A 134,747-nucleotide genomic window follows, 5' to 3' on the forward strand; every position below is an offset into this window, starting at 1 on the left:
TGTGTTTTTTGCTTTTTGTTTTCTCTGGTTAACGGTCATGTGTTAATATGCACTTACATTGTGCATACACCCTAACTTACGGTACTTTCTCAGTTCAGATTCGCTTTTTATTCATTTTTTATATATAAATACCTGTCTGTGTTCATCAGCTCATGAAATACATTTACATTTGACCACCTTGCTTTTTCTGAAATTGCCTGCGCCCCGGACGACCAATGTGAGAAAATTTTGCATGGGCCAAGCTAGTGGTATTGTAAAGATGTACTCCTTTTTATATTATGGAGAGTCACACGTGTTCATACCTGCCCATCAGCCTCCTCTAATTGAAAAACAGCTTTCCGTTGAGCTGTGTTTCTCAATTGGAGGAGGATCATGGACAGGTCTGGCCACATGCCCCTCCGAGATCGGCCATTCTGAGAACAGCAGCCTGTGAGGAAGATGCGCTAAGAAACACTAGACTTGACAAACTAGAAGAATCTGAAATACTTACATATTAAAAATTGCAGACAAAATCACATCCTTACATGTCAAAATAAAGATTTTGTTGACAAATCCTTTGAAGTTGAGTTTATCGGGCAATAATGAAGTCTGGAGAAGTCTGCAAGGTTTATAAGGTGGAAAATCTCCAGGACGACGAGCCAAAATAAATAGGTGGCATCAGATCGAACTATCATTGTTAAACATTGATGATCTGTGCTCAGTTTTATGACTTCTGTAAGGATCTGGTTTCTGATGAGATAATTAGTGCCAGGAAGCTGCTGCCAAGGCAAATATGATCATGTGATACGCTAAAATAGGAAGCGATGCAAATGGCAAGAATAACGTTTTGCTTCTATACAAATCACTAGTCAGATGACACAAGGATATTGCATCCATATATTGGGCATATGTAGAAGAAGGGCAAAGCTGAATGAGAACCGGTGCAGAGAAGGGCGACCAAGGTAATTATTGGTGGGGATAGGCTACATCCAACTTGGTTTGGAAAAAATCATGGCTTATGGGGTGACCTAATTTCTATCAAATGGCAAAGATCTGCCTGATGAACTATTCATACACAGGACTTTAATAAGGGACTGCCACTATGTGTAAAGGAGAGGTTTCCACACCCTCATGCTTGGGGATTCTTTACAGTAAGAGCACTGGGACTATAGAAATCTCTTCCAGACAAAGTTGTATAACTAATTAGGTGAAAAAAAATAGTGTTCCTAAAAATATATATTTCAAGTTATATGTAATAGATTAATGGGTATGAGTTTTAATCCAGGGATATTTGGGACCCGGAAGGAATTACAAAGCATGTTTCGATGTTCATTTGGTTAAAATGGTAGGATAGGGTCTGAATTTGCAGAACTTTTGTGTTTAAATCAATCTTACTTGTTTAGGACGTGTTTACTTTTCTTTTGATCTCTACATTCGATAAAAGGCCACATTGACCCGACATGTCAAAAGAGCAAAAGTAAAGAAAGGACACAACAGTATCTATAAAAATGGGGTAAATCTCGGGATAAATTGTTTTAGTATATTTAGTATAATTTTACATGTTGTGAACGTTGAGACCTCCAGATTTGGAAAGAGTAATAAAAATGAGATCATTGCAGTTAATCGATGAAGATCAGGAACACTGACCAGGAGAACACTGCTACATTCACTGCTCAGAAAATCAATACCGGCTTATTTGTCATCCCTGCAACCTGGCGAGAAAGTTCAGGGTCTTTACAAATTCTTCCTGGGCAGATCATCAGTGTTTGCCTACATCCGCTGGCTTCGTGATCCTTGCGCCTGGTAGCAGAGTCACACGACTCCTCTTGGTGGAACGCGGTCTCACTTTGGTCTCCTGTCTCCATTTCTTTCCTCTCGAATTTACCAGGTATGTAAAATATATAAGAATTAGCTGTATGCAGGATTTATAGGGTGGGAGTCACTTGGTCTGAATATGCAGAAAAATTATAGAATTGTAGTTCCCTTATATAAGACTTTCATTAGAAATTATATGAACTAGCGACTAAATTCCAAATCACCATATAGACGAAACATCCACCTTCCTTTACTCTTATATGTTCCTGTATTATAGGGGAGGTTATTAACCTTTAGAATCTCCAAACTAACTTCTCAACAGATAAATGAAATCCTCCCGAAATTCACTTTTGTGCTACCTGAGATGGTCAGGGCTGTAGAGCTATAGGTTGTACCTGGATCCATTGTCCGAGGACAGCACAAAAGAAAGCACTGATCCTGTAAATCACAGGTGTATCATGAATCTCCTGGGGCCAAGTTGAAAAACTAAAATTTGTCCACTAGTTATCTTGTGCCATGGATAATATTAGTTTATACGTATGACTAATTATGGGGTATTTTGGTTACACTCATTAATTATGCCATTGTGTTAAATTACACATGGTGGCTGAGGAACCACGTTCATTGGGAACCAGGATCTTCTGGTTACACTAGTGCAGCTTGTGTGTTCTTACTGTTCTTGTGCAAATTACTGGCAATATTTTCATGGTCTTATTACAGCTGCAAGTCCTTAAAAAGTTATCCCTGTCTTATAAAGTAACAAGCCCTATATGGATAAAGGTATTGGGACACCTCCACATCACACCTACAGGAGCTTTTCTGACCTCCACTTCTATATCCATAGACATTAACATAGAGTTGGCTATCGCGCTTCTGGGAAGGTTTTTTTTTAAAAAATTTTGGAGGTGTCCCTGGGAATTTCTGCCCCTTCATCCAGAAGAGCATTTGCCTTTCCCAAAACTAGAAGCTACAACTGTCCAGCATTCATTGTCTTGTGCTGAAGCATTAACATTTTATTTTGCTGGAATTAAGGGTCCGAGGCCGACCCCTAAAAACCAAGTGCATCATTATGCCTCCTCCACCAAACTGTGGAGCGGGCACAATGCAGTCAGGCGGGTAACGTTCTCCTGGAGTCACCAAACCCAGACTCATCCATCAGACGCCTTGATAGAAAAGTGCAGTCCGTCACTGCACATATCACATTCCCACTGCTACAGAGTCCAGTGTTGGCGGCTTTACACCACTCCATCAAAAGCTCGGCATTGTGCTTGGTGATGTAAGGCTGCATGCAGCTGCTCGGCCATGAAACTCCTGGCAGGTGTGCAGAGTTTGTGGTGATGTTAATACCAGAGGAGGTCTGTACTCTGCAATTATTGACTCAATAGAGAGTTGGTGACTTGTAAAGGCAGATGACATGACAAGGGACTAAATTTTATACACATGTGACAGTTAAGACTGATTAGTGATTAATTGGTGTGTCCCAATACTTTTGTCCACAGGGTGTATATCTCTAGAATATGCCATCACTGTATGATCAGTGTGGAACCTCCACTAATACTCCGCACAGGAGTCTGATGTACACAGCTGAGTAAAGTCAATGCGATATAGGAAAATTATAAAAATGGCTGCTTGAATAGATTTTTGTGACCTACCTACAATATATTTCCAGTCACTGATTACCGTATATAACTGGTGTCCATGTTCAGGCAGACAAGAGTCTCAGTGGACCCATCTTCACGTTCCAGTTTTCCCCCTTGGCTTCTAAGGCCAGTTTCACGTTTGCGCTTTTGAGTGCAGCGACGGCCTGCGCACAGCCGCCGTTAAGCCCCGCCCCTGCCGCGCCTCCGCCGGTAGCTCCGCCTACCGGCGCATGACGCTGCATGCGTCCTGCGTCCCCTATCTTTATCACTGGGGGAGCAGGCTGTGCGCAGTATGCGTTTGGCGGCGCATGCGTCCTTTTCACGGTGCGCTGACCAGCACCAAACGCAACCTGCTGCTGTTTGGTTGCGCTCGGCGCACCGTGAAAAGGACGCATGCGCAGCCAAACGCATATTGCGCACGGCCTGCGCCCCCAGTGATAAAGATAGGGGACGCAGGACGCATACAGCGTCATGCACCGGTAGGCGGAGCTACCGGCGGAGGCGCGGCAGGGGGCGAGGCTTAGCGGCGGCCGTGCACAGGCCGTCGCTGCGCTCAAAAGCGCAAATGTGAAACTAGCCTAAGAGGTATAACTTGTTAATTTTTTATGCACTACATTTGAATCAGGGCTTGTTTTTTGCGAGGCATTTTTGGGGTATTTTTTATTTCAGCGTTCATCATATGGGACAAGTATTACATTAGTTTATTAGTTTGGACAGTTACGCACGCAGCCATACCAATAAGGTAATTTACTGTATTACATTTTGCAGGAAAAGGAAGGGATATATAAATATATATTTGTTAAAATATGTTTAATTTTTTTTTGCATCTTTTATTCATCCGTTTATCCCAGAGCCTGTTTGCACCTTCCTGGCCAAACTTTCCAATTCTGACCAGTGTCAATTTATGAGGTCATAACTCTGGAATGCTTCAACGAATCCCACTGATTCTGAGAATGTTTTTTCATGACACATTGTGCTTTATGTTAGTGATAAATTTAGGTCAATATTTTTTGCGTTTATTTGTGAAAATATCAGAATGTAGGCAAAAATTTAGAAAATGTTACAATTTTACATTTAAAACTTTTAATTTTTATGCCCTTAAACCAGAGCGTTATATCGCACAAAATAGTTAATATAGAACATCTCCCGCATGTCTACTTCACATCACCATAGTTTTTGAATCCTATTTTTTTTTTGTTAGGGAGATAGAAGGATTAAAAAGTTTCTCAGCAATTTCTTATTTTTCCTACAAAATCATTTTTTTAGGGACCACGTGACACTTTAAAAACTGCACCCCTCAAAGTGCTCAAAACCACAGTCAAGAAGTTTATTAACTCTTCAAGGGCTTCACAGGAATTAAAGCAATGGGGAAGAAAAAAAAAATCAAAATCTTACTTTTTCCCACAAAAATGTTGCTTTAGCCCCAAATTTAACATTTTCACAAGGGTAACAGAAGAAAATGGACTGTACAATTTGTTGTGCAATTTCTCCTGATTTTATTGATACCAAAATAAATGTTTGGGCAAACGGCAGGGGTCAGAAGGGAAGGAGCCCCAATTCAATTCTGGAGCGCAATATTACCTGGAATAGATTGCGGATGCCATATTTGAAAAGCCCCGGGCATGCCAAAACAAAAGAAACCCCCACAAGTGACCCCATTTGGAAAATATACCTCTTGGGGAATTCAATAAGGGTTGTAGTGAGCATTTGTATCCCTCAGGCCAGAGTCGTACATAGAAATCATTGGGGCCCTATAGCAGAAGTTCTAATTGCCCCCTCACCATCAAAATAAATAATTGCTGGGGTCACAACTTTCCAGCCTTTACATAGTAGTTTTCCTCCTGCTGAAGTCATAGACTCCTCTTTCATTGCTCCCATAAAGTATGACGCCAATAACAGTGACCCCCAAACACAGTATGACACCACATGGTGAATTCCTTCACATTAGCCTCCACATGCACAATATAATGACCCGACTGTACCCCACCTCAGCTCCCGAGGCAAAGTACAGAGACCTCAACACAATATAATCCCCCAACTGTGACTCCATACAGCTCTCCATGCAGTATAATGGTCCCACACTGTATAATGGCCCGCACACAGCTTGATGGAGTACACAAAAACCTTCAGACTGTATAATTGCTGGCATACAGTATAATGGTCCTCCAAATAATATAATGGCCTCACACAGCCTTCCATATAGTATATTGGGCTCCATATAGTATAATTCGCCCCCCATAATTCTCCATATAGTACAATGCACTCCCCATACAATATAATGCACCCACAGGATCCTCCATACAATATAATACACCCACAGGGTCCTCCATACAATATGATACACCCACAGGGTCCTCCATACAATATAATGCACCCCCCAAGGTCCTCCATACAATATAATGCACCAACAGGGTCCTCCATACAATATAATGCACCCACAGGGTCCTCCATACAATACAATGCACTCCCCAAGGTCCTCCATACAATATAATGCACCCACAGTTTCCTCCATACAATATAATGCACCCCCCAAGGTCCTCCATAAAATATAATGCACCCACAGGGTCCTCCATACAATACAATGCACTCCCCAAGGTCCTCCATACAATATAATGCACCCACAGTTTCCTCCATACAATATAATGAACCCACAGTGTCCTCCATACAATATAATGCACCCACAGGGTCCTCCATACAATACAATGCACTCCCCAAGGTCCTCCATACAATATAATGCACCCACAGGGTCCTCTATACAATATAATACACCCACAGGGTCCACCATACAATATAATGCACCCACAGGGTCCACCATACAATATAATGCACCCACAGGGTCCTCCATACAATATAATGCACCCTCAGGGTCCACCATACAATATAATGCACCCACAGGGTCCTCCATACAGTATAATGCACCCACAGGGTCCTCCATACAGTATAATGCACCCACAGGGTCCTCCATACAGTATAATGCACCCACAGGGTCCTCCTTACAATATAATGCACCCACAGGGTCCACCATACAATATAATGCACCCACAGGGTCCTCCATACAGTATAATGCACCCACAGGGTCCACCATACAATATAATGCACCCACAGGGTCCTCTATACAATATAATACACCCACAGGGTCCACCATACAATATAATGCACCCACAGGGTCCACCATACAATATAATGCACCCACAGGGTCCTCCATACAATATAATGCACCCACAGGGTCCTCCATACAATATAATGCACCCACAGGGTCCTCCATACATTACAATGCACCCACAGGGTCCTCCATACAATATAATGCACCCACAGGGTCCTCCATACAATATAATGCACCCACAGGGTCCACCATACAATATAATGCACCCACAGGGTCCTCCATACAGTATAATGCACCCACAGGGTCCTCCATACAGTATAATGCACCCACAGGGTCCTCCATACAATATAATGCACCCACAGGGTCCACCATACAATATAATGCACCCACAGGGTCCTCTATACAATATAATACACCCACAGGGTCCACCATACAATATAATGCACCCACAGGGTCCTCCATACAGTATAATGAACCCACAGGGTCCTCAATACAATATAATGCACCCACAGGGTCCTCCATACAATATAATGCACCCACAGGGTCCTCCATACAATATAATGCACCCACAGGGTCCTCCATACAATATAATGCACCCACAGGGTCCTCCATACATTACAATGGACCCAGAGGGTCCTCCATACAATATAATGCACTCTTTCATTGTCCTCCATACAATATAATGCACCTCCCATTGTCCTCCATAAAATATAATGCGCAACCCATGGTCCTCCATACTCTAGTATGGCCACCAGTCACTGATATAAAAACCAATAAATACAATACTCACCTCTCCTTATTCCCCCCGATGCTCCGGTCTCCTGAGCGTGTGGTGTGAAGCTCCACACATCTCAGAACAGCGTGCATGCTGTAATGACTTCATCACGCCTGTTGCTCTGACTACCACTGTACTGATTGCTGGAGGGGGGGCCCCATAGCAGTCGCATGGCCTCCTGCCATTGACGATACGCCACTGCCTCGGGCGATTTACACATTTAAGCCGAATAAATGCAAAATTGCCATTTTTTTCCACTAAAATGTTGCTTTTGCCCCAAGTTTATAATTTCAAAAAAAGTAATAGGAAAAAATGAAACATATAATTTGTTGTGCAATTTCTCCTGAGTACGCCAATACCTCATATGTAGGGGAATGCTACTTTTGAGGCAAAGCTCAGAAGGGAAGAGGAGCCATATTGGAGTTCAGATTTTGCTGGAATGGTTTGAGAGTGCCATGCCACATTGGCAGATCCTCTGAGCTGCCAGAACAGCAGAACCCCACCATAAGTGATCCGATTTTACAAACGACACCTTTCAATTAATTAATCTAAGGGTGCAGTGATCATATTGACATCACGGGTGGGTCAAAAAATTTTATATAATTGGGCAGCGAAGAAAAAATAACTACATTTTTACCACAAACATTTTATTTTAGCCACAGATTTTACATTGTCACGCTTGGAAATGGGTAAAAATGGCACCAAAACTTGTCACATAAATTCTGCTGAACATTGCAATACTTCATATGCGGCTTGTTTTTTTTTGCGGGAGAAGATGACATTTTCAGCTATATCATTTATATTTACATTCGACTTTTTAATTGCTTTTTATTCCACTTTTTGTTTGGAGGTATGATGACAAGGCATAGTTGTTGTTTTTTTTGCTACTTTTTTTTCACAGCGTTCGTTGAAGGGGTTAAATAGTGGGGCAGTCTTATAGATCGGGTCATTTCAGACGCGGCAATACTAAATATGTGAACATAAATATATGGTATGTATTTATTGGTATAATATTTTTTTTTAAAATATTATTCATTTTGTGAGATTTTGTACATTTTTTTTTTTACTTTTAACTTTTTTACTTAATCCCTCTATGGGACTTTAACTGTTATTACTTTGATGGTATAATGCATTGCGCGATGCACCAGCATTGTGATGTCTTATACCTCTTAGACCCTGTTGGCAGACTCAGAGGTTGATCTGGCCCTCGTGATGATGTCGCAGTGGTGGCCGATCAGGCCCCCTTCCTCTCCTAGCCTTCTAAATGCTGCAATTGCTATTGATCACAGCATTCAGGGAGTTAAATGGCCCAGGGGGGTGCAGGCACAGCTCCTGGTTGTGACAGCCGGGGCTCTGCTTTCGTTTAAGCTGAGCTCCTGGTGGTGATCGTGCAGCCACTGGCTGCATTATTGCCATGATGTAAATTTACGTAATTTTGGGGAACCCCTTCCCTACCGTGATGTAAACTTCCGTCAAATGTCATACTAATGGACTTGACCCTGCCATCTCTTAACTGCTTGTACGATACACTGCCAACATACTGTATGTGAGGTAGCGCTGTCATTCACCTAGGAGATCACTCGCTTAGCCGCCACAAAACCAGATCCGGCACGGGTTTTCCATAAAACCATTATAGTACATGCGGTTTATTTATGCAGCATAAACCAAAGCAAGCAACATAAAGTTCATATCAGCATAGCGTCCTTGACAGAGCTTCTCTCTGTCCACCCTGTGGTCACACAGGTTGGCATACACCGGCTCTTCAGCCTCATAGTTATCTCACCCACGTCCAGGTTTCCTCATGGCTGTTTCTCCATGCTACAGACATCCATTCCCTCCCGAGAATCACCAGGCACGTGCAGCCCTTACACACAGCCACTCCACATGCTGTTAGCCAGGAGACACATCTCCCAGTAGGACCTTTCACAACGGGCCAATCAGGTCCCTGCATTCACCCATGTGACCTACCCTGGCCACCTTATATGGTCCGTAGCCACGCCCACTGGGTCACATGGCTATGACCTCATCGCAGGTCGTTCACACACTCATAGTCTTTTACTACAGGCATTAAACACACCCACTGGGTTGGTTTGTAGGTAACTGGGCTCGCCCATCTTCCCAGTTACCTGGAGACTTCTCCCTGACACATTGACACAACACATCAGCAGTATCACTGCTGATCAACACACACATCAGTCTCCATCTCAAGGCCACCCACCTTGAGATACATAATGGTCCCTCATGACTCTGCCATTCATCCTCTCTCCTCGGACATCCACACAGCGCCCCCTAGCGGACACAGTGGTCACTACACCACATACCTCCCCCTCTGTTCAAACCTGTGGGGTTGAACACACAGCATAACCCCAGGATCTCGAGACCGGGCACTCACTACACCTTGCCCCCCAAGTCGAGAGAACCGTCTCCATCTGTCATACGGCCTCATTCCTACATTAGGCCTCCCCCGCCCCCAGCGGTCAGAATATCGGCCCTGATCTTTGGCCCTCAAGTCACAGCCTGTCTGCGTCATCAGACACTGTTTGGTCACCACATTCCTCTCCCTGTTTGTTCCGTTCCCCCCGGTCAGTACGGTCATAAGTCATAGTTACGCCTACTGTCTGGCCTGAGTCTGACTCATTCAGCATCTCACAGGAACTACGGTCTATCAACGTCATCAAGCCAATCGAATTGCCACTTTCTGACATTCTTCGGCCATCTGCCATGTCACTTCTTGGAGGAACTGTTTGGGTCCTTACATCTTGGGTTGAAGGCGGCCGCCACCTGGTATTCCGTACCTCTTTATTGATTCGCCAACGGTCCCGCCTCAACTGCTCAATCTCTTGCAGGTACCCCACTCGATACTCCACGAGCATCCGATAGTCTCTCAGGATTTCCACGGAGCCAACCACCATGATGGGAATCCTACCCTCTTTACTGGATATCTGGTCTTCATCATCAAGAGAGATCCTCACCCTCACCACACCGGAGATATTCACAAGGTCTTGCATTACCTTCCTGAATCTTCCAATGATTCTCCCAATCAGAGCTTTGGGTACCGGAACCACATCTTTCCGCAAACCCAGCCGATCCATAGCCTCCATCGCTAACTCTAGGCGTCGAGCAGCTTTCATATTACTCCGCTTGACCAGCTGTTTGGCGTGGAGACATTGTAAATGCATCTCTTTCAGGACAGCTACCCGGTTTGCTGTATCTTCCCTGGCTGATAGTATCACCAACTGCCGAGTCTCAGGTGCCCAGTGCACCTTACATGCCTTGACCGCCACTTTGAAAGCCTCATGTACACCTTCCTCCGCACAGACTTCTTGCATGTCTTCTGGTACCTCGATTACAGATTTGAAGGTCGTGGTCTTGCTCTCTTCCTGGACAGAGGACTCTGGCTTTACCACGGACACTTCCCTCACTACAGTTGACCCGACCGGGTGACTGTCTTCTTCAGTCCGAAGCTCACAATCTTCACCAGAGTTTACCTCTTCATGACCCTTTGCCACGATTGGTACTGGAAGTTTCGTCTTGCTGTCACTCGCGCTCCCCCCGGTAAGTCTTCGTTTATTCCCGGGAGACAGAGTTCGGGGACGGACCGTTGTGACAGACAGCTGGGCTGGGGAAGGGACCAGTATAAAGGGGGTGGGGAATTCCCAGGACGATGAGTTAGCAGACCAGGACAGAGGCAGCAAGAGACCTTGGGAGCGACTGAAAGCTAGAGCAACTTACCAGTGCCAGGGAAGACGCTCACTGAGGACTCCAGAGGGACGGCGCCAAGACAAACTTCCGAGACTTGCTGCCCCGCTCCAGCCCGCAGCCACTGCGGCCCCAGTTCAACCCGCGGCCGCTGCCGCCTCACCTCAGCCCTCGGCTGCGGCCTACCCGCGGTCGCCCGCGGCCGCTGCCGTCTCGCTCCAGCCCGCGGCTGCGGCATGTTCCCCGCCACCCGCAGCCGCCCTGCTCTCACCAGTGGTCGCGGCAAGTACAGTGCTGTCGGTGGCCACCACTGTCCCGCTCCGGTCCGCGGCAGGGGCCGAGCCTCTGCTTGCCACAGATTCCCCGTCATAGCCGTTAGCTGCGCAGGTGGCCTGCCCTTCACCACCCCACATCGCTGCCACTTGCCCCAGTACGGGGGCTGCAGCCCATCCGTCCAAGGACTCCGCCGGGGCCTGTGGGGCTCCAGTGTGATCAGAGCGCCAGAGCGCGCGAAGACTTCGTCAACGCTTCAGCAACTGGGCCCAGCGACTGCTACGCCGAAAGACCACCATCCCGACCGGCGAGGGACGTCTGGACAGTTAAGTTGACTATATAATTAAGGACCCGTAGTCGGCCATACCGTGGCCCTATAGTGTCCAGCTATTGCCGGACGTAGTCGTGTTCTACCCTGCTTGTGTTTGCTTGTAAAGAGCCCCTGTGAGGGCAACCCTTGTTACCCCTATTGTTGATCTGGCCGTGACAGAGGAAAGTTCCCTCTAGTCCTAAAAATGTTATTATAGAAAGCACCAAATCGTCTCGTGACTCGTCACTGCATCCTGCGTACCTGCAAGCACCACATTTGGCGTAGTCGGCAGGATGCAGTCTCCGAGCGCAGACGGTGGTGCGCCTGATCAGAGAGGGGCCGCGGGTGCTGATGATGATGGGGGCCCCCGCTCCAGCATCTCCCTGGGAGCTATGCTAAGTAACTTTCCCTGGTTTCCTGGCTCCGATACGCTGTTGTGGAGCTGGGCAGAACGTATGCAGGGCCTTTTCCGCATACACCCCATGACCCCCGATTTAGAGGTTGAGGTGGCCCTTATGGCGCTAGATGGGGAAGCCCGGAAGTCGGTAATGTTGAGACCCCCGGGACGTCGCAACACCTTCGCCAGGGTCTTGTAGATTCTGGAAGAGACCCACGGGGATCCAACAGACGTGGGGGAGTTGAGAACCCGGTTGTTCAGTCGGATGCAGGGGGAGGGGGAGACCATCACCCAGTATATGAACGCCCTCCTGGAGCTATACACCACCATAGAAAGGAAGGACGCTCGTGCTTCTTCCAGGGCAGACGGTGGTGGCTCTGCCGATCCGCGCCCCGATGCCACTGGAGGACGTGTAGGTGCAGGTGGAACCATGTTACTCGGAGCGCCTGCGCCCTGGCATCCTGGTGGCTCGCTCCCTGGCCACAGTGCAGGAAGGGACCGTCTTGGTGCGTTGTGTCAACCTGGAAGATCAAGATATCGCCCTGAAGCCCCGGGCCAAAATGGCCAAACTAGTAAGGCCATTGGAGGAGATGCTGCCAGACCCCGCAGTCCAGTTGAGGGTGCAACCTGAAGATCCCTGGGCAGTAACGGCACGAACCCAACAGACTGCCGTATCCTCGGCCCAAGAGAAAGGTCGAGTCCTCCTGGAGAGAATGCGGGCCGAACTTTCCGGCCTAGCGCCAGCCCAGCTTCTCCAGGTAGAGACACTTCTTGGACAATTTTACAGTGTCTTCGCCAGCCACGAGGACGACTTCGGATGTACCATGGCTATCACGCATGGGATCCCCACGGCAGGAGCGGCCCCATCCGGGAGAGATATCGGCAAATACCACCGCAGCTATACCAGGAAGTGAAAACTCTATTAGCCCAGATGCTCCGGAAGGGGGGTCATCCGAGAAAGCCAGAGCCCTTGGGCGGCCCCTATTGTCCTGGTTCGGAAAAAAGATGGCACTCTGCGTTTTTGCGTGGATTATCGGAGGTTGAACGCATGCACCATCAAGGATTCGTATCCACTGCCCCGCATAGAAGAGTCTCTGTCCGCCTTGGGGAACGCGACGTACTTTTCAACTCTAGACCTGGCCAGTGGGTACTGGCAGGTGCCGATGTCGGAGGAAGACAGAGCCAAGACGGCATTTATCCTTCCCATGGGACTGTTCGAGTTCAATCGAATGCCGTTTGGGCTGGCCAACGCCCCAGGAACCTTTCAGTGGTTGATGGAGCGGTGTCTAGGAGACCTCAACTTTGATGCCACGTTGATATACCTGGACGATATTATCATCTATTCCGCCACGTTTGAGGACCAACTGAGGCGGTTGGGGCAGGTGCTCGGCCGGCTGCAGAAGTACGGGTTAAAGGTAAAGCCCCAGAAATGCCACCTGTTCCATACCCTGATTGAATACCTGGGGCATACCGTCTCGACGGAGGGTGTCCGACCATTCCTGGAAAAGGTCGCTGCCGTCCAGGGGTGGCCTACCCCAGAGACGGTGAAAGACGTGCGGGCCTTCTTGGGGTTGGCTGGCTACTACCGTCGGTTTGTGAAGAATTTTGCACGCCGAGCCTGAGCCCTGCAGGACCTGCTGAAGGGGGCTCTCGCCGGGGCGAATGGACGGAAGATCCAGTGGCAGCAACCGCAGGAAGATGCGTTTTGAGATCTCAAAGCTACCCTCTCGGACGCCCCAGTATTTGCATATGCGGATTTCTCACAACCGTTCATCCTGCATACCGACGGGAGCCTCCAGGGACTAGGAGCTGTGTTGTCACAGGTGCAGGACGGCCGGGAGAAAGTGATCGCCTATGGTAGCTGGTCGCTGCACAACTCCGAACGCAACCCGGACAATTACAGCTCCTTTAAGCTCGAGCTCCTCGCGGTAGTGTGGGCAATGACGGAGCGATTCGCAGAGTACCTGGCGGGCTCCGAAGTAGTAGTGCGGACCGATAATGTCATGGTCACGTGTGTCTGGACGCAGATGTTTCCGCAAGGCGAACCCATGTGACACACGTGACCCTGGAAACACCGCCTCCAGTGGGGCGCATTTAAATAATAACACGTGCAGGTGGACACGCCGCCTCCACCTGGCGAATTTAGGAATTACACGTTAATAAACATTCTGGAAACCCCGCCTCCAGTATGGCGAATTTAAATAATAAGGGGGACCTGGGAAACATTAACAGTGGTGGGCCCTGCGATAGGGAAAAGGGAATTGGAGACCTCCTGAGCTCCCCTGAGCCAGTGTCCCTGCACTCCTGACATTCCCTATGCCGGTTTCTCACCAGGCGCCGCACGCGTACCTCAACGCCCTAGCTCGCCCTGACCCTAAACCCTCACTAGGGAATAGGTCGGTGCGGAAACTAATCCCACCACTGCACTAATAACACACATGAGGGAAAGAGACAATACAGGGGGACACAACTTAACTTTATGCTCTGTGCTTATGCTCCTGCAACAGAGCCCTCCACCTGCGTGCGTCTTCTCCTCCACCCGGATCCATCACCATAACAGGATCCTGCACCATAGTGCTGCCTAGGGAGCAGAGTCCACCACCAGTTGCTGCAGCTTAATAACAGAGTCCCAAGGATGAGTTCAGCTTCTGCCATGAAGTCAAGCATGCTTGAGCCCAGCTCAGCAGCCAAGTCCCACATGGTGAGTGCCACTCTCCATAGTAGCCACTCCACCAGACCATGCAGACACTTCCCGCTGACACCATCACTGCGACTCCACCACGCCATGCCAGCCCTTCGTCCAGACACCATAGCTGAAACACGTCCCCCCTGGCTAAGCTGCGCAGGACTCCTCACCAGCTCCATCCTTCCTCCAGGCTCTCAAAAACAGAGTGAACCCAAACTCACAATTTCACAGGCCGTGATTGCACACCCCTAGCACACCTTTATAGGGTGTCACACCTGATCCATAATTAAGTGCACAAAAACCCAAAGTGCAATACCACTAACCACCACCGGGGACAGTCAAGACACCTTGGAACTTTCCAAAGTAAAAAAAGTTCACTCAGTGCAATTTAAAACTGTCAGATCATGACAGTACCCCCTCCTTAATGAGGGGCCTCTGGACCCTCAAGACCACCCCTCATTAGGGAAACACCTACAGCGGGGACGCCCAGACCCTGAGTTCACCCCACCATTACCTGACACTCCAGGTTTATGACAAACACACCGCTGGTATTGGCAATAAAGTTCGTTTTGGAGGCACCACTCCTCTCCACAGCGCCGACCTGGGGAACGAGTTTATGTATGTGTATGTTTGTTTGTTATGAGCTGATCAGGCTCCACAACACACTTCCACAAGATGTTTTTTGGTGGCACACATACACGCTCGTTCACACACAGGTCCGGACCTGAACGTTTATTGCATACATTCGTTTGTCATAATTGGTGAACTCACTCTGAACTAGACAGCAGAGGCGTCCCCCTGCATCACCACACTCACACCCCCGCAAATCACCGAGGGGAACCACCCTCCAACCCTTTCACCATGAGGACTGCGCCTCCTAGGGTTGGTTAATGGCGAGGGTAGAGATTTGTCCCTACTCCCCCGCAGCACACCTGCTGCACACACCAGGAGGAGAAGGGGACCGGGAAATGGAGGAAATATACTCTCGCTGGTCGCCTCCACAAGACCAGGAGGGCGGCGTCTTCGATGGTATGAAGATTTGGCGTAAAACCCCGCGGACTTTCACACCAGTCAGCTCACCACAGGGGCGTACCCCTTCACCTCGGGGAATACCAGGCAGCTCCGTGGGGCACCATTCCTCCCACCTGCCTGGGTGCGCCCGCCTGCATGAACCAGTCCTGCTCCCCAGCAGCGGCTCTAGGGGGTTTTAGTACCATAGCCGCAGGAATATGGAGGAAAATATATACACCCACTGGTCACCTCCACACGACCAGGAGGGGCGGCATCGAAGATTTGGCATGAGCCCCGCGGACTATACACCAATCTGCTCCCTACAGGGACGTACCCCTTCACCTCGGGGAATACCAGGCAGCTCCGTGGGGCACCATTCCTCCCACCTGCCTGGGTGCGTCCCCTGTATGAGCAAGTCCCGCTCCCCAGCAGCGACTACACACCTAGTCTGCTCACCACAGGGATGTACCCCTTCACCTCGGGGAATACCAGGCAGCTCCGTGGGGCACCATTCCTCCCACCTGCCTGGGTACCTCCCCGTGCATGAGCAAGTCCCGCTCCCCAGCAGCAACTCTAGGGGCTTTTGCCAGACCGCAGCCGCCATTTTTGTTTCTCTGGTTATCTGAGCAGAGGCCCCAGACCCTGATAACTGCTGCTGCAGCGGCTCTAACACACCATGCCGCTCCCCACTGCACCTCAGTGAGGCCCGGCAGCAATTACCACAGGTCTCCACATGGCCAAAGCTCACCAGAAAAAAAAAGTAAGGGCCTGTGATAATGTCATGGTCACGTGTGTCTGGACGCAGATGTTTCCGCAAGGCGAACCCATGTGACACACGTGACCCTGGAAACACCGCCTCCAGTGGGGCGCATTTAAATAATAACACGTGCAGGTGGACACGCCGCCTCCACCTGGCGAATTTAGGAATTACACGTTAATAAACATTCTGGAAACCCCGCCTCCAGTACAGCGAATTTAAATAATAAGGGGGACCTGGGAAACATTAACAGTGGTGGGCCCTGCGATAGGGAAAAGGGAATTGGAGACCTCCTGAGCTCCCCTGAGCCAGTGTCCCTGCACTCCTGACATTCCCTATGCCGGTTTCGCACCGGGCGCCGCACGCGTACCTCAACGCCCTAGCTCGCCCTGACCCTAAACCCTCACTAGGGAATAGGTCGGTGCGGAAACTAATCCCACCACTGCACTAATAACACACATGAGGGAAAGAGACAATACAGGGGGACACAACTTTATGCTCTGTGCTTATGCTCCTGCAACAGAGCCCTCCACCTGCGTGCGTCTTCTCCTCCACCCGGATCCATCACCATAACAGGATCCTGCACCATAGTGCTGCCTAGGGAGCAGAGTCCACCACCAGTTGCTGCAGCTTAATAACAGAGTCCCAAGGATGAGTTCAGCTTCTGCCACGAAGTCAAGCATGCTTGAGCCCAGCTCAGCAGCCAAGTCCCACATGGTGAGTGCCACTCTCCATAGTAGCCACTCCACCAGACCATGCAGACACTTCCCGCTGACACCATCACTGCGACTCCACCACGCCATGCCAGCCCTTCGTCCAGACACCATAGCTGAAACACATCCCCCCTGGCTAAGCTGCGCAGGACTCCTCACCAGCTCCATCCTTCCTCCAGGCTCTCAAAAACAGAGTGAACCCAAACTCACAATTTCACAGGCCGTGATTGCACACCCCTAGCACACCTTTATAGGGTGTCACACCTGATCCTTAATTAAGTGCACAAAAACCCAAAGTGCAATACCACTAACCACCACCGGGGACAGTCAAGACACCTTGGAACTTTCCAAAGTAAAAAAAGTTCACCCAGTGCAATTTAAAACTGTCAGATCATGACAGATAACAACCCGTTAGCCGATTTGGAGAATGCCAAACTGGGGGCCCTAGAGCAGTGGTTGGTGGCTCGGATGGCCAATTCAATTATAAAATCATCTACAAATGGGGAGCTGAAAACGTGCACGCCGACGCGCTCTCCAGGATCCGACACACCACCCCAGGGAGAAATCGAGACGACGAACTAGAAGCAGAAGAGACGCTGTTCACCCTCACCACCGCCGCGCTTACAGTCAACACGCAAGAAGCACCTCATCCGGGACTCCTAGGAGGGATACTGGAACAACCCCGTGACACATAGATTCAGCAGCAACAGGAAGATACAGAAGTTGGACTCCTGCGCCGATGGGTGGCCACCGGTAAATTGACCACGGGCTCACAGAGACAGACTTTGACCCAAGATATGTTGCTGATGTTGCTCCAGTGGGAAAAGCTAATCAAAAAGGGACTTTTATATCGGAAAGTCATGTCACGAACCACGTCAGCTACGATATGGCAGGTGATCGTGCCCGGAGCCCATCTCAATCAACTGGCCCGGGAAGCTCATGAGAAGGGGGCCCATTTTGGTGCTCAAAAGACTTTACAATGGTTGCAGCAGATAGTGTACCACCCACGCTTGCACACTGCTGTAGAAGTTTGCCGAACCTGCCACCCATGCGATTTCGCTAAACCCCCTGCGCAACGAGCTCCGATGCAGACTATTGTAACATCAGCCCCTCTGGAGCTTCTTACGGTGAACTATCTGACCATAGGTCCTGCCTATCAGGGGTATGAACATTGTCTCGTTATGGTGGACCATTTCACCAAGTTCGTCGTGGTCACCCCCACCCGAGACCAAACAGCGTAGTCGGCCGCCTATGCGATTTGTAAAAACTTTATCCAAGTGTACGGCTGTCCGCAACGAATACATTCAGACCAGGGAGCGTGCTTCCTGGGGAAAGTCATGGAAGAGATACATCATCTTTACGGTATCGTTAAATCTCGGACTACGCCGTACCACACGCAGGGAAACGGAGCCTGCGAGCGATTCAGTCGTACACTGATCCAATTGCTGCGCACCCTGGAGAGCGACCGCAAGACCCGCTGGCCTGAATATGTATCTGAGCTGGTGTGGGTATATAACAATCGGGTGCATCGAGTGACTGGGTACACCCCCTACTCATTGCTATTCGGATGGGAAGGCAAGGGGATTACGGAAGTGGAATTGAACCCAGAGGAACCCCAACCCTGGACCGGGGTATCCTCGTGAGTCTGAAACCACCAGCACCGGCTGCAGACCCTCCACCGAATCGTCCATACAAAGCTCCGGGATCTAGAACCCCCGGGGGAGCAATGCCCCCACCCATCGACTTTCAGATTGGGGATCGGGTACTCGTGCTTGATCAACGTCCCCAAAACAAGTTAGAACCACGTTGGGAGGTGAACCCGTACCGAGTGTTGCGCCGGATAAGCCCCGACGGGCCTGTGTACGAAATACAATCTGAAGAAAACAACGCGCCTCTCACTCGGGTTGTGCACCGTAACAAGTTACGGCCTTGTATGTCTACTGATCCCCCGCGGCTCGAACCAACCCCTCAGGTCCCCGACCCCCTGCCCAGGGTCTGGGACCTGGATGATGAAGAGGACTTCCCCATCACATCTGCGGGTCACACCAGTAGTGGCACTACGGCAGACCCGGGAATCCCACCAGAACCAACTATTCGACCACCCTCCACCACCCCAGAAGACTCCACTACACTCGAGCTTCGGCGCTCCGAGCGGTCAACAGCTGGCAAACCCCCTGAACGTTACGAACAGGACCAGTTCGTATGGCGATAAGGACTGTCATCCCAAAAAACTAACCCGAATCTACGAAAACCCTCACCCGAGGACTGGCGAGCATACAGGGCGGGGGAGTGTGGGAGGAACGGCCCCAGTCGAGTGTCCGGGCCGGAACCAAGGGAGCCGTCATCTAGGTTCCGGAGGAAACTATTGCCGGGGGACAGAGTTTGGGGATGGACCGTTGTGACAGACAGCTGGGTTGGGGGAGAGACCAGTATAAAGGGGGCGGGAAATTCCCGGGACGATGAGTCGGCAGACCGGGACAGCGGCAGCAAGAGACCTTGTGAGCGACTGAAAGCTAGAGCGACTTACCAATGCCATGGAAGATGCTTGTCATGGTTTGAACAGGGTTCTTGCCCTGCACTCACAGGGTTAAGTGTTCGTGGCCTCTTTCTGGATCTGGGAGGGGTATTTATACTCACTCTTTACCAGGGTTCTCTGTCAGCTATACTGTTGTTCTGGTGTGTCTGACCCCTGGTGTGCGTGTATTCTGCGTTGCTTGTTTGCTTCCCGTGTATGACCCGGCCTGTTCCCTCACTCTGTACTCCGTCTCTCGCTTTGGTACTATTGTCTTCTCCGGTTCTGACCTCTTGGCTTGGCTATCGTTACTCCGTTACAGTTTGTCCTTATTGTACCGTCTATTGCCCGTTCTGGTTTTCTGACCTATTGCTACGTCCTGACTGTCCATTCTGTCTAACCTTTTGGTACTGTATTGCTATCTTGTGCTTTGACCCTGGCTTCATCTGGTTTCTCTCTCTGTCCCTTGGTAACATTGTCCTGTAGTTACCTTTCTAGGAGTTTCCCTGCAGCTCCTAGATCTGTGGAGCTTAGGCCACGCCCCCAGCAGTCATGTGCTTCAGGTCCTGATACTCTGAAGCACACATCGTCACTGCTGCTGCCCTGCTCCACAGGAATCTTTGAGCACTGTCTTTGTACTCAGGACACCTGCACTGGCTCAGTGAGCAAGTGCAGTGCGGGGCTCCTGACAACGCTCACTGAGAATTCCAGAGGGACGGCGCCAAGATGAACATCCGAGACTTGCTGCCCGCTCCAGCCCGCGGCCACTGCGGCCCCAGTTGAACCCGCAGCCACTGCCACCTCACCTCAGCCCACGGCCGCGGCCTACCCGCGGTCGCCCGCGGCCTCTGCCATCTTGCTCCAGCCCACGGCTGCGGCCTGTTCCCCGCCACCTGCAGCTGCCCTGCTCTCACCAGTGGCCGCGGCAAGTACAGTGACGTCGTCGGCCACCACTGTCCCGCTCCGTGCGCGTCAGGGGCCAAGCCTCTGCTTGCCGCGGATTCCCGTCGCAGCTGTTAGCTGCGCAGGTGGCCTGCCCTTCTCCACCCCACATCGTCTTTTACTACAGGCATTAAACACACCCCCTGGGTGGGTTTGTAGGTAACTGGGCTCGCCCATCTCCCCAGTTACCTGGAGACTTCTCCCTGACACATTGACATAACACGTCAGCAGTATTACTGCTGATCAACACACACATCAGTCTCCATCTCAAGGCCACCCACTTTGAGATACATAATGGTCCCTCATTACTCTGCCATTCATCCTCTCTCCTCGGACATCCACACAGCGGTGGATGTCACTACACCACAAGTATTATTACAATTTATTATCTAATTACCTATGAAGCCCGGCCTCCAGTAGGTCCCCACACTACCTTGACAATTCCATCAAAACCACCGATTGACAGTGGCTGCTAATAGGATAAACTGTTGTGATCGGAGAAACTTCATTACTAACAGTTATAGACTCTAGGGCCGGCTGTGCAACACGACTTCTACCCACTCTGTATGGCATTTCCTCAGATCTTGTATACATTGGTTACATCTGCCGTACAGGACCAGCAGACATGTCAAAAAGTGGGAACCCAAGGTGGTGTGGGCACAGCACTTACATGGATTAGCTGCCAGTACTGCCAATATACTACATGACGGTTATTAGTGTTTGTCTTCAATGTGTATATATATAGGATACAACAGGATAGCATTTTTTAGTCCTGCCATATAAATCCATCATTATGAAAGCAGGACTACTTCCCTGTACACTAATCAGTGTGATTGATTGGAAGATTTAGAGAGTGAGGAACCAGAGACGTTTAGTCTTCTTCCGTATAAACATTTAGAGAAATTATTACCATAAGTTTATGATATGCTGCTTAACTTGTCACAACTGGAATACATATTTGCGTAATGCATAGCCAATTGCCTAAATTGCTCTTTGTACCTCTGCCAGGACTCGGAGGGAACATATATGTAGGTTTTAGTATGTTTTTCACTAAAGTGCTGACCTTCTCCGACATTGAAAAAAAAAAAAAATCCCAAGAATGCAATAAAATCATAATACAAAAATTGCTAATCTTACCAATCCTAAGCCATTTCTATTCCAAAGCTACCTGGAATCGGCAATGATCTCCATACTTATTCTTTACTCTGACGTGCATGTGACCATGCTGCCAATCAGTAGTCGTGGGAAATAAAGTTTAACAGTAATTTTTAATTCTTCGCGTGGTGACACAATAAGCTTGTGAATGTTGCAGAATACTCTTTATAGAATTCTCTTTAAAAGTAACTAAACCTTTTTGATGATTTTTCATATTCAGCAGGCACTTGAAATACCTGCAGATCGGTTGGGGTCCGGGTACTGAGATGCTCACTGATCGCGCAACAGACCCCCAATTAGTGAGCAGCTCAGCAGACAGGAGCGCGAGTGCCGAGTTCCTTAGTGTGCACACAGACCAGATTACAGATTCAATAGAAAGGCTTTCTATTGTAACTGTGCCTGGACTGTATACACACTAAGACAGGACCTGTATGCCCCTATCTGCTCAGCTTCACACATCTCAGGGAACTTTTGCACAGTTGGTAGGGATCTAAGGACTTGAACCTTCACTGATCTGCAAGAAATCCAATTCCATGGTAAAAACAACAAAATTATCAACAAAGTTTAGTTACTCTTTCATGAGCAGTTCTTCACCATGGCCAGGGAATTAACAACTCAACTCACCTTTGGTCCAGGTCAGGAGTCAGGTTATGCCAAGAGTGAATGCTGGCTTTCTCCTGTCCATTGCTGTGGTGGATCCTCTGGGAGGTCTCACCCTCTTTAGTCTACCTCAACTAGGAGATACTGTACTTGCCGGAATTAACTAGCCACTCAGTAGTATTCTCCTCGACACCATTCGAGTTTCTCTTGACCAAAGTCTATAGAATTCTTAGCAGTGAGCATGGAAATATGTACAATGCCATCTCCCAGTCCACTAGGTGGTCACACAGTCACACTATAAGTTCTCGCTTGCAAAGAACTCAATTTCTCGAAAGGTGCGCTCAGGTTAACTTGAAGTAACCGGAATACCAGTCACATGGGACACTGCATCTTCACCCAGGTTAATGTTAGTAGACCAACTTTAGATTGATATCATGTCTTCTCTAACACGTTTTATAGGGACTCATTAGTCCAGCCCCATTCCTTCACTTTCAAGTCAGAAGATCTAACGCAGTCCACACAGGCCTCACTGTGGATTTCCAAAGGGCTGAAAGTGTCATGCAGTTCAATTCCTTCTCACATCCCTCATCACACTTGCTAACTATACCTCATGGCTGAAATCCACAACATTTCAATAGTCTCACCCATAGAGAACGAATGGAGTGTTAGCACAAATTCTCACGTGTATTTCAGTGCCCTGTTCTCAGAATTGACAGAATCCCAGTGGATGGGCTCCAACGATTTGCAAGTTACCACCTATTCTGTCCCTAAAATGTGCAAAAACAGGTAACTGTTGGGATTAAATTTTGACCAGGTGTCTTCAAGTTCTTGGATATCTAATGTTGTCAGTTTTTTTTTTGTGCCACATGGCGGAAATCTACACTTACCCAGGAATTCTAGTGTAATTGTAGAGTTGCCTTTTTGGAGTTGTATTGATTATAATTGGAGTTATACATTACAGTAGAAGCTACCTCCTACATGTTTCCATGTCAGCGACCTCAAACACAGCCCGGTGGACTCCTGTCACAACACGTAATGAGAAGATGTATTCAGAAAAGACTCCACTCCTGTGTTTGCGAATTCTGAGAAAAGGTCTAAAGTGGCCACGTTTCTGCTCCATCTGCTCTTGCCATCTGTTGACCTATTGTGCAATATGGATTTCACCGTTTGCTTAACAAACACACAATTCAATAAAGTCGGGGTTACTTAGTGGAAATTGAATACATCGCTTAGGAATAATCTATGGCTGCTCCTGAACGTTCTCGTGGACATGGCTTTCAGCTCATGGATCGATGATACATGGATCAATGTCTGGTTGGATTTCTACATAATCAATACAAAAGCAAATTTGACAACTTTTAAGAATCAGAGAAGCGATCGACTATATTACAGGAGTTTTCCAAGAGAGTGATGACCTATTTTTAATATAGATCACCAATATCATGGGGTCCGACACCTGTCACTTCTACACATCAGCTTTTATTATGTCCAACAAACGCTGGAAGTTCACAATTCATGGAGTCTTAACAGCGCAAGTCAATAGATTGTGCAATGGACTTTCTCGGATTCTGCAGCTCAGCTCGTGGCCACATCAATAGGAGCAGATAACGACAACTACAATCTATGGAGCACTGACGCTCAAATCTAGGTACTTTCAAAACAGCTAAGTTTTTTCAATGTCACGTTCCAGGAGTCATAATATTTTTTTTTTATTGCAGATGTAGATGTATGAGGGCTTATCTTTGCAGAAATTGTATTTGACAGTAGCACTGTATCTTGGTACACACAAGATAACACTAAGATTTTATTAATTTTTTAAAAAATAGAAAAAATTCTACTATTTTTTTTTAACATCTTATATTTTACACTTTTCATGTGAGGCACATATAAAGTATTTACTTTATTCCATAGGTGGGCTTGATTATGGTGATACCAAATTTACGGTATGTTGTCTAGTTTGTTTTCTTATTTTTACAAAATAAATATTCTGTTTGGTTTTGGCAAAGCTATTTTCTGAGACTCAAACTTTAATTCATTTTTAGAAACAGAACTATGTGAGGGTTTCATTTTTGCTTGGCAAGGTGTAATTTTCATTGGCCCCATTTTCGGGTACATATGACTTTTTGATTATTTTTTATTACACTTTTTGTCACGTAGAATTAACAAAAAACAGTAATTTTTTTTTCTAAAAACACCACTCGCCTTTTAGTATAATTAAAATGCCACTTTTATTTTCATTAGCAGATATGATAATGAAAATAACAAATACGTTTAGATTTTTTATGTTTTTTGTACAGAACAAAGAAAAAAAATTTGTGGTCATTATTTTGTGAGACCTGTATGTTTTTTTTAATTTAATTTTCTGTAGTCAAAGTTGTGTCAGGGGGTTTTTTATTTGAGAATAAAGCTGTAGTTTTCAATGGTGCCACTTTGGGGTTCAAGTTACTTTTTATTTAAATTTTTGTGTACAGGGATAAACAAAAAAGTAAACTGCTGGCATTTATTTTTGCATGCTTTTTTATTCTCCAAGCAGAATAATGATATAGCTTTCTATTATGGGTTTATACATTTATAGTGATGTCCAGTTTTATACAGTTTCTTTCTATGTTTTGCTTATTTTGTTCAAGAAAATCGGCTTAATTTTTTTTTCTGCATCATATTCAAAGAGCCGTTTTTTTGCCTTTTTTAATTTTGCCAGGTTCAGCATTCAGTGGGGGCTTGTTTTTTTGTCTAACAACCTGTAGATGTTATTGAACCATTTTGGGATACATACAGTTGTGCTCAAAAGTTTACATACCCTGACATATATTTTGCTTTCTTGACCTTTTTTTCAGAGAATATGAATGATAACACCAAAACTTTCTCCACTCATGGTTAGTGGCTGGGTGAAGGTATTTATTGTCAAAACTACTGTGTTTTCTCTTTTTAAATCATAATGACAACCCAAAACATTCAAATGACCCTGATCAAAAGTTTACACACCCCATTTCTTAATACCATGCATTGCCCCCTCTAACATCAATGACAGCTTGATGTCTTTTTTGATACTTGTGGATGAGGTTCTCTATTTTATCAGATGGTAAAGCTGCCCACTCTTCTTGGCAAAAAGCCTTTAAGTTCCTGGGCTGTCTTTTATGAACTGCGCGCTTGAGATCTTTCCAGAGTGGCTCAATGATATTGAGGCCAGGAGACTGAGATGGCCACTCCAGAACCTTCACTTTGTTCTACTGTAGCCAATGACATGTCGACTTGGCCTTGTGTTTTGAATCGTTGTCATGAACATCATGATCCAAGTACGTCCCATGTGCAGCTTCCAGGCTAACGATTGCAAATTTGCCTCCAGTATTTGCTGATAACTTGCTGCATTCATCTATCCTCCAACTTTGACCAAGTTTCCTGTATCTTTGTAGCTCACACATCCTCAAAACATCAGCGATCCACCTCCACGCTTTGCAGTAGGAATGGTGTTCCTTTCATCATAGGCCTTGTTGATCTCTCTCCAAATATAACGTTTATGGTTGTGCTCAAAAGTTCAATTTTGGTCTCATCACTCCAAATTACCTTGTTCCAGAAGTTTTGAGGCTTGTCTCTGTGTTGTTTTGTGTATTGTAGGCAAGATACTTTGTGGCATTTGCGCAGTAATGGCTTTCTTCTGGCGACTTGACCATGCAGCCCATTTTTCTTCAAGTACCTCCTTATTGCGCATCTTGAAACAGCCACACTACTAGTTTTCAGAGAGTACTGTATTTCAGCTGATGTTGTTCGTTGGTTTTTCTTTGTATCCCGAACAATTTTCCTGGGCAGTTTTGGACAACATTTTTGTTGGTCTACCTGACCGTGGTTTTGTTTTTACAGAGCCCCTGATTTTCCATTTGTTAATCACAGTTTGAACGCTGCTGACTGGCATTATCAATACCTTGGATATCTGTTATGAATGGGTCACTGAGGAGGATGACAGGAACAGGCTAAGCCACCAGGAAACCAGAGTAACTCAGCAGATTGCAGACCCCTGATCCTAACAACACAACTAGCAGCAGCTGTGGAGCATTCCTACGATGCCCTAGACACCTTGGCACAGCCGGAGAACTAATAAAAGCCTAAAGCCAGAAAGGCGAAATCTAAACTGCCCCGGAGCAGATTCCAAAAGAAATAGACAGCCCCCAAACATATATTGTCGGTGAGACCAGATGAAGGACAAACACAGGCAGAAAATAGACTGAGCAAATGATGGGGCCCAAACTGTCTAGATAGAACAGGGCAGAAAAGATACTGTCTGCAATCACGCAAAAACCCTAAAAAATCCAACACATCTGATATGCAAAAAACCTGAGGCCACACGACCTCACCCCCGCCAGATCAGCACTCTGGTGTGAACTGGAAGCAAAGCAAAAGATACTAATATAACAGGGGACTGAACAAACTAACAAAAGCTGTAACATATGGAGCAGGGAGTACGCTGAACCCTCGCAACAAAGCGGAAAGCAAAAAAAAGGCACAACCAAATTAGATGCAAAGGATCATCAAAAGAATCACTTAACTGAACCATGCAGATCAGGCAGGAAACTGAAGAGCTCAAAATGCACAAGGAGGAAATCACCAGCAACCATTAAGGGAAGCCTGCTCACTTATATGCTCCCAGCCAGTAATCCCAGATTGCCAATCATCATCATCAGGTGGCAAACCTCCATCAGACTGGCCAGCTCCACTACTCCCAGTAACCACCAGAGGGAGCTCCGGTTCAGAAGTCTGAGCAAGGGAATTCATAACAGATATCTGTTTGCATCCCTTTCCTGTTTTATACAGTTCATCTACCTTTTCCCATAGATCCATTGATAATTCTTTTGCTTTCCCCATGACTCACAATCCAGAAATGTCAGTGGCTGGATGAAAGATGCAAGAGTCTGTCTGGATCCCAGAAACTTACTCAGCTTCTATGTGCACACACTGATTACAAGCAAACAGGTCACAGGTAAGGATTTTACCTTTAGTAGCCATTCAATCCTATTTGTGTCAACTTCTGTGCATGTTATCAGGCCAAAATCACCAGGGTATGTAAACTTTTGATCAGGGTCACTTCGATGTTTTGGGTTGTCATTATGATTTAAAAAGAGAAAACACAGTAGTTTGACAATAAATTGCTTCACCCAACCACTGACCATGAGTGAAGAAGTTTTGGTGTAAGGTCGGGGTCACACTTGCGAGTGTGATGCGAGAAACTCGTACGAGTTTCTCGCAGCAATATCCGGCACTGCCGCCGACACTCGGGACCGGAGTGTGCGGTTGCATGTATTTGTATGCAGCTGAACTCTCCGGTCCGAACCGCCGGCAGCAGTATTGATGCGTCAGTTTCTCGCATCACACTTGCAAGTGTGACCCCGGCTTTATCATTCATATTCTCTGAAAAAAGGCCAAGAAAGCAAAATTTCTGCCAGGTTATGCAAACTTTTGAGAACTTCGAGGGTTCCTTGCTCGGGCTGGGAACTTAGTACAGGTGACTCTTCTCCATACCCCCCCCCCCTCTTTGACAGGAGCACTCTCGTCAAAACTAGAACCGGATTAAGACCATGCAAGCCGGAACCTACATCATCTGCGCACGGGCTCTGCGGGCGTCACTTCCCAGGGCTTCCCAGCCACACTCCCTGTCTCACACAGCTGTTCCATTTCTTCTTACATTAGCGATCCTAAAAGTCAATATCGATTCTCTAACGAGCCTTGTCACACGACTTAGCATAAAAGCCAAAACCAAAATCTCAAGCTGCTGAGTGATCAGCTGATATCTCAGCTGACACCCATCACTCACTGCCAGGAGTGATGAGGGCTCGCTTAATTTACTCGTAGGTGTCTCCGTAAGCACAAGCTGGGCACTACAATGTACTGGTGGCTAAAATGTACTGGGCACTACAATGGCAGTGTGCAATTTTCACTCTGCAACATCCACTACTGCTTGTTTCTAGAAAACACCCATGGAGTCAAAATCGTCACTACACCTGTAGAAAATGGAAAATGTTTGGCTAAAACTAAATTTTTATAGTAAAAATGTAATTAATTTTTCCTCACTGCCCAATGATATAAAATTCTGCGACACACCCATTGTGTCAATATGATCATTGTATTCCTAGATGAATTCATTGAGAGGTGTAGTTTGTAAAATGGGGTCACTTATGGGTCAGTTTTGCTGTTCTGCCACCTCAGGGTCTCTCCCAGTGGGTCATGGCACCCACAAACCATAACAGTAAAATCTGCACTATAATATGGTGGTCTTTCCTTTCTGAGGTTTGTACTATGCCTGAAAAGTATTTCCTGATTACATGCAGGGTATTGATGCAATATGGAGATACTTTTACAACAAACTGGGGTCCATTTTTGTCCATTTAGGCCTTAGAAAAATAAAAAACTTGGGGCTAGAACAACATTTTAAGGGTAAAATTGTAATTTAATCTCTCTTCACTGACCAATGGTATAAAATTCTGTGACACACATGGGGTGTCAATATGATCACTACACCCCTAGATGAATTCATTAGGGGTGTAGTTTGTAAAATGATATCACTTATGGGGGTTTCTGTTTTTCTGGCACCTCAGGGGCTCTGCCTGTGTAAGAAGATGAGCTTAGACAGAGACAGCGGTTTCCGGTATCCTTTAAGGCCGGAACTATCAGGACTGTCACCACTGTTGCCACGGGAGATTTCTCCAGGGGGGGAAGGACCTTATTGCTGGACAGCAGGGGGCTCGGGGAATATAAAGAGGACTGAGAACATGAATGGGTCAGACTTGGCAGGGAAACGACAGGAGAAGGTTGACTCCCTCTCCGCTGCTCCGGCTGACAACTCCATGCCATTCCTCCCTCAGCATGCTGACTCTAAGACTGACTGTGATGCTACTGAGTTACTGCCTGTCCCTGTTTTTCTGGACAGCTCTGTCCTGCCTGCAGTTACAGATAAGCTTACCGCTCCGTTCCTAGAGACTACTCCAGAAGACCGCCTGCTGCCGTGGACTGTCAACTTGCCCACGGTTCTTGTCCGGCGCCATTTCTGAGGAATCTACATAAAGGACAATTTCCACGTTCCAGTGCACACAAGCCAAGCCAAACCGGATTCATCAGCACCGTCAGGAAACAGTGCTTCTCATTCCTTTGTAATAGAGCAAGAGACTTTGTTCACGATTTGCAATGCCGTTGGGAGATTTTCCAGCCTTTCCCCTGCAAGAGATAAGTTAGCTTGTTTTTTGTATATCTTTCTCTCGTGCATTGTATTTGTGCGTATTCTCAGAAAGAAAAACACCGTGAGCACAACTTAAGTAATGGTGCTAAAGGTTAGGTTCCCAAACCAAGTAGTTATAAGTTATAAACCTAGCACTCAATTTTAGGATATTCAGAAGAATATTTATTGTAGTACGTAAAAAAAGTTTCAGTCAAATTTTGACCTTCTTCTGTTACGTACTGTACCAAATACGTGGTAATAGGTATTAAACCTATTGTGAAGATTCATGTGCTCTTAATTGGGGTGGTCCATCCCACTGCCTGTTGTAGTATGCTTTTAGAAGGCATAGATGAGGCAACATATGCACGTATGCTGTTTACTGGGGAGATCCATCCCACAGCCTTGTGTCAGCCAGTAGATGGGGCAGGACGTGCCCGATATCCACCGCATGTCTGTGCGTAATTTTCATCATTGCTATTACTAGTCTTGTCTCCCTGTGTTCAATTGCCTGTTCAGTAAATCTTGTTAACCCCTGCTCTGTTTCCGACTCTCCACTGCATCCAACGAACCTCTCTCATTTACACCAATGTGACATGGCTCCCTCAAACCATTCCAGCAAATTCTGAACTCCAATATGGCGCTTCTTCCCTTCTGCACTTTGCACTGTGCATCAAAAATAGTGTTCCCCCACATATGGAGTATCGGTGTACTCAGGAGTAGAGTTGAGCGACTTTTGGTTTTTTAGGGTCGAGTTTCGTTTCGTGAAAATCGACTTTTCCAAAAGTCGGGTCGAGCAAGATCGGCCGATTATAGGGAAAAGTCGGGGTCGTCCCGAAACACGAAACCCAATGTAAGTCAATGGGGAATAAAAGTCGGCAGTGAGAGGAGGACAGGAAACACACCTACAGTGCTCATTTGAATGCCAAAAGCATCAATTCTTCTTACTTAAGCTTGTCAACCTTAATTAACTTCATAATACAAGTTACGCACTGAAAAATGGGGGTTATTTGGCTAAAGTTGTGGGGGGGTAGGGCTGGCTCCAGGTTTTCATGTGCCCTGGGCAAAAGAGCGCCCCTTTATCACATACCACAACTCATCATGCTCCGATACGGCAGAGAAATAGCGGTATAGTACAATGAAAAATACTTCACTTTTTACATCTCATGACGAGGCCCATCTATTTCTCCATACAGAATCATTGGTCCCATATAATGTTTGAAACAGTATATGATGAGCTCCACATAATGCTACAGTATATGTTGGTCCCCATGGATGAAGCTCCACTGTCTTATGGGCCCAAATAATGCTCCAAACATAATGGGCCCCATTTCTAATGCTCTAGTGTATAATGGGCCCTGTAAATGCTGCTCCAGTGTCTGATGTCCACCTTTGGAATGTTCCAGTGTATGGTGGGCCCCATCTATCATTCTCCAGAGTATAGTGCTCCCCAAAAATTGCTGTCCCAACATTGAAAACAATCAAATAAGTCTCCTCGCTAGGGAATCCCTGTACTAGTCTGGACTCCTCGTCGTCCCCATCTTCCATCTCACTGCACAGTATTTCAACCTTGCAAGTGCTGTGATCCTGAGCAAGCAGGGGGGGCCCACTCGTTGGCGACGGCTCTGGCACAGGGCCCCTGATAGTACGGTGGTGTGTCTGATGGTGGGTGGGCCGAACCTGCACTTTCATCTGCAGCTTCCTCTTTGTCACCGTGTAAGATGGAACTGTATATGGGAAGGGTAACCTGAGTTTCATCAGGTTCAGATTCAGGCCGTGTAGCGTGCGAGGGGAATGTAGTGGTCTGGGTCAATGTACCAGCAGATTCATTGAGCAGTGGCTGGGCATCAGTGCACTTGTGTCGCCCCCAGGAGTACGGTCGCCACAGTGGCATTACCTTCCTCCTAGGGAGTGTGATGTCATGCTTGGGAGCAACGAAGGATCTCTCTAGCAGGTTAACTGATTGGGCGGCGTTATTTCCACGAGTCATGACCCTCCAAACAGCGTTCATGAAGGCAAAGTGTTTGTTTTACGTGGGCAGTATGGTTGCAAAGCTGAACCTTAAAGGAATGTCCAGAAGGGCACCACCAGGAGTGGAGACTATGGTTAAATTCGACTCCACCTGGGAAATCTCAACCATGCCAGCTACAGAACAGATGCACACATTGCAAGCTTAATTCCGTTAACGAAAGAGACTCCGTCATGCCCCGCGGTCCGAGTCCGGCTTACTAGAGGGACACGTGAGGCTCTGGCACATGAGATTGGCCAATAACTGGTGTGTCATGCCCTTACATGTCCGTGGCTGCATGTGCGCTACACTGAAAAGGCCAGCGTTTGTCGCTTACAGGTGCAGATAACCCGCTGAACAACGTTAGTGATGGGGATCACTGATTACAATTATTACCTGCGAACGATGATTTCCCAGTAAGTGCAGGTCAACCGCAGTTCCGGAATTAGGCCTAACCGTCATTCCTGAAAAAATGAAAAACTTACGTGTGCAAACCACAGGTGCTGTAGCTTGCTTAACAGCTCGCCAGCCGTTGTCACGCCCAGTATGGATTACACGTGATTGCACAAAGGTGAGAAAGGGTACCGTATCCCCGGATAACATGTATGGATAGCGTACACATTCAAAATATATGTCTATACATCAGGAGGCAGGCTCAGACGGTGTCAGGCCCAGTATGGCTTGCACGTGATTGCACAAAGGTGAGAAAGGGTACCGTATCCCAGGATAACATGTATGGATAGCGTACACATTCAAAATATATGTCTATACATCAGGAGGCAGGCTCAGACAGTGTCAGGCCAGTATGGCTTGCACGTGATTGCACAAAGGTGAGAAAGGGTACCGTATCCCAGGATAGCATGTATGGATAGCGTACACATTCAAAATATATGTCTATACATCAGGAGGCAGGCTCAGACGGTGTTAGGCCCAGTATGGCTTGCACGTGATTGCACAAAGGTGAGAAAGGGTACCGTATAACATGTATGGATAGCGTACACATTCAAAATATATGTCTATACATCAGGAGGCAGGCTCAGACAGTGTTAGGCCCAGTATGGCTTGCACGTGATTGCACAAAGGTGAGAAAGGGTACCGTATCCCCGGATAACATGTATGGATAGCGTACACATTCAAAATATATGTCTATACATCAGGAGGCAGGCTCAGACGGTGTCAGGCACAGTATGGATTTGACGGCCCAGACTACACAGCGGAGGAGCAGGGAGAGGTAAAGATTGCAAATGCTGGGGCCCTGCCCAAGCAAGGGGGGCCCACTCATGGACGTCGGTACTGGCACTGGGCCCCTCATAGTACGGCGGTGTGTCTGACGGCGGGTGTGCACCACCACCGTCAGAGACACTTGATTGCACTATGAGGGACCCTGTGCCAGTGCCCGCGCCCAAGAGTCGGCCTACCCACCTGTCCAGGGCAACGGCACTCGCACGGTGTCGTGCGCTAGGTGGTGACCCCGGCCATGGGGGGGGAGGCAGCACAGTTAGGGAGTTTTAGAAAGTGGCATATGTTGATGTTGGACATTCAGCTGATGCAAAAGGCGAAATAGGTCAAGTCCCAGGAAGAGGTGGACCAAAGCAAGCCATTTTTCTGTCACCCTATGTGTCATCAGGGGAAGGTGGGACAAAATCCTTGGAAACCCATGCATGGTTCATTTTAATGAAGGTTAGATCATCCACATTTTGGGTTGACAGACGGGTCCTTTTTTCTGTCAGGATTGATCCAGCTGCACTGAAGACTCTTTCCAATAGCACACTTGCAGCTGGGCAAGCGAGCTCCTGTAAGGCATATTGTGCCAATTCAGGCCAGGTGTCCAGTTTAGCGGCCCAATAGTCAAAGGGGAATGACCTGTGTGGGAGAACATCGATATGGGAGGAAAAGTAGTTTGTAACCATAGTTGACAACTGCTGTCTCCTGTCACTTTCCAGCGATGCTGTATTACCAGTTGTGTGAGCGGTACTTGAAAAACCAGTCCACAACATTGTCATGAAACCCCTGTCTCCAACGCCACTTCTGCTGTGTGCACCATGAACACCTCTGCCAAGCTGCCCCCGGCCCGTACGGCTTGTGTGAGAACCATCACCGCTGCTGTGTGCTGGGAATGCCTCAAGCAACCGATTTACCAGAGTTGCTTGTTTATTAGCCAATATTAGGTCAAAGTTCTCCTGTGGCATGATGTTTTGTAATTTGCCTTTATAGCGTGGATCCAAGATGCTGGCCAACCAGTAGTCGTCATCGTTCATCATTTTGGCAATGCGGGGGTCCCTTTTTAGGATCCGCAAGGCATAATCTGACATGTGGGCCAATGTTCCCGGTGTCAATGATGCACTGCGAGTGCTGGTTGGAGAAGCACTTTCTGGCAAATCCACATCCCTCCAGTCACGCACAAACCCTGTACCAGACCTTGCCACGCCAACATTTTCACTTGCCCCACGAGATGCATCCTCCTCCCCTAAGTAATCATCCCCATCATCATCCTCCTCCTCCGCTTCTTCCTCCAACTCGTCCAGGAGAGGTCCCTGAGCAGACAATGGCTGAATGTCATCAAGGATTCCCTCCACCTCTTCCTCCTCGTCAACATTGGCTGCAGACGCCTGCTCCTTAAGGTGCGTCAAAGTTTGCATGAGCAGACGCATAAGTGGGATGCTCATGCTTAGGATGGCGTCGTCTGCGCTTACCAGCCGTGTGCATTCCTCAAAACACTGAAGGACACAGAGGTCTTTCAGCTTCGACCACTGCACACCTGTCAACTCCATGTCTGCTCTCAAAGTGCCTGGCCGTGTATCCTCCCACAAATGCATTATGGCCTGCCTCTGCTCGCACAGCCGCTCCACCATGTGCAGGGTGGAGTTCCACCTTGTTGCAATGTCGATAATGAGGCGGTGGTTGGGAAGGTGGAGCAATCGCTGCAGCTTCTGCATACGAACGGAGTGTACAGGCGACCGGCGGATGTGCGCGCACAGTCTTCGCACCTTCTGGAGCAGGGCTGTTAACTCCGGATAATTTTTGAGGAAGCACTGCACCACCAGGTTCAAGGTGTGAGCCAAGCAAGGTATGTGGCTGAGTTTTGAAAGGGCTATGGCTGCCACAAAATTACGGCCGTTATCACTAACTACCTTGCCTGCCTCAAGATGTACACTGCCCAGCCATGACTCAGTTTGTCGCTTCAAGTACTCGGCCAGCACCTCGGCGGTGTGTCTGTCGCCCAAACACATCATCTGCAACACAGCCTGCTGACGCTTTCCACTAGCTGCTCGATAGGGGGACACCTCGTGTGCAACAGTGGCAGCTGCAGATGGAGTGCTCGTACGACTGCGCTCTGTGGACGAGCTTTCGCTTCTGGAGGTGGAGGAGGAGGAGGAGGGTCGAACGCCTACAGCCAACTGTTTCCTATACCGTGGGCTAGGCAGCACTGTCCCACCACCGCTGTCCCCTGTGGACCCTGCATCCACCACATTAACCCAGTGCGCAGTGATGGACACGTAACGGCCCTGGCCATGCCGACTGGACCATGCATCAGTTGTGAGGTGCACCTTTCCACTCACTGACTGCTTGAGTGCATGGACAATGCGGTCTTTTACATGATGGTGGAGGGCTGGGATGGCTTTGTGAGAGAAGAAGTGGCGACTGGGTAGGTCATAGCGTGGTACTGCATAGGCCATGAGTTCGCGGAAAGCTGCGCTTTCCACCAACCGATAGGGCATCATCTCAAACGAGATTAGTTTGGCAATGTGGGCGTTCAAACCCAGTGTACGCGGATGAGAGACTGAGTACTTTCTTGACCTACTCATAGTGTCTGGGAGGGTGAGCTGGACTTGAGAGCTGCATATGGTGGAAGTAGCGGTGGACAGGGCGAACTGAGAGAGGGTTGATGATGGTGATGGAGTTGGTGTTCTTTCTGATGGCCTAGATTCAGTATTTCGTTGATATAACTGTGGGATTCCCTGACTGCTGTGGCCTTGCAACGACACCTCAACATTTGCTGCTGTGCTAACCGGTGGGCTTACAGTGGGGGAAACAATGTAGCGTTGCTGACTACCTTCTTTGTGATCAGTTGCACATGTGGCACTTGAGGTTTGGTGTTGTGTCCACGCTTGCAAGTGCATGGTGGTTAAATGTCTAAGCATGCAACTGGTATTCAAATTTTTCAGATTTTTCCCTCGGCTAAAGGTCTTTGCGCACTTCTTACAGATAACCTGATCATGAGGATTTTGTTCAAAAAAGTGCCACACTGCACTCTTCCTACTTTGGCAGACATTTTGCGGCCTAGCACGCTGTGATGTTTTGACCCTCTGGACAAGCTGTCCAGCAACTCTTTTGATTTTTGGAACCTGTCTTTGGAGTGCTCCGGGCCTGCCAGATAACAGCTGTTGCAATGTCGATGTCTGCTGTGGATGCTCCTCATCTGAGCTATTGGAAGCAGCACCCTCTTCCCCCAATGGATGCCAATCTGGGTCAACAACTGGGTCATCCATCTCCTCCTCTTCAATGTCATGTGCACCTTCCTCTGTGTCACCGTGTATGGTGATATAGTGTGCGGAAAGGGGCACCTGAGTCTCATCAGGGTCAGAATCTGGCTCTGTACACTGCGAGGACAATGTAGTGCTCTGAGTGAATGTACCAGCAGAATCATCTATCAGCGGCTGTGCATCAGTGCACTCCATGTCAGATTCATCTTGGCCTGGGTAATTCATCATTTCACTTGATAATCCAGGCATGGTATGTGAAAACAGCTCCATGGAGTAATCAGTAGTATGGCCTGCGTCATCCTTCAATCTTGGTTGGGGTGAAGGACACAAGGAAAGGTGTGGTTCATGAACATGAGCCTCCAATGACGACTCAGTGCTTTTATTTTTTACAACTTCAGAAGAGGAGGCAATAGAGCTGGAGGCTGAGTCAGCAATGTAAGACAAAACTTTTTCCTGAAGCTCTGGCTTTAAAAGCGGTTTGCCAACTCCTAGAAAACTAAGCCTTCGAGGCCTTGTGGAGCCAGACGATGACGCAGGCTCAACACCTCCTGCATTCGGCCCTATTTTGCTTTTGCCACTACCATCAGATCCACCACCAACACCATCATTACCAGCTGCCAACCCCCACCCAATTTCACGGCCTCTTCCACCAGCCTTCCTCTTTTTTGGTAGAAATGTAGACAAAATCCAACAAACTATATAGTAATGTAAAACAAGGTACAAGGTGTCTATAGGACAGGGGAGATTTTGATTTTCTGCACACACTAGTGGACACTGGACACTTTTGGATTGTGTGAGGCCCACTGAATATCAGAGCGCTATGTCACAGGCTCGATGGCACAGGTGTGAAAAAAGTGACTACAGGATAAGGGAGATTTTGAATTTCTGCAGACACTTGTGGACACTGGACACTTGGATTGTGTGAGGCCCACTGAATATCAGAGCGCTATGTCACAGGCTCGATGGCACAGGTGTGAAAAAAGTGACTACAGGATAAGGGAGATTTTGAATTTCTGCCGACACTTGTGGACACTGGACACTTTTGGATTGTGTGAGGCCCACTGAATATCAGAGAGCTATGTCACAGGCTCGATGGCACAGGTATGAAAAAAGTGACTACAGGATAAGGGAGATTTTGAATTTCTGCACACACTAGTGGACACTGGACACTTTTGGATTGTGTGAGGCCCACTGAATATCAGAGCGCTATGTCACAGGCTCGATGGCACAGGTGTGAAAAAAGTGACTACAGGATAAGGGAGATTTTGAATTTCTGCAGACACTTGTGGACACTGGACACTTTTGGATTGTGTGAGGCCCACTGAATATCAGAGCGCTATGTCACAGGCTCGATGGCACAGGTGTGAAAAAAGTGACTACAGGATAAGGGAGATTTTGAATTTCTGCAGACACTTGTGGACACTGGACACTTGGATTGTGTGAGGCCCACTGAATATCAGAGCGCTATGTCACAGGTGTGAAAAAAGTGACTACAGGATAAGGGAGATTTTGAATTTCTGCAGACACTTGTGGACACTGGACACTTGGATTGTGTGAGGCCCACTGAATATCAGAGCGCTATGTCACAGGCTCGATGGCACAGGTGTGAAAAAAGTGACTACAGGATAAGGGAGATTTTGAATTTCTGCAGACACTTGTGGACACTGGACACTTTTGGATTGTGTGAGGCCCACTGAATATCAGAGCGCTATGTCACAGGCTCGATGGCACAGGTGTGAAAAAAGTGACTACAGGATAAGGGAGATTTTGAATTTCTGCAGACACTTGTGGACACTGGACACTTTTGGATTGTGTGAGGCCCACTGAATATCAGAGCGCTATGTCACAGGCAGAAATTGGCTAGTGTATCACAAACTACAAGGTGTATGTAGAATTGGGCAGAATAGGAATCTCCCTAGAGTGTAGGTCTGTTAGAACGGAACAAGTCCTCCACTTATCCTTCCACAGTGACACACAGATAGCTTCACTGTGGCTGTGATAACAGCCGTTACACGGTACTGTGTGAGGAGCGTACACCACTGTATGGTGTGAAAAAATGTACGCTCAGTACCTCAGCAAGACAAAAAAAAAAATTGGGATTGCTTTTAAAAAAGCAGTTTGCAGAGTAGTGGGTAAACAGCAATGCAGCTGTCAGGAAGCCTTAGAAGGCAGCCTAACAACCAACACCGCTGATCCACCACAATATAGCCTCCCCTTGCACTGCACACACAGTGACTGGTGTGTTGTACAGGCAAAATCGCTAGCAGCAGAAGCAGTTTTTTTTTCTTCTTCCCTGCCCAACGCTCTCCCTACAGAATCAGCAACCTCTCCCTATGCTAAGATCGGCAGAAGTAAGATGGCGGTCGGCGTGCATGCCCTTTTATAACCCCTGTGACGCCCACCAAAGCAAGCCAATCACTTGCATGCCCTTCTGAAAGATGGTGGTGACCCCTGCCTATGTCATCACGTTGCCCACAGTGTCCGTGGATCCTGATTGGCTGAAAAAGAGCGCAAAACAAACTTTTGAAACGCGACTTTGGCGCGTAAGTCGCCGACCTCGTGGCCGACCTCATCCTAGGGTCGGGTTTCGTTTCATGAAACCCGACTTTGCCAAAAGTCGGCGACTTTTGAAATTTTTCGACCCGTTTCGCTCAACTCTACTCAGGAGAAATTGCACAACAAATTTTGGGGTCCATTTTCTCCTGTTAAACTTGTGAAAATTAAAAAATTGGGGATAAAAGAACATTTTTGTTGGTAAAAATGTGATTTTTTTTTTCATGCTTCAACGTTCTAAATTTCTTTGAAGCACCAGTGGCTTCAAGGTGCTCAGTACACATCTGGATACATGGAATCAAGAGCCACTGAAACATACTCTCCATACATCAAAACAGGCCCAATGCCTACTAAAAGACCAGTATAAAATGTCAATGGACACTCCCAATAATATAGATTCTACAAAAAAAACACGGAGTTGTAGTCCAAAAAAAAATTATTAAATAGACTTATTACATGATAAGGCATAAAAAATATCACAGAAAATATACAGTACAAGTCAAAAAACATAGAAAAAGGCTCAGGTGTGAAGGACATAATCACGTCACATACTGTAAACAGGGTAAGGGAAAGTTGTTCTGTTCTTTGTTTCCTGTCATGGATCAAACTACTTTGATATCTCCAGGCTTTTTATTACATGAGACTTGTGAAGCATTCCTCTATTACAAGATGTCTTCTAACAACAACTAACCAACAGGTTCTTAAACTCTATAGTACACACATCAACGTAGTGAGACCCCTAGAGGCCACATCATCATATAACATATTGCTACATCCTTTCTCTTTTAACTGGAGGAACAATAAAAAATAATAAAACAATGGATACCATGACCAAGTTAGAGCTATAACTATAATAAGTCCAGTTAGATATAATCCTTGAGGTGCGCCGGCTTTCTGATAATTCTGCCAGCTCTAGTAACATAAGATGTGTCACTGTCTACATCTGGTAGTTCTTCTGATCCTGGTAATATGCCCTCTGATATTGCCTGTTTCTGGCCAGAATCCTCACCCTGATGGTCAGCTGTCACTGTTGGTACTTAACTTGTACTTGCTGCCTCGTTGTCATGGGTGTCAGGACACTGCTCAAAAGGCCATGAATCATATCTTTTTTGCAATTTCCTCAGATATCTCGGATTTCTCCTTAGTCGTCTTCCTTCCCCTGTTAGAATCTCGTAGGACCGAGGTTAAAAAAATCTTTTAAATCTTCTGCCTGAGTGAGTGTGAACGAGCTGAGTGTGACCTGAGCGTAAGTTCGAACTGTGGTAAGTGTGTGACTTGAGATTCAGTGACTTTGGATTCAGGGAGTTTCCAAGGGAGGTATTACTGAATTGCTGTTATATTTTATTAATACTTTTTATTTTTGCTTATCTTTTCTGTCTGTTGCAATCCCCATTAGGATGTGCTCCACTATTGCCAATGCCATCCCGTGCACGTCTTGCCGCATGTATGAAATCCTTGAACAGCCGGTCGAGGGTGTATACTGCTGTGCAAGATGTGAGCACGTTGTGCATTTGGAAGCCCAGATATTGGATCTAAATGTGCAGCTGGCAACACTGAGATCCATAGACAATATGGAAAGGAGTCTACTGCTCACTGAGCAGACGCTCAACGGGATAGATGAGGGGGGATGCTAGGTTGGAGCTGCAGGACAATGAAGCAGCTAGCTGGGTGACAGTTAGAAGGCGGGGTAGAGGGAAGAGCACCAGGGAGGCTAGTCCTGATCTGGCACACCCCAATAAGTTTGCTAAGTTGGCAGATGAGGGGAGTGTTAGTGCAGGAGTAGCACTGCTCTAGCAAGGCATGTCCTCTGAAAGCCGGAGGAGTGCTTGCTCCAGTAAGCGGGGGAATAGGAGAGCAAGGCAGGCCAGACAGGTTCTGGTAGTGGGAGACTCAATTATTAGGGGAACAGATAGGGCAATCTGTCACAAAGACAGGGATCGTCGAACGGTGTGCTGCCTACCTGGCGCTCGAGTCCGACACATCGCTGATCGGGTTGACAGATTACTGGGAGGGGCTGGTGAGGATCCAGTGGTCATGATGCACATTGGCACAAATGACAAAGTTAGAGGTAGGTAGAAGGTCCTTAAAGATGATTTCAGGGAATTAGGCTGTAAGCTTAAAGCAAGGACCTCCAAGGTGGTGTTTTCGGAAATACTAACTGTACCACGTGCCACGCCAGAGAGTGTTATGAATGAGTCACCATAGGAGGCAAAAACAGAAATACTAGCTAAGTCCAGAAAACCAGAGAAGTTGGCAGCTATCGAATTGCAGACCCCTGAACCTATCAACACAACTAGCAGTAGCCGTGGGGGGTTCCTACGGTGCGCTAGACCCCTCGATCACAGCCGGAGAACTAAAAAGCCTAAAGACAGAAAGGGAAATCTAAACTGCCCCAGAGCAGACCCCAAAGCAATAGGCAGCCCCCAACATATAATGACGGTGAAGCAAGATGAAAAAACACTCACACAGATAGAAAGGTAGGCTGAGTGTTATGATTGAGTCACCATAGGAGGCAAAAACAGAAAAGCTAGCTAAGTCCAGAAAACCAGAGAAGTTGGCAGCTATCGGATTGCAGACCCCTGAACCTATCAACACAACTAGCAGTAGCCGTGGGGGGTTCCTACGATGCCCTAGACCCCTTGATCACAGCCGGAGAAATAGCTAGGCCTAAAGAAAGAAAGGGGAAAACTAAACTGCCCCAGAGCAGACCCCAAAGCAATAGGCAGTCCCCAACAAATAATGACGGTGAAGCAAGATGAAACCACTAACACAGGCAGAAAGATAGACTGAGCAAAGACGGGGCCCAATCTAGCTAGATAGAAAAAGACAGGAAGGCTGCTGTCTGCAATCCGTGAAAAACCCTATGAAAATAAGAGCCAACAGACTGACAGTGAAAAAAGGCCCTGAAGAGGCTAGGCTTCAAAAAAGCTATGTCAGTACTCAGGAATATTCTGAAGACAGAGCTACAGGCAAAAGGAGATTCAGCTCACCCCAGCAGGGAATGGCAGAATCCAGAAAAGCAAGGAAAACAAAAACAAAACACTAATGCAAACAGGCAAAGCAGAAAATCTTAGCTTAGAGGTGCAGGAATCAGACTGGTGTCCTAGAAGTCCACATAGAAGTCACCCGCAGGGCAGAAGGGCGTCGGCAGCCTTATATCCAGTCCGTGACTCCACTCAGCCAGTCATCCTCATCAGGTTCAGGTGCCTGATAATCAGGCTCATTACCATCCTTCACCAGAATAGGGAGTTCACCAGACCTCAGTGATGAAGGGGAAAATGAACTCACAACAGTACCTCCCCCTTGAGGAGGGGTCACCGAACCCTCAACCACGCCACCAGGGCGATCAGGGTGAGCCCGATGAAAGGCACGCACCAATCTTTTGGCATGAATATCAGCGGCAGAGACCCAGGAATTATCTTCCTGACCATAACCCTTCCACTTAACCAAATACTGGAGTCTCCGTCTAGACAGACGGGAATCCAGTATTTTCTCTACCTCATATTCCATGTTACCTTCAACCAATACAGGGTCCGGAGGTGCCACCCCAGGAACAACTGGTTCAACAAACCTCTTCAACAAGGACTTATGGAACACATTATGGATTTTAAATGTGACAGGAAGAGCCAAACGGAAAGAGACTGGATTAATAATCTCCAAAATCTTGTAAGGTCCAATAAATCTAGGCTTAAACTTAGGAGAAGCCACCTTCATAGCAATATTTTTTGATGATAACCACACCATATCACCAATCTTAAACTGGGGACCAATGGTCCTATGTCGATTGGAAAACCACTGGGCTTTTTCCTGGGAGAGAGATAACTTATCCACCACTTGGTCCCAGATCTGGTGCATTCTCTCCACCACAGTGTCAACACCTGGGCAGGCAGAAGGCTCCACCTGCCCTGAAGAAAATCGAGGATGAAACCCAAAGTTACAAAGAAAAGGTGACATCAAAGTGGCAGAACTAGCTCTATTATTTAAAGCAAATTCGGCCAAGGGCAAAAATGAAACCTAATCATCCTGATCAGCGGAAATAAAACATCTCAAATACGACTCCAAGGTCTGGTTTGTTCTCTCTGTCTGCCCATTGGTCTGAGGGTGAAAAGCAGAGGAGAAGGACAAATGAATTCCAGCTTGGAACAGAAAGTCCTCCAAAATCTAGACACAAACTGAACTCCTCTGTCAGATACAATGTTCTCAGGAATCCCGTGTAAGCGAACCACCTGTTGCAAAAACAGGGGCACCAACTCAGAGGAAGATGGCAACTTAGGGAGTGGTACAAGATGACACATCTTAGAGAACCTATCACAAATCACCCAAATAACAGTCATTCTTTGAGAGACTGGCATATCAGAGATGAAATCCATTGAAATATGGGTCCATGGCCTCCTGGGGACAGGCAAAGGCATCAACAACCCACTAGAGCGAGAACAAGATTTAGACCGGGAGCAAGTCCCACAGGACTGCACAAAATTCCTGACATCACGAGACAAGGTGGGCCACCAAAAAGAGCGACTCACCAGATCTCTAGTACCAAAAATACCTGGATGACCAGCCAATGCAGAGCAATGAACTTCAGACATCACTCTCTTCTTCCACTGGTCAGGAACATATAACTTTCCACTGGGACAACGCTCAGGTTTGTCCTCCTGGAACTCTTGCAGAGCAAGTCTCAAATCGGGCGAGATGGCAGAAAGAACTACCCCTTCGCCTAAGATGGTAGCAGGCTTGGTCACCACAGGAGAATCAGCAAAGAAACTCCTAGAGAGGGCGTCTGCCTTGACATTCTTAGTTCCAGGAAGAAAAGAGACCACAAAATCAAAATGTGTAAAAAACAAAGCCCACCTAGCCTGTCTAGGGTTCAAGCGTTTAGCCGACTCTAGGTAAATCAAATTCTTGTGGTCAGTGAGGACCACAACTTGATGTTTAGCTCCCTCCAACCAATGTCTCCACTCCTCACATGCCCATTTCATGGCCAACAGTTCCCGATTCCCCACATCATAGTTACGTTCAGATGGAGAGAACTTTCGGGAAAAGAAAGCACAGGGATTCATTTTAGCTGTTACAGGATCCTTTTGGGACAAAACAGCTCCTGCACCAATCTCAGAAGCATCCACCTCTACCTGGAACGGGAGTGAGACATCAGGTTGCCGCAAAACCGGGGCGGAGGTAAATCTTCGCTTAAGCTCCTGAAAGGAAGCAACAGCCTCCGGAGACCAATTCAACACATCAGCACCCTTCTTAGTCAGATCAGTCAATGGCTTGGTAACACAAGAAAATTTTGCTATAAATTTCCGATAAAAATTAGCAAAACCCAAAAACTTCTGGAGGGCCTTCAAAGAAGTGGGCTGAACCCAATCATAAATGGCCTGTACCTTGGCCGGGTCCATTTCAATAGTTGACGGAGACAAAATAAATCCCAAAAATGAAATCCTCTGTACTCCAAAAAGGCATTTCGATCCTTTGACATACAGGGAATTCTCCCTCAAGATCCGGAACACAGTCCGAATATGTTCCACATGAGAATCCCAATCCTTGTAGAAGATCAAAATATCATCCAGATAGATAATCAAAAATTTATCGACAAAGTCTCGGAAAATATCGTTCATGAAGCACTGGAAGACAGAAGGGGCATTAGTGAGCCCAAAAGGCATCACCAGGTACTCAAAATGTCCCTCCGGAGTATTAAACGCCGTCTTCCATTCATCCCCCTGCTTAATGCGGATAAGATTATACGCCCCCCTGAGGTCAAGCTTGGTAAACCAGCAAGCACCTCTAACTCTAGAGAATAGATCCGAAATCAGGGGTAACGGATACTGATATTTAATAGTAATTTTATTGAGGGCACGATAATCAATACAAGGCCTTAAAGAACCATCCTTTTTGGCCACAAAAAAAAACGGCACCTAAGGGTGAAGAGGATGGTCTAATATGACCCTTCTCCAACGCCTCCTTAATATAGGACCGCATAGCCTCGTGCTCGGGTACAGATAAATTGAAGAGCCGACCCTTGGGAAATTTACACCCCGGGCTTAGTTCAATTGCACAGTCATAACTCCTATGAGGAGGCAAGGACGGAGACTCATTCTCACTAAATACATCATAAAAGACCGCCAAATAGTCAGGAACATCATGCGACTGAGGAGAGGTGGAAAAAACCGGAGCCTCACTAAAGGTACACCGACAACCCCAACTCACCACAGACACAGATTTCCAATCCAAAACTGGATTATGAATTTGCAACCAGGGAAACCCCAGAACAACGGCATCATGCAGACCATGCAACACCAAAAATCTGCAATTTTATTGATGGTCTGGGGCGACCCGCATGACCACCTGGGTCCAAAACTGAGGTTTATTTTTAGCCAAAGGAGTAGCATCAATCCCCCTCAAAGGGATAGGTGTCTGCAGAGGTGTCATCGGAAATCCACAACATTTAGCAAAATCCAAGTCCATTAGATTTAGCGCTGCTCCCGAATCCACAAAAGCCTTGGCGGAAAATGTGGACAGGGAGCAGATCAGAGTAATTGCCAGAAGAAACTTAGGTTGAACACCACCAACAGAAAACGTATGTGCAAAGCGTTTCTCTCGTTTAGGACAAACAGAAATAATATGCGAGGCATCTCCACAGAAAAAACACAGCTTATTACGCCTTCTGAACTCCTGACATTGCGCCTTAGACAAAACTCTATCACATTGCATAGGTTCAGACGTCTGTTCAACCAGTGGCAACACCTCTCGTGCAATCCTGCGTTCACGTAAACGCCGATCAACCTGAATGGCTAATGACATAGAATCGTCCAGACCAGAGGGAACAGGAAATCAAACCATAGTATCTTTTACGGCTTCTGACAAACCCTTCCGAAAGAGAGCAGCCAAGGCATTATCATTCCAGGTAGTAAGGACCGCCCACTTTCGGAACTTTTGACAGTACAACTCTGCAGAATCTCGACCCTGGTTCAATGCCAACAGGGTCTTTTCAGCCTGATCAATAGCATTAGGTTCGTCATACAACAACCCCAAAGCTTGAAAGAATGCGTTCACATTAGTCAGAATAGGATCATCTGGTTTCAAAGAAAACGCCCAATCCTGGGGATCGCCACGCAGCAAAGAGATGACAATTTTAACCTGCTGCGTGGAGCTCCCTGACGAGTTAGGCTTCAAGGCAAAAAATAATTTACAATTATTTTTGAAACTCAAAAATTTAGATCAATCCCCAAAAAATACATCAGATGTAGGGATCTTTGGTTCAACAGCATGCGAACGAGCAAGGTAGGCGGAAATTCCCCGCACTTCCGCAGCGAGCTGCTCCACACGATCAGACAATTGCTTTATCTCCATTGAGAGGAAAAAAAAATTCCCCCTACGGCCTCATAGATATCTTAAAAAAGGAGAAAACGGAGTAACGGATACAAAATATATGCAAAAGTATAAATTTTATTAATACTCACATCAAGTGCTGACAAGTATACAAGTTGACTAAAATAGGGGGGATAAGCCCCAATGATACAACAATCAGGACAGACAAGGACAGGGTAAATAAAATGATACCAGTGCTCGAAATCTACATGGCACAACGTTCAGTCAGCCCATGGGCATTGCACATAACAGACATGTGTCTAATGGTAAAAGATAGTCAAATATGGCATACTCAATTAAATGTGTATTGTACATAGTTGTACATGTCTAGAGCGCCAAAAAAAAAAAAAAAAACCATCCAGAGGGGTCAATGTGCAAGTCCAATGGACACTGAACATAAATGAATGACATGTGGAAGGATTCTTACATAGTAAATAACATATGTATCAGCATATCAAAACTGCGCAATTGTGCCAGAGAGAACCCGGGAGACGACCCGCCCAGCGGTCCAAATGACCGAAGTGTGGAAACAAGTAAAGGCAGGCTGCTTACCGGGGAGCAGAGGAGGTGAAGGCCCATGCAACGACACCCGACGTACGTTTCGCGCCCGCCACAGGCGCTTTATCAAGGGATAAATATATATATATGTATGGCCTCATAGATATAGAGGAAAGAATATACACACACCTTTTTTTTTTTTTTTTTTTAAACACAATTCTTTCCTGCTATTGAGTACCCTAGGATCTGCAGTATGGCGTGATTCTGTTATGATTGAGTCACCGTAGGAGGCAAAAACAGAAAAGCTAGCTAAGTCCAGAAAACCAGAGAAGTTGGCAGCTATCGGATTGCAGACCCCTGAACCTATCAACACAACTAGCAGTAGCCGTGGGGGGTTCCTACGATGCCCTAGACCCCTCGGTCACAGCCGGAGAAATAGCTAGGCCTAAAGAAAGAAAGGGGAAAACTAAACTGCCCCAGAGCAGACCCCAAAGCAATAGGCAGTCCCCAACAAATAATGACGGTGAAGCAAGATGAAAACACTAACACAGGCAGAAAGATAGACTGAGCAAAGACGGGGCCCAATCTAGCTAGATAGAAAAAGACAGGAAGGCTGCTGTCTGCAATCCGTGAAAAACCCTATGAAAATAAGAGCCAACAGACTGACAGTGAAAAAAGGCCCTGAAGAGGCTAGGCTTCAAAAAAGCTATGTCAGTACTCAGGAATATTCTGAAGACAGAGCTACAGGCAAAAGGAGATTCAGCTCACCCCAGCAGGGAATGGCAGAATCCAGAAAAGCAAGGAAAACAAAAACAAAACACTAATGCAAACAGGCAAAGCAGAAAATCTTAGCTTAGAGGTGCAGGAATCAGACTGGTGTCCTAGAAGTCCACATAGAAGTCACCCGCAGGGCAGAAGGGCGTCGGCAGCCTTATATCCAGTCCGTGACTCCACTCAGCCAGTCATCCTCATCAGGTTCAGGTGCCTGATAATCAGGCTCATTACCTTCCTTCACCAGAATAGGGAGTTCACCAGACCTCAGTGATGAAGGGGAAAATGAACTCACAACAGCTGAGCAAATGATGGGGCCCAAGCTAACTAAATAGGACAGGATAGAAAAGCTGCTGTCTGCAATCCGCCAAAAACCCTATCAAAACAAGAGCCAACAGACTGATAGGGAAAAAAGCCCTGAAGATGCTAGGCTTCAAAAAGACTATATCAGTACTCAGATATTTTCTGAAGACAGAGCAAAAAGGAATTCAGCTCACCCCAGCAGGGAAAGGCAGAAATCCAGAAAAACAAGGCAAAACAAAACCAAAATACAAATGCAAAAAGCAGAGCAGAAAACTTAGCTTTTGAGGAGCAGGAATCAGACTGGTCTCCTAGAATCCCTCAGAGAAATCACCCGCAAGGCAGAAGGGCGTCGGCTGCCTTATATCCAGTCAGCAATTCCAGTCACCCAGTCATCATCATTCTGCTCAGATGCTTGGTAATCAGCCTCACTACCTTCCTTCACCAGAAGAGGGAGTTCATCAGACCTCAATGGTGAAGGGGAAAATGAACTCACAACGAGAGGCAACGGGAGATTAGGGAGGTTAATAAGTGGCTCAGGAATTGGTGTAGGAAGGAGGGGTTTGGGTTCCTGCAGAACTGGGCCGACTTCTCAGTTGGCTACAGGTTCTACGCTAGGGACGGGCTGCACCTCAATCTGGAGGGTGCAGCTGTGCTGGGGGAGAAAATGGCTAGAAGGTTGGAGTGTTTAAACTAGGGACAGGGGGAGGGTATTCCTTTTATAGGAGGGGAAGACAGTGCAGATAGAGACCTGGGCACAAATAATGAAATTGGGGGTGGGGGTGGCATGGGGGGTGGGGTTAGAACAGTTAATAATTTAAGAAAGAATAGAGGTACAGAGAGATACATAAAGTGCATGTATACTAATGCCAGAAGCCTCAATTAAAAAATGGAGGAATTGGAGTTAATGTTGTTGGAACATAATTATGACAGGGTGGGGATATCTGAGACATGGCTGGACGAGAGCCATGACTGGGCGGTTAATTTACAGGGCTATAGTCTGTTCAGAAATGACCGAACAAATAAGCGAGGGGGAGGCATGTGTTTATATGTAAAATCATCCTTAAAACCCATCCTTCGTGATAATATATATGAATCTAATGAAAATGTAGAGTCCCTGTGGGTAGAGATAAGGGGAGGGGGAAAAATAATAAATTACTGATAGGGTTTGTTATAAGTCTCCAAAAATAATGTAAGCAACAGAGAATATCCTCATAAAGCAAATAGATGAAGCTGCGACTCAAGGAGAAGTCATTATTATGGGGGACTTCAACTACCCTGAAATACATTGGGGAACAGAAACCTGCAGTTCCAGCAAAGGTAATAGGATTCTCTGACAACTATGAGAGACAATTACCTTTCACAACTGGTTCAGGACCCAACAAGAGGGGGGGGCACTGCTAGACCTAATATTAACCAACAGGCCAGACTGCATATCAAATGTAAGGGTTGGGGGTCACTTGGGTAATAGTGATCACAAATTAATAATTTTTCATGTATGCTTTAATAAGATGTGTAGTAGAGGGGTAACTAGGACACTAAACTTCAGAAAGGCAAATTTCCAACGGATGAGAGATGATCTTGGTGCAATTAACTGGGACGATATCCTGAGACATAAAAATACACAAAGAAAATGGGAGACGTTTTTTAGCATCCTGAATAGGACCTGTGCATAATATATACCGTATGGGAATAAACATGCGAGAAATAGGAAGAAACCACTATGGCTAAATAGAGCTGTAAGGGGTGCAATAAGAGATAAAAATAAAGCATTTAGAGAATTAAAGCAAGTAGGTAGTGATGAGGCATTAAATAAATACAGAAGATTAAATAAATTCTGTAAAAAGCAAATCAAGACAGCAAAGATTGAGACAGAGAGACTCATTGCCAGAGAATGTAAAAATAATCCCAAAATATTCCTTAACTACATAAATAGTAAGAAGCTAAAAAATGATAGTGTTGGCCCCCTTAAAAATAGTCTGGGTGAAATGGTGGATGAGGATGAGGGAAAAGCCAATATGGTAAATGACTTTTTTTCAACAGTATTTACACAAGAAAATCCCATGACGGATAACATGATCAGTGATAAAAATTCTCTGTTAAATGTCACCTGCTTAACCTAGCAGGAAGTACGGCGGCGTCTAAAAATCTCTAAAATTGACAAATCCCCGGGCCCGGATGGGATACACCCCCGAGTACTGCAGGAATTAAGCACAGTCATAGATAGACCATTACTTTTAATCTTTAAAGATTCCATAATAATAGGGTCTGTACGACAGGACTGGCGTATAGCAAATGTGGTGCCAATATTCAAAAAGGGGGCAAAAACTGAACTTGGAAATTATAGGCCAGTAAGTTTAAGCTTAACTGTGGGTAAAATCCTGGAGGGTTTTCTAAGAGATGCTATACTGGAGTATCTGGAGAAGAATAACCTCATGACCCTATATCAACATGGGATTACAAGGGACCATTCCTGTCAGACTAATCTGATAAGTTTTTATGAAGAGGTAAGTTCAGGACAGGTCCAAGGGAATGCAGTGGATGTGGTGTACATGGACTTTTCAAAAGCTTTTGATACGGTACCACACAAAAGGTTGATACATAAAATGAGAACAATCAGGGATAGGAAACAAAGGGTGGTTATTAATGGAGCACACTCGGACTGGGTCACGGTTAGCAGTGGGGAACCACAGGGGTCAGTTTTGCGCCCGCTTCTTTTTAACATATTTATTAATGACCTTGTAGGGGGCATAGAGAGTAGAATTTCAATATTTGCAGATGACACTAAACTCTGCAGGGTAATCAATACAGAGGATGACAATTTTATATTACAGGAGGATTTATGTAAACTAGAAGCTTGGGCTGATAAATGGCAAATGAGCTTCAATGGGGATAAATGTAAGGTCATGCACTTGGGTAGAACGAACAAGATGTATAATTATGTGCTTAATTGTAAAACACTGGGCAAAACTGTCACTGAAAAAGACCTGGGTGTATGGGTGGACGACAAACTCACATTTAGTGGCCAGTGTCAGTCAGCTGCTGCAAAGGCAAATAAAATATTGGGATGCATTAACCCCTTCCTGACATCCGACGTACTATCCCGTCCATGGGACTCGGGCCCCTATGCCCATGGACGGGATAGTACGTCTACCGCGATCAGCGGCGCCCACGTGGTGAGCGCCGCTGATCGCGGCCGGGTGTCAGCTGATTATCACAGCTAACACCCGGCACAATGTGTCAGGGGCGGTCACGGACCGCCCCCGACACGTTAACCCCTTGCACACCGCGATCCCTCCGTGCTTCCCTGAGCCCCCCACGGCAGCGCAATGTGCAGCGCTGCTGCGGGGGGCTCCTTTCCTGCAGGCCCCCGAATCCAAGATGGCGACGGGGGCCTTCGGGGGCCTGCAGGAAGCTGGCTTCCTTAGTGCCTGCAAAGCGCAGGCATGAGGAAGCCTTCTGCACTGCCTGTGACAGATCTCTGATCTGTCACAGTGATCTGTGATGTGACAGATCAGCGATCTGTCACTGGACAGTGATGTCCCACCTGGGACTATTTAATAAAGTTAAAAAAAAATAAAAAAAGTGTTAAAATAAATTTTAAAAAATCGCCAAATAAATTAGAAAAAAAAAATATTCCCCCAAATAAGTCCTTTTTTTGGAAATAAAAAAAAAAACAATAAAAGTACACATATTAGGTATCGCCGCGTCTGTAACGACCTGCCCTATAAAACTATCCCATTAGTTAACCCCTTTAGTGAACCCCTTAAAAAATAAAAATAAAAAATGAAGCAAAAAATAATGATTTATTATCATACCGCCAAACAAAAAGTGTAATAACGCGCGATCAAAAAGACGCATATAAATATCCATGGTACCGCTGAAAACGTCATCTTGTCCCGCAAAAAACAAGCCACCATACAGCATCATCAGCAAAAAAATAAAAAAGTTATAGCTCGCAGAATAAAGCGATGCAAAAATAATTATTTTTTATATAAAATAGTTTTCATTGCATAAAACCGACAAAACATAAAAAAATGACCTAAATGAGGTATCGCTGTAACCGTACTGACCCGAAGAATAAAACCTCTTTATCAATTTTACCGCACGCGGAACGGTGTAAACGCACCCCCCCAAAAGAAATTCATGAAACGCTGGTTTTTGTTCATTCTGCGTCCCAAAAATCGGAATAAAAAGCGACTAAAAAATGTCACGTGGCCGAAAATGGTACCAATAAAAACGTCAACTCGTCCCGCAAAAAATAAGACCTCACATGACTCGGTGGGTCAAAATACGGAAAAATTATAGCTCTCAATATGTGGTGATGCAAAAACTATTTTTACAATAAAAAGCGTCTTTTAGCGTGCGACACTGCCAAATATAATAACTGCCATAAATAGTAAATCAAACCCCCCGATATCACCCCCTTAGTTAGGGAAAAATAATAAAATAAAAAAATGTATTTATTTCCATTTTCCCATTAGGGTTAGGGGTAGGGTTAGGGTTAGGGCTAGGGTTAGGGTTAGGGCTAGGGTTAGGGCTCAGATTAGGGTTAGGGGTGTGTTGGGGTTCGGGTTGGAGTTAGAATTGGGGGTTTCCACTGTTTGGGCACATCAGGGGCTTTCCAAATGCAACATGGCGTCTGATCTCAATTCCAGCCAATTCTGAGTTGAAAAAGTCAAATGGTGCTCCTTCCCTTCCAAGCTCTGCCATGCGCCCAAACAGTGTTTTACCCCCACATGTAGGGTATCAGCCTACTCAGGTCAAATTGCAAAACAATTTTTGGGGTCCAATTTCTCCTGTTACCCTTAGGAAAATAAAAAATTGGGGGCAAAAATATCATTTTTGTGGAAAAAAATGATTTTTTTATTTTCATGTCCGAGCGTTATAAACTTCTGTGAAGCACTTGGGGGTTCAAAGTGCTCACCACACATCTAGTAAGTTCCATGGGGGGTCTAGTGTCCAAAATGGGGTCACTTGTGGGGAGTTTCAATAGTTTAGGTACATCAGGGGCTCTCCAAACGCACGACACCCGCAGACCATTCCATCAAAGTCTGCATTCCAAAACGTCACTGCTTCCCTTCCGAGCCCCGACGTGTGTCCATACAGTAGTTTTCTCCCACATATGGGGCGTCAGCGTACTCAGGACAAATTGGACAACAACTTTTGGGGTTCAATTTCTCCTGTTACCCTTGGGAAAATAAAAAAATTGGGGACTAATTGATCATGTTTGTGGAAAAAATACGATTTTTTTATTTTCATGCCCTGGCATTATAAACTTCTGTAAAGCCTTTGGGGGTTCAAAGCGCTCACCTCACATCTAGATAAGTTCCTTAGGGGTTCTCGTTTTCAAAATGGGGTCATTTGTGGGGGGTTTCCACTGTTTAGGTACATTAGGGGCTTTCCAAAGGCAACATGACACCCGCAGACCATTCCATTAAAGTATGCATTCCAAAACGTCACTACTTCCCTTCCGAGCCCCGACGTGTGCCCATACAGTAGTTTTCTCCCACATATGGGGTATCAGCATACTCAGGACAAATTGGACAACAACTTTTGGGGTCCAATTTCTCCTGGTACCCTTGGGAAAATAAAAAATGGTGACTAAAAGATCATGTTTGTGGAAAAAATACGAATTTTTTATTTTCACGCCCGGGCGTTATAAACTTCTGTGAAGCACTGGGGGGTTCAAAGTGCTCACCACACATCTAGATAAGTTCCTTAGGGGGTCTAGTTTCCAAAATGGTGTCATTTGTGGGGGGTTTTCACTGTTTTGGTACATCAGGGGTTTTCCAATCGCGACATGGTGTCCGATCTCAATTCCAGCCAAAAACGTCAAATGGTGCTGCTTCCCTTCCGAGCTCTGCCATGCGCCCAAATAGTGGTTTACCCCCACATGTGGGGTATCAGCGTACTCAGGACAAATTGCACAATAACTTTTAGGGTCCTGTTACCCTTGGAAAAATAAGAATTGAGGGTGAAAAGATCATTTTTGTGGAAAAAATATGATTTTTTAATTGTACCGCTGAACGTTATAAACTTCTGTAAAGCCCTTGTGGGTTCAAAGTTCTCACCACATATCTAGATAAGTTCCTTGGGGGGGTCTAGCTTCCAAAATGGGGTCACTTGTAGGGGGTTTCCACTGTTTAGGTACATCAGGGACTCTCCAAACGTGACATGGCGTCCGATCTGAATTCCAGCCAATTTTGCATTGAAAAAGTCAAACGGCGCTCCTTCCATTCTGAGCTCTGCCATGCGCCGAAACAGTCGTTCCCCCCGACATATCAGGTATCAGCGTACTCAGGACAAATTGCACAATAACTTTTGCAGTCCAATTTCTCCTGTTACCCTTGGTAAAATAAAAAAATTGAACCTGAAGTATTTTTTTTGTGAAAAAAAGTTAGATGTTCATTTTTTTTTTAAATATTCAAAAAAATTCCTGTGACGCACCTAAAGGGTTAATAAACTTCTTGAATGTGGTTTTGAGCACCTTAAGGGGTGCAGTTTTTAGAATGGTGTCACTTTTGGGTATTTTCTATCATATAGACCCCTCAAAGTGGCTTCAAATGTGATGTGGTCCTAAAAATAAAATGGTGTTGTAAAGATGAGAAATCGCTGGTCAACTTTTAACCCTTATAACTTACTAACAAAAAAAAATTTTGGTTCCAAAATTGTGCTGATGTAAAGTAAACATGTGGGAAATGTTAGTTATCAAGTTTTTTGTGTGCCGTATCTCTGTGATTTAAGGGCATAAAAATTCAAAGTTGGAAAATAGCGAAATTCTCAAAATTTTCGCCAAATTTCCGTTTTTCTCACAAATAAACGCAAGTTATTTGAATGAAATTTTACCACTAACATGAAGTACAATATGTCACGAGAAAACAGAATCACCGGGATCCATGGAAGCGTTCCAGAGTTATGACCTCATAAAGGTACAGTGGTCAGAATTGTAAAAATTGGCCCGGTCATGAACGTGCAAACCACCCTTGGGGGTGAAGGGGTTAAAAGAGGCATAGATGCTCATGAGGAGAGCATAATTTTACCTCTATATAAGTCACTAGTGCGACCGCACTTAGAATACTGTTTTATCACAAATATTCCTATAAATGATGGATACAAAATATACCACCTCTTTAACTCTAGAAACAATGCAACACACTTATTTTCAAGCTAATTATAGCTAAAAAAAAAACACCAAGTATTTTTAGGAAAATATAAACAATTTTATTGAAATATATTAAAACTACATCAATAAACAGAGTTTCCCACTAAGCAGGCATACAACACGGGGTAAACCCAAAAATATATAGTACAATAAAAATCACAATTTTATACGGCTATGGAAAATTACTACCATCCTGCAAGTGTCCCAATGGAGTATATTACATTACAATGCTGACATATAGATTGCAGAAATTTCATTTCATAACTTAGGCTCACTGCAAACCAACGTGCTAAGTGTTTATAGTGCTAAAGTGCTAGATAATATAAATCAGGCTCATTAGGAGAACAAAAAGGAAATCCAGCAAGAACTCAGCAAACCAGGATTGGAGTAAAATGATACTTTTCTTTATTTCTTCAAAAAGATTAAAAATACGACCCACAAGGATCAGAAACCAGAGTGCGTGGCAGAAATAAACGCAAATGGGACTACGCGTTTCGGCGACCTAATCCGCCTTCATCACGGTCCAAACCTAATCTGCTCCTTGTATGTGGAGCCATATAAAAGGCAATCCTGAATAAAATTAGTGCAAATAATTACAAACATATGTGCAGAAAAAGGGTTTAACCAATTTGCTTCTGAGGATTAACTAACAGCATTACTACAAAATGAACAACTTTTTCTTATGTAATAAAAAATACAAATGAACGTCCTAAATAATGACATGATGAAATGTAATAAGATGATAAAAAGAATATACAACGCGGAAAAAAAAAAAATTGTAAAAAATGAAATAAAAATGAGCTCCACTGAAACCTCAATAATGCAGAATAATATCTGTATGGCTATTGAATCCTAAAGGAGTTCTTGTACCCATTTCAAAAATCCATTTGCTTTCTCTAGCTAGAACCTTCCTGCGTAAGTCCCCCCTCTAAGAGGTTTTTTTACTTGTTCAATCCCCATGAAGGAGAAACTAGATAAATTACCACTATGAATTTTGGAGAAATGGCGTGAGACAACTGAAGCTCCAACCAAAGGTAAATTTTTAGCGTCGGATATGTGTTTTCTCATCCTGGTTTTCAATGAATTCATAGTACAACCAATATACTGAAGTCTACAAGAGCTGCAGCTAATCAAATAGATCACATTTCCAGTGTTGCAGTTTATAAAAGATGCAACACTAAACTCTTTGTTGTTAGAAAATGATGAAAAAACTTTTGATTTATTAGCAAAGCCGCAGCAGATGCAGACATTAGCTCCACATTTAAAGAAACCCACAGTTTGTATAGTTTTTAACCAGTTATTGGACTTCTTATTCCGATCAATAAACATGCTAGGAGACAATAAAGACGCTAAGGTAGGTGCCCGTTTAGCTACAAACGCCACATTGTGATTGTTCACAATATTTTTTAAAACATCATCCTGCGTTAAAAGTGGCAAGTACCGTTTTATAATGCTAACTATGGTATTGTATTGTGGGCTGTAATTAGTGCTGAATATCACCTTCGAATCTAATGAGTTCATTGAACGTCTCTCAGTTTTCTCCTCAAGAAGTGAACTTCTATCAATATTATTAACAATTCCTCTAGCTCTGCTAAGTGACCACTTAGAAAATCCTCTTTTTAATAGGTTAGTGCAGGTTTTGTTGGCTTCCATCTCAAAATCCGTATCCAAGGTGCTGTTTCTTTTTAGTCTAGTAAGTTCACCTACTGGAATGTTTTTTATAACATGTTTAGGATGGTTAGAAGTTGCCATGAGAATGCTGTTGCATGCCGTGGGTTTCCTATAAGGGGCCACAGTAACTTTATTCCTACTGCTGTCTCCAAATAGATTTAAATCCAGAAAATTGATGGAACACATGTCACTAGAGCTAGTAAAGCATAAATTGAAATCATTGTTATTCAGATAAACAACAAACTCATCCAAAGATAAGGTGTCACCCCTCCAGATAAACATCAGGTCATCAATATAACGTCCCAGCCATATAATGTTGTCCTTAAAGGGATTATCATCAATATAAATATATTTTTCCTTCCATACAGACATAACGATGTTGGCTAGGGACGGAGAAAATTTCGCACCCATGCTCACACCCTGTATCTGGAGAAAATACCTCTCATCAAAGGAAAAGTAATTATGTATTAGTAAGAATTGTATGGCCTTCAAAAGGAAAGCTTGAATATGAGCTGGAGATTTGCTGTACTTAGATACATAGTATTCAGCACGACTTATAGCGACGTGATGGGGGATAGAGGGATATAGTCCTACTACATCACAAGAGAGCCAAGAATAATCAGCCTGCCATTGAATTATCTCTAATATAGAAATGGTGACTTTTGTGTCTCTCAAATAACTTCGTGTCAAAGGTACCAAAGGTTGGAGGTAGTGATCCACCCATTCCCCCAGCCTCTCACTAAATGAGCCTATCCCTGAGACTATTGGTCTAAAAGGAGGGGAAAGATTTCTTTGTGTACCTTGGGGAGTGAGTGGTACACTGGAATAATAGGTGAGTCACAATAAATATACTTTTGTATTTTTTAAGAGATGGCACCCTCATTAACACCCTCTTGTAGCAGCTGGGAATGAACTGGTCTCATTATATCACGCTGAGGGTTCAGCTCGGGTTAAATATAACTTAAGTAAAGCTGAGCACAGGGCGGTCCGTGAGTTGAGGGCAAATTGTGACCTCCTTGTCACTTCGGCTGACAAGGGGGGGCTATTGTGATCCTCAACTCGGAACTTTACAAAAAAAATGAATCTTTTATGAACGTTTATAATGAATTACATTCCAATCCAACCTCCTTTTTCAATCTAAAATTATCCCAGTTGCTACAAGAGGGTGTTAATGAGGGTGCCATCTCTTAAAAAATACAAAAGTATATTTATTGTGACTCACCTATTATTCCAGTGTACCACTCACTCCCCAAGGTACATAAAGAAATCTTTCCCCCTCCTTTTAGACCAATAGTCTCAGGGATAGGCTCATTTAGTGAGAGGCTGGGGGAATGGGTGGATCACTACCTCCAACCTTTGGTACCTTTGACACAAAGTTATTTGAGAGACACAAAAGTCACTGTTTCTATATTAGAGATAATTCAATGGCAGGCTGATTATTCTTGGCTCTCTTGTGATGTAGTAGGACTTTATCCCTCTATCCCCCATCACGTCGCTATAAGTCGTGCTGAATACTATGTATCTAAGTACAGCAAATATCCAGCTCATATTCAAACTTTCTTTTTGAAGGCCATATGATTCTTACTAACACATAATTACTTTTCCTTTGATGAGAGGTATTTTCTCAAGATACAGGGTGTGAGCATGGGTGCGAAATTTTCTCCGTCCCTAGCCAACATCGTTATGTCCGTTTGGGAGGAAAAATATATTTATATTGATGATAATCCCTTTAAGGACAACATTATATGGCTGGGACGTTATATTGATGACCTGATGTTTATCTGGAGGGGTGACACCTTATCTTTGGATGAGTTTGTTGTTTATCTGAATAACAATGATTTCAATTTATGCTTTACTAGCTCTAGTGACATGTGTTCCATCAATTTTCTGGATTTAAATCTATTTGGAGACAGCAGTAGGAATAAAGTTACTGTGGCCCCTTATAGGAAACCCACGGCATGCAACAGCATTCTCATGGCAACTTCTAACCATCCTAAACATGTTATAAAAAACATTCCAGTAGGTGAACTTACTAGACTAAAAAGAAATAGCACCTTGGATACGGATTTTGAGATGGAAGCGAATAAAACCTGCACTAACCTATTAAAAAGAGGATATTCTAAGTGGTCACTTAGCAGAGCTAGAGGAATTGTTAATAATATTGATAGAAGTTCACTTCTTGAGGAGAAAACTGAGAGACGTTCAATGAACTCATTAGATTCGAAGGTGATATTCAGCACTAATTACAGCCCACAATACAATACCATAGTTAGCATTATAAAACGGTACTTGCCACTTTTAACGCAGGATGATGTTTTAAAAAATATTGTGAACAATCACAATGTGGCGTTTGTAGCTAAACAGGCACCTACCTTAGCGTCTTTATTGTCTCCTAGCATGTTTATTGATCGGAATAAGAAGTCCAGTAACTGGTTAAAAACTATACAAACTGTGGGTTTCTTTAAATGTGGAGCTAATGTCTGCATCTGCTGCGGCTTTGCTAATAAATCAAAAGTTTTTTCTTCATTTTCTAACAACAAAGAGTTTAGTGTTGCATCTTTTATAAACTGCAACACTGGAAATGTGATCTATTTGATTAGCTGCAGCTCTTGTAGACTTCAGTATATTGGTTGTACCATGAATTCATTGAAAACCAGGATGAGAAAACACATATCCGACGCTAAAAATTTACCTTTGGTTGGAGCTTCAGTTGTCTCACGCCATTTCTCCAAAATTCATAGTGGTAATTTATCTAGTTTCTCCTTCATGGGGATTGAACAAGTAAAAAAACCTCTTAGAGGGGGGACTTACGCAGGAAGGTTCTAGCTAGAGAAAGCAAATGGATTTTTGAAATGGGTACAAGAACTCCTTTAGGATTCAATAGCCATACAGATATTATTCTGCATTATTGAGGTTTCAGTGGAGCTCATTTTTATTTCATTTTTTACAATTTTTTTTTTTCCGCGTTGTATATTCTTTTTATCATCTTATTACATTTCATCATGTCATTATTTAGGACGTTCATTTGTATTTTTTATTACATAAGAAAAAGTTGTTCATTTTGTAGCAATGCTGTTAGTTAATCCTCAGAAGCAAATTGGTTAAACCCTTTTTCTGCACATATGTTTGTAATTATTTGCACTAATTTTATTCAGGATTGCCTTTTATATGGCTCCACATACAAGGAGCAGATTAGGTTTGGACCGTGATGAAGGCGGATTAGGTCGCCGAAACGCGTAGTCCCATTTGCGTTTATTTCTGCCACGCACTCTGGTTTCTGATCCTTGTGGGTCGTATTTTTAATCTTTTTGAAGAAATAAAGAAAAGTATCATTTTACTCCAATCCTGGTTTGCTGAGTTCTTGCTGGATTTCCTTTTTGTTCTCCTAATGAGCCTGATTTATATTATCTAGCACTTTAGCACTATAAGCACTTAGTACGTTGGTTTGCAGTGAGCCTAAGTTATGAAATGAAATTTCTGCAATCTATATGTCAGCATTGTAATGTAATATACTCCATTGGGACACTTGCAGGATGGTAGTAATTTTCCATAGCCGTATAAAATTGTGATTTTTATTGTACTATATATTTTTGGGTTTACCCCGTGTTGTATGCCTGCTTAGTGGGAAACTCTGTTTATTGATGTAGTTTTAATATATTTCAATAAAATTGTTTATATTTTCCTAAAAATACTTGGTGTTTTTTTTAGCTATAATTAGCTTGAAAATAAGTGTGTTACTTAGAATACTGTGTACAGTTCTGGCCTCCGGTGTATAAGAAAGACATAGCTGAACTGGAGCGGGTGCAGAGAAGAGCGACTAAGGTTATTAGCGCACTGGGGGGTCTGCAATACCAAGACAGGTTATTACACTTGGGGTTATTTAGTTTGGAGAATCGAAGGCTTAGGGGTGATCTTATTACAATGTATAAATATATGCGGGGACAGTACAAAGACTTTTCTAATGATCTTTTTACTCTTAGACCTGTGACGGGGACAAGGGGGCATCCTCTACGTCTGGAGGAAAGAAAGTTTAAGCATACTCACAGACGCGGATTCTTTACTGTAAGAGCAGTGAGACTATGGAACTCTCTGCCATATGATGTTGTAATGAGTGATTCCCTACTAAAATTTAAGAAGGGACTGGATGCCTTTCTTGAAAAGTATAATATTACAGGGTATATACACTAGTTTCCTTAATATTGCGTTGATCCAGGGAGCTAGTCTGATTGCCGTATGTGGAGTCGGGAAGGAATTTTTTCCCCAATGTGAAGCTTACTGTTTGTCACATGGGTTTTTTTTGCCTTCCTCTGGATCAACATGTTAGGACAGGTTAGGACAGGATATGGGTTGAACTAGATGGACTTAAAGTCTCCCTTCAACCTTAATAACTATGTTACATTGACTTTCTCTGCTGCAGGCTGCAGTTGTAGGCCGGGTTCACACTGGCGAGGAATACGGACGAGTGAGAGGCGCTAAAAGCCCGCATTACACACGGACCAATGATTCTCTATGGGGTCACTCGCACCAGCCGTATATTTCTCATCCGTATACTACGCTCCGTGCCAATCGCAGCATGCTGCGATTGTCAGCGTACTACGGCCGTAATACGCCAATGCAAGTCTATGGGTGCGCAAAAAATACGGATTACACACGGACCACACGTGTGACTTGCGAGAAATACGCACCCGGTGTCTTTTAGCAAAGCCGGCAATTCATTGCACGATACAGTAAACTCACACTGACAGGTTTAATAAAGAAACGAATGAATGGATATATACACATAGAATACATACATATATATATATATATATATATACACATATATGCATTCTATGTGTCTATATTTATTCTTTGGTTTCTGTTAGAAACCCTGTCATTGGGCTCCATTATATGTCCATTTTGCAAGCCTGCGAGAAAATCTCGCCATACAGATGCCATACGGATTACATACGGATGCTGACATGCGCAAAATACGCGACCACACCTTGATTACGGATGACATACAGAGCACTGTTTAGGGGCCATTCATCCGTATTACACATGTAAAATACTGACCGTATTTTGCGTCGGTTAGTGTGACCCCAGCCGTAGCCATGTAATGTCCTCTGCACTGTCGGTGTCTGGTGTCACAGTGTGGAGCTGTCTGTACTGTTTTCCTGTTCCTTGCCTGCTGACAGATGAGAAATGATTCTTCTTTCCACACAATCTGCAGGTTTCACCATATGCTGAACACTTGGTTTTGTCTCTCTCATGTCTTTTCCCACAATACTTGCAGTAGACAGTGCTTATAGGGGAGCTTGGTCTTGTCTTTCCTTTCATAGCTACTGCATGTACCTTATCATCATCATTATCACTGGTGCCTGCCATCATCTTCAGGCTGTGTTTTGACAGCTCAGCACCCCTGCAGATTTGCATGCATTTCTCTAAAGTCATGTCTTAATAATAAATAATCTTTATTTTTATATACAGTTTGCACACATTATCATCACTGTCCCCGATGGGGCTCACAATCTAAATTCCCTATCAGTATGTTTTTGGAGTGTGGGAGGAAACCGGAGAACCCGGAGGAAACCCACACAAACACGGGGAGAACATACAAACTCATTGCAGATGTTGCCCTTGGTGCTATCCACTGAGCCACCGTGCTGTCTTCCTCTCTCAGCAATCTTTCTTTGAGATGACTGTCTTTTATGCCACACACCATTCTGTCTTTGATTAGACTGTCCCTGATCTCTCCAAAACCACATGTTGTTGCCAGCCTCCTCAGCTCTCTCAGATATCTGTCCACATTGTCACCATCCTCCTGATGTCTTGTGAAAACGTTATATCTTTCCACTGTCTCATTCTTCTTTGCGTCACAGTGTTTATCAAATGCCTGCACAATATCTGCTAGAAGGAGGTTGTCTGTGTGTGGGGGTAAGGTGTGGGCTAATTCTCGGCCATTTTCCCCAATAAGGTAATAAAACAGCTTCACTTTTCGTCTGTCATCACTGGGGACCACTGTGAGATCCACACAGTGTAAACTCTTCCTTCCAATGTCTCCAAGTCTGGGACAGATTACATGAAGTCACATCCAGCCCCTGAGGGGGCTTCAGACCAGTCTCCATTTTGCAGCAATGTCAGGGAGTCTGTACAGTCCCAGCATCACACAAGCTCTGTGGATTTGCAGGTTCTCTGCCCAGCTGCCACCATGTTCTGTTATGTATTTCCGGTCAAGGATCACACTCCTTGGATATCTCCAGGCTTGTTTATTACATGAGACTTGTGAAGCATTCCTCCATTACAAGATGTCTGCTAACAACAACTAACCAACAAGTTCCTAAACTCTATGGTACACACATCAACGTAGTGAGACCCCTAGAGGCCACATCATCATATAACATATTGCTACAAAAGCTATGCTTCAAAATCATGATAACCTCATATTTAGTGGTGATAAAAAGTGCTTAGTGCAGATTGAGTGTCCCTACTATTACCAAAAGTTATATCAGTAAGGTAACCTGCTCTAACCTAAGTAATATACAGTGGGTACGGAAAGTATTCAGACCCCTTTACATTTTTCACTCTTTGTTTCATTGCACCCATTTGGTAAATTCAAAAAAGTTCATTTTTTATCATTAATGTACACTCTGCACCCCATCTTGACTGAAATGTAGAATTTTTGTGCACATTTTTAAAAAAAGAAAAACTGAGATATCACATGGTCATAAGTATTCAGACCCTTTGCTCAGACACTCATATTTAAGTCACATGCCGTCCATTTCCTTGTGATCCTCCTTGAGATGCAAATCCTGGTTGCTGCATTCAGCTGCTAATCCTGTCTGCTGCACTCTGACACAAACTGTATATTTTCTGTGATTTTTTTTATGCCTTATCATGTAATAAATCTATTTAATTATTACCACAACTCCATATTTTTTGTAGGATCTACATCTAGATACATTCCGTGGGGGGGTCTAGTTTCCAAACTGGGGTCACTTGTTTGAGGTTTCCACTGTTTAGGCACATCAGGGATTTTCAAAAGGCAACATGGCGTCTGCTAATGATTTCAGACAATTTTGCGCTCCAAAAGTCTAATGGCGCTCTTTACCTTACGAGCTCTGCCGTCCAGCCAAAAAGTCATTTTCCTCCACATATAGGATATCGGTATACTCGAGAGAAATTGCACACATTTTGAGGTCCATTTTGTCCTGTTACCCTCGTGAAAATAAAAAAAATTGGGGTCTAACTTAAAATTTTTAGGAAAAAAAAGTAAAATGTTCATTTTTTTTTCCTTCCACATTCCATTAATTACTATGAAACACCTAAAGGGTTAATAAACTTCTTGAATGTGGTTTTGAGTACTGGGAGAGATTTTAGAATGATGTCACTTTTGGGCATTTTCTGTCGTATACGCCCTTCAAAGTCACATCAAATGTGTGGTGGTCCCTAAAAAAATGGTTTTGTAAATGTTGCTGGAAAAATGAGAAATGGCTGGTCAACTTTTAACCCTTCTAACTTCCTAACAAAAAAAAAATATATGTTTCAAAAATGGTGCTGATGTAACGTAGACACGTGTAACTATTTTCTGAGACAAACTTTCTGGTTTAAAGGGAACCTGTCACCCCCGCAGGCGTTTTTAAGTACAAGAGCCACCTTGTGCAGCACTAATGCTGCATTCTGTCAAGGTGGCTCTGTTACTTAGCGTCCGTTCCACCGCAGAGATAATCTTTTTTAAAATTGTTCAAAAATACCTGAATTTTGACAGGGGGGCAGGTCTTCCCCCTCTGACAGACGCCTCGCATCCATCAGTCATTTCGCATTTGGCGCCGCCTCCTCAGTGTTCTTTTGAAATGCTGGCGCCTGCACTGTACTATATCTTCTTGGGCATGCGCAGTCAGCGCTGCCCGTGCTCTCAGATCACATCCTGGCCTTCATATCACGCGGCCACAGATCCCGCCCCGCAGTCGCTTATGATTTATTCACACTGCGGGGCTGGGAATCTCGGGCATGCGCTGTAGTTATCTGCGGTTCTCCGACTCCCGGAAATCCCTCCGCCTCTTTCCTACATTGCAGCGTCAGCATTTGTATCGTCAGGTCATCCATTATTGCCGTGGCATCGCTGCAATGTAGGAAAGAGGTGGAGGGATTTCCGGGAGTTGGAGAGCCACAGATAACTACAGCGCATGCCCGAGATTCCCAGCCCCGAAGTGTGAATAAATCATAAGAGACTACGGGGCAGGATCTGTGGCCGCGCGATATGAAGGCCAGGATGTGATCTGAGAGCACGGGCAGCGCTGACTGCGCATGCCCAAGAAGATATAGTACAGTGCAGGCGCCAGCATTTCAAAAGAACACTGAGGAGGTGGCGCCAAATACGAAATGACTGATGGATGCGAGGCGTCTGTCAGAGGGGGAAGACCTACCCCCCTGTCAAAATTCAGGTATTTTTGAACAATTTAAAAAAATATTATTTCTGCGGTGGAAGGGATGCTAAGTAAAAGAGCCACCTTGACAGAATGCAGCATTAGTGCTGCACAAGGTGGCTTTTTTGCTTAAAAACGCCTGGGGGGTGACAGGTTCCCTTTAAGAGAATAAAAGTTAAAAGTTTGAGAAGTGCAAAATTTTCTAAATTGTCGACAAATTTCAGATTTTTTCACAAACAATTGCAAGTCATAGCAAACAAATTTTAACACTATCATAAAGTACAATATGTCATGAAAAAAAATCTCACAATCACTGGGATCCATTGAAGCGTCCCAGAGTTATGACCACATAAAGTGACACTGCTCAGAATTGTAAAATTTGGCCTGGTCATGAAAGTAAAAAACAAAAAACAAAAAACAAATCTGAACTGAGAAAAGTAAGTTAATGTGTATGCACAATGTAAGTGCATATTAACACATGACCATTAACCGGAGAAAACAAAAAGCAAAAAACACAAATATAACTAAAAAATAAAAAATATACTGCAAATAATGCATAAAGGTAATGATAATAATAAGGGTATTTAGTAAACATAATTTTGATCAAAATAATGTACAAGCCATCCCGCCACGTCACGGCAACCATTGTGGGACAGTCCCTACTCTAGTATTTAAAACCTTTTCACTTGCCAAGTGGCGTGAATGTGAACAAGGGTCGAGCGGCTGAACCACTAGTAACAGCTTGGGCCAGACTGGATGGCTTTCCCAGCTCAGAAAGAGGGCGGTCACACCCATATATGCACTGAATGCACAATGATAAGAATAAAGGTTTTAAATACTAGAGTAGGGACTGTCCCACAAGGGTTGCCGTGACGTGGCGGGATGGCTTGTACATTATTTTGATCAAAATTATGTTTACTAAATACCCTTATTATTATCATTACCTTTATGCATTATTTGCAGTATATTTTTTATTTTTTAGTTATATTTGTGTTTTTTGCTTTTTGTTTTCTCTGGTCATGAAAGTGAAAATTGGCTTGGAGGGGGTTAACGGGGGCCAAACATGAGGAATTAGAAGGGGTTGTCAAAGTAGCGGACAACCCCTTTAAGCAACTCTATTAGCACAGTGGACTTTGGGGTCCACATTCTCATGATCGCTTCCAGTAGCCAGATGGAAGATGTTCTGTGAGTTGTTTACTTGAGAACCCCTTGGGCTAAGTTGAATTGAGAGTTTATATTACTGGAGCAGTCTGCAAACTGCGGACAAGACCTGCTTTGTGTGCATGTCCATGTAGCAGGTGGATGCATGAGCTGTGTGCTATTACATGCACTAGTTTGATCCATAAAGCAGAAAATACTAGTGCTAGCTGCGATTTTTTTTATTACACACACCTGTGGTCCATGTGATAAATTGCCTTTGTGCTCTACAAGTGATCCGTGAGTGTTCTGCTGCACACACGGACTCACCCAAAAAAAGCTTCATGTGAATACCTTCATAAGCATATATTCTTGTACATAGAGGCAGTATTAGGCTATGTGCACACACTGCGGATTGATCTGCGGATTTTTCCGCACAGATTTTGCAAAATCTGCAGGTAAATCCACAGGTCAAAAGACCTGTGGTTTACCTGCGGTTTCACACCTCTACAATGTTAAAGGTGTGAAACCGCTGCGGATTCCGCACAAAGAATTGACATGCTGCAGATTGTAATCCGCAGCAAATCCGCAGCATGTGCACAGCGTTTTTTGTTTCCCATTCACTAGAATGGTACTGTACTTATAGCAGTTAGATTCTTGTATATAGGGGCATAGGAGCAGTATTATAGTAGTTATATTCTTGTACATAGGGGGCAGTGTCAGGGCCGGACTCGCCATCTAGCAATTCTGGCAAATGCCAGAAGGGCCTGTCTGGCCAGGGCTGCCTTGTCTGCTACATTGCTAACATAATCTGTATTCTCAAGACACTCATAGTGCTAAGAGTTGTGATGGAGCACATAGTCGTTGGCTCCATCACTTACCCCAGCTGGCCACAGGTATCATTAGAAATATTGGTCTTGTAGTAAATCTTGCTTTCTGCCATCCAGGGTAATATTAGTAATATATCCCATCTGGTGCTTGGGGACGGGGACAGCATGGGCCTGTGTGATTTCAAATGCCAAGGCTGAATTTCATCCTCAGTCCGTACCTGGGCAGTATTATAGTAGTTATATTCTTGTACATAGGGCCAGTATTATAGTAGTTATATTCTTTTACATAGGGGCAGTATTATAGTAGTTACATTCTTGTACATAGGAGCAGTATTATAGTAGTTATATTCCTTTTTATATAGGAGCAGTATTATAGTAGTTATATTCTTGTACATAGGAGACAGTATTATAGTAGTTATATTCTTCTACATAGGGGCAGTATTATAGTAGTTACATTCTTGTACATAGGAGCAGTATTATAGTAGTTATATTCTTGTACATATGAGCAGTATTATAATAGTTATATTCTTGTACATATGAGCAGTATTATAGTAGTTATATTCTTGTACATATGAGCAGTATTATAGTAGTTATATTCTTGTACAAAGGGGCAGTATTATAGTAGTTATAGTCTTGTGCATAGGAGCAGTATTATAGTAGTTACATTCTTGTACATAGGAGCAGTATTATAGTAGTTATATTCTTGTATATACGAGCAGTATTATAGTAGTTGTATTCTTGTACAAAGGGGCAGTATTATAGTAGTTATATTCTTGTACATACGAGCAGTATTATAGTAGTTATAGTCTTGTACATGGGGCAGTATTATAGTAGGTATATTCTTGTACATAGGAGCAGTATTATAGTAGTTATATTCTTGTACATAGGAGGCAGTATTATAGTAGTTATATTCTTGAACATACGAGCAGTATTATAGTAGTTATATTCTTGTACAAAGGGGCAGTATTATAGTAGTTATATTCTTGTACATACGAGCAGTATTATAGTAGTTATAGTCTTGTACATGGGGCAGTATTATAGTAGTTATATTCTTGTACATATGTGCAGTAATATAGTAGTTATAGTCTTGTACATAGCAGTATTATAGTAGGTATATTCTTGTACATAGGAGCAGTATTATAGTAGTTATATTCTTGTACATAGGAGGCAGTATTATAGTAGTTATAGTCTTGTGCATAGGAGCAGTATTATAGTAGTTATATTCTTGTGCATAGGAGCAGTATTACAGTAGTTATATTCTTGTACATAGGGGCAGTATTATAGTAGTTATATTCTTGTATATAGGGGTAGTATTATAGTAATTATATTCTTGTACATAGGGGCAGTATTATAGTAGTCATATTCTTGTACATAGAGGCAGTATTATAGTAGTTATATTCTCGTGCATAGGAGCAGTATTACAGTAGTTATATTCTTGTACATAGGAGCAGTATTATAGTAGTTATATTCTTGTACATAGGGGCAGTATTATAGTAGTTATATTCTTGTACATAGGAGCAGTATTATAGTAGTTATATTCTTGTACATAGGGGCAGTATTATAGTAGTTATATTCTTGTACATAGGGGCAGTATTATAGTAGTTATATTCTTGTACATAGGGGGCAGTATTATAGTAGTTATATTCTTGTACATAGGGGGCAGGATTACTGTAAATATATTCTTGTACGTTTGGGCAGTATTATAGTAGTCACATTCTTGTGCAAAGGGCCAGTGATGTAATAGTAATTTTCTAAGTAGAGTTCATAAAATGTATCTAATATAATCCATGACCTTCATAAATCATTTACAATAAAATATATTATCTGTCATTGCAGTCTGACCTGACCATGTGTACGGGGAAATGTGCAAAGTTTATTGGCAAAACCCTATTCCCATTGGGAGTTTGCGCTATAATTGCAAATCTTCTCCTGTATTTCCCAAATGGAAAAATCCTAGAAGTGGAACAAATTACAGATTTTGTCTGGTTTTTCCATGGAATTGTTGGGGCTGGATTATTGGTGAGTTATATTTATATCCTCAGACATATGGTATTAAAGATCATCATTGTACTATAGTGTCTAATGATACTTGCATAAGATTGTGAGTAATATAACAGTGCCTACATATTTGTTTCTGTGTCTTCTTATTGACAATGTCTTCTTATTGTCACAGCTCACCTCCCTCTCCTCCTGTACAATGACTGATAGCACCTCTATATACAGTAGATAAAAGAGAATCCACAATTCACAATAGATGATGTCACAGCTCACCTCCTCCTCCTGTACAATGACAGATGACACCTCTATATATGATAGATATGTCACGGTCCTGTTATTGTTGGCGTGCAGCCATTGCTGAGCAAGGATTCACCCACACTGCAGAGTGCCCCGGAGTCAGACACGGTCGGATAGTTCAGGCAAACAGGACCTGGAGAAGCTAAAGTCAGTGAGCGGTGAAGGACCTACGGTCATGTGACCGCAAGGGGGTGGGGCTTAGCGTCCTGCTGTCAGAGATAGGCAGAACACATACCGGAATTCTCAAAGTCAGACCAACCGGGTCATACACAGAGATAACAGTAAAGTACCAGGGATGAGACAGAACGGAAAGTCGGGGCCAGGCAGTGGTCAAAGCAAAACAGACATAGAAGGTTCCAAGCAGAATCCAACAAGCAGTATCCAGAGAACAGACCGAGTCATACACAGAGTATCAGATAAACAAGAACACAGCACCAACACACTCAGGGGTCACCACACTATGCAAGGGCGAAAGTATATCTGACGGGGATAGGAGTTTCCTGAGGCTATAAGAAGCCTTTCCCAGAACCAGGGAGAGGCCACAATCATAAGCCCCAGGTGTGCAGGTAAGCCTGCACTGGGATCACAACCTTTCACCCCAGAAATGCCAGTCATCAGCACTGGTTCCAGACATTAACCCCACATGTGCGAGTCAAATCCGCACTGAGATCATGACAGTACCCCCCTCTCAACGGGGGGCCTTTGGACCCCCAGGCTTGCCCGGGTACTTAGCATAAAAAGCCCACACCAGGCGATCAGCATGCATCAACCGGGCCGGTACCCAGGACCTCTCTTCCGGTCCATACCCCTTCCAATGAACCAGATACTGTACCGACCGCAGTACCAACCTGGAATCTATGATATGACCAACCTCGTACGCCACCTGCCCCTCGACCAAAACAGGAGGATCAGCGGACTCGGAGTCTCCCCGGACTGCTTCAAAAGGTTTCAGTAGAGATTTGTGGAAGACGTTAGGGATCTTGAAAGAGGGTGGAAGGCACAGCCTATAAGCCACTGGATTAATTTTTTCCGCAATCTTGTATGGGCCAATGAATTTGGGCCCCAACTTGGCTGAAGGAACCTTCAACTTAATGTTTCGCGTGGACAGCCAAACCTTGTCTCCAACCTGAAACGTGGGCCCTGGTGTTTATACCTGCCCTGAGACCTAGATATACTCCTCTGGACTTCTGCCTACGTATTCTATAATCGCTGGACAGAGCCCTCAGCCCTGGGACACCCCGAGTCCAGATGAGAAAGTTCACCAAAATGAGGAGTGAACCCATAATCTAATATATAAAGCTCAAGTGTGTGTATGTATGTGTGTATGTGTGTATTTATGTCGGGGATTGGCATCCGCACCATCGCAGCTACAGCCACAAAATTTGGCACAGTCACACGTCTGGACCCCGAGAGTGTCCTAGGCTATGTTGTGAGGTGACCCCGCATGTTCCAATTCACCAAACAATTTTGCCCCTAGCTACATAATGGGGAAAAAGTGTGTGTGTGTGTCAAGCCCCGCCCCTCATTATGATGTCATAATGATTGCCATGGCGACGCTGATGTCATCATAGGTTGCAAGCCGCTCATTATGATGTCATAATGATTGACTATGGGATGGAGGATGTGTGATGGGTATATGGGAACGGGACTATGGGATGGAGGATATGTATGATGGGTATATGGGCATGGGACTATGAGATGGAGGATGTGTGATGAGTATATGGGCACTCGACTATGGGATGGCGAATATGTATGATGGGTATATGGGCATGGGACTATGGGATGGAGGATGTGTGATGGGTATATGGGCATGGGACTATGGGATGGAGGATGTGTGATGGTATATGGGCACGACTATGGGATGGAGGATATGTATGATGGGTATATGGGCACGGGACTATGGGATCGTGGATATGTATGATGGGTATATGGACACGGGACTATGGGATGGAGGATAATTATAATTTGCTATAACTAACCACAGTTAGTTACTATGCACGGGCAGCACCGGGCTCTTCAGCTAGTTGATCATAAAAGGAGTCATACCCGTGGATTGACTCACCCGACTATTGAAGGCAAATTTAGCCAACGGCAGTGCATCTCACCAGTCATTCTGTCTAGCAGAAGTTAGACACCTGAGGATCTGTTCCAGGGACTGGTTAGTGCGCTCCGTCTGCCCATTGCTCTCAGGATGGTATGCAGACGAAAAGGACAGAGACATCCCTAATTTTTTGCAGAAAGCACGCCAAAACTTAGCCACAAACTGCACACCACAATCAGACACCACATTCAGGGGTACCCCATGCAACCGGATCACATGCTGCACAAACAACCTGGACAACGTCTCAGCTGACGGTAGTGCGGACAGGGGTACAAAATGAGCCTGCTTAGAAAACCTGTCCACCACTACCCATACCACCGTATTACCCTTAGATGGAGGGAGATTGGTAACAAAATCCATGGATAAGTGAGTCCATGGTCTTTCGGGCACTGCCAAGGGCATCAGCTCCCCTGTCGGCCGGCTATGAGAGCTTTTAGAACGAGCGCAGACCCCACAACCAGCAATGAATTTTTTTATGTCCGAACCAAGGGTAGGCCACCAAAAGATCCTAGCCACCGCCAGACGCGTGGCTGAAATACCAGGGTGAGCACTCAGCTTGGATTCATGGAAGTCCTTCAAGAGTTTCAGGCGAAGTTGCTCTGGGACAAACAACTTACCCCCCGGCTTGGCCCCAGAGCCCGCGACTGGGCCCCCTGAATCTCCTGTTCAAATTCAGACGAGACCCCTGCTAACACAACCCCAGGGTGAAGAATGGAGGACGGTGGCTCAGGGGGAGACACCGGCTGAAAACTGCACGATAAGGCATCAGCCTTGACATTCTTAGATCCTGGATGAAATGTAATAGTAAACTGAAAAAGGGAAAAAAAAAAGTGACCAACGGGCCTGTCTGGGCGCTAGTCTTTTAGCAGACTCAATGTATGACAAATTTTTCTGATCCGTGATCACCGTATCCGGGTGACTGGCCCCCTCCAAAAAGTGCCTCCATTCTTCAAACGCCAATTTGACCGCAAGAAGTTCTCTATTACCTACATCGTAATTTCTTTCCGCAGCAGAGAACTTCTTGGAAAAGAAAGCACATGGCCTGAGGTTGGTTAGAGTGGCAGGCCCTTGGGACAACACCGCACCCACCCCCACCTCGGAGGCATCCACTTCCACGACGAATGGTTTGCAGGGCTCCGGCTGTACTAACACGGGAGCAGACATAAAGCTTCTTTTCAGGGTCGCAAAGGCCTCTTTTGCGATTGAGGACCAGTTTCTCACTTCCGCACCTTTACATGTAAGATCTGTGAGTGGTTTGACCACCTGTGAAAACCCCCGAATAAATTTGCGGTAATAATTGGCGAACCCCAAAAAGCGCTGAAGACCCTTAAGGTCTCGGGGTTGCACCCAATCCGCAATGGCCTGCACCTTCTTGGGGTCCATGCGAAAACCCTCACAGGACACAATCCCAAAAAAGACAATTCTTGAACAGAAAACACACATTTCTCCAATTTGGCATACAGATGATTTTCCCTCAGTCTTTGGAGAACGGTTCGTACATGATTCAGATGAGATTGACTGTCGGGACAGTATATCAGAATATCGTCTAAGTAAATGACAACAAAACGACCAATGAGATCCGAGAATACCACGTTGATGAAATTCTGAAATATGGCTGGGGCATTGGTAAGACCAAACGGCATGACTAAATTTTCAAACAGTCCCTCGGTCGTGAGGAATGCGATTTTCCATTCATCCTCCTCCCGGACCCTTATCAAATTATATGCCCCCCGAAGATCCAGTTTGGAGAACCATTTTGCCCCTGAAAGTTGGTTGCACAAATTGGGAATCAATGGAAGGGGGTACGTATTACGTACAGTAATCTTGTTGAGCTCACAAAAAACGAGGCAGGGACGTTAACCACCATCTTTTTTTCTTTACAAAAAAAACCCCTGCCGCCACAGGTGAGACTGAGGGACGTATGTGTCCTTTGTAAAGACTCTTAGCAATGTAATCTTTCATGGCCAAGCACTCAAGGCCAGACAAATTAGACAGACGGGCTTTAGGCAATTTAGTCCCCGGGACTAACTCGATAGCGCAGTCAAAGGGTCTATGTGGTGGCAACGTCTCGGCCTCGCTTTCAGAGAAGACATGTTTGAATTCTTTCAGGTACTCCGGAATACCTTCCAGCTCAACAGATCACACAGATACAGATTTAACAGGTTCAACCAATAGTGGAGACTTATCACATAACATCGAATCATTAAACCCCCACTGAACAATCTCCCCCATTTTCGAGTTAATGACTGGGTTATGGCATTCTAACCAGGGCATGCCCAACACCAATCCTGCTAGTAGATTGTCCAGAACCAAACAACTTAAGTTTTCCACATGGGTAGCACCCACTTTGAGCGAAAACAAGTCAGACATAAAAAGAATTCCCTCTTTAGTGAGGGGGGAGGAGTCAATGGCCACCACTTTGATCGGAACCTTAAGTCTGACTGTCCCTATCTTACAGCGTGTGACCAATTGGGAGTCAATAAGATTGATGGATGATCCGCAGTCCACGAAAGCTGTAGAGGGAAAAAAAGAACCGTCCACTAACAGTTCCACATGAAGCAACACCTTAGAAAACGAGGAAAAGGGTACCTGAGGGTCTGAGTAGTCTCCCCGCTGACTACCCAGACCTAGTCGTTTAGCGTCGACCGGGTTGAGGATGGACAATCAAGACACTCCCTTTTCCAATGTCCCGTTTACTGCAGTAGAAGCATAACTGCTTTTCTCTCCAGCGTTGTCTCTCCTTTTCCTTCAGGGAGAGAGCCCCTTCGTCCATGGGCACAGAAACAGGCTCTTTTCCACTGGGGAACAATGGAGTTTCCACCTGCATCACCCCTCTGGCCAGCAGCCTGCGGTCCATCCGGACGGTCTGGGTCATGGCGTCCTCGAGAGAGTTAGGTGGGGGATGTAATGCCAAGGCATCCTGTAACCGCTAGGACAAGCCTCTGCGAAAGAGTCCTCAGAGTGCGGCGTCGTCCCAAGAGACCTCTGCGGCCCAGCGGTGGAATTCCGTACAAAACTACTCAGCCGAGTGTTTCCCCTGACAGACACTCATCACCATGTCCTCTGCCAATCGCACTCGGTCCAGCTCACCATATATGTGCCTGAGGGCCTCAAAACACTCTCTCAGGGGCAGTGGGAGGAAGGGAAAAAGCCCAAGCTTGTGGGAACCCTCTTAACAGAGACATAATGACCCCAACCTTCTGACTTTCGTCCCCAGAGGAACGTGGCCTCAAACTAAAGAAGAGTTTGCACCCCTCCATGAAGACCCTGAACTCCTTTTTGTTCCCAGAAAAGAAGTCAGGCAGTTTAACAGGTGGTTCTGGGGACACCAAAACAACATCACTCGCCCCAGCCCCCAGAGACCCAGCAGCTAAAGCCCCTCACACTGTCTCAGAAACCTGCTGCTGAGAACGAGCCAGAGCTTGCTGCTCCAGAGATAAACCCTGAAACATCTGACTCAGATTTTTCATTTGTTCAGCCAGAGATTGTATGGGATCCATATTTCTCAGCAGAGAAAAAAAAAACCCCAAAAAACTTAACGGTCAGTTATAATGTCACGGTCCTGTTAAGGTCGGCGTAAAGCCACCGCTGAGCAGGGACTCACCCACACTGCAGAGGGGCCCGGGGTCAGACACGGATGGATAGTTCATGCAAACAGGACCTGGAGAAGCTAAAGTCAGTGAGCGGTGAAGGACCTATGGTCATGTGACCGCAAGGGGGCAGGGCTTAGAGTCCTGCTGTCAGAGATAGGCTAAACACTAATACAGGAATACTCAAAGTCAGTCAAACTGGGTCATACACAGAGATAATAGTAAAGTACCAGGGATGAGACAGAACGGAGAGTCGGGGCCAGGCAGTGGTCAAAGTCAAACAGACATAGAAGGTACATAGCAGAATCCAACAAGCAGTATCCAGAGAACAGACCGAGTCGTACACAGAGTATCAGATAAACAAGAACACAGCACCAACACACTCAGGGGTCACCACACTATGCCAAGGGCGAAAGTATAACTGACGGGGATAGGAGCTTCCTGAGGCTATAAGAAGCCTTTCCCAGAACCAGGGAGAGGCCACAATCATAAGCCCCAGGTGTGCAGGTAAGCCTGCACTGGGATCACAACCTTTAACCCCAGAAATGCCAGTCATCAGCACTGGTTCCAGACATTAACCCCACATGTGCGAGTCAAACCCGCACTGAAATCATGACAAGATAACACAGGATCCAGCATACACAATAAATGATGTCACAGCTCACCTCCTCCTCTTCCTCTACAATGATAGATAACACCTCTATATACAGTAGATAACACAGGATCCTCCATTCAAAATAGACAATGTCACAGCTCACCTCCTCCCTTCACAATGGCTGTTGCCTAATGCTGCTAATTTCCAACAAAGAAGAGGAAGTAGGACTCAAATATTAAATCTGGTAACTAGGTTGCAAATGTGAACATTTTTGTAGTTAGTGATATAAAAAAAATAAAAGGAACATGAAAATTATAAAAAAAAAATACATAAAAGATAAAAGAATTATTTAAACAATTTTTGACATCTTCTGACAACAAATTCCCTCTAAGATATGTTCAGATGACTGTGTTAATTCGCATGCCAAACTGAAAATGGCGCCGCTCTGCTGGCGGACGGGCTCACACGTTATTTACCATTTGGCACAACTGAAGCCAACACTCAATGAAAATTTGCAGCATCAGCCTGTTAAATGGGTTGTCTATGTTTGTGTCTTGAGTCCTCAAAGTGCGCACACCGCACACTGTCAGGATTCTCCGTTGCGGCCACACCCGTCATAATAGCTTGGGTGCACATCACTTTAGCAGGTTTTTAGATCAAGACTAGCTTATGAAATGCCGGTCTTGATAAATTCAGAGCTTGTAAAGCTCAAAAAAAAACCCATTCAATTCAGCTTAAAAGTTTTTTTTACTTAAATGCAGGCTAAAAATTGTTTTCGCAGTTGTTTTTTTTTAAAATAAAAGTGCACCCTTTGCACATTTAAAGGCTCATTGTTTCCTTGAATGTTTCTGCATTCAGAACGAGTCGAGTAAGAATCAGTCATTAAGCTCATTTTCACAGAGAGCATCTGTCTTTCTTTGACCACATAAATGTTTAGGACCACATCAAAGTTTAGCACAACCTTTATGTGGTCTGTGGTCATAAGTTGGCAGAGAGGACTACAGAAACAGGCGAATAAAAGTTACATTTTCCCTATGGGAACCAGCTCATTGATTAATTCTCTGTTAACTCTTTCTGCAGCCAGAAATTTGCAGGGAAACCAACAGCCTGTAAGAGCAAAACGTTGCAAAATTTTTATTGAATTACAAAAATTTTTAGTCGGAAATATAGGCATTTAATGTGGTTGGTCAGGCTTGGGGTTCTACGGGGCCAGAAAGACATGACCATTTCTGCACATGTGAAGACACTCTAGGATCTCAGTCTACACCATATCTCTCCTTTCTTCTACAGGTTTTCCTACCAGCATTTATGATGATTGGTGCGGGTGGAGAGGGATGCTGTGCCAACAGATGCGGGGTAAGGAATAACATGTCTAATTAGCATTCAGGAAAGTACATAAAAGGGGTTTTTCTCAGGTCCGAAAGTTGTCCCCTCCCCTATCCATAGGATAAATGTCCGATCGGTGGGGGTCCGACCACTGGGACCTCCACCAATCCTGAGAACCAAGGCTCTGAAGAACCTGTGTGAATGGATTGTTGGTCGATCATGCGCACTGCCATTCCTCCTTAATGGAAGTGCTGGAGATATCTGATCACATCCCTATGGTACTCCCACAAGAATGGTGGCGCAGTACGCATAATCAACCTCTGCTACTTTCACATGGGTCTTTTCTGAGCTTTGGTTCTCGAGATCGATGGGGGTCCAAATGGTGATACCCCCAGTGATTAGGAAGTTATCCCCCATCATCCTGAGAGAACAGGCCGCCAATTACTAAGTTGAATGAGTAAACCGCTCATTCGTTGAGTGAAATGATTTTTCAGCTTGCTTGTAAATCATCCTTCTCGACAGCACATCATCCTGTTTAAACATGACGTGTGCTGTCGAGAACAATGGCAACCTATGTGCACAGAACAGTCTAGTAACGATTGCTTTGTGTGCATCTGACGCTCGGTAAGCCTATCTCAGCAGACTATTAGATTAATCCGGATCGGTGGTCGTTTACAGCTGCAGTTCGTCCAGTGAAAACGATCCTTTACTGACACTGTGTTATCTGCCGAGCCCATCTTAGTCCTGGTTGACCCAGTATTTAGTTCAGTTGCCTAAGGAACATGTTTTCAATCCTCCTGAGGGCAGCATTTGCATTTCTCATGTTGGGGGACTCCGTAATAACTTGTAATACTCGACTAACCGGTGGTCACAGCCATTTTGAAATTGGCAGGTGCTACTGGTGCCTCCCTGACGATAACTGAGTGACCCGATCAGAGGAGCCATTTATTGGGCTGTCCAGTTTTAGGTCTAGTGCCAGCCAGACGAACCACATTGTAAACACTAAGGGAAACTATAAAATCACTTGCAATGGACATCTGTGGTCCTCCAAGGTGGAGAACCAGATGTGACATGGCCGTGGTGTCAATGTTGTTTTCTCATCTGATGGATGGTGCACTATCGTCTCAGGGTGAATATAGATTTCCATAGGTAACTTAGTTACCCTACAAGGAACATTACTGAATATTATGGACTTGTTCCTGGGTTATTATATGTCTATGTACACCATAATGAGATGATCATGTTGTGGGTCACCAGATGTTCCTGACTGTAATCCTGTCTGCCCTGGGCACCATTGGAGGAGCGTACTGTGTGGTCATCTCAGCCATGGGTTTGGTTCGTGGACCTCTGTGTGACACCGGAGATGGTGAATACATATATCCCTTCCGGAATGATACAGATGAGTAAGTGTCCTAACCCTCACTAAGGTTATATACACATGGTCTGTTTCTGGAAACTTGGAAATTGCCATCCAGCCTTTCTTAAAGTCATTCATGGACATTGCTGAATTATAGGGAGCGCACATGGTGTACATGCCTCAGGGCCCGGTACATTGGGGGTCTCTATCAGACTTTACCATCCTAACCAGGATTTTTCTATTCTAGTTCCTAAAATGACACACACATACTAAAAAGGGGTTGTATACAATAGTTGGTAGCTCTGGCTAATTCTAGCTTGTGAATTCTGACTTTCAAAAAGTTGCAAAAACTTACAAACTCACTCCAAATAAAAAAGAGGATAATCATGAAGAATTACCCCCTTACACTAGACAGTTTTAAAATGTGCCAAATTTACCAAACTGGTTGATGCAATTTTTTGCCTTTTCTCTGCACCATTTTAGACACTTTGTTAGTCTAGGCTCAGATGTTGTATATTTGATGCGGATTTTACGCATGGATTTTCTATCATGTAAGATCTGCAGTATGTTACATTAACAGAAAAGTGGATGAGTTTTAATCTTTTCCACATCTGCCTTTTTTTATTATGTAATCTGCACAAAAATTGTCTTTTTTTTTTTAATCTGTAGCATGAAATTTCTGTTGCTGAAGCAAACCTTTGTGGGTTTTACCATTTTAATGGAGACCCTTAAAGGTAATCTGTCAGTAAGATCAAACCCCATACTGCATATATGGCTATGCAGGTCTTTGAAAGCTAAATCCTTCAGCACCTTTATGTTTTCTATCTGTTGCTGCATTTCCATGAAATCAGTGAGGTTGTTGCCCCACCTAGCACCAATGTCTTTAGTTTAATTGATAGCTCATAGTCTGATTTCCATGCTTGAGATTACAAGACAAGAGACATATGACTGAAGCTGAAAAGGCTGGTGCTGTGCAGGGCAACAACCTCAGGAAACAAAAGCCTGAGAAGTGATCTGTCACACCCAGAGCACTTAAAGTGAACCTGTCAGCTGTTTTGGCCGCTATAAGATGCGGCCACTGCCTTTCCAGGCTTATCTACAACATTCTATAATGCTGTAGATAAGCCCCCGATCCGACGTGCAAAATAAGAAAAATTCACCGGGGGGGGCGGTCCGGTCTGATGGGTGTCGCAGGTCCTGGTCCGGCGCCTCTCATGTTCTTGCGACGACGCCCTCCTGCTTGCTTCATGCCTCCCCAACATCGCGCTCCTGCGGAGGTGTACTAATCTGCCCTGTTGAGGGCAGAGCAAATTCCTGCAGTGCGCAGGTGCTGGGTCTCTATGACCTTTCCCGGCGCCTGCGCACTGCAGTACTTTTCTCTGGCCTCAACAGGTCAGGTAAGTACGCATGCGCAGGAGCGTGATGCCGGGAGCGAGGAAGCAAGCAGGAGGGCGGCGTCGCAGGGAGATGGGAGGCGCCGGACCCGGACCTGAGATTATAGAATGTTGTAGATAAGCCCTGAAAGGCGGTGGCCACATCTTATAGCGGCCAAAACAGCTGACAGGTTCCCTTTAATGCCTCTTTCTAAAGATTTAAAACACTGATTTCTCATAATTGCAGCCACAGATAAAAGATATAAAGGTGTCGATACATTTAGCTTTAAAAGACATGTTTGCCCATAAATGTAGCTCAGGGTTGAGGGGGGATTGATCATACTGACAAATTCCCATTAAATCCACAGCATAAACTGCTGACTTAGCATTGTTTTGTTGCTTTCTTTTGGGAAGCTTCCTCATAAAAAAATGCCTAAATAATTTAGCAGATGTGGATAATATGCGCAAATTTTAGATACAAAAATGCTGCAAATTGCGGATGAGGTATACACGCATAGAATTGGCACTAAATAAGCAATGTGTGAACTGAGCCCAAAAGTAGGTGACAATAAGACGTAATGCAAATAAGGTTTTGTCCAGATTTATATATAGCGACTTTCATGATGAATTCACCTTCTGAAAAATATGGTACAACTTGTAAAAGTTTTTTTCGCAGAAAATTATGCCCAAATTCTGCAGCCTTTAGTTTGGTACATTCCCTCCGTTATTGTAACATGCTAGTAGACACCCAATGGGTGGTCACTTATAGACACCTATACAGGGCCGGCCCGAGAGATTACGGCGCCCTAGGCGAAACTATTTTGTTGCGCCCCTACTATTCTTGGCAGTAGATGAAAACTTGGGATATAAATTTAGGAGCAAAATAAACCACAACAACAATGATTAATTAACTCTCTCCTAACTCTTTAATCTTCTGAGAAGTTGTATAGGACAAATATATACAAAGTAATCAATAACACAAAACAAAAACGACCATAGGTAATTAAAATTTTTGTTTCCTTGCCTTTTTTTTTAAAAGGATGACACTAAGCCACCAAGATTAATTTGTTTAGCAACTTCAGATTCTATCGAAATTGTTGCCAACCCAACCAACCTCTCTTGCGTCATATTTGCCCTTAAATATGTGCACTTTTCTTTCCATCCCTAAAACTTTTTGCCTTTTGAAAAGATTTTTTATAATTTTTTCTATTTTTTCTCTGGCGCCCCTTTGGGTCGGCGCCCTAGGCGGCCGCCTAGTTCGCCTATACGTTCGGGCCGGCCCTGCACCTATAGCAAAAACATCTCTTGACGGAGTATTATGTTTTTTGTAAACTCATCATCTTGGGCTATGTCGAGTCAAGATGTAAAGTAAGGAAGGACACTTTTGTATTTTCATCTCTAGGGACCAAATCTCCGATCTGTCTGGGTTACCTCCTCAGCCCAGATTTCTTCTGACAATTGCCCACCATTAATCAAACGGACTCAGGAGCAGAATTCACTCCAAACACCGAGGGGACCGGCTGTGCTGTACAGCCATTGCCTGAGTCTAAGTGCTGCGATCACAGCTAAGCTCCGATCACGGCAGTTTAACTCCTTAGATGCCCTTTTGTTTCAGAACATAAAAACTAAAAACAAAAAATGAACATATTTGGTATGGCCGCATGTGTAACCGTCCGCACTGCTAAATTATATTTATCTCATATGGTAAACTCCATAGGAAAAATAAAGATGGAAGAATTTTTGGGTTTTTTGCCTTTTAGGCTCCTAAAAAGAGATAAAAAAAATTATATCAACCCCAAAGTGGAATGATAAATTTTGTACCCCCAAATACAAAAATGCCGATTCAGCTCCATACTGACAGAAAAAAATCCATTAAAAATCAAAAATGAAGAGGAGTTCACTGGGATTCTGACACCCAAGAGCCCACATAAAGCATAAAGCCCTGGGCGCTGTAATTGTGGCCATTTTGGTTGTCTCTCAGATATCACTAAATGTTGACGTAGCAACACAGGAGTGGAGCTTTAGGCTATTGGAGAGTCACTTTTTAAATACAGCGCAAAGTGCAAAGTAAATTTATGGAGTTCCCCTTCACGTTACACGTCTTATACTCTATATTCACGATGAATTCTATATTCAAGCCTTTGTGAATCATTTTCTGAAGATGTGTAATACCTACTAACTGCCACCAGATGGCGGTGCTTCACTGTTCACCATGTCTGCCTAGTACATGGCTCCTTTATGTGATTTCACCATATGACATTTCTCTGCCTCCAGGGACAATTATCTCTTCAATCACGATTCGTGGAGCCTGTGTAAAGAACCTGAGCAGGTTGTGCTGTGGAACATTGTCTTATTCTCCATCCTCTTAGGGATCGGATTCATTGAGGCCATCTTGTGCCTCATCCAAGTCATCAATGGCATTGTTGGAGTGATCTGCGGTACTTGCATGAGAAAAAGAAAAGTCAGTGTACGTCATCTGCTTATACATCCATACTGCCAAAATAATTATAGCAGTATAACTCTATGTAGTTCTAAAATCTAACATACTACAGCTATCACCACCCACATGTACAACACATATGATCAATCGATAGTCACCCTCACATAGGTATAACATAAGTGCCACCATTCATCACGCACAAGTCATATCATCACTACTACCACCATTCATAGAATCATAGAATCATAGAATGGTAGAGTTGGAAGGGACCTCCTGGGCCATCTGGTCCAACCCCCTGCTCAAAGCAGGATTCGCTAAATCATCCCAGACAGATGTCTGTCCAGCCCCTGTTTGAAGACTTCCATTGAAGGAGAACTCACCACTTCTCGTGGCAGCCGGTTCCACTCATTGATCAACCTCACTGTCAAAAAGTTTTTTCTAATATCTAGTCATTACCTTCTCCCTTTCAGTTTCATCCCATTGCTTCTTGTGTTTCCATGTGCAAATGGAATAATCCCTCTACACTGTGACATCCTTTCAGATATTTGTAGATAGCTATTAAGTCTCCTCTCAGTTTTCTCTTTTGCAAGCTAAACATTTCCAAATCCTTTAACCGTTCCTCATAGGACATACTTTGCAGTCCACTCCCCATCCTGGTAGCTCTTCTCTGAACTTGTTCCAATTTTTCAATGTCTTTGTTAAAATGTGGTGCCAAGAACTGGACACAGTATTCCAGATGAGTCCTGACCAAGGAGAAGTAGAGGGGGAGAATTACTTCACGTGATCTAGACTGTATGCTTCTCTTAATACATCCTAGAACTGTATTTGCCTTTTTGGCTGCTGTACCACACTGTTTACTCATGTGCCGTCTGTGATCTATTAGTATACCCAAGTCTTTTTCACACATGATGTTGCTTAGTTCTATTCCTCCCATTCTAAAGATGTAATTTTATTTTTTCTTGCCCAGTTGAAAGAATCTTGTATTTCTACCTGTTAAATACCATTCTATTAGTCACTGCTAGTGTTGAGCATTCCGATACCGCAAGTATCGGGTATCGGCCGATACTTGCTGTATCGGAATTCCGATACCGACTTCCGATATTTTTTCAATATCGGAATTCGGCATCGGAATCGGAAGTTCAAAGTTGATTGACAGACTGACGTCATCATGATGCGCGGTGTGTGCGCATCATGATGCGCCGTCATTTCGGGCCTTCCGGGGGTCTCTGCCGGCCTGCCGGGGGGCTGTGCCGGCCTGCCGGGGGGCTGTGTGGACTGCCCGGGGTCTGTACCGGCCTGCCGGGGGGCTGTGCCGGCCTGCCGGTGGTCTGTGCACCCTGTGGGGGTCTGTACCGGCCTGCCGGGGGGCTGTGCCGGCCTGCCGGTGGTCTGTGCACCCTGTGGGGGTCTGTACCGGCCTGCCGGGGGGCTGTGCCGGCCTGCCGGGGGGCTGTGCTGATGTCCGGGGGTCTGTGCAAGCATCGTCCGATGGGACTACAAGTCCCATCGGGCGATGCCTGCTACCATGACAGTGATTGACACATTAGCCAATGATGGGACAGTAGTAGTCCCATCATCCGGCTAATGTGTTAAATGTTAAAAAAAAAAAAAAAATACTACATACATACTATATGCATGCTACATACATACTACATGCTACATACATACTACAAATATACTACATACATACTACATATATACTACATACATACTACATACATGCTACATACATACTGCATGCTACATACATACTACATACATACTACATGCATGCTACATACATACTACATGCATGCTACATACATACTACATGCTACATACATACTACATGCATGCTACATACATACTACATGCTACATACATACTACATATATACTACATACATACTACATACATACTACATACATACTACATGCATGCTACATACATACTACATGCATGCTACATACATACTACATGCTACATACATACCACATACATACTACATACATACTACATATATACTACATGCATGCTACATACATACTACATGCTACATACATACTACATATATACTACATACATACTACATATATACTACATACATACTACATACATGCTACATACATACTGCATGCTACATACATACTACATACATACTACATGCATGATACATACATACTACATGCATGCTACATGCATGCTACATACATACTACATGCTACATACATACCACATACATACTACATACATACTACATACTACATATATACTACATGCATGCTACATACATACTACATGCATGCTACATACTACATACATACTACATACATGCTACATACTACATACATACTACATACATACTACATGCATGCTACATACATACTACATGCATGCTACATACATACTACATGCCACATACATACCACATACATACTACATACATACTACATACATACTACATGCTACATACATACTACATATATACTACATGCATGCTACATACATACTACATGCTACATACATACCACATACATACTACATACATGCTACATATATACTACATGCATGCTACATACATACTACATATATACTACATGCATGCTACATACATACTACATGCTACATGCATGCTACATACATACTACATACATACTACATGCTACATACATACCACATATATACTACATACATACAATACATTCATACAATACATACATAGACATACAGTACATATAACATAGAGTAACATACTTACCAATACTTGTCACATTGTTCCCCGAAGCCATTGTCTTTTCCGGAATAAATATTAACATAACAAACCACAAAAATACTCACCCACGATCCGAAGCAGTCCACGAGTGTGTCCCACGACGATCTTGGGTAGAGAACGGCAGCATCAGATGATGCTGCCGTTCTCTACGGGCTGCAGGAATCCAATGACGGAAGGTAGGTATCCTTCCGCACTGTATTCCTCCGCCACTTAAAAAAAAAAATGTCCCTAGTCTCACTTTATGCCATTGCTGCGAATTCCCACACAGCAATGGCATAAAGTGAGACTAGGGACTTTTTTTTTTTTTAAGTGGCGGAGGAATACAGTGCGGAAGGATACCTACCTTCCGTCATTGGATTCCTGCAGCCCGTAGAGAACGGCAGCAACAGCTGATGCTGCAGTTCTCTACCCAAGATCGTCGTGGGACACACTCGTGGACTGCTTCGGATCGTGGGTGAGTATTTTTGTGGTTTGTTATGTTAATATTTATTCCGGAAAAGACAATGGCTTCGGGGAACAATGTGACAAGTATTGGTAAGTATGTTACTCTATGTTATATGTACTGTATGTCTATGTATGTATTGTATGAATGTATTGTATGTATGTAGTATATATGTGGTATGTATGTAGCATGTAGTATGTATGTAGTATGTATGTAGCATGCATGTAGCATGTAGTATGTATGTAGCATGCATGTAGTATATATGTAGTATGTATGTAGTATGTATGTAGTATGTATGTAGCATGCAGTATGTATGTAGCATGCATGTAGTATATATGTAGTATGTATGTGGTATGTATGTAGCATGTAGTATGTATGTAGCATGCATGTAGCATGCAGTATGTATGTAGCATGCATGTAGTATATATGTAGTATGTATGTGGTATGTATGTAGCATGTAGTATGTATGTAGCATGCATGTAGTATGTATGTAGCATGCATGTAGTATATATGTAGTATGTATGTAGCATGTAGTATGTAGCATGCATGTAGTATATATGTAGTATGTATGTAGCATGTAGTATGTATGTAGCATGCATGTAGTATGTATATGGTATGTATGTAGCATGTAGTATGTATGTAGCATGCATGTAGTATATATGTGTTATGTATGTGGTATGTATGTAGCATGCATGTAGCATGCATGTAGTATGTATGTAGTATATATGTAGTATGTATGTAGCATGTAGTATGTATGTAGCATGCATGTAGTATATATGTAGTATGTATGTAGCATGTAGTATGTATGTAGCATGCATGTAGTATATATGTAGTATGTATGTAGCATGTAGTATGTATGTAGCATGCATGTAGTATATATGTAGTATGTAGCATGTAGTATGTATGTAGCATGCATGTAGTATATATGTGTTATGTATGTAGCATGTAGCATGCATGTAGTATGTATGTAGTATATATGTGGTATGTATGTAGCATGCAGTATGTATGTAGCATGCATGTAGTATTTATGTAGTATGAATGTAGCATGTATGTAGTATGTAGTATGAATGTAGCATGTATGTAGTATGCATGTTGTATGTATGTAGCATGTAATTTTTTTTTTTTTTTTTTACATTTAACACATTAGCCGGATGATGGGACTACTACTGTCCCATCATTGGCTAATGTGTCAATCACTGTCATGGTAGCAGGCATCGCCCGATGGGACTTGTAGTCCCATCGGACGATGCCTGCACAGACCCCCGAAGCCTGCACAGACCACCGGCAGGCCGGCACAGCCCCCCGGCAGGCCGGCACAGCCCCCCGGCAGGCCGGCACAGCCCCCCGGAGCCTGCACAGCCCCCCGGCAGGCCGGCACAGCCCCCCGGCAGGCCGGCACAGCCCCCCGGAGCCTGCACAGACCACCGGCAGGCCGGCACAGACCACCGGAGCCTGCACAGACCCCCTGGCAGGCCGGCACAGCCCCCCGAAAGGCCCGTACAGACCCCAGAGAGGCTGTACAAGGGCAGGAAAGGGTTTTTCTTATTCCGATACCGGAAGTCCCATAGACTTGAATGGGACTTCCGGTATCGGAATCGGCGATACCGATACTTTTTTTTAAAGATCGGCCGATACCATCCGATACGATACTTTGAAGTATCGGACGGTATCGCTCAACTCTAGTCACTGCCCATTGTTCAAGCTTATATAGATTCTTCTGAATCCTTTCTTTGTCTTCTCTAGTGTTAGCGATCCCTCCTAGCTTCACATCTTCTGCAAATCTGATTAGTTTACCTTCAGTTCCCTTATCTAGACCATTTATATATCATTCATCATGCATAAGTCATATCTCACTACTTCCCATATGGCACATACAGTCAATATGCAGTTGTACTCAAAAGTTTACATACGCCACCAGAATTTTTGCTTTCTTGGCAAATTTTCAGAGAATATGAATGATAACACCAAAACTTTTTCACCACTCATGGTTAGTGGTTTAGTGAAGCCATTTATTGTCAAACTCTTTTTTTAAATCATAATGACAACCCAATAATCAAATGACCCCGATCAAAAGTCCACATACTCTGGTAATTTTGGCCTGATAACATGCACAGAAGTTGACCCAAATGGGTTTGAATGGCTACTAAAGATAATATCCTCACCTGTGACCTGTTTGCTTGTAATCAGTGTGTGTACATAAAAGCTGAGTTTCTGGGATCCAGACAGACTCTTGCATCTGTCATCCAGCCACTGACATTTCTGGATTGTGAGTCATGGGGAATGCAAAAAAATTGTCAATTAATCTACGGGAAAAGGTAGTTGAACTGTATAAAACAGGAAAGGGGTACAAAAAGATATCCAAGGAATTGATAATGTCAGTCAGCAGCATTCAAACTGTGATTGACAAATGGAAAATCAGGGGCTGTGTAAAAACAAAACCACAGTCAAGTAGTCCAACAAAAATGTCGACCACAACTGCCAGGAAAATTGTTCGGGATGCAAAGAAAAACCCACAAATAGCATCAGCTGAAATACAGGACTCTCTGAAAATTAGAGGTGTGGCTGTTTCAAGATGCACAATAAGGAAGCACTTGAAGATAAATGGGCAGCATCGTCGAGTCGCCAGAAGAAAGCCATTACTGCGCAAATGCCGCAAAGTATCCTACCTACAATACCCAAAGCAGCACAGAAACAAGCATCCTAACTTCTGGAACAAGGTAATTTGGAGTGATGAGACCAAAATTGAACTTTCTGGCCACAGCCATAAATGTTACATTTGGAGAGAGGTCAACAAGACCTATGATGAAAGGAACACCATTCCTACTGTAAAGCATGGAGGTGGATCACTGATGTTTTGGAGATGTGTGAGCTACAAAGGCACAGGAAACTTGGTCAAAGTTGAAGGAAAGATGAATGCAGCACGTTATCAACAAATACTGGAGGAAAATTTGCAGTCATCAGCCTGGAAGCTGCCCAAGGGACGTACTTGGACATTCCAACATGACAACGATCCATAACACAAGGCCGAGTTGACCTGTCATTGGCTAAAGCAGAACAAAGAGAAGGTTCTGGAGTGGCCATCTCAGTCTCCTGATCTCAATATCATTCATCAACTCTGTGGAGATCTCAAGCGTACAGTTCATGCTAGACAGCCCAGGAATTTACATTAACTGGAGGCTTTTTGCCAAGAAGATTGGGCAGCTTTACCATCTGAGAAAATAAAGAACCTCATCCACAACTACCACAAAAGACTTCAAGCTGTCATTGATGTTAGAGGGGGCAATACACGGTATTGAGGAATGGGGTATGTAAACTTCTGATCTGGGTCATTTGGATGTTTTGTGTTGTCATTATGATTTAAAAAGAGAAAACACAGTAGTTTGACAATAAATGGCTTCATCCAACCACTAACCATGAGTGGAGAAAAAGCTTTGGTATTATCATTCATATTCTCTGAAAAAAAGGCCAAGAAAGAAAAAACTCTGCCAGGGGATGTAAAGTTTTGAGCACAACTGTACCTTTGTGGCCCATATGTCGATGTCTCACATACCATACCGCCACTGCGCATATATGACACATATATTGTATTATTTGTACTGCATAGGCCTCATTTATATGTTGTTTTCTCTTGTTTCAGACAACTACGGCTTGAACCTGTAGACTGCAGAGAAGTAGAGAAAGGCACAACTAGAAAAACTCCAGTCACAAGTGAAAAAAAGGAAAAAATAATTCAGGATAGAATATAGTGTTTGTACAGAAGTAACAAAGCTAAATTTATTAATGCAGTAAAAAAAGTGACTGTGAATTAGTAGCACTCATTGTGATATGATGATGTGTTGTCTGCAGGTCTGCGCTGACTTATCACCAAGTGTTGTCTAGTCTGATGTATATAAAGCTGAAATGCATGGCGTAATTTATCATGAAAATGGCCTCTGTGCTTTTATTCCTTTCTTTTATCTCCGTTTGCTGTCATTGAATGAAAATATTCCCATTTAACTACAATACGTCAGACTAGGCAATGCTCTGTGTATAAGTGTTGGTGTAGGTGAAGTGTATGGGTCTGGAGTAGAAGTTGATTCCCTCACAGAGCATTGCCTACACTGAGATAATGTGCATGTGTTGTACATCCAGTGCTGTCATTGGTGGATGATGTGTCTGCAGTACACACCACCAGTGGCATACTGCTACTAGTTCAGACCACGCAGCTGCTACGTGGCCCGTGAGTCGAGAGTTCTGCTCTCCCGACTACCTACTCAGATCTGCCGTCACACTTTCAACTGTGTGTACATCCTGTGTGTGATGTTACCTTATGAAGGTATCTTCATAGCGTTGCCCATGTGGTCTCCTCAGATTTGAAGAATGGCGCATAGTGATCGACTCAACATTGGGCTACTAGCCTGAAGTCCTGCTACAGGTGTCCATTGACCTCAAGCCACCACACTCAAAGTGCAGAGTAAGTGCCACATGGTGCAGAGTAAGATGGCAATGGAAGATGGAATGGAGGTCTGCCCCCACTCACTATAAGAGCTTACACTCTACAAGAGACAGAAAATCCTGCTGAGCATAAGATTTTACACTGTACAGGAGAGAGGTCCCAGCACATAAGAGCTGACACTCTACAGGAGAGAGGACCCTGCACATAAGAGCTGACACTCTACAGGAGAGAGGACCCTGCACATAAGAGCTGACACTCTACAGGAGAGAGTTCCCGGCACATAAGAGCTGACACTCTACAGGAGAGAGGACCCTGCACATAAGAGCTGACACTCTACAGGAGAGAGAACCCTGCACATAAGAGCTGACACTCTACAGGAGAGAGTTCCCGGCACATAAGAGCTGACACTCTACAGGAGAGAGGTCCCGGCACATAAGAGCTGACACTCTACAGGAGAGCGGTCCCGGCACATAAGAGCTGACACTCTTCAGGAGACATGACCCTGCACATAAGAGTTGACACTCTACAGGAGCGAGGAATTCATTATCTTTCCTCCATCTCACATACAGTGGGGAAAAAAAGTATTTAGTCAGTCAGCAATAGTGCATGTTCCACCACTTAAAAAGATGAGAGGCGTCTGTAATTTACATCATAGGTAGACCTCAACTATGGGAGACAAACTGAGAAAAAAAAATCCAGAAAATCACATTGTCTGTTTTTTTTTCATTTTATTTGCATATAATGGTGGAAAATAAGTATTTGGTCAGAAACAAGCATTCAAGATTTCTGGCTCTCACAGACCTGTAACTTCTCCTCTTTCCTCCACTCATTACCTGTAGTAATGGCACCTGTTTAAACTTGTTATCAGTATAAAAAGACACCTGTGCACACCCTCAAACAGTCTGACTCCAAACTCCACTATGGTGAAGACCAAAGAGCTGTCAAAGGACACCAGAAACAAAATTGTAGCCCTGCACCAGGCTGGGAAGACTGAATCTGCAATAGCCAACCAGCTTGGAGTGAAGAAATCAACTGTGGGAGCAATAATTAGAAAATGGAAGACATACAAGACCACTGATAATCTCCCTCGATCTGGTGCTCCATGCAAAATCCCACCCCGTGGGGTCAGAATGATCACAAGAACGGTGAGCAAAAATCCCAGAACCACGCGGGGGGACCTAGTGAATGAACTGCAGAGAGCTGGGACCAATGTAACAAGGCCTACCATAAGTAACACACTACGCCACCATGGACTCAGATCCTGCAGTGCCAGACGTGTCCCACTGCTTAAGCCTGTACATGTCCGGGCCCGTCTGAAGTTTGCTAGAGGGCATTTGGATGATCCAGAGGAGTTTTGGGAGAATGTCCTATGGTCTGATGAAACCAAACTGGAACTGTTTGGTAGAAACACAACTTGTCGTGTTTGGAGGAAAAAGAATACTGAGTTGCATCCATCAAACACCATACCTACTGTAAAGCATGGTGGTGGAAACATCATGCTTTGGGGCTGTTTCTCTGTAAAGGGGCCAGGACGACTGATCCGGGTACATGAAAGAATGAATGGGGCCATGTATCGTGAGATTTTGAGTGCAAACCTCCTTCCATCAGCAAGGGCATTGAAGATTAAACGTGGCTGGGTCTTTCAACATGACAATGATCCAAAGCACACCGCCAGGGCAACGAAGGAGTGGCTTCGTAAGAAGCATTTCAAGGTCCTGGAGTGGCCTAGCCAGTCTCCAGATCTCAACCCTATAGAAAACCTTTGGAGGGAGTTGAAAGTCCGTGTTGCCAAGCGAAAAGCCAAAAACATCACTGCTCTAGAGGAGATCTGCATGGAGGAATGGGCCAACATACCAACAACAGTGTGTGGCAACCTTGTGAAGACTTACAGAAAACGTTTGACCTCTGTCATTGCCAACAAAGGATATATCACAAAGTATTGAGATGAAATTTTGTTTCTGACCAAATACTTATTTTCCACCATAATATGCAAATAAAATGAAAAAAAAACAGACAATGTGATTTTCTGGATTTTTTTTTCTCAGTTTGTCTCCCATAGTTGAGGTCTACCTATGATGTAAATTACAGACGCCTCTCATCTTTTTAAGTGGTGGAACTTGCACTATTGCTGACTGACTAAATACTTTTTTTCCCCACTGTACCTTCCCTACCCGATCTATCTATTATGGTAAATGGCATCACGCTCTCTCCCGCACATGAAATCCGCTGCCTCGGAGTAACTCTCGACTCTGTCCTGTCCTTCAAACCACACGTCCAAACTCTTGCCACCTCCAACTCAAAACTATTTCCAGAATCTGTCCCTTCCTCAGCCCTCAATCTACTAAAACTCTTGTACATGCCCTCATCATCTCCCGCCTTGACTACTGCAACACTCTCCTCTGTGGCCTCCCTACTAACTCTAATGCACCACTCCAGTCTGTCCTCAACACTGCTGCCTGACTAATCCACCTCTCTCCTCGCTACTCCCCTGTCTCTCCCCTCTGCAAATCCCTCCACTGGCTCCCAATTCCCCAACAAATCCAGTTCAAACTACTAACACTGACCTTCAAAGCCATCCATAACCTGAGATGTGACTTTATATTGGCATTCTTTCAAAAAAACCTCCCCCCCTCCTCTGGTGAAGTGGGGTTTGATTTAAGCTTTCAATAGTACAGAGATACCAATTACTGCTTCTACTTATCATGCATCGGTGCTTGTATATGCATATATTCTTGCACTTTTTTGCATCCCCTAACATTGCTTCATGTGTATTGGAACCACATTTCCACCTTGTTGTCTGTAATTAAATTTTCATTTATTGGCGTTTTATTTATTTTTCATCTTATTTATTTAATTTTATTTTTGTTTGTTTTTTCTTCATTTTTTTCCATGTATAATTTTTCTTTACTTTTTTTTACTTACGCATTTATTATTTTTTATTATTATATACATATTTTTCTTTGTTTTTTATTTTTATTTTCATTTTTCTAATATAATATATTTTTTCCTTTTTTTGTTCTGCTGTTATTGGTGTTGCTCATTATATATTCTCAATTTATCATCTACATATACTTATTTGGTCTTCAATTTACTTTATTTTCAGTATTATTCCATTATATGTATTCAGTACTAGTGTGCTGTCTCTATTGGTTTATTCCTCATTTGTTCTAGTCATTTCTGTCAGGTCCTCATTATCTATTATACTTCATGTGTGCACTTGTTCAAATGCAGCCCCCATATTGTAGACCTCTGCGAAGCCTCCATGTTCTCCACCTTACTCCGACTCCCGGGAGCCGCGCATGCGCACTACATTTTCCCTTGTTCCATGCATCACGCTGGTTTCATTTACCAGCACTGCGCACTGGATATGTTTGGGCAGAGACGTTTGCCAGGCTCTCTTAGCCTCCCGCGTCACTTTCGTTTCCGGCTCTGCCCGTTTCCCTACAGGTGGTAACGCTAAGCACTCCAGATACAGGTATTTAAAGGCATAGAAGCTAATAAACGCTCACTTCCCCTGATGAAGCCGTCCGTGTAACGGCGACACGCGTTGGGTTTTTCCCAACTGTTACCCCTCCTGTGCTGATGCCCCAGCATCGCCTGTTTACTCATTTAATCATCTTTTGCTCCACCTGGTTGCTTCCTATTCAGCCCCTGGGCGGCTGAGTATCATTGGTATGTACTGTTGATGTGCATTTCTTGTGACCTTGAGGCCTTTTACTTGCCACCCTTTGGGTCCATCAGCACATTGTTTTGTGCTTCACCTTATTCCATACACTTATTTGGTGTTGTTTAGGGCACATCCTCGCATAATTTGTGCATATATCAATTGCTGAGGGTCACACTGAGACTCAGGCCCGTTTTCTTGGGCATTTTTTGACATCAATTATTTGTATTGGTGGATATGGCATATTTTGCCAGATATGATGTTGATTTCATACTGGGGTTCCCATATATATATGCAGTCTCTATGATTGGCTATTTCAATTGAGGATTGAAGATTATTTGACATATTATGGCTTGATGATTTCATAGAATCATAGAATCGTAGAGTTGGAAGGGACCTCCTGGGCCATCTGGTCCAACCCCCTGCTCAAAGCAGGAATTGCTAAATCATCCCAGACAGATATCTGTCCAGCCTCTGTTTGAAGACTTCCATTGAAGGAGAACTCACCACTTCTCATGGCGGCCTGTTCCACTCATTGATCACTCTAACTGTCAAAAAGTTTTTTCTAATATCTAATCCATGTCTCCTCCCATTCAGTTTCATCCCATTGCTTCTAGTCTTTCCTTGTGCAAATGAGAATAAAGATGATCCTTCTACAATGTGACAGCCCTTTAGATATTTGTAAACAGCTATTAAGTCTCCTCTCAGTCTTCTCTTTTGCAAACTAAACATTCCAAAATCCTGCCACCTTTCCTCATAAGACAGGGTTTGCAGACCGGTCACCATTCTGGTCGCTCTTTTCTGAACTTGCTCCAGTTTGTTGATGTCTTTTTTAAAATGTGGTGCCCAAAACTGGACACAATATTCCAGATGAGGTCTGACCAAAGAGGAGTAGAGGGAAATAATGACTTCATGTGGTCTAGACTGTATGCTTCTGTTAATACATCCTAGAATTGCATTTGCCTGTTTTGCTGCTGCATCACACTGTTGACTCATATTCAGTCTGTGAATATTTATACATATATATTGTTGCTTACCTGTCTGCACGCCTTATTCATTCATATTGTGGTTTGATGGTTTATATGTACACTGTTGCTTGTCTGTTTGTATGCCTTTCATTGTATGGGGAGACTTATTCATTCATCTTTTGTACAGTAGAGGGGTTAACAGTGGGTTGGATTGTCACTGTTTTTATATGTTTTTAAACTGTTGCTAATAAAGCTTTTCCTGCATATTATTATTGGTTGGTGTGCATTTCCATAGTGGTCTTTCTTTCTTCTTCCTTTGCAGCTTATAATTATGTGACCATTTATTTGCACCCACATCATCTATTATAGTTATTTTGTGGATTATTAGCAGTGCGCCCATTCATTCATTATTAGCCATCTATAACCTGTCCCCTCCCTATATCTCTGAACAAATCTCCCAATATCTTCCCTCACGTAATCTTCGATCCTCCCAAGACCTCCTACTCTCCTCTACACTTATTCGTTCCTCACACAACCGCCTCCAAGATTTCTCCCGAATATCCCCTATCCTCTGGAATACCATGTCTCAACACGTCCGATTATCCACCACCCTCAGATCCTTCAAACGGAACCTGAAAAAGCATCCTTTCAGGATAGCTTACAGACTGCAATGACCATTCTGCCACCTCACCACCACCCAAGCTGCCGACTCATCACCACCAGAGCTGTTGCACCCCCGACCTTCTGTCTCTTCCTCACTATTCCGTAGAATGTAAGTCCACAAGGACAGGGTCCCCTCTGTACCAGTCTGTTATTGTAAATTTGTTTACTGTTAACGATATCTATAACTTTGTATGTAACCCCCCTTCTCATGTACAGCACCATGGAATACAGGTGAGAGGACCCTGCACATATGTGGCGCCCCTGAGGCTCAGTCGCCACAGAGGTACTGCACCTTCTCCTAAGGTGTAGTGCCCCACCATCCGGGTAAGGTGGGAACTTCTTTCCACACTCCAACACTCGCACCCCACACAACAGGGTAGTTCCTCATAACCACATTGCGGCTCCTTGCTCAGAGGGTAGCAGAGCACCTTTGGTGGTTCCCTGCTTGGAACACTGGACGTGCTGGGAGGTGGGTGGAGTTAAGATACATAAAAGAGTGGGACAGTGTAGGATGACGGAGTCAGTCTGACAGAAGGTCAGTCGGGTAGGAAGTCACTCAGACAGGAGTGTGGATCCCTGGAAGAAGGGATGGAGGAAGGAGTGCTGCAGCTGCCTCAGTGATCTGAGCCAGCTGGCATGGGAAAGGAAAAGAAGGAGAAAGACGTAGAACTGAAACCTAAGCTTCCATAAGAAAGAAAGACAAGTACGGAACGAAGGAGTAGAGAGAACAGAGAGGATGTGGTTTAGAAGAGGAATCCTGCCTATAGGTTCTCAGCGCAAGGCCGGGGCCCGGTCCCCGAGGTTGTATGGACACTTATGGTTCTGCAGCAGACATCGGTGGAGTAGTTGGCTGTAAATGCACTACTCCCATCTAAGACTTGGGGCACAACAGCAATTGGATAGAGAGCCGGGACTCAGGAGAAGGGAGTCCCCGAAGCAGGCTACAGCTGTCTGCCGTACAAGTAGAGTTCTTGGGAACATCAGTCAGGAGGCACTCCAGTGTAACTCAGTACTAGGAGATCTTAACACTTTAAGGCGCTATAGAGGAGTCGTTCAGAAAGGTACATGTTGGCGGAGTGTTGGAGGGGAGAATCCTAACTTGCCCGGAGGTTGATTGAGTCTCTGACCCGGAGAACACGGCCCGGAGGCAGGCACCTGTGTGTGTACAACGGACTGTGAGTAAAGCTTTGGAACTACAAGCCCCGGTGTCCTCCATTCATTTGTGCGCTAACACATTCAGCACTGCTACAGCTGGATACCATTCTCCACACCACCTGCACCTCTCCTCTAACATTGCATCCACGCTGCCCTGGGGCTACAGCTTCACCTATGGGGAGCTACACCATCTAGGCTGCAACACACCATCAGCCCCAGAGGATCTGCATGCAGCGTCGGCCTAACATCCTACTTGCTGAACACCACAGGTGGCGTCACGAACTGTTCATTTAAACCATTACATTCCCCTATTACTTGGGCGCCCAGGGCCATGGTCCGGGTCACCGCTGCTGTGACACATCCCACTGACACCGGCCCGGTACCGAGTACCCCACAGCCCAGGGAGGGCGACCCACATAAGAGCTGACACTCTACAGGAGAGAGGATCCTGCACATAAGAGCTGCCACACAACATTAGAGAGGACCCTGCACATAAGAGCAGGCACTACAGGAGAGAGGACCCTGCACATAAGAGATGACACTCTACAGGAGAGAGGACCCTGCACATAAGAGCTGACACTATAAAGGAGAGAGGACCCTTCACATAAAAGCTGACACTCTACAGGAGAGAGGACCCTGCACATAAGAGCTGACACTCTACAGGAGAGAGGACCCTGCCCATAAAAGCTGACACTCTACAGGAGAGAGGACCCTGCCCATAAAAGCTGACACTCTACAGGAGAGAGGACCCTGCCCATAAAAACTGACACTCTACAGGAGAGAGGGCTCTGCACATAAGAGCTGACACTCTACAGGAGAGAGGGCTCTGCACATAAGAGCTGACACTCTACAGGAGAGAGGACCCTGCACATAAGAGCTGACACTATAAAGGAGAGAGGACCCTGCACATAAAAGCTGACACTCTACAGGAGAGAGGACCCTGCACATAAGAGCTGACACTATACAGGAGAGAGAACACTGCACATAAGAGCTGATACTCTACAGGAGAGAGGACCCTGCACATAAGAGCTGACACTCTACAGGAGAGAGAACACTGCACATAAGAGCTGACACTCTACAGGTGAAAGAACCCTGCACGTAAGAGCTGACATTCTACAGGAGAGAGGATCCTGCACATAAGAGCAGACACTACAGGAGAGAGGATCCTGCACATAAGAGCTGACACTCTACAGGAGAGAGGGCTCTGCCCATAAGAGCGGACACTCTACAGGAGAGAGGACCCTGCACGTAAGAGTTGACACTCTACAGGAGGGAGGACCCTGCACATAAGAGCTGACACTCTACAGGAGAGAGGACCCTGCACATAAGAGCTGACACTCTACAGGAGAGAGGACCCTGCACGTAAGAGCTGACACTCTACAGGAGAGAGAACACTGCACATAAGAGCTGACACTCTACAGGTGAAAGGACCCTGCATGTAAGAGCTGACACTCTACAGGAGAGAGGATCCTGCACATAAGAGCAGACACTCTACTTTAGAGAGGACACTGCACATAAGACCTGACACTCTACAGGTGAGAGGACCCTGCACATAAGAGCTGACACTCTACAGGAGAGAGGACCCTGCCCATAAAAGCTGACACTCTACAGGAGAGAGGGCTCTGCACATAAGAGCTGACACTCTACAGGAGAGAGGACCCTGCATATAAGAGCTGACACTATAAAGGAGAGAGGACCCTGCACATAAAAGCTGACACTCTACAGGAGAGAGGACCCTGCACATAAGAGCTGACACTATACAAGAGAGAGGATCCTGTACATAAGAGCTGTCCCTATACAGGAGAGAGGACCCTGCACATAAGAGCTGACACTCTACAGGAGAGAGGACCCTGCACGTAAGAGCTGACACTCTACAGGAGAGAGAACACTGCACATAAGAGCTGACACTCTACAGGTGAAAGGAACCTGCACGTAAGAGCTGACACTCTACAGGAGAGAGGACCCTGCACATAAGAGCTGACACTATACAAGAGAGAGGATCCTGCACATAGGAGCTGTCCCTATACAGGAGAGAGGACCCTGCACATAAGAGCTGACACTCTACAGGAGAGAGGACCCTGCATGTAAGAGCTGACACTCTACAGGAGAGAGAACACTGCACATAAGAGCTGACACTCTACAGGTGAAAGGACCCTGCACGTAAGAGCTGACACTCTACAGGAGAGAGGATCCTGCACATAAGAGCAGACACTACAGGAGAGAGGATCCTGCACATAAGAGCAGACACTACAGGAGAGAGGATCCTGCACATAAGAGCTGACACTCTACATTAGAGAGGACACTGCACATAAGACCTGACACTCTACAGGTGAGAGGACCCTGCACATAAGAGCTGACACTCTACAGGAGAGAGGGCTCTGCACATAAGAGCTGACACTACAGGAGAGAGAACCCTGCACATAAGAGCTGACACACCGTAGGAGAAACAATTACCCTGTGACTCTGGAGATGGAAAATAACTCTGCCATACAAACTGTGCTCCCAGGTACTGACCACCGTTCTACAAGGTATGATAATCCACAAGATGTCACAGATGTAGGGCATTATGGGGAGGTCATGTGACAATTCAAAAAGACGTTGGCCTGCTCTCTGATGTTTCAGCAGTGTGGGAAATGGTGCAGGGCAAGTTTTTTTTTGTGAAACGCATATCGAATCTAAAATTAATTTAATTCCCTTGAAAACATGAATTTCAGAAACCTCGATTGTCCGAGGACCAATTCACTCATCTATATAAAAAATGCACTCAAGAACGCTTCCTGTAGTGTCCACATAATACTACAGATTAATTCCCAATTAATACCACCAAAAACTGTTAAATAATTATGGGTGGTTTTAGTTCCATATGGTTCTTGTCTTCTGTGCTCTCCCAGGAAACTACACGCCATAGGCACTTGCCCAGTTTGCCAATACGAGCCAAACAGTTGAGCTCTAAATGCGTTTATCTGTCGACAATCTAATGTCTCCTGCTGCCCATATCTAGAAGAGAGCTGTCAGTTAATCATGTGACTGACAGATACTATTTGTTTCTCATTTAAATTTTGTAATTATCTGTCCTCTTAACAAAGTCTCTAAAGTGCCCCCTATGGGACGTAGCTATCATATTTGTCAGTGTTTGACCCTTTAAGGACTAAGGACTTGAATAACTAAACATTTTAAACATCTGTCTGCTCTAAAATGAAAACGCACTAATTTGGGTTGAGCTGTATCTGAGTTCCTGCCCCTCATCGGTGCAAGGTTTGTCTATGGCTTTATGAAGGTCGTGGCAGTGTCTGGACATCTGTTTCTTGGAGGAACATGGAACTGGTTAGCTATGGTTTAAAGCTCATTAGCACCAATAAGAACTAAAGCCATGGCCGTGGTCTGCAACTAGTGGCCAAGGTCCTGATCCTGGAGCCTAAGAGGACCCATAGGCAAATCTATCACATACAGTAAGTCACCAATGTCAAAAATAGCACATCAGGAGCCTGTAGGACCAGTATTTTTAAGTTATTACCCTCCTTAAGGCTCTTCAGATGGTTTCAAAAATCAATACCCAGGATACACAGGGTAGATGTGAAGGATTTACAAGGGAAAATGCATAAATGTACATGTCAGAAGGTCAAAGTCCATTTGACAGAATTCAGAAACTCTCTGACACAAGATAAGACAAGGAGACACTATTTTATTGAATGGCCCTTTGTTTCAAAGGATGATCCCAGATTTCTTGCTGATCAGTAGGACCCACATGTCTGCTCACAAGACAGTAACTTGTCTGCAAAGAATTATTCAGCTTTCTCATTCATCACTGTTGATTTGTGATGGCTCTGAACGTCCCTGCTCTGCTGTCTGTAATTCTGTTCTATGCGGTGACATTGGGAATTGGAGTCTGGGCTTCAAAAAAAGCCAAAAAGTTGCAAAAAAATGGGAATCGGATGGAAGTTGCCATTGTTGGAGGAAGAAAAGTCAATATGGTCATTGGATTATTTACTACTACAGGTATGTCTGGAGATTGCAGGATATGGGTCTATTATTGTCACAGGTGTGTCAGAGGTTGCAGACAGTCGCACTGCATCTGGCTGAAGAAGGTCTCAGCGGCTGGCCTTGCAGACTAGTGGCCACCTCCCCCAGCCTTAATGGTGTCACCTGGATCTGGATGTTTATAATTCCCAACTTCCTGCAGGTGTTATTTCCATTTGCATATCCCTGTTGAGGCTGGGAGCTGTAGCAGTTGTCTGTCTCAGTTGTCTTTAGTGGCAGTGATGATTGATTAGCGATTATCCTATCCTTCCTCATGCAGGGCTTATCGCCAGGATCAGGCGATAGGTGCGGAACCTATATAGGGATGGTAGGACAGACAGGGTGACGCTAGACCTGTCTAGGGGTCTCCACTCCACCCTTTCGTAGTGTTTGGTTCAACCTTCCTTATCCCTTTGTGTTGCACTTAACCTGTCCTACACTGTGGGTGACCATTATTAACTCGTTAAGGACTGAGATCATTGTAATCTGAACACAGTTACTTGGCACCTTAACAACACAGTTACTTGGAACCTTAGAATATTTTTATATATACCATTTTACTTTTCCATAGCTTGTTTTTTTTCAGGATGACTTAATTTTATTTGGCTTATTTGGGGTTGAATACAATTATAGTGGGCGCAGAGATTGCAGATGCATCTGTGACCTGAAGCTTAGTAGATGGAGAGAGGGAAACAAAAAAGATCCCTTTGAATCCTATGACAATATCCATATTGTGGTACATGTGATACTTAGGGGCCCTGTTGGAGATTTTGGACTTTGGCTTACAATCTTTATATAATGCATTGAATGATTTTTATTACTTTTTGGGAAGGGAACAGAAAAAAAAAAAAAAAAAAAATTCTGTCCAGTTGTCCACCGAATTTATGGACAAGACTTACAGCTATTTGTAGTTATGATTGGTACTATTTTGGGGTACATAAGACTTTATTTTATTAATTTTATTCTTCTTTTTTGAAAGACAAGGTGAACAAAAGCAGCAATTCTGTGAATTTATTTATTTATTGCATTACTGTACGGGATAAATAATCCATTCATTTTTTTGTAGAAAGTCTTTACGGATGTCACAAGCCAATTATGTGTAGTTTTCTAATGATTTATACTTTTTTTCAGTGTGAAACACTATGTGTCCCACAAGGGAAAATCTTGTAAATAAATAACCACAGTCAAATGGGGCGGCCATGGGGCTAATGAAGACAAATACTCTTTTCAAACCCCACACTCCCACATACTGTACATGCCAACAAATGTCAGGGACAGTGTAGAGTCGGTGGGCCGGGCTGGGGGGTGGTCCCTCTGGGTACCGTGCAGCAACGTATAGACACAAGATGAGGCAGGTTTCGGGTTCAACAGGTCCAAGTTTATTCTCTCACCATCCGACTGACGGCCCTCACAGTACACCACAATATCTCCTTCACGGCCATCCATTTCCAGGGCCGCTTCAAGCACACCGTACTTTACACCGGGGACGTACATATACACACCGTCCCCTCTTCACTCTTCGACGCTCCTGTCAGATCCGTCACTGTGGCCACCTTAGGCCCATAAACCAACAGTACTTTTACTGATCAGTCGTCTCTCTGAATACGGTATGCTTTTCCTCTGTGCCTCGTCTATACTGCGGTACTTTTGTGTCAGGACCACCCCCCTGACTTTCTCTCTCCTCAGTCCCCCTGATTTGGCTCTCTCACAGTGCACAAACTGTCGTAGTCTTCCTGTCACTTGAGCTCCCCCTGGAGACTGGAACTTTCTGGAATCCTCCTGTCAAATTTATAACTTTCCCGGTTCCCCCTGACTCCGCCCCCCATGACCAATGGTTTCTTAAGCCCTAAGCTGATGTCAAGTTCTATGCTCACACTCCTCCCTGCCTTCTAATGGTCAACCCAAGGTACTGCACGTCCACTACACTTTCCTAGCTGTTTCCCCACTGTAATAACTGACACCTGTCTAAACTGTGCAAACCTTCCTTTCTCTATTCTGACAAGTCCGTCCGTCTGGTCACCTTCCCTACACTCCTCCTTCCTTTGTCTATTGTCGTCCTTGGCAATCGTAATCCCTGCCTTCGTCGTTCTGAAGCTTACCCTACCTTCTGTTGTCGAACCAGCTGTTGGGCCAAACCCACTACCCGTGGGGGCCAAACCAAAACCGGGCAAACCATTCTCCGAGCAGCCTACTGCTACTCGCCAGCACGCACGCCACATGACAATGTCTTTCAAATTGGGCTAGGTACACCTGGATTCTCTTTCCGGCGTGTACCTTCCCCTACTCTCCCCTTCTGTCACCTTCCACTATCCGGTACGCCATGATCGAGGCCTTACACCCACCGGATCATTGTCGGCGTCCGCCTTCTTCCTTCAGGGGTGTCCGTGGTGTCAGGGACCTGACCTAGGACGACTGTCTTTCCAACGTCTTCCATCTCTTTGCCTTTCTTTTGGTTACACGTCATGGTCGGCGTCTCGGTCTCCCAGACCTTCTGTTGTGAGTTCATTTTCCCCTTCGTCACTGAGGTCTGGTGAACTCCCTATTCTGGTAAAGGAAGGTAATGAGCCTGATTATCAGGCACCTGAGCCTAATGAGGATGACTGGCTGAGTGGAGTCACGGACTGGATATAAGGCTTCCGACGCCCTTCTGCCCTGCGGGTGATTTCTCTGTGGACTTCTAGGACACCAGTCTGATTCCTGCTCCTCTAAAGCTAAGTTTTCTGTTTTGCCTGTTAGCATTTTTGTTTTGTTTTTTGTTTTCCTTGCTTTTCTGTATTCTGCCATTCCCTGCTGGGGTGAGCTGAATCTCCTTTTGCCTGTAGCTCTGTCTTCAGAATATTCCTGAGTACTGACATAGCTTTTTTGAAGCCTATTGTCTTCAGGGCTTTTTTTCACTGTCAGTCTGTTGGCTCTTATTTTCATAGGGTTTTTCACGGATTGCAGACAGCAGCCTTCCTGTCCTTTTCTATCTAGTTAGCTTGGGCCCCGTCTTTGCTCAGTCTATCTTTCTGTCTGTGTTAGTATTTTCATCTTGCTTCACCGTCATTATATGTAGGGGGCTGCCTATTGCTTTGGGGTCTGCTCTGGGGCAGTTTAGATTTCCCCTTTCTTTCTTTAGGCCTATTTAATTCTCCGGCTGTGATCAAGGTGTCTAGGGCATCTTAGGAACCCCCCACGGCTACTGCTAGTTGTGTTGATAGGTTCAGGGGTCTGCAATCCGATAGCTGCCAACTTCTCTGGTTTTCTGGACTTAGCTAGCATTTCTGTTTTTGCCTCCTACGGTGACTCAATCATAACAGAATCACCCGCCATACCGCAGATCCTAGGGTACTCAATGGCAGGAAAGAATTGTGTTTAAAATAAAAAAAAGTGTGTGTATATTCTTTCCTCTATATCTCTGAGGCCGTAAGGGGAATTTTTTTTTCTCTCTCAATGGAGATAAAGCAATTGTCTGATCGTGTGGAGCAGCTCGCTGCGGAAGTGCGGGGAATTTCCGCCTACCTTGCTCGTTCGCATGCTGTTGAACCAAAGATCCCTACACCTGATGTATTTTTTGGGGATCGACCTAAATTTTTGAGTTTCAAAAATAATTGTAAATTATTTTTTGCCTTGAAGCCTAGCTCGTGAGGGAGCTCCGCGCAGCAGGTTAAAATTGTCATCTCTTTGCTGCGTGGCGATCCCCAGGATTGGGCGTTTTCTTTGAAACCAGATGATCCTATTCTGACTAATGTGAACGCATTCTTTCAAGCTTTGGGGTTGTTGTATGACGAACCTAATGCTATTGATCAGGCTGAAAAGACCCTGTTGGCTTTGAACCAGGGTCGAGATTCTGCAGAGTTGTACTCTCAAAAGTTCTGAAAGTGGGCGGTCCTTACTACCTGGAATGATAATGCCTTGGCTGCTCTCTTTCGGAAGGGTTTGTCAGAAGCCGTAAAAGATACTATGGTTTGATTTCCTGTTCCCTCTGGTCTGGACGATTCTATGTCATTAGCCATTCAGGTTGATCGGCGTTTACGTGAACGCAGGATTGCACGAGAGGTGTTGCCACCGATTGAACAGACGTCTGAACCTATGCAATGTGATAGAGTTTTGTCTAAGGCGCAACGTCAGGAGTTCAGAAGGCGTAATAAGCTGTGTTTTTTCTGTGGAGATGTGTTGTGAGTTCATTTTCCCCTTCATTACTGAGGCCCGAGGAACTCCCTCTTCTGGTAAAGAAAGGTACTGAGCCTGATTATCAAACACCTGAGGCTGATGATGATGACTGGCTGAGTGGAGTTACTGACTGGATATAAGGCTGCCGACGCCCTTCTGCCCTGCGGGTGATTTCTCTGTGGGATCCTTGGAGACCAGTCTGAATTCCTGCTCCTCTAAAGCTAAGTTTGCTGCTCGGCCTTTTGCATTGGTGCTTTGACTTTGTTTTGCTTTGTTTTTCTGGATTTCTGCCATTCCCTGCTGGGGTGTGCTGATTTCCTTTAGCTCTGTCTTCTGAAAATACCTGAGTGCTGATTTAGTTTTTGAAGCCTAGCTGCTTCAGGGTCTTTTTCATATCAGCTTGTTGGCTTATGTCTTTGATAGGGTTTTGGCAAATTGCAGACAGCAGCCTTCCTGTCCTTTCCTATCTAGGTAGTTTTGGGCCCCGTCTTTGCTCAGTCTATCTTTCTGTCTGTGTTAGTGTTTTCATCTTGCTTCACCGTCATTATATGTTGGGGACTGCCTATTGCTTTGGGGTCTGCTCTGGGGCAGTTTAGATTTCCCCTTTCTTTCTTTAGGCCTATTTAATTCTCCGGCTGTGCTCGAGGGGTCTAGGGCATCGTAGGAATCCCCCACGGCTACTGCTAGTTGTGTTGATAGGTTCAGGGGTCTGCAATCTGATAGTTGCCAACTTCTCTGGTTTTCTGGACTTAGCTTGTATTTCTGTTGTTGCCTCCTACGGTGACTCATTCATAACAGAGATGCCTCGCATATTATTTCTGTTTGTCCTAAACGAGAGAAACGCTTTGCACACACGTTTTCTGTTGGTGGTGTTTAACCTAAGTTTCTTCTGGCAATTACTCTGATCTGCTCCCTGTCCACATTTTCCGCCAAGACTTTTGTGGATTCAGGAGCAGCGCTAAACCTAATGGACTTGGATTTTGCTAAACGTTGTGGATTTCCGATGACACCTCTGCAGACGCCTATCCCTTTGAGGGGGATTGATGCTACTCCTTTGGCTAAAAATAAACCTCAGTTTTGGACCCAGGTGGTCATGCGGGTCGCCCCAGACCATCAAGAAAATTGCAGATTTTTGGTATTGCATGGTCTGCATGATGCCGTTGTTCTGGGGTTTCCCTGGTTGCAAATTCATAATCCAGTTTTGGATTGGAAATCTGTGTCTGTGGTGAGTTGGGGTTGTCGGTGTGTCTTTAGTGAGGCTCCGGTTTTTTCCACCTCTCCTCAGTCGCATGATGTTCCTGACTATTTGGCGGACTTTTATTATGTATTTAGTGAGAATGAGTCTGCGTCCTTGCCTCTTCATAGGAGTTATGACTGTGCAATTGAACTAAGCCCGGGGTGTAAATTTCCCAAGGGTCGGCTCTTCAATTTATCTGTACCCAAGCACGAGGCTATGCGGTCCTATATTAAGGAGGCGTTGGAGAAGGGTCATATTAGACCATCCTCTTCACCCTTAGGTGCCGTTTTTTTTTTGTGGCCAAAAAGGATGGTTCTTTAAGGCCTTGTATTGATTATCGTGCCCTCAATAAAATTACTATTAATATCAGTATCCGTTACCCCTGATTTCGGATCTATTCTCTAGAGTTAGAGGTGCTTGCTGGTTTACCAAGCTTGACCTCAGGGGGGCGTATAATCTTATCCGCATTAAGCAGGGGGATGAATGGAAGACGGCGTTTAATACTCCGGAGGGACATTTTGAGTACCTGGTGATGCCTTTTGGGCTCACTAATGCCCCTTCTGTCTTCCAGTGCTTCATGAACGATATTTTCTGAGACTTTGTCGATAAATTTTTGATTATCTATCTGGATGATATTTTGATCTTCTCCAAGGATTGGGATTCTCATGTGGAACATATTTGGACTGTGTTCCGGATCTTGAGGGAGAATTCCCTGTATGTCAAAGGATCGAAATGCCTTTTTGGAGTACAGAGGATTTTATTTTTGGGATTTATTTTGTTTCCGTCAACTATTGAAATGGACCCGGCCAAGGTACAGGCCATTTATGATTGGGTTCAGCCCACTTCTTTGAAGGCCCTCCAGAAGTTTTGGGGTTTTGCTAATTTTTATCGGAAATTTATAGCAAAATTTTCTAGTATTGCCAAGCCATTGACTGATCTGACTAAGAAGGGTGCTGATGTGTTAAATTGGTCTCCTGAGGCTGTTGCTTCCTTTCAGGAGCTGAAGCGAAGATTTACCTCCGCCCCGGTTTTACGGCAACCTGATGTCTCACTCCCGTTCCAGGTAGAGATGGATGCCTCTGAGATTGGTGCAGGAGCTGTTTTGTCCCAAAAGGATCCTGTAACATCTAAAATGAATCCCTGTGCTTTCTTTTCCCGAAAGTTCTCTCCATCTGAATGTAACTATGATGTGGGGAATCGGGAACTGTTGGCCATGAAATGGGCATTTGAGGAGTGGAGACATAGGTTGGAGGGAGCTAAACATCAAGTTGTGGTCCTCACTGACCACAAGAATTTGATTTACCTAGAGTCGGCTAAACGCTTGAACCCTAGACAGGCTAGGTGGGCCTTGTTTTTTACACGTTTTGATTTTGTGGTCTCTTTTCTTCCTGGAACTAAGAATGTCAAGGCAGACGCCCTCTCTAGGAGTTTCTTTGCTGATTCTCCTGTGGTGACCAAGCCTGCTACCATCTTAGGCGAAGGGGTAGTTCTTTCTGCCATCTCGCCCGATTTGAGACTTGCTCTGCAAGAGTTCCAGGAGGACAAACCTGAGCGTTGTCCCAGTGGAAAGTTGTATGTTCCTGACCAGTGAAAGAAGAGAGTGATGTCTGAAGTTCATTGCTCTGCATTGGCTGGTCATCCAGGTATTTTTGGTACTAGAGATCTGGTGAGTCGCTCTTTTTGGTGGCCCACCTTGTCTCATGATGTCAGGAATTTTGTGCAGTCCTGTGGGACTTGCTCCCGGTCTAAATCTTGTTCTCGCTCTAGTGGGTTGTTGATGCCTTTGCCGGTCCCCAAGAGGCCATGGACCCATATTTCAATGGATTTCATCTCTGATATGCCGGTCTCTCAAAGAATGACTGTTATTTGGGTGATTTGTGATAGGTTCTCTAAGATGGTTCATCTTGTACCACTCCCTAAGTTGCCATCTTCCTCTGAGTTGGTGCCCCTGTTTTTGCAACAGGTGGTTTGCTTACACGGGATTCCTGAGAACATTGTATCTGACAGAGGAGTTCAGTTTGTGTCTAGATTTTGGAGGACTTTCTGTTCCAAGCTGGGAATTCAGTTGTCCTTCTCCTCTGCTTTTCACCCTCAGACCAATGGGCACACAGGGAGAACAAACCAGACCTTGGAGTCGTAATTGAGATGTTTTATTTCCGCTGATCAGGATGATTGGGTTTCATTTTTGCCCTTGGCCGAATTTGCTTTAAATAATAGAGCTAGTTCTGCCACTTTGATGTCACCTTTTTTTTGTAACTTTGGGTTTCATCCTCGATTTTCTTCAGGGCAGGTGGAGCCTTCTGCCTGCCCAGGTGTTGACACTGTGGTGGAGAGAATGCACCAGATCTGGGACCAAGTGGTGGATAAGTTATCTCTATCCCAGGAAAAGGCCCAGCGGTTTTCCAATCGACATAGGACCATTGGTCCCCAGTTTAAGATTGATGATATGGTGTGGTTATCATCAAAAAATATTGCTATGAAGGTGGCTTCTCCTAAGTTTAAGCCTAGATTTATTGGACCTTACATGATTTTGGAGATTATTAATCCGGTCTCTTTACGTTTGGCTCTTCCTGTCACATTTAAAATCCATAATGTGTTCCATAAGTCCTTGTTGAAGAGGTTTGTTGAACCAGTTGTTCCTGGGGTGGCACCTCCAGACCCTGTATTGGTTGAAGGTAACATGGAATATGAGGTAGAGAAAATACTGGATTCCCGTCTGGCTAGACGGAGACTCCAGTATTTGGATAAGTGGAAGGGTTATGGTCAGGAGGATAATTCCTGGGTCTCTGCCTCTGATATTCATGCCAAAAGATTGGTGCATGCATTTCATCGGGCTCACCCTGATCGCCCTGGTGGCGTGGTTGAGGGTTCGGTGACCCCTCCTCAAGGGGGAGGTACTGTTGTGAGTTCATTTTCCCCTTCGTCACTGAGGTCTGGTGAACTCCCTATTCTGGTAAAGGAAGGTAATGAGCCTGATTATCAGGCACCTGAGCCTAATGAGGATGACTGGCTGAGTGGAGTCACGGACTGGATATAAGGTTGCCGACGCCCTTCTGCCCTGCGGGTGATTTCTCTGTGGACTTCTAGGACACCAGTCTGATTCATGCTCCTCTAAAGCTAAGTTTTCTGTTTTGCCTGTTAGCATTTTTGTTTTGTTTTTTGTTTTCCTTGCTTTTCTGTATCCTGCCATTCCCTGCTGGGGTGAGCTGAATCTCCTTTTGCCTGTAGCTCTGTCTTCAGAATATTCCTGAGTACTGACATAGCTTTTTTGAAGCCTAGCGTCTTCAGGGCCTTTTTTCACTGTCAGTCTGTTGGCTCTTATTTTCATAGGGTTTTTCACGGATTGCAGACAGCAGCCTTCCTGTCCTTTTCTATCTAGTTAGCTTGGGCCCCATCTTTGCTCAGTCTATCTTTCTGTCTGTGTTAGTATTTTCATCTTGCTACACCGTCATTATATGTTGGGGGCTGCCTATTGCTTTGGGGTCTGCTCTGGGGCAGTTTAGATTTCCCCTTTCTTTCTTTAGGCCTATTTAATTCTCCGGCTGTGATCGAGGTGTCTAGGGCATCTTAGGAACCCCCCACGACTACTGCTAGTTGTGTTGATACGTTCAGGGGTCTGCAATCTGATAGCTGCCAACTTCTCTGGTTTTCTGGACTTAGCTAGCATTTCTGTTTTTGCCTCCTACGGTGACTCAATCATAACACCTTCTCAACTACATAGACGCCTTTGGATCTCACACTTCCCTTTGGTCGCTCAGACCCTCTCTTACCCGGACCTGTTGCATTTTCTTATGCATATCATACATCTGAACAACTCTACAGGATAATATCACAAGTATCCATTTTCTTACATTTTTTCTCTTTTACGATTGCTTACAACCATCACACACAAAACAATAAAACATAACAGATTTTTTTTTTCCTCCCCCTTCCTTTGACAAGGACACTCCCTCTCTTCTCCGTACCCCCGCTTTGTCGGGTTAGTAAATAAACGTAAACATCCTATAAGAGGAATATAATAAAAGAAACTCAACAGATAAACAATTTTCTTTCGTGAACTGTCCTTCATAACCTGCACTACGGTGCAACAAACTCCCGACAGTCCAATTCACTTTCCAGTGACTGGTAGCAAGGAATCCCCACAGCCGTGGAGCTCCTGGGAAACAGAGAGTGTCCTACAGTTCTTCCTACGGGGGGCTCGTGTTCTTCAGGCTCCACGAGCATGGCTACTGCATAGTAGCCGCGGGGGCAATACTCCTCATAAAAGGATACTAAGTCCCCCTTTGTATGAAGCAAGTTCCACACTTCATGCTCCCTGGCTTTCTTTTTCTTTATAACCTCCGCGAACCAAACGTAGGGTACAATGCAGGCTCTGGAGTCCGGTGGGTGGGGCTCCGCCGAAGAAGGGAGCGGAGCAGAGGCGGCCGATGATGTCAGCGGCCCAGCAGCCGCTGGGGCCGGGTGGCGGGTGGGAGCAGCCGTGTTCTCAGAGGATTTGGCAACAGGGTCTGTCAAACAGGCCGCAGCCGGTTCCAGCGCCGGCATAACCGTGACCTCAGGGTAGGCCGCACCTGAAGTTTCATCCGGAACCAGGGTAGCGGTCGACTTAGAAGTTGAGGTCGCTAGTGACAGAGGGGATGCAACGGCGTCTTCTATGGTCAGACTCCACACCGGCGACACCAGGCGTGGCGCCACCGGGCGCGGCGGTTCAGGACCAGGAGCGGAGGCCCTGCTCAATTCTGCATAGATGGTAGGGCCCTCCTTGGCCGGGCTCCCGGAAATACAGGATGCCGCGTGCTGCAGCTGAATGGTAGGGGCCGCTTTCGGAGCCACTGTCGGGGCCGGGGGAACTCTCACCTTCCCCGGCACCGTGGCCTCCGTCATCACGCGGCTCTTCCCGCAGTCTCCGCTCTTCACCCTGCCATCGGGCGGGGCTAGCCTCCAGGCTCAGGGGCTCCACAGGGAGGCTCTCTGCTAGTAACTTTGGTGGCCGCTCTCGCTGATTCCGCACAGGCTCCGCTTCTCCACTCAACATCCAGCTGCCTGCCTGTGGCTCTAAGGGGGACGTTTTCTAGCGAAGCTCGACCTCCCGCCGCCATCGCCACTCAAGGCGCCCGATGCCTCGACACCCGCAGCGTTTCCGATTTGTAGTCCCCAGGTGGGTGATTTGTATTCCACAGGTGCTTATAATTCACACAGAGCAGTCTGAGTCTTTTTCCATCCCTTGGGGCAGGCCTGCCGCAGAAGTTGACGTATTAGCGGCGGCGATCCTGCTGACTACGCCAAATGTAGAGTCGGTGGGCCGGGCTGGGGGGTGGTCCCACTGGGTACCGCGCAGCAACGTATAGACACAAGATGAGGCAGGTTTCGGGTTCAACAGGTCCAAGTTTATTCTCTCACCGTCCGACTGACGGCCCTCACAGTACACCACAATATCTCCTTCACGGCCATCCATTTCCAGGGCCACTTCAAGCACACCGTACTTTACATCGGGGACGTACATGTACACACCGTCCCCTCTTCACTCTTCGATGCTCCTGTCAGATCCGTCACTGAGGCCGCCTTAGGCCCGTAAACCAACAGTACGTTTACTGATCAGTCGTCTCTCTCAATACGGTATGCTTTTCCTCTGTGCCTCGTCTATACTGCGGTACTTTTGTGTCAGGACCACCCCCCTGACTTTCTCTCTCCTCAGTCCCCCTGGTTGGTTCTCTCACAGTGCACAAACTGTCGTAGTCTTCCTGTCACTTGAGCTCTCCCTGGGGACTGGAATTTTCTGGAACCCTCCTGTCAAATTTATTTCTTTCCCGGTTCCCTCTAACTCCGCCCCCCATGACCAACGGTTTCTTAAGCCCTAAGCTGATGTCAAGTCCTATGCTCACATTCCTCCCTGCCCTCTAATGGTCAACCCAAGGTACTGCACGTCCACTACACTTTCCTAGCTGTTTCCCCACTGTAATAACTGACACCTGTCTAAACTGTGCAAACCTTCCTTTCTCTATTCTGACAAGTCCGTCCGTTCATCAGGTCACCTTCCCTACACAACACAAGAGAAAATAACGGACAGGGAAAAACAAAAACTTAGCTTTCTCTGCTGCCAATGCTCCGAGGCAGCAGAGTAAGGCACCCGAACTCAGCTTTCAACAGAAACACCACTGCTCCAGATAAGCTGCAAAAAGCACTGCTACAGATATCTCCTCTCCTAAAAGGTTGGTTTGCAAATGACCAGTATTACCAACAATGAGCTACAGCACCTGATGACCTTTTAAAGGAAGGAGGGGGGTTGTCACCACCTGCTGGCTAATTAAACATGTAGTAACACCAGCGGCCACCGGGGGGGGCAAAAACCCATATTAACCCCCGAGGGCCTGAAAGGAAAAAGGTTTCTATAAGAGAATCCAGACTTTGCCACAGATCCAAAAATGGATTGTGACAACATTGCAGTTATATAAATCAACAGCCGCGGAGACACCATCACATGTTTCTCAACGCAAGCAATGACTAGCCAGGTCTTTCCCCGGGAAGGAACAACCACGGGAAGGGCAGTCTCCAATGAAGGAAACCACCTATGCCAAAACATGGTATCCATCCACAGACAGCTGTTTCGGGGTATTGCCCCTCATCAGTGTGGAGTAGGAAACTGGCTAGTAGGAGCAATGCCTAGTGAAAGGCTATGAACATAAGGATGAGTGACCTCATGGAGATCAACATCCAACACTGCGGAGACACCATCACATGTTTCTCAACGCAGTGATCTAGAGCATTGCCCCCATCCCTTATGGGAAATATGCAAAAGCATGTAAATCAACAGCCGCGGAGACACCATCACATGTTTCTCAACGCAAGCAATGACTAGCCAGGTCTTTCCCCGGGAAGGAACAACCACGGGAAGGGCAGTCTCCAATGAAGGAAACCACCTATGCCAAAACATGGTATCCATCCACAGACAGCTGTTTCGGGGTATTGCCCCTCATCAGTGTGGAGTAGGAAACTGGCTAGTAGGAGCAATGCCTAGTGAAAGGCTATGAACATAAGGATGAGTGACCTCATGGAGATCAACATCCAACACTGCGGAGACACCATCACATGTTTCTCAACGCAGTGATCTAGAGCATTGCCCCCATCCCTTATGGGAAATATGCAAAAGCATGTAAATCAACAGCCGCGGAGACACCATCACATGTTTCTCAACGCAAGCAATGACTAGCCAGGTCTTTCCCCGGGAAGGAACAACCACGGGAAGGGCAGTCTCCAATGAAGGAAACCACCTATGCCAAAACATGGTATCCATCCACAGACAGCTGTTTCGGGGTATTGCCCCTCATCAGTGTGGAGTAGGAAACTGGCTAGTAGGAGCAATGCCTAGTGAAAGGCTATGAACATAAGGATGAGTGACCTCATGGAGATCAACATCCAACACTGCGGAGACACCATCACATGTTTCTCAACGCAGTGATCTAGAGCATTGCCCCTCATCCATCCACAGACAGCTGTTTCGGGGTATTGCCCCTCATGTTTTGGCATAGGTGGTTTCCTTCATTGGAGACTGCCCTTCCCGTGGTTGTTCCTTCCCGGGGAAAGACCTGGCTAGTCATTGCTTGCGTTGAGAAACATGTGATGGTGTCTCCGCGGCTGTTGATTTACATGCTTTTGCATATTTCCCATAAGGGATGGGGGCAATGCTCTAGATCACTGCGTTGAGAAACATGTGATGGTGTCTCCGCAGTGTTGGATGTTGATCTCCATGAGGTCACTCATCCTTATGTTCATAGCCTTTCACTAGGCATTGCTCCTACTAGCCAGTTTCCTACTCCACACTGATGAGGGGCAATACCCCGAAACAGCTGTCTGTGGATGGATACCATGTTTTGGCATAGGTGGTTTCCTTCATTGGAGACTGCCCTTCCCGTGGTTGTTCCTTCCCGGGGAAAGACCTGGCTAGTCATTGCTTGCGTTGAGAAACATGTGATGGTGTCTCCGCGGCTGTTGATTTACATGCTTTTGCATATTTCCCATAAGGGATGGGGGCAATGCTCTAGATCACTGCGTTGAGAAACATGTGATGGTGTCTCCGCAGTGTTGGATGTTGATCTCCATGAGGTCACTCATCCTTATGTTCATAACATTGCAGTTATAGACTTCCAACCCCTAGAATATCCAGTTGTCAATGCAAAAACATTAGCAGTAGCAACAGTGTAAGTGGCATAAGCAATTTCTGTGAGTCATTTCACACATTTTTTAGACCAGCATATGCACCAGCATAACAGAGTACAAGTCTGACACGATGTGAAAGACTGGAGAGGATGGTGCAGGAGTACCTCGAGCTCAAAATCAATGCCATCAGGGGGAATTTGGATCCTTTTGCATTTTGGTCTTCAAGAATGGAAGAGTGGTCTGAACTTGCCAGTTACGCCATGGAGGTTTTTGTCATGCCCGACAGCCAGCATTCTCTCAGAACGTGTCTGCGGTGCTGCTGGTGGTGTTCTGAAGCATAAGCACATCCAGTTGTCCACTAAAACTGTAGACCACCTAACTTTCATGAAAATGAACAAGTCATGGATCTCCAATTACTTTTGCACCCAAGTTGCAGACTGGGCATATTCGCAATGGTGTTATTTTTAGTGTCATGCATCTCGTGTTATTCCAGTCTTTGACACCTTTGTCGTGGCTTCTGTGCCTGCTATTGCTACTGATCTTGCAAACAATTGTTTAAAATGTGGAGTCTCAAAGTTGGGTCTCCCTCTGTTGGGTTGCCTGTTGTGGAAGGGGTGTCAGAAGCCTCATTATACTGTTTCTACTCTGTGGAAATTGATGTCACTTTAGTGATGTGTGACAATAATTTTTTGAATGTGGAGAATCCAAGTTGGGTCTCTTTCATGTGTGTTGCATGTAGCAGTAGGGTTCCCAGAGCGGCAGGCCTGTACTTAATTTCAGTCAACTACCTGTATTACTATCCTTACATTTTTCTAACATTAGTGCTCTACCAAGCTGATATTCGAGCCACTTGAGTGTGGCAGGGAAAAAAAAAACTGAGCTGTTCCATGAGGTATCCAGGCTCCCAACAAAGAAGGCTTAAACCGCCTCTTTACCCACCACATTATCAAATTTCTACTGTGGGTCAATTAATGCCACTTTTCATGGTGTCTACCTCTAATTTGAGCTGTTTGGGAAACTTTTTCTCACCCCTTAAGGTATTGTGTGTATGTTTGGTTTTTCCTTCCATTGAATTTAATGGGGTTTGGGTACATTCGATGAACTATTTGGCAAACATGTTTGGCGAACATCAAGACGTTCCCCGAACCGAACCTTGAAAGGTATGTAGTACCAAATTTTGTAAAGAAAGCAAATTTTAAAACTTTTTTAATTTCCACATTATGTCACAGCTTAAAAAAGGCAAAGTATGAGGTAAAGAGATTCAAATAATACATTAATGACTAAGATTCTAATAATCTTCTCTTTCAGCTACTTGGGTTGGAGGAGCATACATTAATGGATCTGCTGAGATCATCTACCTTCCTGGACGAGGACTGGCATGGCTTCAAGCTCCCTTGGGATTTTCCATAGCATTAATTTTAGGTAAGAGACAACTTGCATCCTCCATATAATTGCCCCATGACAATTATAGAGAAAAACACTAAGCGGAAAGCACTTTATTTTGATCACACCAACATATTTTACCATTGAGATAGTAAAAAACTAGTAAAACTACAAATCAAAGTAATGAGACAAAAGGAGAGGGGACCCTGCACATAAGAGCTGACACTCTACAGGAGAGAGGACCCTGCACATAAGAGCTGACACTCTATAGAAGAGAGAACCCTGCACATAAGAGCTGACACTCTACAGGAGAGAGGATCCTGCACATAAGAGCTGACACTCTACAGGAGAGAGGATCCTGCACATAAGAGCTGACACTCTACAGGAGAGAGGACCCTGCACATAAGAGCTGACACTCTACAGGAGAGAGGACCCTGCACATAAGAGCTGACACTCTACAGAATAGAGAGGACCCTGCACATAAGAGATGACACTACAGGAGAGAGGACCCTGCACATAAGAACTTACTCTGTTGCTTTGCTTCTCCTGCCTCTAGGCTCCATCTTTTTTGTAAAACCAATGAGATCAAAGAAGTACTTGACAATGATGGACCCTTTTCAAGAAGTCTACGGGAACTCCATGACAATTCTCCTATTCATCCCGGCCCTCATAGCAGACGTTAGCTGGTTTGCTGCCATCCTGGCATCTTTAGTTAAGTGTTTATCTAGATTTATTTTATTAATTTTTTTTTGGTTGATGAATAAGATGATTATGATGGGATAGTTCCCCTGATGAATTGAAGCCAAAAATATTTAATGTAAATCCACTTGAAAAGTTGATAAATACTAGATTGGTCTAATCGCTTTGCTGCTGCGCCAACACCATATGCCGCCGCCGGTTCCTACAGTCAGAAGACGAAGGCTAAGAATGTTTCTGGCCAGAATACCTCTATGATAGTGCAGTGTAAACGTAGATGAAGTTACAGCAGCACTCACAGTTCTGCTAGTTGTCATTACAAATAGTGGAAGAATTTGTTGACAAAAGGTTCTGACCCAATCTCATAAGACATGTCTAGAGGAAGATGCTCCTGATCCCACGTGGTCATTGCTATAATAATGTGATACTGTGCGGTACTTCTCTATTACAGCTTCTGCAGTCAGTGTCATATTGGATATTCGCAATTACCTGTCAATCCTGATATCAGCTTGTATTGTCATTACATATACATTGTTTGGCGGTTTCTACTCTGTGGCTTATACTGATGTCATACAGATTGTTTTTATGGTACTTGGATTGGTAAGTAGAAATGTTATTTTTTTTTGTTTCAATTATTGGCTAGATACAAAAGGGGGCAGTATTATAGTAGTTATATCCTTGTACATAGGGGCAGTATTATAGTAGTTATATTCTTGTACATAGAGGCTGTATTATAGTAGTTATATTAGTGTACTTAGGGGCAGTATTATAGTAGTTATATTCTTGTACATAGGGGCAGTATTATAGTAGTTATATTTTTGTACATAGGGGCAGTATTATAGTAGTTATATTTTTGTACATAGGAGCAGTATTATAGTAGTTATATCCTTGTACATAGGGGCAGTATTATAGTAGTTATATTTTCCTACATAGGGGCAGTATTATAGTAGTTATATTCTTCTACATAGGGGGCATAATAATAGTAGTTATATTCTTGCACTTACAGTGGGTACGAAAAGTATTCAAACCCCTTTAACCCCTTCACTACCAAGGGTGGTTTGCACGTTAACTCCCGGGCCAATTTTTACAATTCTGACCACTGTCCCTTTATGAGGTAATAACTCTGAAACGCTTCCATGGATCCCGGTGATTCTGGCATTGTTTTCTCGTGACATATTGTACTTCATGTTAGTGGTAAAATTTCATTCATATAACTTGCGTTTATTTGTGAGAAAAACGGAAATTTGGCGAAAATTTTGAAAATTCCGCCATTTTCCAACTTTGAATTTTTATGCCCTTAAAACACAGAGATATGGCACACAAAAAAGTTAATAAGTAACATTTGCCACATGTTTACTTTACATCAGCACAATTCTGGAACCAAAATTTTTATTTCTTAGTAAGATATAAGGGCTAAAAGTTGACCATAGATCTCTCATTTTTGCAACACCATTTTATTTTTACGGACCACATCACATTTGAAGCCACTTTGAGGGGTCTATATGATAGAAAATACCCAAAAGTGACACCATTCTAAAAACTGCACCCCTTAAGGTGCTTAAAACCACATTCAAGGAGTTTATTAACCCTTCAGGTGCGTCACAGGAATTTTTTTAATATTTAAAAAAAATTAACATTTAACTTTTTTTCACAAAAAAAAATTACTTCAGGTTCAATTTTTTTTATTTTACCAAGTGTAACAGGAGAAATTGGACTTCAAAAATTATTGTGCAATTTGTCCTGAGCACGCTGATACCTGATATGTGGGAGGGAACCACTGTTTCGGCGCATGGCAGAGCTCAGAAGGGAACGAGCGCCGTTTGACTTTTTCAATGCAAAATTGCTGGAATTCTGATCGGACGCCATGTCGCGTTTGGAGAGCCCCTGATGTACCTAAACAGTGGAAACCCCCTACAAATGACCCCATTTTTGAAACTAGACCCCCTAAGGAACTTATCTAGTTATGTGGTGAGAACTTTGAACCCACAAGGGCTTCACAGAAGTTTATAATGTACAGCGGTAAAATTAAAAAATCATATTTTTTCCACAAAATTATCTTTTCACCCCCAATTTTTATTTTCCCAAGGGTAACAGGACCCTAAAAGTTATTGTGCAATTTGTCCTGAGTACGCTGATACCCCATATGTGGGTGTAAATGACTATTTGGGCACATGGCAGAGCTCGGAAGGCAAGCAGCGCCATTTGACTTTTTTGGCTGGAATTGAGATCGGACACCATGTCGCGTTTGGAAAGCCCCTGATGTACCAAAACAGTGGAAACCCCCAACAATTGACACCATTTTGGAAACTAGACCCCCTAAGGAACTTATCTAGATGTGTGGTGAGAACTTTGAACCCCCAAGTGCTTCACAGAAGTTTATAACGCTCGGGCGTGAAAATAAAAAAAAAATTTTTTTCCACAAAAATGATATTTTTGCCCCAAAATTTTTATTTTCCTAAGGGCAACAGGAGAAATAGGACCCCAAAAGTTGTTTTGCAAATTGTCCTGAGTAGGCTGATACCCCATATGAGGGGGTAAAACACTGTTTGGGTGCATGGCAGAGCTTGGAAGGGAAGGAGCACCATTTGACTTTTTCAACGCAGAATTGGCTGGAATTGAGATCAGACACCATGTTGCGTTTGGAGAGCACCTGATGTGCCCAAACAGTGGAAACCCCCAATTCTAACCCTAACCCTAGCCCTAACCCTATCCCTAGCCCTAACCCTAATGGTAAAGTGGAAATAAATACATTTTTTTAATTTTATTATTTTTTCCTAACTAAGGGGGTGATAACGGGGGGTTTGATTTACGATTTATGGCGGTTTTTATGTTTGGCGGCTGTCGCACGCTAAAAGACGCTTTTTATTGTAAAAATAGTTTTTGCATCACCACATATTGAGAGCTATAATTTTTCCATATTTTGACCCACCGAGTCATGTGAGGTCTTATTTTTTGCGGGACGAGTTGACGCTTTTATTGGTATCATGTTCGGGCATGTGACATTTTTTGATCGCTTTTTATTTAGTTTTATGGGACACAGAATTTACAAAAACCAGCGTTTCATGAATTTCTTTTGGGTGGTGCGTTTACGCCGTTCTGGGTGCGGTAAAATTTATAAGGCGGTTTTATTCTTCGGGTCAGTACGGTTACAGCGATACCTCATTTAGGTCGATTTTTTATGTTTTGTCGGTTTTATGCAATGAAAACAATTTTATATAAAAAATAATTATTTTTGCATCGCTTTATTCTGCGAGCTATAACTTTTTTATTTTTTCCCGGATGATGCTGTATGGTGGCTCGTTTTTTGCGGGACAATATGACATTTTCAGCGGTACCATGGATATTTATATGCGTGTTTTTGATCGCGCGTTATTGCACTTTTTGTTCGGCGGTATGATAATAAATCATTATTTTTTGCTTCGTTTTTTATTTTTATTTTTTAAGGGGTTCGCTTAAGGGCTTAACTATTGGGACAGTTTTATAGGGCGGGTCGTTATGGACGCGGCGATACCAAATATGTTTACTTTTATTCTTTTGTTTTTTTTATTTCCAAAAAATGAATTTATTGGGGATTTTTTTTTTTTTTTTTTAATTTATTTAGCAATTTTTTTTTTAATTATTTTTACACTTTTTTTATTTTTTTTTTGCTTTATTACAATGTCCCAGGGGGGACATAACTGTCCTGTGACAGATCGCTGATCTGTCACATCACAGATCACTGTGACAGATCAGCGATCTGTCACAGGCACTGCACAGGCTTCCTCATGCCTGCGCTTTGCAGGCACTGAGGAAGCCAGCTTCCTGCAGGCCCCCGAAGGCCCCCGTCGCCATCTTGGATTCGGGTGCCTGCAGGAAAGGAGCCCCCCGCAGCAGCGCTGCACATTACGCTGCTGTGGGGGGCTCAGGGAAGCACGGAGGGAGCCCCCTCCCTGCCGATGCTTCCCTTTAACCCCTGGTACACCGCGATCATGTTTGATCGCGGTGTGCAAGGGGTTAACGTGTCGGGGGCTGTCCGTGACCGCCCCTGACACATTGTGCCGGGTGTCAGCTATGATAATTAGCTGACACTCGGCCGCGATCAGCGGCGCTCACCACGTGGGCGCCGCTGATCGTGATGACGTAATATTCCGTCCATGGTAATTAGGTCCATGGTCACATGGACGGAATATTACGTCAATTGTAGGTAAGGGGTTAAATTTGTCACTCTTTGCTTCATTGCAGCTATTTGGTAAATTTTAAAAAGTTTATTTTTTTCTCATTGATGTACCCTCTGCACCCCATCTTGACGTGGGGAAAAAAAACAGAAATGTAGAAATTTTTGAAAATTTATTAAAAAAGAAAAACTGAAATATCACATGGTCATAAGTATTCAGACCCTTTGCTCAGACACTCATTTAAGTGACATGCTGTCCATTTCCTTGTGATCCTCCTTGAGATGATTCTACTCGTTGTTTGGAGTCCAGCTGTGTTTAATTAAACTTGATTTATAAAGGCACACACCTGTCTATATAAGACCTCACAGCTCACAGTGCAAGTCAGACTAAATGAGAATCATGAGGTCAAAGGAACTGGCCAAGGAGCTCAGAGACAGAATCGTGGCAAGGCACAAATCTGGCTAAGGTTACAAAAGAATTTCTGCAGTACTCAAGGTTCCTAAGAGCACAGTGGCCGCCATAATCCTTAAATGGAAGAAGCTTGGGACCACCATAACTTTTCCTAGACCTGACCATCCAGCAAAACTGAGCAATCGTGAGACAAGAGCCTTGGTGAGAGAGGTAAAGGAGAACTCCAAGATCACCGTGGCTGAGCTCCACAGATGCAATAGTGAGATGGGAGAAAGTTCCACAAAGTCACGCAGCCCTCCACCAGTGGGGCCTTTAAGGCAGAGTGGCCCGACAGAAGCCTCTCCTCAGTGCAAGACATATGAAAGCCCGCATAGAGTTTGCTAAAAAAACGTATGAAGGACTCCCAGACTATGACAACTAAGATTCTCTGGTCTGATGAGACGAATATAGAACTTTCTGGTGATAATTCTAAGCGACGTGTGGAGAAATCCTGGCACTGCTCATCACCTGCCCAATACAATCCCAACAGTGAAACCTGGTGGTGGCAGCATCATGCTATGGGGGTGTTTTTCAGCTACAGGGACAGGACGGCTGGTTGCAATTAAAGGAAACATGAATGTGGCCAAGTGCAAAGGTATCCTGGATGAAAACCTCTTCAGAGTGCTCTGGACCTCAGACTTGGCCAAAGGTTCACCTTCCAACAAGACAATGACCCTAAGCACACAACTAAAATAGCAAAGTAGTGGCTTCAGAACAACTCTGTGACCATTCTTGACTGGCCCAGCCAGAGTCCTGACCTAAACTCATTTGAGCATCTCTGGAGAGACCTGAAAATGGCTGTCCACCAACATTCACCATCCAACCTGACGGAACTGGAGAGGATCTGCAATGAAAAATGGCAGAGGATCCCCAAATCCAGGTATGAAAAACCTGTGGCATCATTCCCAAGAAGACTCATGGCTGTACGAGCTAAAAAGGTGCTTCTACTCAATACTGAGCAAAGGGTCTGAATACTTATGACCATGTCATATTTCAGTTTTTCTTTTTTAATGAATTTTGCAAAAATTTCTACATTTCTGGATTTTTTCATTCAAGATGGGGTGCAGAGTGTACACTATTGAGAAAAAAAATTGAAAAATTTAAAAGGGGTCTGAATACTTTCCAAACCCACTGTAGGGGCAGTATTATAGTAGTTATATTCTTGTACATAGAGGCAGTATTATAGTAGTTATATTCTTGAACATAAGGGCAGTATTATAGTAGCTATATTCTTGTACATAGGGGCAGTATTATCGTTGTTATATTCTTGTACATATAGGCAGTATTATAGTAGTTATATTCTTGTACAAAGGAGCAGTATTATAGTAGTTATATTCTTGTACATAGGGGCAGTATTATAGTAGTTATATTCTTGAACATAGGAGTAGTATTATAGTAGTTATATTCTTGTTCATAGGGGGCAGTATTATAGTAGTTATATTCTTGAACATAGGGGCAGTATTATAGTAGTTATATTCTTGTACATAGGGGCAGTATTAAAGTAGTTATATTCTTGAACATAGGAGCAGTATTATAGTAGTTATATTCTTGCACATAGAGGCAGTATTATAGTAGTTATATTCTTGAACATAGGGTCAGTATTATAGTAGTTATATTCTTGAACATAAGGACAGTATTATAGTAGCTATATTCTTGTACATAGGGGCAGTATTATATTAGTTATATTCTTGAACATAGGAGCAGTATTATATTAGTTATATTCTTGAACATAGGAGCAGTATTATTGTAGTTATATTCTTGAACATAGGAGCAGTATTATTGTAGTTATATTCTTGAACATAGGAGCAGTATTATAGTAGTTATATTCTTGTACATAGGGGCAGTATTATAGTAGTTATATTCTTGAACATAGAAGCAGTATTATATTAGTTATATTCTTGTACATAGGGGCAGTATTATAGTAGTTATATTCTTTTACATAGGGGCAGTATTATAGTAGTTATATTCTTGTACATAGGGGCAGTATTATAGTAGTTATATTCTTGTACATAGGAGCAGTATTATAGTAGCTATATTCTTGTACATAGGAGCAGTATTATAGTAGTTATATTCTTGTACATAGGGGCAGTATTATAGTCGTTATATTCTTGAACATAGGAGCAGTATTATAGTAGTTATATTCTTGTACATAGGGGCAGTATTATAGTAGTTATATTCTTGAACATAGAAGCAGTATTATATTAGTTATATTCTTGTACATAGGGGCAGTATTATAGTAGTTATATTCTTTTACATAGGGGCAGTATTATAGTAGTTATATTCTTGTACATAGGGGCAGTATTATAGTAGTTATATTCTTGTACATAGGGGCAGTATTATAGTAGTTATATTCTTGTACATAGGGGCAGTATTATAGTCGTTATATTCTTGAACATAGGAGCAGTATTATAGTAGTTATATTCTTGTACATAGGGGCAGTATTATAGTAGTTATATTCTTGAACATAGAAGCAGTATTATATTAGTTATATTCTTGTACATAGGGGCAGTATTATAGTAGTTATATTCTTTTACATAGGGGCAGTATTATAGTAGTTATATTCTTGTACATAGGGGCAGTATTATAGTAGTTATATTCTTGTACATAGGGGCAGTATTATAGTCGTTATATTCTTGTACATAGGGGCAGTATTATAGTCGTTATATTCTTGAACATAGGAGCAGTATTATAGTAATTATATTCTTGTACATAGGGGCAGTATTATAGTAGTTATATTCTTGTACATAGGGGCAGTATTATAGTAGTTATATTCTTGTACATAGGGGCAGTATTATAGTAGTTATATTCTTGTACATAGGGGCAGTATTATAGTCGTTATATTCTTGAACATAGGAGCAGTATTATAGTAGTTATATTCTTGTACATAGGGGCAGTATTATAGTAGTTATATTCTTGTCCATAGGGGCAGTATTATAGTAGTTATATTCTTGTTCATAGGGGGCAGTATTATAGTAGTTATATCCTTGTACATAGGGGCAGTATTATAGTAGTTATATCCTTGTACATAGGGGCAGTATTATAGTAGTTATATTCTTGTACATAGGAGCAGTATTATAGTAGTTATATTCTTGTACATAGGGGCAGTATTATAGTAGTTATATTCTTGTACATAGGGGCAGTATTATAGTCGTTATATTCTTGAACATAGGAGCAGTATTATAGTAGTTATATTCTTGTACATAGGGGCAGTATTATAGTAGTTATATTCTTGTCCATAGGGGCAGTATTATAGTAGTTATATTCTTGTTCATAGGGGGCAGTATTATAGTAGTTATATCCTTGTACATAGGGGCAGTATTATAGTAGTTATATCCTTGTACATAGGGGCAGTATTATAGTAGTTATATTCTTGTACATAGGAGCAGTATTATAGTAGTTATATTCTTGTACATAGGGGCAGTATTATAGTAGTTATATTCTTGTACATAGGAGCAGTATTATAGTAGTTATATTCTTGTATATAGGGGCAGTATTATAGTAGTTATATTCTTGTACAGAGGAGCAGTATTATAGTAGTTATATTCTTGTACATAGGAGCAGTATTATAGTAGTTATATTCTTGTCCATAGGGGCAGTATTATAGTAGTTATATTCTTGTTCATAGGGGGCAGTATTATAGTAGTTATATCCTTGTACATAGGGGCAGTATTATAGTAGTTATATCCTTGTACATAGGGGCAGTATTATAGTAGTTATATTCTTGTACATAGGAGCAGTATTATAGTAGTTATATTCTTGTATATAGGGGCAGTATTATAGTAGTTATATTCTTGTACAGAGGAGCAGTATTATCATTGTTATATTCTTGTACATAGGGAGCAGTATTATAGTAGTTATATTCTTGTACATAGGAGCAGTATTATAGTAGTTATATTCTTGTACATAGGGGCAGTATTATAGTGGTTATATTCTTGTACATAGGGGCAGTATTATAGTAGTTATATTCTTGTACATAGGGAGCAGTATTATAGTAGTTATATTCTTGTACATAGGAGCAGTATTATAGTAGTTATATTCTTGTACATAGGGGCAGTATTATAGTGGTTATATTCTTGTATATAGGGGCAGTATTATAGTAGTTATATTCTTGTACATAGGGGCAGTATTATAGTAGTTATATTCTTGTACATAGGAGCAGTATTATAGTAGATATATACTAGCAGATGGGGAAATATCAAAGTCCTTTTAATGTAGTTACTGCATGATCTTGTCCATTAATTTGCATTAACTATAAGCTCTTCATGTTCCCATCTGCAGTGGATCTGTATACCATTTGCACTTCTGAACTCTGCTACTAAGAATATTGCAGAAACTGCAATCCACGGCTTTTTCCGGGATCCCTGGCTAGGAAAAATTGATATGCAATATATTGGAATATGGGTAGATGATATTTTGTACCTGGTAAGGTTCATTTTATAACATTTTTATCTCTACCCTTTGGTGTGCATGGAAAAAATGAAACAATTTGTAAAATATCACTTCTTCAAAGTTTAATTCCTTATGGCCGGAGCCACTGTGTAGGTTAATGACCAGGCCTCATTTTTTTTTTTAATCTGACCAGTGTCACTTTATGTGATTATAGGAAGGGAATAGGGTGCACCTCCAAATTCAAAACACCAAAGTATGCAAAGTAGCCTCCCTGCAAAAAACAGCCATAGAATGTACCTGTATGGCGCAGATGGTGCCCCATAAGTATGGGGAGAGTCAGACCGAGTGGATCCCTATATACAGATTACATATTAAATTGCATGGTATGGAGGTCACAGAGGAATAAAGAGATTAAGCTCAAAATGGTGGTCACAGCTGGACAGGAGTATCCACAGACATATCTACCTTGGAGCATGTGGAGGACGCCGAGACATTGCCATGGTGGGCAGTCAAAGTGAGAAGAGGGGGGGCAGGGGAGAGCCCACGCGTATCGCTATACAAGACAACTTCATCACACCAACCCATGTGTTTGGCCTTCCTTGCTTCCCTTCACTTTATGTGGTTAAAACTCTGGAATGCTTCAACGGATCCCACTGATTCTGAGATTTTTTTTTTGTGACGTATTGTACTTTACAATAGTGGTAAAATTAGTTTTCTATGTGTTTATTTGTGAAAATATCAGAAATTTTGAAAAAAAATTCACAATTTTCAAACTTTGAATTCTTATAGCCTTAAACCAAAGCGATACGTCACACAAAATAGTTAATAAACATTTCCCGCATGTCTACTTTACATCAGCACAATTTTTGAAACATAATTTATTTTTGTTAGGACATTATAAGGGTTAAAAGTTGACCAGCGATTTCGTATTTTTACAACAAAAGTTACAAAACCATTTTTGTTAGGAACCACATCACATTTGAAGTGACTTTGGTGGGCCTATATGACGGAAAATACCCAAAAGTCACATCATTCTGAAAACTACACTCCTCAAAGTCCTCAAAACCACATTCAAGAAGTTGATTAACCCTTCAGGTGCTTCACAGGAATGAATGCAATGTGGAAAGAAAAAATGAACATTTTACTTTTCTTTTGCAAACATTTTACTTTATCCCCTAAAATTTATTTTCATAAATGTAACAGGAGAAACTTAACCTCAAACATTGTGGTCCAGTTTCTCCTGAGTATGCCGATACCCCATATATGGGGGGGAATCCAATGTTTATTCACACAGACGGGAAGGAGCACCGTTTGAAGTTTTGATGGCAAAAATGGCTGGAATCGAGAGCAGACGTCATGTCGCGTTTGCAGAGCCCCTGATGTGCCTAAACAGTGGAAACCCCCCATATTTGACCCCATTTTGGAAACTATACCCCCCAAGGAACTTATCTAGATGTGTGGTGAGCACATTGAATCCCCAGTTGCTTCATAGAAGTTTATAACGTAGAGGTATGAAAATAAAAAAATCAATCACATTTTTCCCACAAAAATGTTCTTTTAGCCCCATTTTTTTTATTTTCACAAGACTAACAGAAGAAATGCAAAGTACGATTTGTTGTGCAATTTCTCCTGAGTTTGCCAATACCCTGTATGTGGTCGAAAGCTATTTTTGAGGCACAGTGTAATCAAAGGGAATAAGCGCCATATTGAAGTTCAGATTTGCTGGAATGGTTTGAGAGTGCCATGTCACATTTGCAGAGCCCCTGAGGTGCCAGAACAGCAGAACTCCCCCATAAGTGACCCCATTTTATAAACTACACTTCTCAATGAATTAATTTAGGGGTGCAGTGAGCATGTTGACACCACTTGTGCCTCACAGAAATTTATACCATTGGGCGGTGAAGAAAGAATAATAACATTTTTACCGCTAAACTGTTGTTGTTGCCCCAAATTTTTAGGGCTAATAGGAGAAAATAGACCTCAGTTTGTTGTGCAGTTTTTTCTGAGTGCGCCAATATCCTACATGTAATCAGGAACTACTTTGCAGGCATAGTGAAAAGCTCAGAATGAAAGGAGCGCCATATTATATAGTGCACATTTTACTGTTATGGTTTGAGGGAACCCATGTGGTGCCAAAACAATAGAACCGCCCCATAAGTGACCCCATTTTACAAAATATACCTCTCAATGAATTCATCTAGGGGTGCAGTGATCATATTGACGCAGCAGGTGTGTCATCGAATTTTAGACCACTGGGCAGTAAAGAAAATATAATTACATTTTTATCACTAAATTTTAGTTTTAGCCCCAAATTTTAAATTGCAATGCATTAATTCTGGCATGAATTTTAACCCTAGAGGCGGCAAAATCTCTCTCTCCCTCTCCCCCACTCCCACTCCAGCTACACTCCGCTTCTCTCATTGGCTGAAAAAAGTCACGTGCAAGCATTCGGCGAAACCCGACTTTGGCGCTTGCATCGCCGACCGCATGGCCTACTTCACACTGTGGTCGGGTTTCGTTTCATGAAACCCGACTTTGCCGAAAGTCGGCGACTTTTGAATCTGACCGACCTGTTTCGCTCAACTCTAGTCGTTCCACCTCCTTGATATCCTGATGAAATCTTTTTCCTTGCTCTTTGCTAACAGCACCACGGGTTTCAAGAATGTAGTCCAAATGGGAATGTAAAAAATGTAACTTCAAATTCATCAGACAAACTAAGGCTTTGAAACGTTCTATCATGTTCTCCACAATGGATTTAAATTTTGGATCTTTGTAGCCTACAAGTTTCTTCAAGACTTCCTTAAAAGAATCTCAAGCCGTTTTCTTGATAGCTTTCATTTTTGCTTTGAACATGTCGTCCTTCAGGAGTTTCCGAATATCTAAACCCACAAAAATGCCTTCCTTAAGTTTTGCTTTGGACAGTCCCTGAAACTTGCTACAGCGATACTTAAAAATCACTCCTTCTTTTGGTAGAGCTTTCACAAAGTGCTTCATCAGTCCAAGGTTAATGTGGAGCAGTGGCAGGAGAACTTTAGTGGCATCAACTAAACTTTCTGCAGCTATGTTCTTGAGACCAGGTTGCTAAGATGCTCTCGTTGGCCAACTTTTTTTGTCTAGTTATGAGTGTTTTTCCAGCTGTCCCATCCACACAAAAAGCATGGGTACTACGTGTATTCTCCTTGCTGCCCAAGGAGCAAAGAGAGAACTTTAAGATCACCACATATTGACCAACTTTGATTATTGTAGTTAAGTTTCTTGAGAATAAAGGCATAAAATGCCCTTCAGACACTGAAGCGTAATTGCTGCCATTGTGCAGTAGCACAGCTTTCAGACTTTTTATCTTTTTTTGGCTGAATCAAGAAAGAGTTTCCACATTGTACTCAATGTTACATTTTTCTATCCGCCCAGGAACATCACTGCAATACACTAGAGCACAGTCTTGAGAAAAGTATGGAAGAAACTTCTTTTCTCTGCTTCTGTGCCAATGAAAACCATTTCTAATCAATCTAATGACACCAAAATCATCTACCAAAGGTCATGCAAAGGGGTCAAAGTATGGTGCAAGAAAAAGCCTATGGAGTCAGTGTTTGTGAAAGACTGTAATAGATGGAATTTTTATGATATTTTCACTGAGTTCAGCGATCGAAAGTATATAAAAATCACCTCTTACTTTTCAAACAATTTTGCCTTTGCAGACTTGTGTTATTTGAACCTTAGTTTGCACTTTTATGTGCCATCTTAAGGCTATGTGCACACATAGCGGAACTGAGAATTCTGGAAAAACTAGCAATTTGCAAGCATAATTAGCTTGCAGAATGCTATCATTTTCCAAGCGATCTGTAGCATCGCTTGGAGAACTGATTGACAGGTTGGTCACACTCGACAAACATAGTGCTTGACGAGTGTGACCAACTTTTTACTATTGATGCTGCCTATGCAGCATCAGTGGTAAAAGATAAAATGTAAAAAATAATAAAAAAATAAAAAATATTGTTATTCTCACCTTCCGACGACCGCCTCTCTCCACGATCCCGGCATCTTCCAGTCCTTTGCGCGAATGACCGCAAGACGTCGCGCTCCCGCGACATCATCGCGAATGACCGCGAGATGTCGCGCTCCCGCGAAGTCATCGCGAATGACCGCGAGACCGCGACTTCATCATGGTCATTCGCGCAAAGGATTACTGGAACCGGAAGATACCGGGAGCGTGGAATGAGGCGGGAAGATCGCCGGCCATCGGAAGGTGAGAATAACAATATTTTTTATTTTAATTCTATTTTTTACAGGGATATGGTACCCAGAGCCTGGAGGACAGTCTCCTCTCCTCCGGACCGTGGGTACCATCCGCAATTGTTCTGCTTACTTTTTGCATGGTGGGCACAGCCACATGCGGAAAGTAAGCAGAACAATGCATTCCTATGTGTGCGGGATCGCCGCGATTCTGCAAAATTAATGAGCATGCTGCGGATTTTACCGCAATGCGATACCGCCGCGGGAAAATCCGCAGCATTAGCACAGCATTGTGGAATCCCATAGGAGTGCATGGGATGCTGTTTTTTTGCGTTTTCGCGGCAAAATCGCACGTTTAAAATCGCCGCGAAAACGCTAAAAAAACACTACGTGTGAACCCAGCCTTATAGTTCAGTTATTTGATGAGTTGGCACTTATATACACACATTAGTTGGCATTGTTAAATGCACATTCTAGACTTGGTTATTTCTACATAATTTGGCAGTGTTTTAGGAACACTAGGTTGGCTTAGTTACAATATTTAAAGACAACCTGTCGGCAGGTTTAGGTACCCATCTAATGGTATCTAAGTAAAGTAAAGATTACATTTATACCTTTGTTGCACAAAAGCGATTTCCTGTTTTTAGAAATACATAGTTTTTCTGCCTCTTTCCCTCTTTTTACACTCACCGTCAAACTTTAGTTATTGACTGAAAAGTCAGTCTTATCCGAGTGACCGGCCTCCATCATCCAAGATCTCACACATGCGCCGTCGTTCCCTGGGGCAGCTCGTGCACAGGAAAGATCCAAACAATTGCCAGAGAATGGCGGTGCATGGGCAAGATCTGGGGCAGAGAAGGCAGGTCACTTAGACAAGAGTTAGTGACCCGAGGTTGGCAGAGAATGGAGGAAGGAGGAGAGAAGCTGGAATGTTGTTAGTGCAGTGCCAGCTTCATTTGCATCAAAATTGTGAGGTTGCGCAAAGGACTTCTAAAAACAAAAAGGGAAATCATTTTCCTACAACAAAGTTATGCATTTACTGTATGTTTTTTTTTACAGCAACTTTGCTTAGATGCTATTAGTTTGAGTTGGAAAAACCTGATGACAGGTTCCCTTTAATTCATTAAACTGTTAAAGGGAAGTAGGGAGTAGCCACAGCTTTCACTTCCTCTTGATTACTTATGTATCTGAAGGCGGGTGGAGACACGGGCGCCAGTGCCGATTGAGCGCAGGGCTCACGTGACATAACAACTTGAGCCCTTGGAACACGAGTGTCGACACTGCTGGAACGGCGTCGGCACCAGAGGTGAGTATAGATGTTTTTATATTAATGGGGGCAAACATTCAGAGAGAGAAGGAGTTGTCCTAGTAATGGACAACCCCATTTAAGGTAAATTAGCCAAATGTCAATTGTGGTGGATATATTCATGTGCACTTTTTCTTTTTTTTTTAGAGCCTTGGTAGTATTGCATGGCAGATATATTTTCAGAGAGTCTTATCCGCTTCTACTACAACCCAAGCAAAAGTAATGTCTGCTCTTAGTGCCGTGGGATGTGTGGTGCTGGCAATCCCATCTGTATTAATTGGAGCTGTAGCGGCTTCTACCGGTAAATATTAATGACAACATCATTCTTTATCCCTACTCTGGCCTTCACAATAGGTAAGCAGTTACCGGTTCACCTCCCTTCCCCTTCCCCCTCAGCTCCTGACAAGCTGCTCTTATAAATCTTGCAAACTCACTAGCCCCTAGCATCAGCTACAGTGGTGGTCAGCCAAGAGACTTGAGGGTTTTTTAACATGGGCCTATGATTGGCCAAACATAGGACATTATTAACCAGTTAACCTTTTTTTCTTTTGCATAGATTGGAACCAGACAAGCTATGGATTGCCATCACCATATGTTAGAGGAGAAGCTAGTATGATCCTACCAGTCGTCCTGCAGTACCTGTGTCCTATCTATGTGTCTGTGGCAGGTTTAGGAGCGGTGGCAGCAGCTGTTATGTCATCGGCGGACTCTGCTCTCTTGTCATCTAGCTCCATGTTCGGATACAATATCTATAAAAGGATTCTCCGTAAAATGGTAATTTTTCAGCAGCATTTCCTCCATGTTCTTATAGTCACCAGCGCACAAATTTAAAAGTAAAGTCTCATTATACCCTTCTATGCATCCTGCTTGAAAGTCGGTGGAAATAGAGCACTCTGCAGCCAATTAGATAGCGAGAATGACTACAGCAGTAGAGGGGGAGTGGGCTGGCTCGGTAGAGGCAGTGACCATTTGCTTACAGTGTGTAAGTGAGGGCCGGGCTCAGTAATATTGGGCAAGTATCATCATGGGAGGAGAACCATCTTGCAGTGACGTACAGTATTGTAATTTGAGAAAATTTTTCAATATTCGGTTCGGATTCTGAACGCCATAGTCGAACGCCATTGGACTCAGTGAGAATAGAAACGAGCGAATATGTGCAGAAACAATCGTCAAACATAAATTTGGCACGAATAGGGTATAAATATGGCAAACTCGGATTCAGCAATCGTTTCCAAACATATTCGCTCATCTCTATTATAATGCTAAGTGCAGAATTGTCTGGATATTTAGCACGATGGCTATCGATTGCTGTAGTTTTTTGGTGCAGATTTCAGTTTTTTTCTATTCAAATCTGCAACAAAATTGATATAAAATGATAAAATATTAGGTGAAAATATCTGCCACTTCCAGTCACAGAGCCTAAACCTACAGGTCCTGACCTCTTACAATATATCACAGTTATCCATTACTGACATCGGTATTTAAAGGGAACCTGTCAGCAGGATTATGTTGAGTAACCTACAGACACTGTCAGGTTGGTGCCGTTATACTGATTAAAATGATACCTTGGTTGATGAAATCTGTCTTGTGGTTGTTGTGTAATCTTTACTTGTAGTTTTCAGCTAATGATATGCTCATGCTTCGAAGAGGCCTGTGGGTGGGGCTCTGGGCAGGGCTTTATGTGGTGCTCTGCTTACATATTCAACTATATGGCTTATTACAGGTCTCTGATCCCTTACTAATCTGTCCCCTAGTTTGCATACTGCATATAATATGGTCGGAAAAAATAAATATAATTCACATTCAGCAGGCAGGCACAGGCGGCAGCACATGATCACATCTGTTATATTCATTTAATTATTTTATTTAGTGATATAAATTTCTTCTAAAAAAAAAAAATAATTTCTCAAAATGGCGCTGGCCACGCCTGCGCAGTGGCATCTATTGGCGATCCAGTAGATGCTACTGCACAGGCACCGCCGGCGCATTTTGCTACAGGAAAAAAAAATTGTCTCCACCCAAATGACACCGGTGGCACCTGCGCGGTAGCATTTATCGGCGATAGAACAAACCACTGATAACTGAATGTGTTAGAACTTGTGCTGCGCTTTGTAGTTCCACTAATTCTACAGCTCTGCTGCTCACCAGAACTGTCACTCGAGGAGGAGAGCCTGCCCTGCCAGAAACCAGGAATTGAGGAGAATGTAAGGAGACTGCATAGCTCTGAACAACTCAATGGACCACTTCAAAATACTCATTTAATAGAAGTAATAGGAATGTCTGTTTAGTTTAGCTTCCATCACTCTACTCCACGGGCAGGAAAGAATTTACATGTTTATGAAGAGCCACCTGCTTTCTTACTTTACAGGCTCCATGCCTGTAGGGACATTGTCTTCTCACTGGTGATTATTACTATGAATCTTCTTCACTTCTGTGTATTTTCTGACAAATTTTCTGAAAAAAGTTACCCTTCCTAATGTATTTATTATTTGCAGGCTTCACAGACAGAAGTGATGGTGGCCATGAGGATTTCCACCATTGTATTGGGAAGTGCAGCAGCTGGATTGGCTTTCTTGTCTAACTCCATCTACGACCTGTGGTTCATGTGCGGAGAGATGGTCTATGCTTTGGTTTTCCCTCAATTGTGTTGTGTTCTCTTTGTCCCAAGAACTAACACTTATGGTTCGGCGTCCGGTTTCCTCCTGGGCTTTGTATTGAGAATACTGGGAGGTGTGAACTCCATAAATATTCCACCCATCATCCACTATCCCTGGTGCACACTTAGCAATGGCGTCTATGTCCAACTCTTCCCGTTCAAGACCTTCACCATGCTGGTGGCTTTAACCACGCAGATTCTCGTATCTTACATCTCAGAGTTTTTATTTAGAAAATCTCTACTGCCGAAACGGTGGGATATCTGCAAAGTGTTTGACGCAGAGGATGCGAGTCAGCCGGGAAAGGAAGAGCTGGTCGGTTTTCATCTCCAGAACATAAGTAGCAATGGCCATGAATAGATGGAAAATTCAAGGATCTGGTCATTACTTTTTTGTTGATGGCCTATCCTTTGGATCAGTGGTTGTGTGGCACTGACGGCGGTGGCCAGAAGCTCCTAGATCACAGCATTTGTCAAAACTATAATGGCCACATCTAGGTACTGCAGATCCACCGCCTACTTATTTCAAGTGAATAGCGGATGGATCTGCAGTACCCACCCATGGCCAATGTAGAAATGACGGAGCTGCTGTGCATCTCAGAACATTCGTCCAGCGCCGGTAACAACTGATCTACAGGGGTGCTGTGTGCTACATTCCCACCAATCAGATATTGATGACTAATTCTAAGGATAGGTCATCAATAAAAAAGTATTGGACAAACCCTTTAAAAGAAGTAATGTATTTTACCTTATCAAAAAATATATGTTAACATATAAATTAATTTTTGTTTTTGCCCTCAATAAAGATTTTGCAAAAAAAGAAATCAACTGTATTAATACATTTTTGTTTTTGTCTTTTTATAAAGTTTTTAATGAAAAAATACATATTTCATTGAATTAATACATTTTTGTTTTTGCCTAGTTTTCCATTCTGTACCCCTCCAAAAAATGAAAATTTTGTAGATAGAATTCCTCCTGTGCGCAGTTGCATGTTGCACTACATAAGTTGATCTAAGTAACTGTATGATGAGGAAACACATAAATCAAAGGTTTAGTCTCCATATCCTTAAAGGTTAAAATTAAAAAGCGCTTGTGAAGATAAGCAAGTGTGCAATTTATTTATTAAAGATCCTCTCTGTTCTCAAGCATGAAGGGATTTTTAATTGTACTGTTTTCTGTACATTGTCTAAGTTACCGACCACTGCTGCAGCCTAGCAGCAGTAGTTGAACATGGACAGTGCTTACAAGCTCTTTTTAATAGAGCTTGTAAGCTCTGTTCTAAAGTTTGGTGGAAATCTATAGAGATTTAGTACCATTGCGCTACTCTAATGTTGCTCAGTCAAAGCTGCCTCTACTTGCAGCATCATAGAGCTCACAGTTTGGACCAACTTATGAACCATGTTGCTGGTATGAATGGTCAATCTTCAGGTTAGCACTGCCTTCGACAAACAGGAAGCTTGAAGACAGGGGAGCGGTGTACTCATGAAGATGAAACATAAGAAAACTCCATTTGAAGGGGATACTGATATTGATTCTGCTTCCATTGCCCATATATCTCTATTTTCGGTTTCTTTTGGCTGATGTTTCTTATTAACATAATTGATCTTGAAGACGGACATTTGCTTTTGCTCATTTGGCTGACAGATATCCCTGACTCCCCTATACACATTTATTCTTAGGCTAGGTTCACATTTGTGGTTGAGTCCGCAGCGTATCGGCCGCAACCGCATGCAAAAATGCATGCATGCGGTTGCGGACGATAGGCAAGTGCTATTTTCCCAGCAAATTTTTGAATTTACACAAGCCACGCCCAATGGGCATATCTTATGTAAATTCTTGCGTACGCAAAGCGTACGCATGTCTTTGCGTACACTTGCAGTTCAATAGCCAGTAATGCATTTTTTTTACGCATGTCATCCACAGTCATCCGCATGCAGATGACTGTGGATATTGGGCGCCGCAAAAAATGCAACAAGTTGCGTTCGGCACGCCCCGCCGCATACCGCGAAAAGACGCAACTGTAC

At 44.2% G+C, this 134,747-nt stretch overlaps 2 protein-coding genes across 4 annotated transcripts; both read left to right on the forward strand.

Moving 5' to 3' along the window:
- The first annotated feature begins 811 nt into the window (after positions 1-811).
- LOC141096413 (transmembrane 4 L6 family member 1-like) lies at positions 812-88,943 on the forward strand. Of its 3 annotated transcripts, XM_073582987.1 has the most exons (8): positions 812-941; positions 1,599-1,867; positions 24,279-24,310; positions 68,583-68,765; positions 76,618-76,683; positions 77,911-78,056; positions 81,658-81,850; positions 88,655-88,943. In XM_073582987.1, the coding sequence occupies exons 4-8, from the start codon at positions 68,595-68,597 to the stop codon at positions 88,667-88,669; spliced, it is 591 nt and encodes a 196-aa protein (XP_073439088.1). In that variant the 5' UTR covers positions 812-941; positions 1,599-1,867; positions 24,279-24,310; positions 68,583-68,594; the 3' UTR covers positions 88,670-88,943. The 3 variants fall into 3 exon arrangements, with proteins under 3 accessions (XP_073439088.1, XP_073439087.1, XP_073439089.1); XM_073582986.1 differs by lacking the exon at positions 24,279-24,310; XM_073582988.1 differs by lacking the exon at positions 24,279-24,310 and having other exon boundaries at positions 81,658-81,844.
- Positions 88,944-99,719: 10,776 nt separating this feature from the next.
- LOC141096414 (high affinity choline transporter 1-like) lies at positions 99,720-133,514 on the forward strand. Its single transcript, XM_073582989.1, has 8 exons — positions 99,720-99,898; positions 114,771-114,884; positions 115,402-115,563; positions 115,993-116,141; positions 124,424-124,567; positions 130,218-130,371; positions 130,627-130,844; positions 132,566-133,514. The coding sequence occupies exons 1-8, from the start codon at positions 99,721-99,723 to the stop codon at positions 133,082-133,084; spliced, it is 1,638 nt and encodes a 545-aa protein (XP_073439090.1). The 5' UTR covers position 99,720; the 3' UTR covers positions 133,085-133,514.
- The last annotated feature ends 1,233 nt before the right edge of the window (positions 133,515-134,747 follow it).

Source organism: Dendrobates tinctorius, unplaced genomic scaffold (assembly GCF_039654945.1).
Source record: "Dendrobates tinctorius isolate UK_male_01 unplaced genomic scaffold, ASM3965494v1 ptg000075l, whole genome shotgun sequence".
Lineage (NCBI taxonomy): Eukaryota > Metazoa > Chordata > Amphibia > Anura > Dendrobatidae > Dendrobates > Dendrobates tinctorius.

What these genes read in the sequence shown, in the direction of transcription:
- LOC141096413 (XM_073582987.1), top strand. Translation starts at nt 68,595, where the DNA reads ATGTGTACGGGGAAATGTGCAAAGTTTATTGGCAAAACCCTATTCCCA. An exon ending in TTGTTGGGGCTGGATTATTG is followed by an intron (nt 68,766 to 76,617) that starts GTGAGTTATATT and finishes TTTCTTCTACAG; the next exon opens with GTTTTCCTACCAGCATTTAT. An exon ending in GCTGTGCCAACAGATGCGGG is followed by an intron (nt 76,684 to 77,910) that starts GTAAGGAATAAC and finishes GTGGGTCACCAG; the next exon opens with ATGTTCCTGACTGTAATCCT.
- LOC141096414 (XM_073582989.1), top strand. Translation starts at nt 99,721, where the DNA reads ATGGCTCTGAACGTCCCTGCTCTGCTGTCTGTAATTCTGTTCTATGCG. An exon ending in CCTGGCATCTTTAGTTAAGT is followed by an intron (nt 115,564 to 115,992) that starts GTTTATCTAGAT and finishes TCTCTATTACAG; the next exon opens with CTTCTGCAGTCAGTGTCATA. An exon ending in AAAGGATTCTCCGTAAAATG is followed by an intron (nt 130,845 to 132,565) that starts GTAATTTTTCAG and finishes TATTATTTGCAG; the next exon opens with GCTTCACAGACAGAAGTGAT.